This window comes from Anopheles moucheti, chromosome 2, assembly GCF_943734755.1.
Source record: "Anopheles moucheti chromosome 2, idAnoMoucSN_F20_07, whole genome shotgun sequence".
In the NCBI taxonomy this organism is placed as follows: domain Eukaryota; kingdom Metazoa; phylum Arthropoda; class Insecta; order Diptera; family Culicidae; genus Anopheles; species Anopheles moucheti.
In genome coordinates, this window is record NC_069140.1 from 50468542 (window position 1) to 50577661 (window position 109120).

General features: G+C 47.0%; 5 protein-coding genes and 2 pseudogenes across 5 annotated transcripts; all 7 read right to left on the minus strand.

Moving 5' to 3' along the window:
- Positions 1-35700: 35700 nt before the first annotated feature.
- Positions 35701-36293, minus strand: LOC128310221 (C-type lectin domain family 4 member K-like). The gene is made up of 2 exons (XM_053046812.1): positions 36178-36293; positions 35701-36092 (listed from the first exon to the last, which is right to left on the minus strand). Exons 1-2 carry the CDS (start codon positions 36239-36241, stop codon positions 35701-35703), a joined length of 456 nt encoding a protein of 151 aa, XP_052902772.1. The 5' UTR covers positions 36242-36293.
- Positions 36294-37730: 1437 nt separating this feature from the next.
- LOC128298670 (C-type lectin domain family 4 member K-like) lies at positions 37731-38323 on the minus strand. The gene is made up of 2 exons (XM_053034439.1): positions 38208-38323; positions 37731-38122 (listed from the first exon to the last, which is right to left on the minus strand). Exons 1-2 carry the CDS (start codon positions 38269-38271, stop codon positions 37731-37733), a joined length of 456 nt encoding a protein of 151 aa, XP_052890399.1. The 5' UTR covers positions 38272-38323.
- A 7375-nt stretch (positions 38324-45698) lies between these two features.
- Positions 45699-46291, minus strand: LOC128298654 (C-type lectin domain family 4 member K-like). The gene is made up of 2 exons (XM_053034424.1): positions 46176-46291; positions 45699-46090 (listed from the first exon to the last, which is right to left on the minus strand). Exons 1-2 carry the CDS (start codon positions 46237-46239, stop codon positions 45699-45701), a joined length of 456 nt encoding a protein of 151 aa, XP_052890384.1. The 5' UTR covers positions 46240-46291.
- A 1440-nt stretch (positions 46292-47731) lies between these two features.
- LOC128298656 (C-type lectin domain family 4 member K-like) lies at positions 47732-48324 on the minus strand. Its single transcript, XM_053034425.1, has 2 exons — positions 48209-48324; positions 47732-48123 (listed from the first exon to the last, which is right to left on the minus strand). Exons 1-2 carry the CDS (start codon positions 48270-48272, stop codon positions 47732-47734), a joined length of 456 nt encoding a protein of 151 aa, XP_052890385.1. The 5' UTR covers positions 48273-48324.
- A 1436-nt stretch (positions 48325-49760) lies between these two features.
- On the minus strand, positions 49761-50353 carry LOC128298455 (C-type lectin domain family 4 member K-like; annotated as a pseudogene).
- Positions 50354-51794: 1441 nt separating this feature from the next.
- On the minus strand, positions 51795-52387 carry LOC128298655 (C-type lectin domain family 4 member K-like; annotated as a pseudogene).
- Positions 52388-65056: 12669 nt separating this feature from the next.
- LOC128297906 (protein obstructor-E-like) lies at positions 65057-106986 on the minus strand. Its single transcript, XM_053033623.1, has 5 exons — positions 106941-106986; positions 67895-68119; positions 66054-66242; positions 65622-65842; positions 65057-65125 (listed from the first exon to the last, which is right to left on the minus strand). The coding sequence occupies exons 1-5, from the start codon at positions 106984-106986 to the stop codon at positions 65057-65059; spliced, it is 750 nt and encodes a 249-aa protein (XP_052889583.1).
- Positions 106987-109120: the final 2134 nt, after the last annotated feature.

Sequence of the window (109120 nt, forward strand, 5' to 3'; positions counted from 1 at the left end):
GTGGACAAGATGGCGGACAAGATGGCGGAAAAGATGGCGGACAAGATGGCGGACCAAGATGGCGGACACAGGATGGCGGACACAAGATGGCGGCCAAGATGGCGGACAAGATGGCGGACAAGATGGCGGACACAAGATGGCGGACAAAATGGTGGACAAGATGGCGGCCAAGATGGCGGACAATATGGCGGACAAGATGGCGGACAAAATGGCGGACACAAGATGGCGGACAAGATGGCGGACAAGATGGCGGAAAAGATGGCGGACACAAGATGGCGGACAAAATGGCGGACAAGATGGCGGACAAGATGGCGGAGAAGATGGCGGACACAAAATGGCGGACAAGATGTCGGACAAGATGGCGGACACAAGATGGCGGACAAGATGGCGGACAAGATGGCGGAAAAGATGGCGGACACAAGATGGCGGACAAAATGGCGGACAAAATGGCGGACAAGATGGCGGACAAGATGGTGGACAATATGGCGGAAAAAATGGCGTACAAGATGGTGGACAAGATGGCGGATAAGATGGCGGACACAAGATGGCGGACAAAATGGCGGACAAGATGGCGGACAAGATGGCGGACAAGATGGCGGACAAGATGGCGGACACAAGATGGCGGACACAAGATGGCGGACAAGATGGCGGACAAGATGGCGGACAAGATGGCGGACACAAGATGGCGGACAAGATGGCGGCCAAGATGGCGGACAAAATGGTGGACAAGATGGCGGCCAAGATGGCGGCCAAGATGGCGGCCAAGATGGCGGCCAAGATGGCGGCCAAGATGGCGGCCAAGATGGCGGACAAGATGGCGGACAAGATGGCGGACAAGATGAAGGCCAAGATGGCGGCCAAGTTGGCGGACAAGATGGCGGACAAGATGGCGGACACAAGATGGCGGACAAGATGGCGGACAAGATGGCGGACAAGATGGCGGACAAAATGGCGGACAAGATGGCGGACACAAGTTGGCGGACACAAGATGGCGGACAAGATGGCGGACAAGATGGCGGACAAGATGGCGGACAACATGGCGGCCAAGATGGCGGACAAGATGGCGCACAAGATGGCGGACACAAGATGGCGGACAAGATGGCGGACAAGATGGCGGACAAGATGGCGGACAAGATGGCGGCCAAGATGGCGGCCAAGATGGCGGACAAGATGGCGGACAAGATGGCGGACACAAGATGGCGGACAAGATGGCGGACAAGATGGCGGAAAAGATGGCGGACACAAGATGGCGGACAAAATGGCGGACAAGATGGCGGACAAGATGGCGGACAAGATGGCGGACAAAATGGCGGACAAGATGTCGGACAAGATGGCGGACACAAGATGGCGGACAAGATGGCGGACACAAGATGGCGGACAAGATGGCGGCCAAGATGGCGGCCAAGATGGCGGACAAGATGGCGGACAAGATGGCGGACAAGATGGCGGACAAGATGGCGGCCAAGATGGCGGCCAAGATGGCGGACAAGATGGCGGCCAAGATGGCGGACTAGATGGCGGACAAGATGGCGGACAAGATGGCGGACAAGATGGCGGACAAGATGGCGGACAAGATGGCGGACAAGATGGCGGACAAGATGGCGGCCAAGATGGCGGCCAAGATGGCGGACAAGATGGCGGACAAGATGGCGGACACAAGATGGCGGACAAGATGGCGGACAAGATGGCGGAAAAGATGGCGGACACAAGATGGCGGACAAAATGGTGGACAAGATGGCGGACAAGATGGCGGACAAGATGGCGGAAAAGATGGCGGACACAAGATGGCGGACAAAATGGCGGACAAGATGGCGGACAAGATGGCGGACAAGATGGCGGACACAAAATGGCGGACAAGATGGCGGACAAAATGGCGGACAAAATGGCGGACAAGATGGCGGACAAGATGGCGGAAAAGATGGCGGACACAAGATGGCGGACAAAATGGCGGACAAAATGGCGGACAAGATGGCGGACAAGATGGTGGACAATATGGCGGAAAAAATGGCGTACAAGATGGTGGACAAGATGGCGGATAAGATGGCGGACACAAGATGGCGGACAAAATGGCGGACAAGATGGCGGACAAGATGGCGGACAAGATGGCGGACAAGATGGCGGACACAAGATGGCGGACACAAGATGGCGGACAAGATGGCGGACAAGATGGCGGACACAAGATGGCGGACAAAATGGTGGACAAGATGGCGGCCAAGATGGCGGACAAAATGGTGGACAAGATGGCGGCCAAGATGGCGGCCAAGATGGCGGCCAAGATGGCGGCCAAGATGGCGGCCAAGATGGCGGACAAGATGGCGGACAAGATGGCGGACAAGATGGCGGACAAGATGGCGGACAAGATGGCGGCCAAGATGGCGGACAAGATGGCGGACAAGATGGCGGACACAAGATGGCGGACAAGATGGCGGACAAGATGGCGGAAAAGATGGCGGACACAAGATGGCGGACAAAATGGCGGACAAGATGGCGGACAAGATGGCGGACAAGATGGCGGACAAAATGGCGGACAAGATGTCGGACAAGATGGCGGACACAAGATGGCGGACAAGATGGCGGACACAAGATGGCGGACAAGATGGCGGCCAAGATGGCGGCCAAGATGGCGGACAAGATGGCGGACAAGATGGCGGACAAGATGGCGGCCAAGATGGCGGACAAGATGGCGGACAAGATGGCGGACACAAGATGGCGGACAAGATGGCGGACAAGATGGCGGAAAAGATGGCGGACAAGATGGCGGACAAGATGGCGGACAAGATGGCGGACAAGATGGCGGACAAGATGGCGGCCAAGATGGCGGACAAGATGGCGGCCAAGATGGCGGACAAGATGGCGGACACAAGATGGCGGACAAGATGGCGGACAAGATGGCGGACAAGATGGCGGGCAAGATGGCGGACAAGATGGCGGACAAGATGGCGGACAAGATGGCGGACAAGATGGCGGACAAGATGGCGGACAAGATGGCGGCCAAGATGGCGGATAAGATGGCGGACAAGATGGCGGACAAGATGGCGGACAAGATGGCGGACAAGATGGCGGACAAAATGGCGGACAAGATGGCGGACAAGATGGTGGACAATATGGCGGAAAAAATGGCGTACAAGATGGTGGACAAGATGGCGGATAAGATGGCGGACACAAGATGGCGGACAAGATGGTGGACAAGATGGCGGACAAGATGGCGGAAAAGATGGCGGACAAGATGGCGGACCAAGATGGCGGACACAGGATGGCGGACACAAGATGGCGGCCAAGATGGCGGACAAGATGGCGGACAAGATGGCGGACACAAGATGGCGGACAAAATGGTGGACAAGATGGCGGCCAAGATGGCGGACAATATGGCGGACAAGATGGCGGACAAGATGGCGGACACAAGATGGCGGACAAGATGGCGGACAAGATGGCGGAAAAGATGGCGGACACAAGATGGCGGACAAAATGGCGGACAAGATGGCGGACAAGATGGCGGAGAAGATGGCGGACACAAAATGGCGGACAAGATGGCGGACAAAATGGCGGACAAAATGGCGGACAAGATGGCGGACAAGATGGCGGAAAAGATGGCGGACACAAGATGGCGGACAAAATGGCGGACAAAATGGCGGACAAGATGGCGGACAAGATGGTGGACAATATGGCGGAAAAAATGGCGTACAAGATGGTGGACAAGATGGCGGATAAGATGGCGGACACAAGATGGCGGACAAAATGGCGGACAAGATGGCGGACAAGATGGCGGACAAGATGGCGGACAAGATGGCGGACACAAGATGGCGGACACAAGATGGCGGACAAGATGGCGGACAAGATGGCGGACAAGATGGCGGACAAAATGGTGGACAAGATGGCGGCCAAGATGGCGGCCAAGATGGCGGACACAAGATGGCGGACAAGATGGCGGACAAGATGGCGGAAAAGATGGCGGACAAGATGGCGGACCAAGATGGCGGACACAGGATGGCGGACACAAGATGGCGGCCAAGATGGCGGACAAGATGGCGGACAAGATGGCGGACAAGATGGCGGACAAAATGGCGGACAAGATGGCGGACAAGATGGCGGACACAAGATGGCGGCCGAGATGGCAGACCAGATGGCGGACAAGATGGCGGACAAGATGGAGGACAAAATGGCGGACAAGATGGCGGACAAGATGGCGGACAAGATGGCGGACAAGATGGCGGACAAGATGGCGGACAAGATGGCGGACAAGATGGCGGACAAGATGGCGGACACAAGATGGAGGACAAAATGGCGGACAAGATGGCGGACAAGATGGCGGACACAAGATGGAGGACAAAATGGCGGACAAGATGGCGGACAAGATGGCGGCCAAGATGGCGGACAAGATGGCGGACAAGATGGCGGCCAAGATGGCGGACAAGATGGCGGACAAGATGGCGGCCAAGATGGTGGACACAAGATGGCGGCCAAGATGGCGGACTAGATGGCGGCCAAGATGGCGGACACAAGATGGAGGACAAAATGGCGGACAAGATGGCGGACAAGATGGCGGCCAAGATGGCGGACACAAGATGGCGGCCGAGATGGCAGACCAGATGGCGGACAAGATGGCGGACAAGATGGAGGACAAAATGGCGGACAAGATGGCGGACAAGATGGCGGACAAGATGGCGGACAAGATGGCGGACAAGATGGCGGACAAGATGGCGGACAAGATGGCGGACAAGATGGCGGACACAAGATGGAGGACAAAATGGCGGACAAGATGGCGGACAAGATGGCGGACACAAGATGGAGGACAAAATGGCGGACAAGATGGCGGACAAGATGGCGGCCAAGATGGCGGACAAGATGGCGGACAAGATGGCGGCCAAGATGGCGGACAAGATGGCGGACAAGATGGCGGCCAAGATGGTGGACACAAGATGGCGGCCAAGATGGCGGACTAGATGGCGGCCAAGATGGCGGACACAAGATGGAGGACAAAATGGCGGACAAGATGGCGGACAAGATGGCGGCCAAGATGGCGAACAAGATGGCGGGCAAGATGGCGGACAAGATGGCGGACACAAGATGGCGGCCAAGATGGCGGACAAGATGGCGGACAAGATGGCGAACAAGATGGCGGACAAGATGGCGGACAAAATGGCGGACAAGATGGCGGACAAGATGGCGGCCAAGATGGCGGACAAGATGGCGGACAAGATGGCGGACAAGATGGCGGCCAAGATGGCGGACAAGATGGCGGACAAGATGGCGGACACAAGATGGCGGACAAGATGGCGGACAAGATGGCGGAAAAGATGGCGGACAAGATGGCGGACAAGATGGCGGACAAGATGGCGGACAAGATGGCGGACAAGATGGCGGACAAGATGGCGGACAAGATGGCGGACACAAGATGGCGGACAAGATGGCGGACAAGATGGCGGACAAGATGGCGGCCAAGATGGCGGACAAGATGGCGGGCAAGATGGCGGACACAAGATGGCGGACAAGATGGCGGACAAGATGGCGGACAAGATGGCGGACAAGATGGCGGGCAAGATGGCGGACAAGATGGCGGACAAAATGGCGGACAAGATGGCGGCCAAGATGGCGGACAAGATGGCGGACAAGATGGCGGACAAGATGGCGGACAAGATGGCGGCCAAGATGGCGGACAAGATGGCGGACAAGATGGCGGACACAAGATGGCGGACAAGATGGCGGACAAGATGGCGGAAAAGATGGCGGACAAGATGGCGGACAAGATGGCGGACAAGATGGCGGACAAGATGGCGGACAAGATGGCGGCCAAGATGGCGGACAAGATGGCGGACAAGATGGCGGACAAGATGGCGGACACAAGATGGCGGACAAGATGGCGGACAAGATGGCGGACAAGATGGCGGCCAAGATGGCGAACAAGATGGCGGGCAAGATGGCGGACAAGATGGCGGACACAAGATGGCGGACAAGATGGCGGACAAGATGGCGGACAAGATGGCGGCCAAGATGGCGGACAAGATGGCGGCCAAGATGGCGGACGCAAGATGGCGGCCAAGATGGCGGACAAGATGGCGGACAAGATGGCGGTCAAGAAGGCGGACACAGGATGGCGGAAAAAATGGCGGACAAGATGGCAGACACAAGAAGGCGGACACAAGATGGCGGCCAAGATGGCGGACGTAAGATGGCGGAGAAGATGGCGGACAAGATGGCGGCCAAGATGGCTTACAAGATGGCGGCCAAGATGGCGGACAAGATGGCGGACACAAGATGGCGGACAAGATGGCGGACACAAGATGGCGGTTAAGATGGCATCCAAGATGATGGACAAGATGGCGGCCAAGATGGCGGACACAAGATGGCGGCCAAGATGGCGGACAAGATGGCGGACACGATGGCGGACAAAATGGCGGACAAGATGGCGGACAAGATGGCGGACAAGATGGCGGACAAGATGGCGGACAAGATGGCGGACACAAGATGGCGGACAAGATGGCGGACAAGATGGCGGACAAGATGGCGGACAAGATGGCGGACAAGATGGTGGACACAAGATGGCGGACAAGATGGCGGACAAGATGGCGGACACAAGATGGCGGACACAAGATGGCGGACAAGATGGCGGCCAAGATGGCAGACAAGATGGCGGCCAAGATGGCGGACAAGATGGCGGACAAGATGGCGGCCAAGATGGCGGACAAGATGGCGGACAAGATGGCGGACAAGATGGCGGACAAGATGGCGGACAAGATGGCGGCCAAGATGGCGGACAAGATGGCGGACAAGATGGCGAACAAGATGGCGGACAAGATGGCGGACAAGATGGCGGACAAGATGGCGGACAAGATGGCGGCCAAGATGGCGGACAAGATGGCGGACAAGATGGCGGACACAAGATGGCGGACAAGATGGCGGACAAGATGGCGGAAAAGATGGCGGACAAGATGGCGGACAAGATGGCGGACAAGATGGCGGACAAGATGGCGGACAAGATGGCGGCCAAGATGGCGGACAAGATGGCGGACACAAGATGGCGGACAAGATGGCGGACAAGATGGCGGACAAGATGGCGGGCAAGATGGCGGACAAGATGGCGGGCAAGATGGCGGACAAGATGGCGGCCAAGATGGCGGACAAGATGGCGGACAAGATGGCGGACAAGATGGCGGCCAAGATGGCGGACAAGATGGCGGACAAAATGGCGGAGAAGATGGCGGACACAAAATGGCGGACAAGATGGCGGACAAAATGGCGGACAAGATGGCAGACACAAAATGGCGGCCAAGATGGCGGCCAAGATGGCGGCCAAGATGGCGGACAAGATGGCGGCCAAGATGGCGGACAAGATGGCGGACAGGATGGCGGACAAGATGGCGGACAAGATGGCGGACAAGATGGCGGACACAAGATGGCGGACAAGATGGCGGACAAGATGGCGGACAAGATGGCGGACAAGATGGCGGACACAAGATGGCGGCCAAGATGGCGGACAAGATGGCGGACAAGATGGCGGACACAAGATGGCGGACAAGATGGCGGACAAGATGGCGGCCAAGATGGCGGACAAGATGGCGGCCAAGATGGCGGCCAAGATGGCAGTCAAGATGGCGGCCAATATGGCGGACAAGATGGTGGTAAAGATGGCGGACACAAGATGGCGGACACAAGATGGCGGACAAGATGGCGGACACAAGATGGCGGCCAAGATGGCGGTCAAGTTGGCGGCCAAGTTGGCTGCCAAGATGGCGGCCAAGTTGGCTGCCAAGATGGCGGCCAAGATGGCGGCCAAGATGGCGGCCAAGTTGGCGGACAAGATGGCGGACAAGATGGCGGACAGGATGGCTGATCTAAGATGGTGGACAAGATGGCGGACAAAATGGCGGACAAGATGGTGGACAAGATGGCGGACAAGATGGAGGAAAAGATGGCGGACAAGATGGCGGACAAGATGGCGGACAAGATGGCGGCCTCTTTTCCGCCATCTTGTCCGCCATCTTGTCCGCCATCTTGTGTCCGCCATCTCGACCGCCATCTTGTCCGCCATCTTGTCCGCCATCTTGTGTCCGCCTTCTTGTGTCTGCCATCTTGTCCGCCATTTTTTCCGCCATCCTGTGTCCGCCATCTTGTCCGCCATCTTGGCCGCCATCTTGTCCGCCATCTTGTGTCCGCCATTTTGTCCACCATCTTGGACGCCATCTCGACCGCCATCTTGTGCCCGCCATCTTGGACGCCATCTTAACCGCCATCTTGTCCACCATCTTGGACACCATCTTGTCCGCCATCTTGGCCGCCATCTTGGCCGCCATCTTGACTGCCATCTTGGTCACCATCTTGGCCGCCATCTTGTCCGCCATCTTGGCCGCCATCTTGTGTCCGCCAACTTGTCCGCCATCTTGGCCGCCATCTTGGTCGCCATCTTGTCCGCCATCTTGTCCGCCATCTTGTCCGCCATCTTGGCCACCATCTTGTCCGCCATCTTGTCCGCCATCTTGTCCGCCATCTTGTCCGCCATCTTGGCCGCCATCTTGTCCGCCATCTTGGCCGCCATCTTGGCCGCCATCTTGGCCGCCATCTTGTCCGCCATCTTGGCCGCCATCTTGGCCGCCATCTAGTCCGCCATCTTGTGTCCGTCATCTTGTCCGCCATCTTGACCGCCATGTTGGCCGCCATGTTGGCCGCCATCTTGTCCGCCATCTTGTGTCCGCCATCTTGTGTCCGCCATCTTGGCCGCCATCTTGTGTCCGCCATCTTGTCCGCCATCTTGTCAACCATCTTGGCCGCCATCTTGTCCGCCATCTTGTCCGCCATCTTGTGTCCGCCATCTTGTCTGCCATCTTCTCCGCCATCTTACGTCCGCCCTCTTGGCCGCCATCTTGTGTCCGCCATCTTGTGTCCGCCATCTCGACCGCCATCTTGTCCGCAATCTTGTCCGCCATCTTGAGCCCGCCATCCTGGCCACCATCTTTTGTCCGCTATCTTGTGTCCACCATCTTGTCCGCCATTTTGTCCGCCATCTTGTGTCCGCCATCTCGACCGCCATCTTGTCCGTCATCTTGTGTCCGCCATCTTGTCCGCCATCTTGTCCGCCATCTTGTCCGCCATCTTCTCCGCCATCTTACGTCCGCCATCTTGGCCGCCATCTTGTGTCCGCCTTCTTGTGTCTGCCATCTTGTCCGCCATTTTTTCCGCCATCCTGTGTCCGCCTTCTTGACCGCCATCTTGTCCGCCATCTTGGCCGCCATCTTGGCCGCCATCTTGTGTCCGCCATCTTGGCCGCCATCTTGTCCATCATCTTGGATGCCATCTTAACCGCCATCTTGTGTCCGCCATCTTGTCCGCCATCTTGTCCGCCATCTTGTCCACCATCTTAGACACCATCTTGTTTCTGCCATCTTGTCCGCCATCTTGGACACCATCTTGTTTCTGCCATCTTGTCCGCCATCTTGAGTCCGCCATCTTGGCCGCCATCTTGTGTCCGCCATCTTGGCCGCCATCTTGTCCGCCATCTTGGCCGCCATCTTGTCCGCCATCTTGTCCGCCATCTTGTCCGCCATCTTGTCCGCCATCTTGGCCGCCATCTTGTGTCCGCCATCTTGGCCGCCATCTTGTGTCCGCCATCTTGTCCGCCATCTTTTCCGCCATCTTGGCCACCATCTTGGCCGCCATCTTGTCCGCCATCTTGGCCGCCATCTTGTGTCCGCCATCTTGTGTCCGCCATCTTGTGTCCGCCATCTTGGCCGCCATCTTGTCCGCCATCTTGTTCGCCATCTTGTGTCCGCCATCTTGTGTCCGCCATCTTGTCCGCCATCTTGGCCGCCATCTTGGCCGCCATCTTGGCCGCCATCTTGTGTCCGCCATCTTGGCCGCCATCTTGTCCGCCATCTTGGCCGCCATCTTGTGTCCGCCATCTTGTCCGCCATCTTGGCCGCCATCTTGTGTCCGCCATCTTGTCCGCCATCTTGTCCGCCATCTTGTGTCCGCCATCTTGTCCACCATCTTGGCCGCCATCTTGGCCGCCATCTTGTCCACCATCTTGTGTCCGCCATCTTGGCCGCCATCTTGTCAGCCATCTTGGCCACCATCTTGTGTCCGCCATCTTGTGTCCGCCATCTTGTCCGCCATCTTGGCCGCCATCTTGTGTCCGCCATCTTTTCCGCCATCTTGGCCGCTATCTTGTCCGCCATCTTGTGTCCGCCATCTTGTCCGCCATCTTTTCCGCCATCTTGGCCACCATCTTGGCCGCCATCTTGTCCGCCATCTTGGCCGCCATCTTGGGTCCGCCATCTTGGCCGCCATCTTGTCCGCCATCTTGGCCGCCATCTTGTGTCCGCCATCTTGTCCACCATCTTGTGTCCGCCATCTTGTCCGCCATCTTGTCCGCCATGTTGTCCGCCATCTTGTCCGCCATCTTGTCCGCCATCTTGTCCGCCATCTTGTCCGCCATCTTGTCCTCCATCTTGGCCGCCATCTTGTCCGCCATCTTGTGTCCGCCATCTTGTCCACCATCTTGTGTCCGCCATCTTGTCCGCCATGTTGTCCGCCATCTTGTCCGCCATCTTGGCCACCATCTAGTCCGCCATCTTGTCCGCAATCTTGTCCGCCATCTTGTCCGCCATCTTGGCCGCCATCTTGTCCGCCATCTTGGCCACCATTTTGTGTCCGCCATCTTGTGTCCGCCATCTTGTCCGCCATCTTGGCCGCCATCTTGTGTCCGCCATCTCGTCCACCATCTTGGCCGCCATCTTGTGTCCGCCATCTTGTCCGCCATCTTGTCCATCATCTTGGATGCCATCTTAACCGCCATCTTGTGTCCGCCATCTTGTCCGCCATCTTGTCCGCCATCTTGTCCACCATCTTAGACACCATCTTGTTTCTGCCATCTTGTCCGCCATCTTGGACACCATCTTGTTTCTGCCATCTTGTCCGCCATCTTGAGTCCGCCATCTTGGCCGCCATCTTGTGTCCGCCATCTTGGCCGCCATCTTGTCCGCCATCTTGGCCGCCATCTTGTCCGCCATCTTGTGTCCGCCATTTTGTCCACCATCTTGGACGCCATCTCGACCGCCATCTTGTGCCCGCCATCTTGGACGCCATCTTAACCGCCATCTTGTCCACCATCTTGGACACCATCTTGTCCGCCATCTTGGCCGCCATCTTGGCCGCCATCTTGACTGCCATCTTGGTCACCATCTTGGCCGCCATCTTGTCCGCCATCTTGGCCGCCATCTTGTGTCCGCCAACTTGTCCGCCATCTTGGCCGCCATCTTGGTCGCCATCTTGTCCGCCATCTTGTCCGCCATCTTGTCCGCCATCTTGGCCACCATCTTGTCCGCCATCTTGTCCGCCATCTTGTCCGCCATCTTGTCCGCCATCTTGGCCGCCATCTTGTCCGCCATCTTGGCCGCCATCTTGGCCGCCATCTTGTCCGCCATCTTGGCCGCCATCTTGGCCGCCATCTAGTCCGCCATCTTGTGTCCGCCATCTTGTCCGCCATCTTGACCGCCATGTTGGCCGCCATGTTGGCCGCCATCTTGTCCGCCATCTTGTGTCCGCCATCTTGTGTCCGCCATCTTGGCCGCCATCTTGTGTCCGCCATCTTGTCCGCCATCTTGTCAACCATCTTGGCCGCCATCTTGTCCGCCATCTTGTCCGCCATCTTGTGTCCGCCATCTTGTCTGCCATCTTCTCCGCCATCTTACGTCCGCCCTCTTGGCCGCCATCTTGTGTCCGCCATCTCGACCGCCATCTTGTCCGCAATCTTGTCCGCCATCTTGAGCCCGCCATCCTGGCCACCATCTTTTGTCCGCTATCTTGTGTCCACCATCTTGTCCGCCATTTTGTCCGCCATCTTGTGTCCGCCATCTCGACCGCCATCTTGTCCGTCATCTTGTGTCCGCCATCTTGTCCGCCATCTTGTCCGCCATCTTGTCCGCCATCTTCTCCGCCATCTTACGTCCGCCATCTTGGCCGCCATCTTGTGTCCGCCTTCTTGTGTCTGCCATCTTGTCCGCCATTTTTTCCGCCATCCTGTGTCCGCCTTCTTGACCGCCATCTTGTCCGCCATCTTGGCCGCCATCTTGGCCGCCATCTTGTGTCCGCCATCTTGGCCGCCATCTTGTCCATCATCTTGGATGCCATCTTAACCGCCATCTTGTGTCCGCCATCTTGTCCGCCATCTTGTCCGCCATCTTGTCCACCATCTTAGACACCATCTTGTTTTTGCCATCTTGTCCGCCATCTTGGACACCATCTTGTTTCTGCCATCTTGTCCGCCATCTTGAGTCCGCCATCTTGGCCGCCATCTTGTGTCCGCCATCTTGGCCGCCATCTTGGCCGCCATCTTGGCCGCCATCTTGTCCGCCATCTTGTCCGCCATCTTGTCCGCCATCTTGTCCGCCATCTTGGCCGCCATCTTGTGTCCGCCATCTTGGCCGCCATCTTGTGTCCGCCATCTTGGCCGCCATCTTGTCCGCCATCTTGTCCGCCATCTTGGCCGCCATTTTGTCCGCCATCTTGGCCGCCATCTTGTGTCCGCCATCTTGGCCGCCATCTTGTCCGCCATCTTGGCCGCCATCTTGTGTCCGCCATCTTGTCCGCCATCTTGTCCGCCATCTTGGCCGCCATCTTGGCCACCATCTTGTTGCCGCCATCTTGTTTCCGCCATCTTGTGTCCGCCATCTTGTCCGCCATCTTGTGTCCGCCATCTTGTCCGCCATCTTGTCCACCATCTTGGCCGCCATCTTGTCCACCATCTTGTGTCCGCCATCTTGGCCGCCATCTTGTCAGCCATCTTGGCCACCATCTTGTGTCCGCCATCTTGTGTCCGCCATCTTGTCCGCCATCTTGGCCGCCATCTTGTGTCCGCCATCTTTTCCGCCATCTTGGCCGCTATCTTGTCCGCCATCTTGTGTCCGCCATCTTGTCCGCCATCTTTTCCGCCATCTTGGCCGCCATCTTGTCCGCCATCTTGGCCGCCATCTTGTGTCCGCCATCTTGTGTCCGCCATCTTGTGTCCGCCATCTTGGCCGCCATCTTGTCCGCCATCTTGTTCGCCATCTTGTGTCCGCCATCTTGTGTCCGCCATCTTGTCCGCCATCTTGGCCGCCATCTTGGCCGCCATCTTGGCCGCCATCTTGTGTCCGCCATCTTGGCCGCCATCTTGTCCGCCATCTTGGCCGCCATCTTGTGTCCGCCATCTTGTCCGCCATCTTGGCCGCCATCTTGTGTCCGCCATCTTGTCCGCCATCTTGTCCGCCATCTTGTGTCCGCCATCTTGTCCACCATCTTGGCCGCCATCTTGGCCGCCATCTTGTCCACCATCTTGTGTCCGCCATCTTGGCCGCCATCTTGTCAGCCATCTTGGCCACCATCTTGTGTCCGCCATCTTGTGTCCGCCATCTTGTCCGCCATCTTGGCCGCCATCTTGTGTCCGCCATCTTTTCCGCCATCTTGGCCGCTATCTTGTCCGCCATCTTGTGTCCGCCATCTTGTCCGCCATCTTTTCCGCCATCTTGGCCACCATCTTGGCCGCCATCTTGTCCGCCATCTTGGCCGCCATCTTGTGTCCGCCATCTTGGCCGCCATCTTGTCCGCCATCTTGGCCGCCATCTTGTGTAAGCCATCTTGTCCACCATCTTGTGTCCGCCATCTTGTCCGCCATCTTGTCCGCCATCTTGTCCGCCATCTTGTCCGCCATCTTGTCCGCCATCTTGTCCGCCATCTTGTCCGCCATCTTGTCCTCCATCTTGGCCGCCATCTTGTCCGCCATCTTGTGTCCGCCATCTTGTCCACCATCTTGTGTCCGCCATCTTGTCCGCCATGTTGTCCGCCATCTTGTCCGCCATCTTGGCCACCATCTAGTCCGCCATCTTGTCCGCAATCTTGTCCGCCATCTTGTCCGCCATCTTGGCCGCCATCTTGTCCGCCATCTTGGCCACCATTTTGTGTCCGCCATCTTGTGTCCGCCATCTTGTCCGCCATCTTGGCCGCCATCTTGTGTCCGCCATCTTGTCCACCATCTTGGCCGCCATCTTGGCCGCCATCTTGTCCACCATCTTGTGTCCGCCATCTTGGCCGCCATCTTGTCAGCCATCTTGGCCACCATCTTGTGTCCGCCATCTTGTGTCCGCCATCTTGTCCGCCATCTTGGCCGCCATCTTGTGTCCGCCATCTTTTCCGCCATCTTGGCCGCTATCTTGTCCGCCATCTTGTGTCCGCCATCTTGTCCGCCATCTTTTCCGCCATCTTGGCCACCATCTTGGCCGCCATCTTGTCCGCCATCTTGGCCGCCATCTTGTGTCCGCCATCTTGGCCGCCATCTTGTCCGCCATCTTGGCCGCCATCTTGTGTCCGCCATCTTGTCCACCATCTTGTGTCCGCCATCTTGTCCGCCATCTTGTCCGCCATGTTGTCCGCCATCTTGTCCGCCATCTTGTCCGCCATCTTGTCCGCCATCTTGTCCGCCATCTTGTCCTCCATCTTGGCCGCCATCGTGTCCGCCATCTTGTGTCCGCCATCTTGTCCACCATCTTGTGTCCGCCATCTTGTCCGCCATGTTGTCCGCCATCTTGTCCGCCATCTTGGCCACCATCTAGTCCGCCATCTTGTCCGCAATCTTGTCCGCCATCTTGTCCGCCATCTTGGCCGCCATCTTGTCCGCCATCTTGGCCACCATTTTGTGTCCGCCATCTTGTGTCCGCCATCTTGTCCGCCATCTTGGCCGCCATCTTGTGTCCGCCATCTCGTCCGCCATCTTGGCCGCCATCTTGTGTCCGCCATCTTGTCCGCCATCTTGTCCGCCATCTTGTCCGCCATCTTGTCCACCATCTTGGCCGCCATCTTGGCCGCCATCTTGTCCGCCATCTTGTGTCCGCCATCTCGTCCGCCATCTTGGCCGCCATCTTGGTCGCCATCTTGTGTCCGCCATCTTGTCCGCCATCTTGTCCACAATCTTGGCCGCCATCTTGGCCGCCATCTTGGCCGCCATCTTGTCTACCATCTTGGCCGCCATCTTGGCCGCCATCTTGTCCGCCATCTTGTGTCCGCCATCTCGTCCGCCATCTTGGCCGCCATCTTGTGTCCGCCATCTTGTGTCCGCCATCTTGTCCGCCATCTTGGTCGCCATCTTGTGCCCGCCATCTTGTCCGCCATCTTGGCCGCCATCTTGGCCGCCATCTTGGCCGCCATCTTGTCCGCCATCTTGTCCGCCATCTTGTCCGCCATCTTGGCCGCCATCTCGTTCGCCATCTTGGCCGCCATCTTGTGTTCGCCATCTTGGCCGCCATCTTGGCCGCCATCTTGTGTCCGCCATCTTGTCCGCCATCTTGTCCACCATCTTGGCCGCCATCTTGGCCGCCATCTTGGCCGCCATCTTGGCCGCCATCTTGGCCGCCATCTTGGCCGCCATCTTGGCCGCCATCTTGTTTCCGCCATCTTGAGTCCGCCATCTTGGCCGCCATCTTGGCCGCCATCTTGTCCGCCATCTTGTGTCCGCCATCTTGGCCGCCATCTTGTCCGCCATCTTGGCCGCCATCTTGTGTCCGCCATCTTGTGTCCGCCATCTTGGCCGCCATCTTGTCCGCCATCTTGGCCGCCATCTTGTCCGCCATCTTGTTCGCCATCTTGTGTCCGCCATCTTGTCCGCCATCTTGTCCGCCATCTTGGCCGCCATCTTGGCCGCCATCTTGTCCGCCATCTTGGCCGCCATCTTGTGTCCGCCATCTTGGCCGCCATCTTGTCCACCATCTTGGCCGCCATCTTGGCCGCCATCTTGTCCGCCATCTTGGCCGCCATCTTGTCCGCCATCTTGTCCGCCATCTTGTCCACCATCTTGGCCGCCATCTTGGCCGCCATCTTGTCCGCCATCTTGTGTCCGCCATCTTGGCCGCCATCTTGTCCGCCATCTTGGCCACCATTTTGTGTCCGCCATCTTGTGTCCGCCATCTTGTCCGCCATCTTGTCCGCCATCTTGTGTCCGCCATCTTGGCCGCCATCTTGTCCGCCATCTTGTGTCCGCCATCTTGTCCGCCATCTTGTCCGCCATCTTAGCCGCCATCTTGTCCGCCATCTTGGCCGCCATCTTGTGTCCGCCATCTTGGCCGCCATCTTGTCCGCCATCTTGTCCGCCATCTTGGCCGCCATCTTGTGTCCGCCATCTTGGCCACCATCTTGGCCGCCATCTTGTCCGCCATCTTGTCCGCCATCTTGGCCGCCATCTTGTGTCCGCCATCTTGGCCGCCATCTTGTCCACCATCTTGGCCGCCATCTTGGCCGCCATCTTGTGTCCGCCATCTTGTCCGCCATCTTGTCGGCCATCTTGTGTTCGCCATCTTGTCCGCCATCTTGTCCGCCATCTTGTCCGCCATCTTGGCCACCATCTAGTCCGCCATCTTGTCCGCCATCTTGGCCGCAATCTTGGCCGCCATCTTGTCCGCCATCTTGTCCGCCATCTTGGCCGCCATCATGGCCGCCATCTTGTCCGCCATCTTGGCTGCCATCTTGTGTCCGCCATCTTGTCCGCCATCTTGGCCACCATCTTGTGTCCGCCATCTTGTGTCCGCCATCTTGTCCGCCATCTTGTCCGCCATCTTGTTTCCGCCATCTTGGCCGCCATCTTGGCCGCCATATTGTCCGCCATCTTGTGTCCGCCATTTTGTGTCCGCCATGTTGTCCGCCATCTTGGTCGCCATCTTGTCCTTCATCTTTTCCGCCATCTTGTGCGCCATCTTGTCCGCCATCTTGGCCGCCGTCTTGGCCGCCATCTTATCCACGATCTTGGCCTACATCTTGGCCGCCATCTTTGCCGCCATCTTGTCCTCCATCTTGTCTGCCATCTTGTCCGCCATCTTGTCCGCCATCTTGTCCGCCATCTTGTCCTCCATCTTGTCCGCCATCTTGTCCGCCATCTTGTCCGCCATCTTGTCCACCATCTTGGCCGCCATCTTGGCCGCCATCTTGTCCGCCATCTTGTGTCCGCCATCTCGTCCGCCATCTTGGCCGCCATCTTGTGTCCGCCATCTTGTGTCCGCCATCTTGTCCGCCATCTTGTCCGCCATCTTGTCCTCCATCTTGTCCGCCATCTTGTCCGCCATCTTGTCCGCCATCTTGTCCACCATCTTGTCCGCCATCTTGGCCGCCATCTTGGCCGCCATCTTGTGTCCGCCATCTCGTCCGCCATCTTGGCCGCCATCTTGTGTCCGCCATCTTGTGTCCGCCATCTTGTCCGCCATCTTGGTCGCCATCTTGTGCCCGCCATCTTGTCCGCCATCTTGGCCGCCATCTTGGCCGCAATCTTGGCCGCCATCTTGTCCGCCATCTTGTTCGCCATCTTGGCCGCCATCTTGGCCGCCATCTTGTCCGCCATCTTGTCCGCCATCTTGGCCGCCATCTCGTCCGCCATCTTGGCCGCCATCTTGTGTCCGCCATCTTGTGTCCGCCATCTTGTCCGCCATTTTGGTCGCCATCTTGTCCTCCATCTTGTCCGCCATCTTGTGCGCCATCTTGTCCGCCATCTTGGCCGCCATCTTGGCCGCCATCTTATCCACGATCTTGGCCTACATCTTGGCCGCCATCTTGGCCGCCATCTTTGCCGCCATCTTGTCCGCCATCTTGTCCGCCATCTTGGCCGCCATCTCGTCCGCCATCTTGGCCGCCATCTTGTGTCCGCCATCTTGGTCACCACCTTGGCCGCCATCTTGTGTCCGCCATCTTGTCCGCCATCTTGTCCACCATCTTGGCCGCCATCTTGGCCGCCATCTTGGCCGCCATCTTGGCCGCCATCTTGTCCACCATCTTGGCCGCCATCTTGTGTCCGCCATCTTGGCCGCCATCTTGTCCGCCATCTTGGCCGCCATCTTGGCCGCCATCTTGTGTCCGCCATCTTGTCCGCCATCTTGTCGGCCATCTTGGCCGCCATCTTGTTCGCCATCTTGTCCGCCATCTTGGCCGCCATCTTATCCACGATCTTGGCCTACATCTTGGCCGCCATCTTGTGTCCGCCATCTTGTCCGCCATCTTGTCGGCCATCTTGGCCGCCATCTTGTTCGCCATCTTGGCCGCCATCTTGGCCGCCATCTTATCCACGATCTTGGCCTACATCTTGGCCGCCATCTTGTCTGCCATCTTGTCCGCCATCTTGTCCGCCATCTTGTCCGCCATCTTGGCCGCCATCTCGTCCGCCATCTTGGCCGCCATCTTGTGTCCGCCATCTTGGTCACCACCTTGGCCGCCATCTTGTGTCCGCCATCTTGTCCACCATCTTGGCCGCCATCTTGTGTCCGCCATCTTGGCCGCCATCTTGTCCGCCATCTTGGCCGCCATCTTGGCCGCCATCTTGGCCGCCATCTTGGCCGCCATCTTGGCCGCCATCTTGTCCACCATCTTGGCCGCCATCTTGTGTCCGCCATCTTGGCCGCCATCTTGTCCGCCATCTTGGCCGCCATCTTGGCCGCCATCTTGTGTCCGCCATCTTGTCCGCCATCTTGTCGGCCATCTTGGCCGCCATCTTGTTCGCCATCTTGGCCGCCATCTTGGCCGCCATCTTATCCACGATCTTGGCCTACATCTTTGCCGCCATCTTGTCTGCCATCTTGTCCGCCATCTTGTCCGCCATCTTGTCCGCCATCTTGGCCGCCATCTCGTCCGCCATCTTGGCCGCCATCTTGTGTCCGCCATCTTGGTCACCACCTTGGCCGCCATCTTGTGTCCGCCATCTTGTCCGCCATCTTGTCCACCATCTTGGCCGCCATCTTGGCCGCCATCTTGTCCGCCATCTTGTCCGCCATCTTGTCCGCCATCTTGTCCTCCATCTTGTCCGCCATCTTGTCCGCCATCTTGTCCGCCATCTTGTCCACCATCTTGTCCGCCATCTTGGCCGCCATCTTGGCCGCCATCTTGTGTCCGCCATCTCGTCCGCCATCTTGGCCGCCATCTTGTGTCCGCCATCTTGTGTCCGCCATCTTGTCCGCCATCTTGGTCGCCATCTTGTGCCCGCCATCTTGTCCGCCATCTTGGCCGCCATCTTGGCCGCAATCTTGGCCGCCATCTTGTCCGCCATCTTGTTCGCCATCTTGGCCGCCATCTTGGCCGCCATCTTGTCCGCCATCTTGTCCGCCATCTTGGCCGCCATCTCGTCCGCCATCTTGGCCGCCATCTTGTGTCCGCCATCTTGTGTCCGCCATCTTGTCCGCCATTTTGGTCGCCATCTTGTCCTCCATCTTGTCCGCCATCTTGTGCGCCATCTTGTCCGCCATCTTGGCCGCCATCTTGGCCGCCATCTTATCCACGATCTTGGCCTACATCTTGGCCGCCATCTTGGCCGCCATCTTTGCCGCCATCTTGTCCGCCATCTTGTCCGCCATCTTGGCCGCCATCTCGTCCGCCATCTTGGCCGCCATCTTGTGTCCGCCATCTTGGTCACCACCTTGGCCGCCATCTTGTGTCCGCCATCTTGTCCGCCATCTTGTCCACCATCTTGGCCGCCATCTTGGCCGCCATCTTGGCCGCCATCTTGGCCGCCATCTTGTCCACCATCTTGGCCGCCATCTTGTGTCCGCCATCTTGGCCGCCATCTTGTCCGCCATCTTGGCCGCAATCTTGGCCGCCATCTTGTGTCCGCCATCTTGTCCGCCATCTTGTCGGCCATCTTGGCCGCCATCTTGTTCGCCATCTTGTCCGCCATCTTGGCCGCCATCTTATCCACGATCTTGGCCTACATCTTGGCCGCCATCTTGTGTCCGCCATCTTGTCCGCCATCTTGTCGGCCATCTTGGCCGCCATCTTGTTCGCCATCTTGGCCGCCATCTTGGCCGCCATCTTATCCACGATCTTGGCCTACATCTTGGCCGCCATCTTGTCTGCCATCTTGTCCGCCATCTTGTCCGCCATCTTGTCCGCCATCTTGGCCGCCATCTCGTCCGCCATCTTGGCCGCCATCTTGTGTCCGCCATCTTGGTCACCACCTTGGCCGCCATCTTGTGTCCGCCATCTTGTCCACCATCTTGGCCGCCATCTTGTGTCCGCCATCTTGGCCGCCATCTTGTCCGCCATCTTGGCCGCCATCTTGGCCGCCATCTTGGCCGCCATCTTGTCCGCCATCTTGGCCGCCATCTTGTCCACCATCTTGGCCGCCATCTTGTGTCCGCCATCTTGGCCGCCATCTTGTCCGCCATCTTGGCCGCCATCTTGTGTCCGCCATCTTGGTCACCACCTTGGCCGCCATCTTGTGTCCGCCATCTTGTCCGCCATCTTGTCCACCATCTTGGCCGCCATCTTGGCCGCCATCTTGGCCGCCATCTTGTCCGCCATCTTGTCCGCCATCTTAGCCGCCATCTTGTCCGCCATCTTGGCCGCCATCTCGTCCGCCATCTTGGCCGCCATCTTGTGTCCGCCATCTTGGTCACCACCTTGGCCGCCATCTTGTGTCCGCCATCTTGTCCGCCATCTTGTCCACCATCTTGGCCGCCATCTTGTCCGCCATCTTGGCCGCCATCTTGTCCGCCATCTTGTCCGCCATCTTAGCCGCCATCTTGTCCGCCATCTTGGCCGCCATCTTGTGTCCGCCATCTTGTGTCCGCCATCTTGTCCGCCATCTTGGTCGCCATCTTGTGCCCGCCATCTTGTCCGCCATCTTGGCCGCCATCTTGGCCGCAATCTTGGCCGCCATCTTGTCCGCCATCTTGTTCGCCATCTTGGCCGCCATCTTGGCCGCCATCTTGTCCGCCATCTTGTCCGCCATCTTGGCCGCCATCTCGTCCGCCATCTTGGCCGCCATCTTGTGTCCGCCATCTTGTGTCCGCCATCTTGTCCGCCATTTTGGTCGCCATCTTGTCCTCCATCTTGTCCGCCATCTTGTGCGCCATCTTGTCCGCCATCTTGGCCGCCATCTTGGCCGCCATCTTATCCACGATCTTGGCCTACATCTTGGCCGCCATCTTGGCCGCCATCTTTGCCGCCATCTTGTCCGCCATCTTGTCCGCCATCTTGGCCGCCATCTCGTCCGCCATCTTGGCCGCCATCTTGTGTCCGCCATCTTGGTCACCACCTTGGCCGCCATCTTGTGTCCGCCATCTTGTCCGCCATCTTGTCCACCATCTTGGCCGCCATCTTGGCCGCCATCTTGGCCGCCATCTTGGCCGCCATCTTGTCCACCATCTTGGCCGCCATCTTGTGTCCGCCATCTTGGCCGCCATCTTGTCCGCCATCTTGGCCGCCATCTTGGCCGCCATCTTGTGTCCGCCATCTTGTCCGCCATCTTGTCGGCCATCTTGGCCGCCATCTTGTTCGCCATCTTGTCCGCCATCTTGGCCGCCATCTTATCCACGATCTTGGCCTACATCTTGGCCGCCATCTTGTGTCCGCCATCTTGTCCGCCATCTTGTCGGCCATCTTGGCCGCCATCTTGTTCGCCATCTTGGCCGCCATCTTGGCCGCCATCTTATCCACGATCTTGGCCTACATCTTGGCCGCCATCTTGTCTGCCATCTTGTCCGCCATCTTGTCCGCCATCTTGTCCGCCATCTTGGCCGCCATCTCGTCCGCCATCTTGGCCGCCATCTTGTGTCCGCCATCTTGGTCACCACCTTGGCCGCCATCTTGTGTCCGCCATCTTGTCCACCATCTTGGCCGCCATCTTGTGTCCGCCATCTTGGCCGCCATCTTGTCCGCCATCTTGGCCGCCATCTTGGCCGCCATCTTGGCCGCCATCTTGTCCGCCATCTTGGCCGCCATCTTGTCCACCATCTTGGCCGCCATCTTGTGTCCGCCATCTTGGCCGCCATCTTGTCCGCCATCTTGGCCGCCATCTTGGCCGCCATCTTGTGTCCGCCATCTTGTCCGCCATCTTGTCGGCCATCTTGGCCGCCATCTTGTTCGCCATCTTGGCCGCCATCTTGGCCGCCATCTTGTGTCCGCCATCTTGGCCGCCATCTTGGCCGCCATCTTGTCCGCCATCTTGGCCGCCATCTTGTCCACCATCTTGGCCGCCATCTTGGCCGCCATCTTGTCCGCCATCTTGTGTCCGCCATCTCGTCCGCCATCTTGGCCGCCATCTTGTGTCCGCCATCTTGTGTCCGCCATCTTGTCCGCCATCTTGGTCGCCATCTTGTCCGCCATCTTGGCCGCCATCTTGTGCGCCATCTTGTCCGCCATCTTGGCCGCCATCTTGGCCGCCATCTTATCCACGATCTTGGCCAACATCTTGGTCGCCATCTTGTCCGCCATCTTGTCCGCCATTTTGTCCGCCATCTTGGCCACCATCTTGGCCGCCATCTCGTCCGCCATCTTGGCCGCCATCTTGTGTCCGCCATCTTGTGTCCGCCATCTTGTCCGCCATTTTGGTCGCCATCTTGTCCTCCATCTTGTCCGCCATCTTGTGCGCCATCTTGTCCGCCATCTTGGCCGCCATCTTGGCCGCCATCTTATCCACGATCTTGGCCTACATCTTGGCCGCCATCTTGGCCGCCATCTTTGCCGCCATCTTGTCCGCCATCTTGTCCGCCATCTTGGCCGCCATCTCGTCCGCCATCTTGGCCGCCATCTTGTGTCCGCCATCTTGGTCACCACCTTGGCCGCCATCTTGTGTCCGCCATCTTGTCCGCCATCTTGTCCATAATCTTGGCCGCCATCTTGGCCGCCATCTTGGCCGCCATCTTGGCCGCCATCTTGTCCGCCATCTTGGCCGCCATCTTGTCCACCATCTTGGCCGCCATCTTGTGTCCGCCATCTTGGCCGCCATCTTGTCCGCCATCTTGGCCGCCATCTTGGCCGCCATCTTGTGTCCGCCATCTTGTCCGCCATCTTGTCGGCCATCTTGGCCGCCATCTTGTTCGCCATCTTGGCCGCCATCTTGGCCGCCATCTTATCCACGATCTTGGCCTACATCTTGGCCGCCATCTTGTCTGCCATCTTGTCCGCCATCTTGTCCGCCATCTTGTCCGCCATCTTGGCCGCCATCTCGTCCGCCATCTTGGCCGCCATCTTGTGTCCGCCATCTTGGTCACCACCTTGGCCGCCATCTTGTGTCCGCCATCTTGTCCGCCATCTTGTCCACCATCTTGGCCGCCATCTTGTCCGCCATCTTGGCCGCCATCTTGTGTCCGCCATCTTGGCCGCCATCTTGTCCACCATCTTGGCCGCCATCTTGGCCGCCATCTTGTGTCCGCCATCTTGTCCGCCATCTTGTCGGCCATCTTGTGTTCGCCATCTTGTCCGCCATCTTGTCCGCCATCTTGTTCGCCATCTTGGCCGCCATCTTGTTCACCATCTTGACCGCCATCTTGTCCGCCATCTTGGCCGCCATCTTGTCCGCCATCTTGTCCGCCATCTTGGCCGCCATCTTGGCCGCCATCTTGTCCGCCATCTTGTCCGCCATCTTGTCCACCATCTTGTCCGCCATCTTGGCCGCCATCTTGTGTCCGCCATCTTGGCCGCCATCTTGGCCGCCATCTTGGCCGCCATCTTGTGTCCGCCATCTTGTCCACCATCTTGTGTCCGCCATCTTGTCCGCCATCTTGTCCGCTATGTTGTCCGCCATCTTGTCCGCCATCTTGGCCACCATCTAGTCCGCCATGTTGTCCGCAATCTTGTCCGCCATCTTGTCCGCCATCTTTGCCGCCATATTGGCCGCCATCTTGTGTCCGCCATCTTGGCCGCCATCTTGTTCGCCATCTTGTCCTCCATCTTGTCCGCCATCTTGTCCGCCATCTTGTCCGCCATCTTGTCCACCATCTTGGCCGCCATCTTGGCCGCCATCTTGGCCGCCATCTTGTCCGCCATCTTGGCCGCCATCTCGTCCGCCATCTTGTGTCCGCCATCTTGTGTCCGCCATCTTGTCCGCCATCTTGGTCGCCATCTTGTGCCCGCCATCTTGTCCGCCATCTTGGCCACCATCTAGTCCGCCATCTAGTCCGCCATCTTGGCCACCATCTAGTCCGCCATCTTGTCCGCCATCTTGTCCGCCATCTTGGCCGCCATCTTGTCCGCCATCTTGGCTGCCATCTTGTGTCCGCCATCTTGTCCGCCATCTTGGCCGCCATCTTGGCCGCCATCTTGGCCGCCATCTTGTGTCCGCCATCTCGTCCGCCATCTTGGCTGCCATCTTGTGTCCGCCATCTTGTGTCCGCCATCTTGTCCGGCATCTTGGTCGCCATCTTGTGCCCGCCATCTTGTCCGCCATCTTGGCCACCATCTTGGCCGCAATCTTGGCCGCCATCTTGTGTCCGCCATGTTGTCCGCCATCTTGTCCGCCATCTTGGCCGCCATCTTGGCCGCCATCTTGTGTCCGCCATCTTGTCCGCCATCTTGTCGGCCATCTTGGCCGCCATCTTGTTCGCCATCTTGTCCGCCATCTTGGCCGCCATCTTGGCCGCCATCTTGGCCGCCATCATGGCCGCCATCTTGGCCGCCATCTTGTCCGCCATCTTGGCCACCATCTTGTCTGCCATCTTGTCCGCCATCTTGTCCGCCATCTTGTCCGCCATCTTGGCCGCCATCTCGTCCGCCATCTTGGCCGCCATCTTGTGTCCGCCATCTTGGTCACCACCTTGGCCGCCATCTTGTGTCCGCCATCTTGTCCGCCATCTTGTCCACCATCTTGGCCGCCATCTTGGCCGCCATCTTGGCCGCCATCTTGGCCGCCATCTTGTGTCCGCCATCTCGTCCGCCATCTTGGCTGCCATCTTGTGTCCGCCATCTTGTGTCCGCCATCTTGTCCGGCATCTTGGTCGCCATCTTGTGCCCGCCATCTTGTCCGCCATCTTGGCCACCATCTTGGCCGCAATCTTGGCCGCCATCTTGTGTCCGCCATGTTGTCCGCCATCTTGTCCGCCATCTTGGCCGCCATCTTGGCCGCCATCTTGTGTCCGCCATCTTGTCCGCCATCTTGTCGGCCATCTTGGCCGCCATCTTGTGCGCCATCTTGTCCGCCATCTTGGCCGCCATCTTGGCCGCCATCTTATCCACGATCTTGGCCTACATCTTGGCCGCCATCTTGGCCGCCATCTTTGCCGCCATCTTGTCCGCCATCTTGTCCGCCATCTTGGCCGCCATCTTGTCCGCCATGTTGTCCGCCATCTTGTCCGCCATCTTGGCCACCATCTAGTCCGCCATCTTGTCCGCAATCTTGTCCGCCATCTTGTCCGCCATCTTGGCCGCCATCTTGTCCGCCATCTTGGCCACCATTTTGTGTCCGCCATCTTGTGTCCGCCATCTTGTCCGCCATCTTGGCCGCCATCTTGTGTCCGCCATCTCGTCCGCCATCTCGTCCGCCATCTTGGCCGCCATCTTGTGTCCGCCATCTTGTCCGCCATCTTGTCTGCCATCTTGTCCGCCATCTTGTCCGCCATCTTGTCCGCCATCTTGGCCGCCATCTCGTCCGCCATCTTGGCCGCCATCTTGTGTCCGCCATCTTGGTCACCACCTTGGCCGCCATCTTGTGTCCGCCATCTTGTCCGCCATCTTGTCCACCATCTTGGCCGCCATCTTGGCCGCCATCTTGGCCGCCATCTTGGCCGCCATCTTGTCCACCATCTTGGCCGCCATCTTGTGTCCGCCATCTTGGCCGCCATCTTGTCCGCCATCTTGGCCGCCAACTTGGCCGCCATCTTGTGTCCGCCATCTTGGCCGCCATCTTGTCCGCCATCTTGGCCGCCATCTTGTTCGCCATCTTGTCCGCCATCTCGTGTTCGCCATCTTGTCCGCCATCTTGTCCGCCATCTTGTCCGCCATCTTGTCCGCCATCTTTGCCGCCATATTGGCCGCCATCTTGTCCGCCATCTTGTCCGCCATCTTGTCCGCCATCTTGTCCGCCATCTTGTCCACCATCTTGGCCGCCATTTTGGCCGCCATCTTGTCCGCCATCTTGTGTCCGCCATCTTGGCCGCCATCTTGTCCGCCATCTTGGCCACCATCTTGTGTCCGCCATCTTGTGTCCGCCATCTTGTCCGCCATCTTGGCTGCTATCTTGTGTCCGCCATCTTGTCCGCCATCTTGGCCGCCATCTTGTCCGCCATCTTGTGTCCGCCATCTTGTCCGCCATCTTGTCCGCCATCTTGGCCACCATCTTGGCCGCCATCTTGTCCGCCATCTTGGCCGCCATCTTGTGTCCGCCATCTTGGCCGTCATCTTGTCCGCCATCTTGGCCGCCATCTTGTGTCCGCCATCTTGTCCACCATCTTGTGTCCGCCATCTTTTCCGCCATCTTGTCCGCCATCTTGGCCACCATCTAGTCCGCCATGTTGTCCGCAATCTTGTCCGCCATCTTGTCCGCCATTTTGTCCGCCATCTTGTCCACCATCTTGTCCGCCATCGTGGCCGCCATCTTGGCCGCCATCTTGTGTCCGCCATCTTGTCCGCCATCTTGTCGGCCATCTTGTGTTCGCCATCTTGTCCGCCATCTTGTCCGCCATCTAGTCCGCCATCTTGTCCGCCATCTTGGCCGCAATCTTGGCCGCCATCTTGTCCGCCATCTTGTCCGCCATCTTGGCCGCCATCTTGGCCGCCATCTTGTCCGCCATCTTGGCTGCCATCTTGTGTCCGCCATCTTGGCCGCCATCTTGTCCGCCATCTTGTGTCCACCATCTTGTCCTCCATCTTGTCCGCCATCTTGTGCGCCATCTTGTCCGCCATCTTGGCCGCCATCTTGGCCGCCATCTTATCCACGATCTTGGCCAACATCTTGGCCGCCATCTCTGCCGCCATCTTGTCCTCCATCTTGTCTGCCATCTTGTCCGCCATCTTGTCCGCCATCTTGTCCGCCATCTTGTCCGCCATCTTGTCCTCCATCTTGTCCGCCATCTTGTCCGCCATCTTGTCCGCCATCTTGTCCACCATCTTGGCCGCCATCTTGGCCGCCATCTTGGCCGCCATCTTGTGTCCGCCATCTCGTCCGCCATCTTGGCTGCCATCTTGTGTCCGCCATCTTGTCCGGCATCTTGGTCGCCATCTTGTGCCCGCCATCTTGTCCGCCATCTTGGCCACCATCTTGGCCGCAATCTTGGCCACCATCTTGTGTCCGCCATGTTGTCCGCCATCTTGGCCGCCATCTTGGCCGCCATCTCGTCCGCCATCTTGGTCGCCATCTTGTGTCCGCCATCTTGGTCACCACCTTGGCCGCCATCTTGTGTCCGCCATCTTGTCCGCCATCTTGTCCACCATCTTGGCCGCCATCTTGGCCGCCATCATGGCCGCCATCTTGGCCGCCATCTTGTCCACCATCTTGGCCGCCATCTTGTGTCCGCCATCTTGGCCGCCATCTTGTCCGCCATCTTGGCCGCCATCTTGTGTCCGCCATCTTGGCCGCCATCTTGGACGCCATGTTGTCCGCCATGTTGTCCGCCATCTTGTCCGCCATCTTGGCCACCATCTAGTCCGCCATCTTGTCCGCAATCTTGTCCGCCATCTTGTCCGCCATTTTGTCCGCCATCTTGTCCACCATCTTGTCCGCCATCGTGGCCGCCATCTTGGCCGCCATCTTGTCCGCCATCTTGTCGGCCATCTTGTGTTCGCCATCTTGTCCGCCATCATGGCCGCCATCTTGTCCGCCATCTTGGCCGCCATCTTGGCCGCCATCTTGTGTCCGCCATCTTGTCCGCCATCTTGTCCGCCATCTTGTGTCCGCCATCTTGTCCGCCATCTTGTCCACCATCTTGGCCGCCATCTTGGCCGCCTTCTTGTCCGCCATCTTGGCCGCCATCTTGTGTCCGCCATCTTGGCCGCCATCTTTGCCGCCATCTTGGCCGCCATCTTGTCCGCCATCTTGTCCGCCATCTTGTCCACCATCTTGGCCGCCATCTTGGCCGCCATCTTGTCCGCCATCTTGTGTCCGCCATCTTGGCCGCCATCTTGTCCGCCATCTTGGCCACCATTTTGTGTCCGCCATCTTGTGTCCGCCATCTTGTCCGCCATCTTGGCCGCCATCTTGTGTCCACCATCTTGGCCGCCATCTTGTCCGCCATCTTGTGTCCGCCATCTTGTCCGCCATCTTGTCCGCCATCTTGTCCGCCATCTTGTCCGCCATCTTGGCCGCCATCTTGTGTCCGCCATCTTGGCCGCCATCTTGGCCGCCATCTTGTCCGCCATCTTGGCCGCCATCTTGTCCACCATCTTGGCCGCCATCTTGGCCGCCATCTTGTCCGCCATCTTGTGTCCGCCATCTCGTCCGCCATCTTGGCCGCCATCTTGTGTCCGCCATCTTGTGTCCGCCATCTTGTCCGCCATCTTGGTCGCCATCTTGTCCGCCATCTTGGCCGCCATCTTGTGCGCCATCTTGTCCGCCATCTTGGCCGCCATCTTGGCCGCCATCTTATCCACGATCTTGGCCAACATCTTGGTCGCCATCTTGTCCGCCATCTTGTCCGCCATTTTGTCCGCCATCTTGGCCACCATCTTGGCCGCCATCTTGTCCGCCATCTTGGCCGCCATCTTGTGTCCGCCATCTTGGCCGCCATCTTGTCCACCATCTTGGCCGCCATCTTGGCCGCCATCTTGTGTCCGCCATCTTGTCCGCCATCTTGTCGGCCATCTTGTGTTCGCCATCTTGTCCGCCATCTTGTCCGCCATCTTGTCCGCCATCTTGGCCACCATCTAGTCCGCCATCTTGTCCGCCATCTTGGCCGCAATCTTGGCCGCCATCTTGTCCGCCATCTTGTCCGCCATCTTGGCCGCCATCTTGGCCGCCATCTTGTCCGCCATCTTGGCTGCCATCTTGTGTCCGCCATCTTGTCCGCCATCTTGGCCACCATCTTGTGTCCGCCATCTTGTGTCCGCCATCTTGTCCGCCATCTTGTCCGCCATCTTGTTTCCGCCATCTTGGCCGCCATCTTGGCCGCCATCTTGTCCGCCATCTTGTGTCCGCCATTTTGTGTCCGCCATGTTGTCCGCCATCTTGGTCGCCATCTTGTCCTCCATCTTGTCCGCCATCTTGTGCGCCATCTTTACCGCCATCTTGGCCGCCATCTTGGCCGCCATCTTATCCACGATCTTGGCCAACATCTTGGCCGCCATCTTTGCCGCCATCTTGTCCTCCATCTTGTCTGCCATCTTGTCCGCCATCTTGTCCGCCATCTTGTCCTCCATCTTGTCCGCCATCTTGTCCGCCATCTTGTCCGCCATCTTGTCCACCATCTTGGCCGCCATCTTGGCCGCCATCTTGTCCGCCATCTTGTGTCCGCCATCTCGTCCGCCATCTTGGCCGCCATCTTGTGTCCGCCATCTTGTGTCCGCCATCTTGTCCGCCATCTTGTCCGCCATCTTGTCCTCCATCTTGTCCGCCATCTTGTCCGCCATCTTGTCCGCCATCTTGTCCACCATCTTGTCCGCCATCTTGGCCGCCATCTTGGCCGCCATCTTGTGTCCGCCATCTCGTCCGCCATCTTGGCCGCCATCTTGTGTCCGCCATCTTGTGTCCGCCATCTTGTCCGCCATCTTGGTCGCCATCTTGTGCCCGCCATCTTGTCCGCCATCTTGGCCGCCATCTTGGCCGCAATCTTGGCCGCCATCTTGTCCGCCATCTTGTTCGCCATCTTGGCCGCCATCTTGGCCGCCATCTTGTCCGCCATCTTGTCCGCCATCTTGGCCGCCATCTCGTCCGCCATCTTGGCCGCCATCTTGTGTCCGCCATCTTGTGTCCGCCATCTTGTCCGCCATCTTGGTCGCCATCTTGTCCTCCATCTTGTCCGCCATCTTGTGCGCCATCTTGTCCGCCATCTTGGCCGCCATCTTGGCCGCCATCTTATCCACGATCTTGGCCTACATCTTGGCCGCCATCTTTGCCGCCATCTTGGCCGCCATCTTGTCCGCCATCTTGTCCACCATCTTGTCTGCCATCTTGTCCGCCATCTTGTCCGCCATCTTGTCCGCCATCTTGGCCGCCATCTCGTCCGCCATCTTGGCCGCCATCTTGTGTCCGCCATCTTGGTCACCACCTTGGCCGCCATCTTGTGTCCGCCATCTTGTCCGCCATCTTGTCCACCATCTTGGCCGCCATCTTGGCCGCCATCTTGGCCGCCATCTTGGCCGCCATCTTGTCCACCATCTTGGCCGCCATCTTGTGTCCGCCATCTTGGCCGCCATCTTGTCCGCCATCTTGGCCGCCATCTTGGCCGCCATCTTGTGTCCGCCATCTTGGCCGCCATCTTGTCCGCCATCTTGGCCGCCATCTTGTTCGCCATCTTGTCCGCCATCTCGTGTTCGCCATCTTGTCCGCCATCTTGTCCGCCATCTTGTCCGCCATCTTGGCCGCCATCTTTGCCGCCATATTGGCCGCCATCTTGTCCGCCATCTTGTCCGCCATCTTGTCCGCCATCTTGTCCGCCATCTTGTCCGCCATCTTGTCCACCATCTTGGCCGCCATTTTGGCCGCCATGTTGTCCGCCATCTTGTGTCCGCCATCTTGGCCGCCATCTTGTCCGCCATCTTGGCCACCATCTTGTGTCCGCCATCTTGTGTCCGCCATCTTGTCCGCCATCTTGGCTGCCATCTTGTGTCCGCCATCTTGTCCGCCATCTTGGCCGCCATCTTGTCCGCCATCTTGTGTCCGCCATCTTGTCCGCCATCTTGTCCGCCATCTTGGCCACCATCTTGGCCGCCATCTTGTCCGCCATCTTGGCCGCCATCTTGTGTCCGCCATCTTGGCCGTCATCTTGTCCGCCATCTTGGCCGCCATCTTGTGTCCGCCATCTTGTCCACCATCTTGTGTCCGCCATCTTGTCCGCCATCTTGTCCGCTATGTTGTCCGCCATCTTGTCCGCCATCTTGGCCACCATCTAGTCCGCCATGTTGTCCGCAATCTTGTCCGCCATCTTGTCCGCCATTTTGTCCGCCATCTTGTCCTTCATCTTGTCCGCCATCTTGGCCGCCATCTTGTGTCCGCCATCTTGTCCGCCATCTTGTCGGCCATCTTGTGTTCGCCATCTTGTCCGCCATCTTGTCCGCCATCTAGTCCGCCATCTTGTCCGCCATCTTGGCCGCAATCTTGGCCGCCATCTTGTCCGCCATCTTGTCCGCCATCTTGGCCGCCATCTTGGCCGCCATCTTGTGTCCGCCATCTTGTCCTCCATCTTGTCCGCCATCTTGTGCGCCATCTTGTCCGCCATCTTGGCTGCCATCTTGTGTCCGCCATCTTGGCCGCCATCTTGTCCGCCATCTTGTGTCCGCCATCTTGTCCTCCATCTTGTCCGCCATCTTGTGCGCCATCTTGTCCGCCATCTTGGCCGCCATCTTGGCCGCCATCTTATCCACGATCTTGGCCAACATCTTGGCCGCCATCTTTGCCGCCATCTTTTCCTCCATCTTGTCTGCCATCTTGTCCGCCATCTTGTCCGCCATCTTGTCCGCCATCTTGTCCGCCATCTTGTCCTCCATCTTGTCCGCCATCTTGTCCGCCATCTTGTCCGCCATCTTGTCCACCATCTTGGCCGCCATCTTGGCCGCCATCTTGGCCGCCATCTTGTGTCCGCCATCTCGTCCGCCATCTTGGCTGCCATCTTGTGTCCGCCATCTTGTGTCCGCCATCTTGTCCGGCATCTTGGTCGCCATCTTGTGCCCGCCATCTTGTCCGCCATCTTGGCCACCATCTTGGCCGCAATCTTGGCCGCCATCTTGTGTCCGCCATGTTGTCCGCCATCTTGGCCGCCATCTTGGCCGCCATCTCGTCCGCCATCTTGGTCGCCATCTTGTGTCCGCCATCTTGGTCACCACCTTGGCCGCCATCTTGTGTCCGCCATCTTGTCCGCCATCTTGTCCACCATCTTGGCCGCCATCTTGGCCGCCATCATGGCCGCCATCTTGGCCGCCATCTTGTCCACCATCTTGGCCGCCATCTTGTGTCCGCCATCTTGGCCGCCATCTTGTCCGCCATCTTGGCCGCCATCTTGTGTCCGCCATCTTGGCCGCCATCTTGGCCGCCATGTTGTCCGCCATGTTGTCCGCCATCTTGTCCGCCATCTTGGCCACCATCTAGTCCGCCATCTTGTCCGCAATCTTGTCCGCCATCTTGTCCGCCATTTTGTCCACCATCTTGTCCACCATCTTGTCCGCCATCGTGGCCGCCATCTTGGCCGCCATCTTGTCCGCCATCTTGTCGGCCATCTTGTGTTCGCCATCTTGTCCGCCATCATGGCCGCCATCTTGTCCGCCATCTTGGCCGCCATCTTGGCCGCCATCTTGTGTCCGCCATCTTGTCCGCCATCTTGTCCGCCATCTTGTGTCCGCCATCTTGTCCGCCATCTTGTCCACCATCTTGGCCGCCATCTTGGCCGCCATCTTGTCCGCCATCTTGGCCGCCATCTTGTGTCCGCCATCTTGGCCGCCATCTTGTCCGCCATCTTGGCCGCCATCGTGTGTCCGCCATCTTGTCCGCCATCTTGTGTCCGCCATCTTGTCCGCCATCTTGGCCGCCATCTTGTCCGCCATCTTGTCCGCCATCTTGTGTCCGCCATCTTGTCCGCCATCTTGCCGCCATCTTGGCCACCATCTTGGCCGCCATCTTGTCCGCCATCTTGGCCGCCATCTTGTGTCCGCCATCTTGGCCGCCATCTTGGCCGCCATCTTGTGTCCGCCATCTTGTCCACCATCTTGTCCGCCATCTTGGCCGCCATCTTGTCCGCCATCTTGGCTGCCATCTTGTGTCCGCCATCTTGTCCGCCATCTTGGCCACCATCTAGTCCGCCATCTAGTCCGCCATCGTGGCCACCATCTAGTCCGCCATCTTGTCCGCCATCTTGTCCGCCATCTTGGCCGCCATCTTGTCCGCCATCTTGGCTGCCATCTTGTGTCCGCCATCTTGTCCGCCATCTTGGCCACCATCTTGTGTCCGCCATCTTGTCCGCCATCTTGGCCGCCATCTTGTGTCCGCCATCTTGTCCGCCATCTTGGCCGCCATCTTGTCCGCCATCTTGTGTCCGCCATCTTGTGTCCGCCATCTTGTCCGCCATCTTGGTCGCCATCTTGTCCTCCATCTTGTCCGCCATCTTGTGCGCCATCTTGTCCGCCATCTTGTCCGCCATCTTGTCCGCCATCTTGTCCACCATCTTGTCCGCCATCTTGTCCGCCATCTTGGCCGCCATCTTGGCCGCCATCTTGGCCGCCATCTTGTTCGCCATCTTGGCCGCCATCTTGTTCACCATCTTGACCGCCATCTTGTCCGCCATCTTGGCCGCCATCTTGTCCGCCATCTTGTCCGCCATCTTGGCCGCCATCTTGGCCGCCATCTTGTCCGCCATCTTGTCCGCCATCTTGTCCACCATCTTGTCCGCCATCTTGGCCGCCATCTTGTGTCCGCCATCTTGGCCGCCATCTTGGCCGCCATCTTGGTCGCCATCTTGGCCGCCATCTTGTCCGCCATCTTGGTCGCCATCTTGGTGGGGAAGGGGGGGAGGGGGATGGAAGATGTTACCTCTTGAACAACATGCTCTCCTGGTATCGGAAATTTGAAAACAGCTGGTTTGTATGAAAAGTTAGTGTATAAACATTGCATACCTTACGGCGGAATATCGGTTGCATAGTTAGTGTATAAACATTGCATACCTTACGGCGGAGAATTGGTTGCAAAGCTAGTGTATACACATTGCATACCTTTCGGCGCAGTACCAGGTGCTACCTCTTCCGTGGATGCTCTCCTGGTACTATACATTCAGAAACTGGTAGTTTTCAAAAAAAATTTACTCGACTCGACGAATTTGTCAACTCTCGTGGCCCTGCACATATTAATGTGAATTTTGATCGTTCGCTTGATTTTCGCGTATGAAGTTTGATGCTCCAACATTTAGGTCGGTTGTCCGTGCGTCAAGAAACCCAAGAATTTCTGGGCCGATCTCGTCGGTCATTGTGAAGACACTTGCGATCATTTCGTCACATTTATACTTGCACATTTACATCAGTATGAAACACACTATGTGCTCTTCAGGCACAATTTGATATTCAGTAGCAAATTATCGGGATACAACACCACAAAGCACTCACTAATTTTTCTCAAATAAACTGAGTTTTCAATGCAAAAAAACGGGACCGCGATATATCGTTTTTAGATCAATGCATACTTGATTTCTTCAAGTATCTTTTTTCATGTTCTTGTTTTAGTTAGATCAACGATTTCACGGTGACGATCTCATTAAATCGTATGGATTTTAGAACAGTTTCAGTCTAACAACGTTGCAAATGAGACCGAGATTACAACAATGTAGTTTGAACAGTATTCTACAAGGGGATATGATGTAGTATTTGGACAGTTTGGGATGGGTGGACATAAGCTGGACCTACAATCCAGCTTCGATTAAGTAATAATCAAGAAAGACAGAAATGATATTCCAAAACCATGAGGTATGAAATATCAAACGGAAAAGAGAGTTTTAATGATTGAAATATGATTTTATTCATATTCTATGACAATGCTAGCTATGTCGTAGTATACTGACAGATTGTGTAATTTATAACATCATTACCGGCTTGCAAACTTGCAGAAATTGTGACAATCGAAATACTAAACACAATACTGTTCCGAAACACGTAAGCAGGACATTTTCACGGTTCAATCGGTGAGAGAAAACAATACCACACCACGAGTATCGCAATGGCAATAGCTTGCAAATATTGTGGAAGTGAAAACAAGCATGGTTTCTATTCTAGCATCTAACGGTAGGATCATTTACGAGCAGATGAAAAAATCCCGTTCAAGACATAGAATACATGAGTAGGTTGAAGTAAAAGGGCATATAAGGGTTCACGGGGCGGCCAGATGGTGTATTGGTAGCGCAGTCGGTCTGCACAAGACAGGACCACGGAAAAATTTCATTAGGACCACCAAACCTCCGTACGCAGCACTAACTATCCTACGGGTAAATAAATTTTTAAAAAAAGCTAGAAATGGTAGGCTTACGCATCCTAAAGATGTCGTGCCGATAAAGAAGAAGTAGTTTGAATACACTGCATACTTCTCTTGCGAAGCCGTGTAACCGGGCCGTTATAGATAATCAAATAAAAAAAAATAAACTAACCAAGGATATATAAAATCTAAGGATATTTTGGATCAATTTTCTACCTTTTTAATTAGATGTTATGCTATAAATTAACTCTGCTGCTAAATTTCCAAAAATCGCACAATCGGCACAAGTTGTTTGGGGCCCCAAACACGGCGAGGCTCTAGGCGACCGCCTACTCCGCCTACCGTTTGATCCGCCGCTGATGCGATTGTGTACTCTTCCTGTCTTGTGGAAAAGGCGCCGCTACCAAATACATCACCGAGTCTTTCCGAGACTGCCCTAACAGTGAATAGTTACTCGAGACGATGTTCGTTGGACTCTCTTCTGTCTGACCATCACAGTCAAGCATGGTAGAGCCCAAGCAACAGCGACGAAGTCCATTGTGGGTCGGACCCAGCGACAAAACAAAGATATCACACAAATGGGGTCTCTTCACATACACAGAGAGACTCTTGAAGCTATTCATGTATTGAGTCCCAAGGATTTGTTGGACTTTTATTATTACGTTCCGAAGTATAAATCTGGTTCGTGAAGAATATCGCAGCCAGCTGATAGTGTCATTATTTCTTTCCACGGTTTCACGAAATGCTCTTTTGCTTTCGAAAAGATCCTTAAACTAAGTTGTAGCATATTTAAGAGATTGTGTTTCTTCATTCTTTTCTTATCTCGCTGTTGAGTAGGGTTTACCAGCATCGACGAATGTGGTAACTACAAGTCACAGTTTTAACTTTTTACCCTTGTTGTTTTATTAAACTTCGAATGCGCACACATATCCATCTACTATCTTTGAGCACACCTGATCATCCCATTTACCACGGTTCTCTGCTCCCCAGTTTCCGACCGTCAGACAGTGCTGGTTGCCTCCGAGATTGTTAGGCTCTCCTGGATAGAAGTTCCGGTAGTCGTTGCTCTTCAACAGACTGTTCGTGCCAATCCACATCCATCGACCATCACGGCCGAGGTCAGTTCCTCCAATGAAATATATGCCATTGGGATTGCCAGTTTTGGCCATAGCTTGTTCCACTAGACTTTGCTCGGTTGATGACCGAATGGATGCCAAATATCCATTGTAGGAATTGCAGTCTTGCCACGCCTCGAAAAACGAGGTCCTTTTGGTGAAAACGGTGAAGGTCTTTTCGGCTGCGCAGGACAACATAGAATTGGAATGGTGGCAATGGAAGATGTCATACTTTCCCCATAACTCACTGTCCTCGCCATCACTCACCTTCAATGCAATTGAATGCGGCCACAACCACGCACAGCGATAGGAAGAAAGTCTTGAACGACATGTTGTTGTCTCTGATGAAGCGATGCTGCAGCGAACTGTGATTGAGGATCGCTTCTCAGACGCTATTTATACTCGTTTATCGCACTCTGTATCCAGGACTCGAAGATCTTCCGTTGACTCAGATGGTTCAAACCGTAGCATACGTGTCAACTTGATGTTTGTGTGGTACGTCGGATGCTTGTAATAATATTTTCGTATTATACGATAATGACGCAGATCTAAAACCAGCTGTTAGACTTTACTTCAGAAATGTTTTCACAATGAAAGCACCTGTTCAAGTATTTGCTCCAACCGCTGCCTAACAGAAATATCTAGAAACTGCATTTGGTTGACGTCATTCGCGTATAAATGACACTTGTTTAAAGTAGAACTGCTCTAATTCTTTCCTTACCGCACTCCACTTCGATATGCATTATGCCGAGATCACTAATTACGATAAGCGTTTCTCTTATGATGATGTGGAAAACGATTCACCCTTCTTTACTGTTGGTACGTGTTCGGCATAATTTACAATTTACCTCCGAAGAAATGTTCCATATGCTTGTTCATCGTTCACATCTCTTTGACAGATGATGATCTACTAATACAATCTAATAAATTCAGGCGGTCTGATCGATCGCAAAAATAGACGCTACAGAATTGGAACAACAGCTTTTCAGGACACTGGATGGTTTTCCATCTGATCCAGGCGTGAATAAAAATGTATGTTCTTTCCTGCTAGGAGGACCCCATTTTCGTCTATTTCGACGGTGTTGAAACAAGAAATTGAATGGTGTTGCATGGTGTGTGAGTCAAGCCTTCGGTGGAAAGTAGGAGATCTTCCCACTCAACGGAGTTTGACACCATTTCGGCGGATCATCGAACGACTTGGTTAACTTTTAAGGAGCTATCAACAGATTGCGGAATTTTGTGATATGTTTCAAAATCATAAGATTTAAGTTCGAATGGGATTGTGTACTCATCCTGTCGTGTGGAAAAGGCGCCGCTACCAAATACATCGCCGAGACTTTCCGAGACTGCCCTAACAGTGAATAGTTACTCGAGACGATGTTCGTTGGACTCTCTTTTCTCTGACCTTCGCAGTCAAGCATGGGAGAGCCCAAGCAACAGCGACGAAGTCCATGGTGGGTCGGACCCAGCGACAAAACAAAGATATCACACAAATGGGGTCTCTTCACAGACACAGAGAGACTCTTGAAGCTATTATTACAATCAGTCCCAATGATTTGTTGAACTTTTGTTATTACGATCCGAAGTATAAATCTGGTTCGTGAAGATTATCGCAGCCAGCTGATAGTGTCATTATTTCTTTCCACGGTTTCACGAAATGCTCTTTTGCTTTCGAAAAGATCCCTTAAGTAAGTTGTAGCATATTTCAGAGATTGTCTTTTTTCTTTCTTTTCTTATCACACAGTTGAGTAGGGTTTACCATCATCGACGAATGTGGTAACTACAAGTCACAGTTTTAACTTTTTACCCTTCTTGTTTTATTAAACTTCGAATGCGCACACATATCCATCTACTATCTTTGAGCACACCTGATCATCCCATTTACCACGGTTCTCTGCTCCCCAGTTTCCGACCGTCAGACAGTGCTGGTTGCCTCCGAGATTGTTAGGCTCTCCTGGATAGAAGTTCCGGTAGTCGTTGCTCTTCAACAGACTGTTCGTGCCAATCCACATCCATCGACCATCACGGCCGAGGTCAGTTCCTCCAATGAAATATATGCCATTGGGATTGTCAGTTGTGGCCATTGCTTGTTCAACTAGCCTTTGCTCGGATGATGACCGAATGGATGCCAAATATCCATTGTAGTAATTGCAGTCTTGCCACGCCTCGAAAAACGAGGCGCTTTTGGTGAAAACGATGTACTTCGTTTTGGCTGCACAGGACAACATAGAATTGGAATGGTGGCATTAGAAGATGTCATACTTTCCCCATAACTCACTGTCCTCGCCCTCACTCACCTTCAATGCAATTGAATGCGGCCACCACCACGCACAGCGATAGGAAGAAAGTCTTGAACGACATGTTGTTGTCTCTGATGAAGCGATGCTGCAGCGAACTGTGATTGAGGATCGCTTCTCAGACGCTATTTATACTCGTTTATCGCACTCTGTTTCCAGGACTCGAAGATCTTCCGTTGACTCAGATGGTTCAAACCGTAGCATACGTGTCAACTTGATGTTCGTGTGGTACGTCGGATGCTTGTAATAATATTTTCGTATTATCCGATAATGACGCAGATCTAAAACCAGCTGTTAGACTTTACTTCAAAAATGTTTTCACAATTAAAGCACCTGCTCAAATGTTTGCTCCAACCGCTGCCTAACAGAAATATCTAGAAACTGCATTTGGTTGACGTCATTCGCGTATAAATGACACTTGTTTAAAGTAGAACTGCTCTAATTCTTTCCTTACCGCACTCCACTTCGATATGCATTTTGCCGAGATTACGAATTACAGTCAACGTTTCTCTTATGATGATGTGGAATACGATTCACCCTTCTTTACACAGTCGCGACCGAGAGCTCGAAGCAAGTAGACGTGTTTTTTAGACCAGTGCAAGTGCCAGTGTTAGTCTTTTTTTTCTTTCTAAGCCAGTGTTGGTGTAAATTTCCAAAAAAATCCTCCCACCCCACCCACGTTTTTTATTAAAGCAGCACTCCAAAAAAAAAAAAAAAACACAAACCACTGAGTAATACAAAAGGGGTGAGCATGACGGGTCCTCCGGCCCTCATCGCCGGGTTCCCCCCCCCCCCCCTCCCACCCTTCTAGGGAACAAAGAGGGAGAACGCTGCCGACGTACATCGATACAAACAATGAATTCGGCGAAAAACGGTTTTTGGTTCTTCGCACAACAGAAAGAAGACAACTACCGAACAATCCGTGGGTATTGAGCGACACGATTAAACGGGCGATCGGTAAGATAGAAATAGGGAAACAATTAGACTCAACGAGTTTCCTTATCGAAACTCGATCCGAAAAATCCTTCACCGAATTGCAGAAAATTAACACGCTAACAAATGAGGACACCGTAACAATAACTCCACACCCAACGTTGAACTCCGTCAAATTTGTTTTCACTTGTGGTACAATAGCAGCGATGAGCCTAGAAGTTATCAAAACACAGCTATCACCAGAAAAAATTACCGACATATACCGCTTCACAAAAAAAGTAGATGGTCAAACAATCCAGACAACGTCGTCACAATGTTAGCCACAAAAATCCCGGAATATATATACATTGGACTAGAGAGAATAAAAACCCGAGTTTATTACCCACGTCCAATGCGCTGTAATAAATGTTTGCAGTTCGGTCATACCACGAAAAATTGCAAGGGGAATGAGATATGTGCAACATGTGGGAACAATTCACATGGACCGTGCACAGTCTCACCAAAATGCGCTAACTGTAATGATAAACATAATACGTTTTACAAAAATTGCCCAAAATATATAAAAGAAACCGAAATATTCAAAATTAAAATAGACTGTAACTACTCCTTCCGTGACGCCAGACTAGCATATGAACAAAACTTTCACAAACAAACATCAAACAGCTTCGCACAACAGAGAATTGCCGCTGCACAAGTAACGGATCAAAAAGATAAAATAATCGAAAACCTTACGCAAACAGTCAATATGTTGAAAGATCAAATTGCTTCGCTCACCAAGACAATAGAAAAATTATCCAACTCAGTGAAACAGAACAAAACATCACGACGAACAGAAGTATCAGATTCACACACAGAAGGATCACTCGTGTATAATAATGCACCAAACACCACAGACAAACCAGCCCACTTCAAACACCCGTTAACCTCCTCGAATGAAGAAATCTCCACAAACAAAAAAGCAAAGAAAGGCCATCGAAAATGATTTTACTAGATTTTCTCTTTCAAATGATTATGTTAAACGAGCCAAAGAAATAATTAATTAATCCCAGTGAGTCCACAAACTAACAGCAACAACACAAAACTACCAAATGAACCAAAACTAATTTTGAATTGGAATATCCGCAGTTTCTCGAAAAACCTAGACGAACTAAAAATGCTAATATTTAAACACGAACCAAAAATAATCACTTTACAAGAAGCTTACACCAATTCGACTCTACTCAATAGAACGCCACTAAATAAATATTCATGGATTACCAAAAACTCCCATACTTCTGCCCACAGCATCTGCATAGGAATTTCAATAGATTTACCTTATAAAAGCATTCCCATGAATTCAGCCATCCCATCCTTGTGCATCAAAATAAAAAGCCCGTTAAATATAAACATTATCTGCATGTACTTATCACCAAACAACAGCTACAATATTGAAAACGAATTAAATAACATAATCAATAAAATACCACATCCTTTGCTTATCATAGGTGATTTCAATGCGCAACACGAAGACTGGGGCTGCCCGATAACTAACAATCGTGGCAGGATTATCCAGGACATATTCGTGAATAGCCAAATTATATCACACATTATATCACAACTTTCCCACACGCATTGCCCCTTCTACCGGCCATACAAGCTCATTAGATCATTGTGCAATTTCCCATCCCTTAGTTTCAAATCTCAGCTTCTCATCTGAACAAGATCTTTTCGGCAGTGATCACCTTCCATTAACAGTCAAACATACACCCACAATCCCAAACCAATCAAGCCCAGCATTCCGATCGCGTTGGAAGTACGAGGAAGCGGATTGGTCAACATTTCAAACAATAATGGGTAGTTTCCCATGGGGTTCGATGTCAGTGAGTGAACAAAGACTCATAGAGTTGACCTTAGAAGCCGCTTCGAAAAGCATCCCAAAAACCAACGGGACTTTATCAAAAAGATTTGTTCCTTGGTGGAATAAAGAGGTAGCTGAAGCAATAAAAATTAGAAGAAGATACCTGCGTCAACTCAACTGGCACCTTCATATAGCAATGACCACACTCGCAAAGCCATACAAGAAAAGTATAAAGAGGCACACAAACAATCAAAAATTGCAATATCGAAGGCAAAAACCGAATCCTGGGAAAAATTCGTTCATGAAATTAGCCCATCCACATCTTCAAAAGAAATGTGGCGTAAAGTGAAAATGTTGACGGGACAAAAATCCAGTTCATACTTCCCTAGCCTCATTAACCCTCAAAATCCCATAACCAATCCCTCCGAAATAGCAGAAAAATTTGCAAACCATTTCCAAACCATATCCTCTAAAAACAGTTATTCCGAAAAATTTTTAAAACTGAAATCCTCTGCCGAAAAAAAAAGCATATCCTTCACTACATCAGAGAATTTACAGTACAATGAACCATTTACAATGAAAGAGCTTCACCACGCACTAAAAAAGTGTTCTGGAAAATCCGCAGGACCCGACGGTGTGGGTTACCCTCTGCTCCAACATCTTCCCCATTGCGCTTTGGAATATTTATTACAAATTTATAATGTAATCTGGGAATCAGGAAAAATTCCAAACCACTGGAAATACAGCTACGTCATACCAATTCCCAAACCACAAAAATCTCTTTTTGAAATCAATAGTTACCGTCCAATATCATTGCTAAATTGTATAAGGAAAGTATTGGAAAGAATGGTAAATAGAAGACTCAATCATGAATTAGAGCGCAGAAATTTATTACATCCAAACCAACATGCATTCAGATGTGGACACGGTACAGAAACATATTTTGCAAAACTAGACAACATAATTTCAATAGCAAAGGAAAATAATAAACACATTGATCTTGCCATAGTAGATCTTGCCAAAGCATATGACCTGACCTGGCGACATAGCACAGCAGCTGTAGCTGCGATCGATAAGTGGCTTTGTTTAGCTGGGTTTAGTTTGCTTTATTTTAACTAAACTTCGATATATATATATATATATATATATATATATATATATATATACCTATATACATATACACAACGCCAAACTTTTAACAAATTAGGCACTTCTCGCTTTGGCTTTTAAATCGCAACTGATTGTCACTTTCTCCCACGCATCGTTGGGCACGCATCGTCCCTTAACCTTATGCTCCTGCACCTTAAACAGCACCTTATTTGGGCATATACTTTTCGCGCGCTCGGATTCGCCAAATCCTCTTCGACCGATCGCAGAATGTTGACCCTTCGATCGAGCCGAACCCTGCTTTCCTTGCGGTGTTTTTAGGACACGCGAATCGATCAACGATTGATCGATTAGCGCACCTGTTATTCCATTGACCTTGCGCTGTCATGTCAAGTCGTGTCAACAGCAGCTTAAAAGATGGAAATTTAAAGGAAAGTTACCAATTTTCCTACAAAACTTCCTACAAAACCGAACTTTCTCAGTTATATTAGGCAATATTTTTTCACAAATTAAAACAGTTGATAATGGAGTTCCACAAGGTGCAATCCTTTCCCCTACACTTTTCCTGATCAGTGTTGAATCCCTTTTTCTTTTTATACCTCAAAACATTACTCCTCTAATATATGCCGAAGACATTATTTTAATATCCAGCGATTCCTCAGCCACAGCAGCAAGACATAAAATACAAACTGGCATGAACAAATTACAGAAATGGTGTAATGTCACCGGATTTAATGTGGCACCGGATAAATGTAAAATCCTGCATATCTGTAACCGAATCCATTTCCATTCACATTGCAAAATAACCATAGACGACAAGCTGATTCCTAACGTTACTAAAGCAAAAATTTTAGGCGTTATTTTCGACACCAAGATGTCTTTCAAATCACACTTTAATCACATCAAAACCTCCACAAAACCTTGCACAAGTCTCTTCAAAATGTTAGGTTCCCGTAGAATCAAAGCTTCTCTCGAAATCTTGATCCGATTAAAAAACAGCTGGCTTCTTCCGAAAATCCTGTATGGAACAGAAATTATTAGTTCTCAGTTTGACAATTTTTACAAAAATATAGCACCCATTTATCATGAAGCTATCCGACAGGCTACTGGAGCATTCAAAACAAGCCCAATTAATTCTCTATTATGCGAAAGCGGAACACTTCCTTTTTCACATATAATAACTATTCAATTAATAGGAGCTGCATACCGGTGCGTTGAAAAGGAGTTTGAGTGCGAGTCACTCCTACAAAAAGCGAACGAAGAATTAAAAAAAATCACAAAAGAAAATCTGCCAGAGATACTAAAAATCCAACGAATATCAGGTCGTCCATGGTCACAAAGTACCCCTAAAATAGATTGGACCATACACCAACTTTCTAGAATTAACCCAAAACAATCGTACCAAATTTCCATAGACCATATAAACAGTAAATACTTAGATTATCACAAAATTTATACAGATGCCTCAGTACATTCAAAACAGGCAGGATGTGGAATATATTCCAATAACACAAATTCAGACATTAACAGCGCAATAAAATTACCGGATTACACTACCATATTCTCTGCCGAAGCCATTGCAATCGCTATAGCAGTCCAAGAAGCTATTGACTCAGAAAAACAAAATGTAATCTTTTCAGACAGTGCTAGCGTACTAGCTGCGTTAGAACACGGACAAATTAGAGACCCTCACATCCAATCCATAGAACAAACAACCAACAGAACCAACACCTCATTATGTTGGATACCAAGTCATACCGGCATTACTGGTAATGAGGTTGCTGATATACTTGCCAACAAAGGCCGAATTTTAACAGACATAAACTCATACCCCTTATCCAGAAGAGACACAATAAATAAATGCAAATAAGCCATTAGACAAGCTTGGCAAAAAACATGGCAAAAAGACATCGACAATAAACTTAGATCCATCAAAATTTCCACATTACCCTGGATAGATTTACCAAACAGCAAAGACCAACAGGTTTTATCAAGGCTACGAATCGGACATACCAAGTTAACCCATAGTCATTTATTTTCAAGAGATCCTCCACCAACCTGTAAATTCTGTGGTACACAAAACACAATCCGACACATTTTGACGGAATGCTATGGATACAATAATATAAAGATATTATGTGAGTTAGACGATAACTTAGATATCATTTTGTCCCCTAACGAAAATTGCCAAAGGAAAATTCTGAAGTTTCTCAGAAAGACGCAATTATACAAAGAAATATAAAAAATTTATAACACTTCTAGAACCAAACAAAAAAGAGAGGAATAATTTAAAAATACCCATGTAGCGAAACTGACAATATTATATATAGTCTACTAATTTTCATGGTTAAAAAGTTTGAGTTACCTTACAACTCACCGAAGGACATAATCGACCGCAAGAGAGGTATATTTCTCCTCTCCTATTCGGTCTGATGACCCTGAGGTGTATAGGTTTGAGTTACCTTCAACAACTCAAATACCCTAAATTATCCTTATCCTCAATATCCCCCTCCCTACTATCCCCTATTCTTTTTTATCCTAAGAGATGAAAGTGGCCAATCGGCCCAAAATCTCTTTAAAAATATAAACAACAACAACCCTTCTTTACTGTTGGTAATTGTTCGGCATAATTTACAATTTACCTCCGAAAAAATGTTCCATATTCTTGTTTATCGTCCACATCTCTTTGACAGATGATCATCTACTAATGCAATCTAATAAATGCATGCCGTCTAATCGATGACAAAAATGGATGAAACAAAATGGAAACTACAGATTTCCAGGACCCTGGCTGGTTTTCCATCTGATCCAGGCGTGAATAAAAATGTATGTTCTTTCCTGCTAGGAGGACCCCATTTTCGTCTATTTCGACGGTGTTGAAACAAGAAATTGAATGGTGTTGCATGGTGTGTGAGTCAAGCCTTCGGTGGAAAGTAGGAGATCTTCCCACTCAACGGAGTTTGACACCATTTCGGCGGATCATCGAACGACGTGGCTTACTTTTAAGGGGCTATCAACAGATTGCGGAATTTTGTGATATGTTTCAAAATCATAAGATTTAAGTTCGAATGGGATTGTGTACTCATCCTGTCGTGTGGAAAAGGCGCCGCTACCAAATACATCACCGAGACTTTCCGAGACTGCCCAAACAGTGAATAGTTACTCGAGACGATGTTCGTTGCACCCTCTTCTGTCTGACCATCACAGTCAAGCATGGTAGAGCCCAAGCAACAGCGACGAAGTCCATTGTGGGTCGGATTCAGCGACAAAACAAAGATATCACACAAATGGGGTCTCTTCACAGACACAGAGAGACTCTTGAAGCTATTATTACAATCAGTCCCAATGATTTGTTGAACTTTTGTTATTACGATCCGAAGTATAAATCTGGTTCGTGAAGATTATCGCAGCCAGCTGATAGTGTCTTTATTTCTTTCCACGGTTTCACGAAATGCTCTTTTGCTTTCGAAAAGATCCCTTAAGTGAGTTGTAGCATATTTCAGAGATTGTCTTTTTTCTTTCTTTTCTTATCACACAGTTGAGTAGGGTTTACCAGCATCGACGAATGTGGTAACTACAAGTCACAGTTTTAACTTTTTACCCTTGTTGTTTTATTAAACTTCGAATGCGCATACATATCCATCTACTATCTTTGAGCACACCTGATCATCCCATTTACCACGGTTCTCTGCTCCCCAGTTTCCGACCGTCAGACAGTGCTGGTTGCCTCCGAGATTGTTAGGCTCTCCTGGATAGAAGTTCCGGTAGTCGTTGCTCTTCAACAGACTGTTCATGCCAATCCACATCCATCGACCATCACGGCCGAGGTCAGTTCCTCCAATGAAATATATGCCATTGGGATTGCCAGTTTTGGCCATAGCTTGTTCCACTAGCCTTTGCTCGGTTGATGACCGAATGGATGCCAAATATCCATTGTAGGAATTGCAGTCTTGCCACGCCTCGAAAAACGAGGTCCTTTTGGTGAAAACGGTGAAGGTCTTTTCGGCTGCGCAGGACAACATAGAATTGGAATGGTGGCAATGGAAGATGTCATACTTTCCCCATAACTCACTGTCCTCGCCATCACTCACCTTCAATGCAATTGAATGCGGCCACAACCACGCACAGCGATAGGAAGAAAGTCTTGAACGACATGTTGTTGTCTCTGATGAAGCGATGCTGCAGCGAACTGTGATTGAGGATCGCTTCTCAGACGCTATTTATACTCGTTTATCGCACTCTGTTTCCAGGACTCGAAGATCTTCCGTTGACTCAGATGGTTCAAACCGTAGCATACGTGTCAACTTGATGTTCGTGTGATACGTCGGATGCTTGTAATAATATTTCGATTCGTATTATCCGATAATGACGCAGATCTAAAACCAGCTGTTAGACTTTACTTCAGAAATGTTTTCACAATGAAAGCACCTGTTCAAGTATTTGCTCCAACCGCTGCCTAACAGAAATATCTAGAAACTGCATTTGGTTGACGTCATTCGCGTATAAATGACACTTGTTTAAAGTAGAACTGCTCTAATTCTTTCCTTACCGCACTCCACTTCGATATGCATTTTGCCGAGATTACGAATTACAGTCAACGTTTCTCTTATGATGATGTGGAATACGATTCACCCTTCTTTACTGTTGGTACGTGTTCGGCATAATTTACAATTTACCTCCGAAGAAATGTTCCATATGCTTGTTCATCGTTCACATCTCTTTGACAGATGATGATCTACTAATACAATCTAATAAATTCAGGCGGTCTGATCGATCGCAAAAATAGACGCTACAGAATTGGAACAACAGCTTTTCAGGACACTGGATGGTTTTCCATCTGGTCCAAGCGTGTATAAAAATGTTATTCTTTCCTGCTAGGAGGACCCCGTTTCCGTCTATTTTGAAGGTGTTGAAACAAGAAATGGAATGGCGTTGCATGGTGTGTGAGTCAAGCCTTCGGTGGAAAGTAGGAGATCTTCCCACTCAACGGAGTTTGACACCATTTCGGCGGATCATCGAACGACGTGGTTAACTTTTAAGGAGCTAACAACAGATTGCGGAATTTTGTGATATGTTTCAAAATCATAAGATTTAAGTTCGAATGGGATTGTGTACTCATCCTGTCGTGTGGAAAAGGCGCCGCTACCAAATACATCGCCGAGTCTTTCCGAGACTGCCCTAACAGTGAATAGTTACTCGAGACGATGTTCGTTGGACTCTCTTTTCTCTGACCTTTACATGCAAGCATGGGAGAGCCCAAGCAACAGCGACGAAGTTCATGGTGGGTCGGACCCAGCGACAAAACAAAGATATCACACAAATGGGGTCTATTCACATACACAGAGAGACTCTTGAAGCTATTCATGTATTGAGTCCCAAGGATTTGTTGGACTTTTATTATTACGATCCGAAGTATAAATCTGATTCGTGAAGATTATCGCAGCCAGCTGATAGTGTCATTATTTCTTTCCACGGTTTCACGAAATGCTCTTTTGCTTTCGAAAAGATCCCTTAAGTGAGTTGTAGCATATTTCAGAGATTGTCTTTTTTCTTTCTTTTCTTATCACACAGTTGAGTAGGGTTTACCAGCATCGACGAATGGGGTAACTACAAGTCACAGTTTTAACTTTTTACCCTTGTTGTTTTATTAAACTTCGAATGCGCACACATATCCATCTACTATCTTTGAGCACACCTGATCATCCCATTTACCACGGTTCTCTGCTCCCCAGTTTCCGACCGTCAGACAGTGCTGGTTGCCTCCGAGATTGTTAGGCTCTCCTGGATAGAAGTTCCGGTAGTCGTTGCTCTTCAACAGACTGTTCATGCCAATCCACATCCATCGACCATCACGGCCGAGGTCAGTTCCTCCAATGAAATATATGCCATTGGGATTGCCAGTTTTGGCCATAGCTTGTTCCACTAGCCTTTGCTCGGTTGATGACCGAATGGATGCCAAATATCCATTGTAGGAATTGCAGTCTTGCCACGCCTCGAAAAACGAGGTCCTTTTGGTGAAAACGGTGAAGGTCTTTTCGGCTGCGCAGGACAACATAGAATTGGAATGGTGGCAATGGAAGATGTCATACTTTCCCCATAACTCACTGTCCTCGCCATCACTCACCTTCAATGCAATTGAATGCGGCCACAACCACGCACAGCGATAGGAAGAAAGTCTTGAACGACATGTTGTTGTCTCTGATGAAGCGATGCTGCAGCGAACTGTGATTGAGGATCGCTTCTCAGACGCTATTTATACCCGTTTATCGCACTCTGTATCCAGGACTCGAAGATCTTCCGTTGACTCAGATGGTTCAAACCGTAGCATACGTGTCAACTTGATGTTCGTGTGGTACGTCGGATGCTTGTAATAATATTTTCGTATTATCCGATAATGACGCAGATCTAAAACCAGCTGTTAGACTTTACTTCAGAAATGTTTTCACAATGAATGCACCTGTTCAAGTATTTGCTCCAACCGCTGCCTAACAGAAATATCTAGAAACTGCATTTGGTTGACGTCATTCGCGTATAAATGACACTTGTTTAAAGTAGAACTGCTCTAATTCTTTCCTAACCGCACTCCACTTCGATATGCATTATGCCGAGATTACGAATTACAGTCAACGTTTCTCTTATGATGATGTGGAAAACGATTCACCCTTCTTTACTGTTGGTACGTGTTCGGCATAATTTACAATTTACCTCCGAAGAAATGTTCCATATGCTTGTTCATCGTTCACATCTCTTTGACAGATGATGATCTACTAATACAATCTAATAAATTCAGGCGGTCTGATCGATCGCAAAAATAGACGCTACAGAATTGGAACAACAGCTTTTCAGGACACTGGATGGTTTTCCATCTGGTCCAAGCGTGTATAAAAATGTTATTCTTTCCTGCTAGGAGGACCCCGTTTCCGTCTATTTTGAAGGTGTTGAAACAAGAAATGGAATGGCGTTGCATGGTGTGTGAGTCAAGCCTTCGGTGGAAAGTAGGAGATCTTCCCACTCAACGGAGTTTGACACCATTTTGGCGGATCATCGAACGACGTGGTTAACTTTTAAGGAGCTATCAACAGATTGCGGAATTTTGTGATATGTTTCAAAATCATAAGATTTGAGTTCGAATGGGATTGTGTACTCATCCTGTCGTGTGGAAAAGGCGCCGCTACCAAATACATCACCGAGTCTTTCCGACACTGCCCTAACAGTGAATAGTTACTCGAGACGATGTTCGTTGGACTCTCTTTTCTCTGACCTTCGCAGTCAAGCATGGGAGAGCCCAAGCAACAGCGACGAAGTCCATGGTGGGTCGGACCCAGCGACAAAACAAAGATATCACACAAATGGGGTCTATTCACATACACAGAGAGACTCTTGAAGCTATTCATGTATTGAGTCCCAAGGATTTGTTGGACTTTTATTATTACGATCCGAAGTATAAATCTGATTCGTGAAGATTATCGCAGCCAGCTGATAGTGTCATTATTTCTTTCCACGGTTTCACGAAATGCTCTTTTGCTTTCGAAAAGATCCCTTAAGTGAGTTGTAGCATATTTCAGAGATTGTCTTTTTTCTTTCTTTTCTTATCACACAGTTGAGTAGGGTTTACCAGCATCGACGAATGGGGTAACTACAAGTCACAGTTTTAACTTTTTACCCTTGTTGTTTTATTAAACTTCGAATGCGCACACATATCCATCTACTATCTTTGAGCACACCTGATCATCCCATTTACCACGGTTCTCTGCTCCCCAGTTTCCGACCGTCAGACAGTGCTGGTTGCCTCCGAGATTGTTAGGCTCTCCTGGATAGAAGTTCCGGTAGTCGTTGCTCTTCAACAGACTGTTCATGCCAATCCACATCCATCGACCATCACGGCCGAGGTCAGTTCCTCCAATGAAGTATATGCCATTGGGATTGCCAGTTTTGGCCATTGCTTCTTCCACTAGCCTTTGCTCGGTTGATGACCGAATGGATGCCAAATATCCATTGTAGGAATTGCAGTCTTGCCACGCCTAGAAAAACGAGGTCCTTTTGGTGAAAACGGTGAAGGTCTTTTCGGCTGCGCAGGACGACATAGAATTGGAATGGTGGCATTAGAAGATGTCATACTTTCCCCATAACTCACTGTCCTCGCCATCACTCACCTTCAATGCAATGGAATGCGGCCACCACCACGCACAGCGATAGGAAGACAGTCTTGAACGACATGTTGTTGTCTCTGATGAAGCGATGCTGCAGCGAACTGTGATTGAGGATCGCTTCTCAGACGCTATTTATACTCGTTTATCGCACTCTGTTTCCAGGATTTGAAGATCTTCCGTTGACTCAGATGGTTCAAACCGTAGCATACGTGTCAACTTGATGTTCGTGTGATACGTCGGATGCTTGTAATAATATTTCGATTCGTATTATCCGATAATGACGCAGATCTAAAACCAGCTGTTAGACTTTACTTCAGAAATGTTTTCACAATGAAAGCACCTGTTCAAGTATTTGCTCCAACCGCTGCCTAACAGAAATATCTAGAAACTGCATTTGGTTGACGTCATTCGCGTATAAATGACACTTGTTTAAAGTAGAACTGCTCTAATTCTTTCCTAACCGCACTCCACTTCGATATGCATTATGCCGAGATCACTAATTACGATAAGCGTTTCTCTTATGATGATGTGGAAAACGATTCACCCTTCTTTACTGTTGGTACGTGTTCGGCATAATTTACAATTTACCTCCGAAGAAATGTTCCATATGCTTGTTCATCGTTCACATCTCTTTGACAGATGATCATCTACTAATGCAATCTCATAAATGCATGCGGTCTGATCGATCGCAAAAATAGACGCTACAGAATTGGAACAACAGCTTTTCAGGACACTGGATGGTTTTCCATCTGGTCCAGGCGTGAATAAAAATGTATGTTCTTTCCTGCTAGGAGGACCCCATTTTCGGCTATTTCGACGGTGTTGCAACAAGAAATTGAATGATGTTACTAGGTGTGTGAGTCAAGCCTTCGGTGGGAAGTAGGAGATCTTCCCACTCAACGGAGTTTGACACCATTTCGGCGGATCATCGCACGACGTGGCTTACTTTTAAGGAGCTATCAACAGATTGCGGAATTTTGTGATATGTTTCAAAATCATAAGATTTGAGTTCGAATGGGATTGTGTACTCATCCTGTCGTGTGGAAAAGGCGCCGCTACCAAATACATCGCCGAGACTTTCCGAGACTGCCCTAACAGTGAATAGTTACTCGAAACGATGTTCGTTGGACTCTCTTTTCTCTGACCTTTACATGCAAGCATGGGAGAGCCCAAGCAACAGCGACGAAGTCCATGGTGGGTCGGACCCAGCGACAAAACAAAGATATCACACAAATGGGGTCTCTTCACATACACAGAGAGACTCTTGAAGCTATTCATGTATTGAGTCCCAAGGATTTGTTGGACTTTTATTATTACGTTCCGAAGTTTAAATCTGATTCGTGAAGATTATCGCAGCCAGCTGATAGTGTCATTATTTCTTTCCACGGTTTCACGAAATGCTCTTTTGCTTTCGAAAAGATCCCTTAAGTAAGTTGTAGCATATTTCAGAGATTGTCTTTTTTCTTTCTTTTCTTATCACACAGTTGAGTAGGGTTTACCAGCATCGACGAATGTGGTAACTACAAGTCACAGTTTTAACTTTTTACCCTTGTTGTTTTATTAAACTTCGAATGCGCACACATATCCATCTACTATCTTTGAGCACACCTGATCATCCCATTTACCACGGTTCTCTGCTCCCCAGTTTCCGACCGTCAGACAGTGCTGGTTGCCTCCGAGATTGTTAGGCTCTCCTGGATAGAAGTTCCGGTAGTCGTTGCTCTTCAACAGACTGTTCATGCCAATCCACATCCATCGACCATCACGGCCGAGGTCAGTTCCTCCAATGAAATATATGCCATTGGGATTGCCAGTTTTGGCCATTGCTTCTTCCACTAGCCTTTGCTCGGTTGATGACCGAATGGATGCCAAATATCCATTGTAGGAATTGCAGTCTTGCCACGCCTAGAAAAACGAGGTCCTTTTGGTGAAAACGGTGAAGGTCTTTTCGGCTGCGCAGGACGACATAGAATTGGAATGGTGGCATTAGAAGATGTCATACTTTCCCCCTAACCCATTGTCCTCACCATCACTCACCTTCAATGCAATTGAATGCGGCCACAACCACGCACAGCGATAGGAAGAAAGTCTTGAACGACATGTTGTTGTCTCTGATGAAGCGATGCTGCAGCGAACTGTGATTGAGGATCGCTTCTCAGACGCTATTTATACTCGTTTATCGCACTCTGTTTCCACGACTAAAAGAGCTTGTGTTGACTCAGGTGACGCGTGATTTGGAACTCGCTGTATCGTGTTAGAACAAGCTACCGACGTTTTGTCTTCATTGCGATTTTAACACTGGTTCTAATTAAACCTATTTTGTGGTTTCTCCGACAGCTGTTTGTACATTCAAACTCTTTATACTTGATAGAAATCGAATTGTAAACGTTTAGTATCTCGAAACCAAACTTTCAATACGTTTAGTCTGCGTGAATGGTTATATCTACTTGAATGGGACATCTGCTGCATATTTGGGTTGCTGCTGCCTTGTTGCTTTATATAATTATGAATTGTTGATTTTCTCAATCGCAAAAATAATTAGTAAAATGTTTTTTACTATCTTTAGTTTAGAAGTGTGTAGCGATCCACTGTGGCAGCTCGACGAGACATGACTGCTAGCTTGACATCTAAAAGTTGGTTCCTTTGGCTACCTTTCCCACGAGACCATGTTGCGTGGTGATATTGCTAGAGCATCCGGTGCCATGCTAATGCGCTGAAGACACGTTTATTTATTTATTTATTCACTTTTAATTAACCTTACCATCTTTTGGGGAACCTTTCGGTCACTTCTTATAGTTTGACCGCAGTCCGCTCACAAACTTATAGTTTGACAGCTGCGAAATTTGTATATATCTCTATTCACAGACATATTTATTTATATTTCCATGATGACGGCTTTCACCGTATTATTTTCCAAAGATGTAACTAACAGTAAAAGTTCGGATTTCATTGCATTGGCGCCTTTTATTTGTCATCACTAAGTCGTATCCTCGCACCTTTTCATATTGATGCACCCACGTTCCTTGGATCGCTCCCTCTGTATGATTCTAATCGTGCTCTGCGCTTACATCTTCCTCAGGTAATCTCCAGAAGTTACACTTAGTAATCCAAGTAGCTAGTAGTTTGAAGTTACGGAGTAGCGATCTATACACTGTTGTCTTTGGAAGCGTTGGAGCGTTAGAACCGCTTGGCGTTTTGGCCTGTAGTGTTATGCAACTGGCTCGATCCGACCATCGGAAGCAATTGTACCCTATTCTATAAAGGAGCCTGCAATCATTTCAACTACTCACGGTGGAGCGTTTGTTACCCTCACTGGCAGAAGCATGAACAACATCAGTTTCGAGGACCTAAATAAAGTCTAACATCAGTCCCGAACTCTGTCACGCCCTGTGGGTAAAAAAAAACCTTGCGAATTTTGTCATCCCAGTATCAAGCAAGTAAACCTATTTCGTTAAAAGAGGTGCTAGTATTGAGAGATGTACACCATATTACCATTTGGCCTATTTCAACTATGTTTTCTTGAAACTAGGTAACCAGGTAACTAGGTTCAGCTAATTCCATATGGTTATGTATCGAGATTCAGCTCTTCAAATGTTTGCTTTAATTGCAAAAGCATCTGTAACGGTCGCTGACGTCAATCGTTCTTTATTGTACACTTGTTTAAAGCAAATTCAAAACCTAGTTCACGTATTGCAACGGCACATCGATGGAATTTCCGCAACACGATCAACAAATGTCAACCCAAAGTAGAACATTCGTCTGTGAAAACGTGAAACAAACAAATTAAATCAAATCATAAAAGCAAAAAAAATTGGTATTTGTTTTGATCACTTTTTGTTTTGGTTTGAAGACTTTTTTGAGTGTCTGGTAATAAATTCAAATGTTCCCTTTCGCCTCTGTTTGAAACATGAAACTCGTCATGCAATATTTCGCCGGTGGGGTGGGTGTTGTTTGTGAACCTTGTTGTTCCAGCTGCTTAAGACGCAAGAAAAAGTACGACAATAAATGATTAAAGTAAAGATACCCGGCCATCAACCCACCTTGGCAAGATTGTGGTATTATGTGTGAGTTGCAGTAAAATAATTAACGTTGCAGTTCCTTTCGAAACCTGACACTAACCAAACCACGGAAGCACCAAGTCTCGTGGCGTGATGGCGTAAGGCTAGCTTCACCAACTGCTGCAGTAACGGAACCCGCTGCCCTAATGAGCTACGTGGTCGCCTGTATCGAGAGTAATTTATTTTGAGCAGAAAATTCCAGGTGACCATTAAACTAATTAAACGATACCCAAGCGCAGCTCAACGAGGCCATACTTGCTCATCCTTTGTGCTGGCTCTTTCGAGCACTACGGACTGTGCTGTCGAGGATGGGCTTCAACAGGATGCATTTACGCTCTATCCCATTCATCCTCGCATACTATTCTACGCTTGTATCTTACCTCCTCTCTAGATTATGTAGTGTTTGGTTTCGTTCTCTTCTTTTTTTTTTTGACGCATCCTGTTTGTCCATCCGTAGTGAAGAAGTACTTTTCTTCACGATCGTAAATGGTCGACCATCTCGCCAAGAACGCTGGCACATTGAAAAGCAGAGAAAGGTGGCAATTTTCGCGTGTGGCTCTTGTGACTGGTCAAAGTGTCATACTTTCGGTTTTTCCTTCTTCTATGTCTGCACTATCCAGCAGCAATGGAGCCATATTTCACCATTATTGTGTTTGCTGACTCGGACTTTGACCGTATTTCCGGTGGTCAAACACAGAAATAAGAAACCACCAAACGACAGACGAATGCATCTGGCTAGCCAGCGTCGCATGTTTCTAGCCATTTTTTGTACCATTGTGCTGCTGCAACTGCACGTAGCGAATGGTAACTGTGCTCAATTTCAGGTAAGTCACCGTAACACACATCTTTGTTTGGAAAGCTCGCGTAAGCTATACCGAATAAAATATGATACTATAGAAAGTTTTTATTGGGACCTCTTCTAAAAAAATGAATAAAATCCACTCTTCGACTTCAGTAAAAGCAAAACACAGACACCGCTTTAAAAACAATCCTTCTTTGATAAGGACCGTGCTTCGCTTCTAATTAATAATTTATCAAAACTCTTCAAAACATATAAATAAACTTGACCCCTTGACTAACTTTCTGCTTCAAAGTCAAAGTCCATGCGAAGGGACTGTACTGTACTGTAATCAGTACATAACAGGACACAATATATTCGTATTCGTTGTATTCATACAGCAATGAAAGAATGCAATTTTAGTCTATCTTGGGCATTCGCCAAAACACGAATAGGTAATATAATCACCCTATAGCGCAAAACTCTCTTCACATAACATAGGAGTTTGTTGCTAAACTGTTCCTGCCGAGAAATATATTGCATCTATCTATATTTATTATCAATTGGAAAATTACGTAAACTATTGCTTAACAGAAAATAATTGAGAAATGTAATTTTGGACGAATGTGTCGATAAAATTGATCCAAAACCCCATCCAGAGCTATCCCAACGTAGCAGCTTGGTTGTTAAAATTAATTTTAGTAAGCCATAGGCATGGACAGGCATGAACTAGTAGGTCGTTACGCCAATAAGAAGGAGGAATAAATGCAAATATTAAAAGAAAGTTCCTTTAAATGGTTTTTTTTCTTAGTTTTCACAATTTTAAGTTCATTCATGCTAAATATAACACCTTTGATTTACATCGCTAATAGGGTAGTTTTTTTATGTGTTTCGAACCGTTTTTACTATCTGCAATTTTTTTCATCTTTTCGATGCTATTGTGATATATTAAAGCATGTTCAGAAGAAGTATTAGATGATTCAGTATCTAATTAATAAATACTGTAACGTGCGCACAGTAATATGCGCATCCGCAAATCGTGTTTTTCAGCAAACAATATTCACCGGACCGCACTTTAAGTAAAAATTTAAGTAACTCCTGTCAATGCCGGAAAAAATATCGCCAGTTGGTATCAAATAAATGTCTATTTATTTGCCTAACCCACATTATTGTGCCTCGAGCCCCCGCAAAGCACTCCCGCGCATCCATCAGTGAACTTGTTTCTCTTTTAATCAACATTTACCACACAACGACGAACCTGTTGAGAATGCTCCCCAACACCTCAAACGCAAATTCATCAAAAAGGTTAAACCCACCCAGCACTGATAGTCCCGCCACAGTCGGGCGTGAGCACGTTTTGCGCTCAATCTACTGCGTTGCCTACTTGCACGTCGGCTTAATGCTTCAATTTACGCCTTCCATCACGGACACACCGGGCTGGGTCTGTTATGGTGTTATTTCTCACCATCAACCTAACGACGTCACAACTTCAACGTACTACAATACAAACACGGCGGTGGGGCACAATGGGAACGAAAACAAGTGGAAGGCAAACAGACCGCCAGCATCCGTTATGAAATGGAGACGCATGGTACTTTTCACCAGAAAACTTCGTTTGACTTTTTTCCGCGCAACTCCCATCGGGGTACTTGCGAACGATGAAGCTGTGGTAGCCCGTCTGACGGAAGAGAACGAAGCACAGCAACAAAAAATGACAACCACACCCACGGTGGTACACTCTCAAGGCTGCACCGATGTCCCACAGCACACATACACTGGCCAAGCAGGGCCGCAACGGTACACTTGGCAACTAATAAAATTTACGCCACAAAATCCTTACGAATCACCCGTGCTGTGTACGTTCGTTTTGCGGTGAAGAAGGCTCAGAATGTTGGGTATTTTTAAGGGCATTCGTTTGCTTTTTTTCACAGCCCACAATCATCGCTTCATCGTTTTTGACGCACACGGCAGACGACGCTCGTCTGGACAACTCGCCTAGTTCCGGGTGCTGACGCTTCGACGGGTTTGGTTGGGAAAATTTATGACATCAACAACATAATATCACTTTGTCCCTACACACACACACACTCACATATACAAACATGTCAAACATGGCAAGCGCTATGTGTGTGCAGACGCGGATGGGAATTTATGTGCTTCCGGTTCTATCACTCACATGCAGCCAATTTGCCACCTTCCCTTGCAGCTACGGGATAGTATTACATTTTTATTCGCTTAAACCAATCAACTCGTGGCAATGTGTTGGAAAGTATTTGGAAGCAATGGATGCGCCTCCATCGCACTCGTACCGGAAGCGGGAATCGCAAGATCGTGCTTTGCAATCAAAAACAATAACCACACACGAGTTCAACGAAACATGCAAAACGAGCAGAATATGAAGGGATAGGTAGAATCATGGCGGGGAACGGTATGATACAGATTACTGCAGGAGGTGCACACAAAAAAACACAAAGGTGAGCACGGCTCAGAAAACACAACCTACAACACCTAAAATAAAGCTATAAGATCCCACTGGCAAACGACAATTGCACGGGACTCGGGAACGGCAGTTTGAAGGAATGGCGCAACAAACAAACCCAATTTCGTTGGCCACCAATGGTGCACGATTACGGCGAACAACCGGTAATAACCGGGCGAGCCTTGGCTTAGCAAACACAGCACAGCATCTTTGCAGCAGCCTGCCCGCAACACACAACCAGCGGTGGTAGTAGCAGGTCAGCTAGGAACACATTGGATAAATATTGGCACTAAAATGCACGTTGCGTCCCGGTTTCCACACACACACACATACAGTTGCATCCACACACACGAAGGAAAAGAATTTTAAGTAAAAAACAACGCTACCCACTCTAGAGTTTACCGATGGATGGACAAAAGGAAGGGAAAGACCGAACCCAGCTCGGGATCTAAAATTCCCACCCCAAAAACCACATAACTGCCTGGCTCAATTATTACCACTCCCGAACTGCACCGCGGTGTAACTGTACGATGTGTAGCTAGCCCGTGGCTATGCATTTGTGTTGGTGCGTTGGGTCCGTAAAACCCCCATTCCGGTACAGTAATAGCGGCTCCATTGTAATGATCATAAAATTTCAGTAAATATTTCAATTTTTTTTTTGTTAGTTTTTTCTCCTGCGACTCTAATAGAAGAAGCAGAGACTAGCAGCCGCCTGCATGGCATGTGTAAAGAAGCGTTAGCATGTTAATGGTTCATTCGCTGTTTTTTCTGTTGTTGTTTCCTTTAGCTTTAGTAAGGATTCGTTCGCTTGCCAAAAACAATTTGGAAAGATTAGGTGTGTTGTTTAACAGCAGAAGGTAGATGTTGTTTTAAGATTAGTGTGGCATTATCAACGAACCATTGTGCATCGTGTATGTTTGTTTTGTTATTGTGTTTTGTCAAATGTTTGTGTTTGTTATTTTGTGTTTTGTGCGTTAAAAAGTTCGCGATAACACTTGCTTCATGGAATTGAAACGCTTTATAAATCTTTTTTAAATTAAGGATATATTTTTAAATATCATTTACTTTAAACCTTATTGTAAATTTTAGTTTATTTTATATTATATAGGAATTATTTTATTTTATTTTTTTTTATTTTCTTATTTTTATTGTTTTCTATTCACGGAATCGAAACGCTTTTTATATCTTTTTTAAATTAAGGTTAATTTTTTTTAAACATAATTTATTTTAAACTTTTGTGTAAATTTATGTTTATTTTATATTATATTGGAATTGTTTTAATTTTTTTTATTTTCTTATTTTTATTGTTTTCTATTCACGGAATCGAAACGCTTTTTATATCTTTTTTAAATTAAGGTTATTTTTTTTAAATATCATTTATTTTAAACCTAGTTGTAAATTTATGTTTAGTTTTTATTATATCGGACTGCTACAGCATTAAATTATTTTATCTACTTGTTATACCTATGCAGACAGTAAATGTATGTTTGTTAACTATAATTACTGTTTATTTCTTCTGGATTTATTTAACCTTTCGTACCTTTTTATCAGCTACATAACGCTGGTACGAAAACGCAAACTAACGCTTCTCGCTTTCAATCCTTCTTTATAGTCAGATTAACTCGCGCTCGTTGCGAACTGTAGTTACCAGCTCGTCCTTGGTCAGTTTGGAATGGAACCAAACAAAAATATCTTACCACCGCCAGGAAAATAGCTCCAGCAGCTACAAACAACCCTAATGAAACACAGTCAACAACCAACATCAGCAAAAAAAAATATCAACCGAACTCGCAACGGTTTGCAGCTTGCAACTTACTGTCCCCGGTACGAAAAGATGAAGCTAGAGATGGGAATAAAAACACACACAGCACATTCATAAGAGAGAGAGAAAGAGAGAAAAACGACAGTGAATAACAGCAGCTAAATACGAAAACAAAAACACAACGGCCACAAACCGTCGAATGAAATACGGCATAATAAGACACGGGCAAACAAGCGATGGCACAATCCTCCGAGGGGTTTTCGTTCGTCCTTACGCCGCCGCCGGCCAGCACCAGAACGGAACAAATCTCCAACGACACTTTCGGAAGGATAGTTTTATTTACATTCCAAACTTTTCCATTTGTCTGCTCCACTCCACTATCGGTGCCCCAAACACAATCAACTACCCGTGTGTAGCCGGGCACAGCTTGTCCGGTGGACATCCCTGCCGTGGATGCTACACGTTTTCGTGTTTTCTGATTATTTTTATTCCACCATTTTTCTCGCACCCTTTTTTTTTGTTGTTGTTCATGGCACATTGTTCCCTTTGGTCAAATCCGTTTTACACCCGAAGGCACAACTTTACAATCGAGTTCTGTTCATCGCCCCTCGGTACACTCGGTACCACGGCCACAGTCGTTTCACCCGCACCCACTGGTGGACCACCTCAATTTACCACCCGTTTGATAATGAGATATGATACGATGGGAAGCGCAAAACGAAACAAAAAACAGGCAAAACAGCATAGAATTAAATGACAATTCTTCCTTTTGTTTTGCTCTGTGCTCCCACCACAGCCACTCGGAGGGTGGTTAGCTGTCGCAACGATGGGTGGACTAATAAGCGGTCTTATGCCACCCGGCTCTGGCTTTGCTCGCGATGTGCTCAGGCAAGCAAATTGGGGTAACTCCGAGCACCGAAAACTTGCTGCACCGACCGCGAAGCTTACCTTAAGCGAGGAGTAATGGTTGAAAAAGCAAGAAAACGAGCACTACAAGACACCAGAAAAACAAAAAAAAACTTGAAAAGACATAAGCAAAAACCGCTCCTACCGACACGGATATGGAGGACGGTGGCCCAGACTGTAGGGTCGGGTGTATGTCTCCGTGGGGGTAAGTGTTCCGTAAAGATCTTACAAGAAATTGTGCTTTCCCAGCACAGCCCAACCGATTGGCCTACGTGGCCCCGCACTGGCATGAGGCGTGTCGCCTTTGCATACCCCCTGCAGGGCAGCACGCTCTTCCCAGCCGCCGCATCCATTGCCATTGCCAAAAACGCGTTCGCGAAAGTTTTCCAATAAATTTTATTTTTAATTAATTTTAAATTCAGTGGTAATTTTTGTGGCATTAATTTCACAGATTTTCCACAGATGTTCGCACCACGGCCATGGAGGGGAAACGCTGGGAACGCTGAGAAGCAGGGCTGTTTCTTTGCTGTGAGCCGCGGCACGGATAGTGTCCTGCTGCGTGTTTCTCAGCATGAGACGATATGGTTATGCTTCGAAAATTGGTAAAACCTTGCGGGATGGAAAAACCACAAACTGGCGGTCGGTCTCGGGGAAACAAATGGTGCGAAAGCGGACGGATGACGGAGGGAGCGGGAACTTATGATGAAGATTTCTTTCCGGGGTGTTTGGTGGTGAAGTTGAGGGTGGCGGACAACACGGCAACCGCTCCGACTCCGCTATCGGAAGCCGAAATTACGGCGGATCATGTTCAAAATGATGTATTTTAGCTTTTTTCTTTCTGTCTACCTCTCTCTCTTTCTCTTCCTCTCTCACCGAGAATACGCACGCACGAAGAAGACCGGCTTACGGTAAGCGAGAAAGTAGCATCATATAATAATGCCGCTTGTGGACATTTAAAACCCCCGAAAGGAAAAGGGACGACCGGGAAACAGGAGCTCCGGCCCGACATGAAGTAACATTTTCACCCGGCTGAAGCTGTCCCGTAGCGTTAGCTTCAATTTGCGAAGCTGCCATTAAACTCATGTTGATGTGTCCAAAATTAACGATAAAGCCACACCGAAACCCGCATGGTCGCACGGGGAAGCGCCAGGGCATAAATGCGCGGAACAGTGAAAAACACTTCTGCGACAGGCGTGGTGGTGTGCTACGCTGTGACCGCTGGACCGATCGCGATGGATACGGCCTTTTCATTCCCATCAACATCAAAAGTTTGACTTTAATTTCAACGCGTGTCCAGAACATTTCCTGTGCGTGTGTGAGTTCGTAGGAGCGCGTTTTTGTTGCTGTTTTGTTTTGCGGATGTTTCAAAAGTTTCGGTAGAAAATAGACGAGCACAATTTTACGCCTTGATCGATGTGACTGACGTTGCGTTACATTTGTCACAATTTATTTTCCTCGCTTAAAATATGACGGAAGTAGGTCATTTTTTACCCTCGTTTTTCTTGCTTCTACTGCTTTTACGGACTTCAAACACGTTAATATAATCGCGGAAAGCGTGAATTTGCGGAATGAAAAATGAGAATGACAGTGTTGGAATGGGCCTTAGGAGTAGTTGAAGCAACTACAAAACTGTATCATAAACTACTACATTGCCAATAACATAACTGATGTGAAAAGGATTTAACGATAATGAAGACAGCAGCCATGAGCCTTAAATTAGACTAATTATTGGATTAATTCGATTAGTTAAACTAAGTTGGACCAGTCCGGAGCCCATTTTGTGCAACAAGCAACGGTGTTAACGTGACAGAACCAATAACTATTTAATCATACTAAGAATTTTGTAACTAATTAACAAATATGTAATTGGGGCGGCCCGGTGGTATGATGATAGCGGAACCGGTCTTCACACGAACAGACCGGACCCAAGGTCTGTGTAGGATAGAGGTCGAGTAATATAGAGAAATTTGACAAGTAGCCAAAAGTTCGTTACACGTGATTTGACGTTTGGACGCCCTTTTCCATTCAAATGTTTTGAGTGTAGTTGTGTTGATTAATCGGGATATAGTAAACAAGTAGGCTAGACGCAAGGAAAAAGTATCATTAATACCACGATAAGAAAGTGTTAGTGAGCATGTTATGCATCTTACGAACCTCTATCTTGGCTATTATTTGACCTCTATCCTACACAGACCTTGGACCGAACTAAAATCCCATCCGGACCAATAATCCTCCAAAGCAAGGACTGACTATAGGGCTACGTGGGAAAACAAGTCTAGTAACTCAGAAATGACAGGCATAACCTAGTAGGTCGTTACACCACGAAAAGAGAAAGAGAGATAATCGGAATCCGATAGATTGTGCCGATTATTAATACGATAAAACTGAGCATTTCTCCGGAGTGACACTATTCTGTAATGGCAAAATATAGTCAAAAATAATCAAAAAATGACAAGACAAAACTTGTGAAGATTGAAGTACCGTAAAAAATGAATTTATGTATTAGTGTTTATGTGATGCGAATTATGTGTTTAGATAATCCGTACATGCATAGACCTACATTAAAAAGGTAAGTACAGACTAGAAATAAACAAATCAATGACTTCATTTACACGAAACACAAGACCTGCGTATCCTTGGATGTTTCTTTTTATAGAACGTTGTCAAACGCTTCTTCGCATAGCCTTAGAAAAAGTATGCATACTAACAAGGCAGACTGTGACACCTTTAGCAAACATTTTTCTATGTTTTTATACGTATTCTCGAACAGAGCTAGCCTGCAATTAAAGTTAGCAGGCAATTGTATACCAATGTTATGTGAATCCCTCAAGACCAGTAAACGTCAATATAAAGCATTTTTCAAGGATCTTTGACACAGTCTGATCATGGTTCTGATGTTCTAGAAATAGTACCATCATTTCAATCTAAGCTCTTACACAGTAAACAAACGTTAGACAATTTCTTCATGAAATTATAGAAATACGATGGATTGAGACTCATTATTTGATAGATGCCTTCGCAGAATTTGAATAACTCCTAGCTCGAGCCCCAAGATTTAAAAGATAGAATGGCCGAAAGTATGATTTTGCAAGGGAAGAAGCCAAGAAGTATTTGGGGTTTTATGAGCAATAGCCTTCTTGTGGTCTATATCTCCAATTATGAGAGTGAACTAAACACAGCTACAAAAGACCAACATGTTTATACTTACTATAACTCACTTAATTGTCTATAACTCACAATGTTTGAGCTGCGCTGTTAAACTCCTCGATGCCGTACTATCAACACTGCAGTTAGCAGCTAAATAATTTCTTCACTATTCGCAGCGGAAATTCTCTTCCACCTCGGAAGTGCAATTCATCGCAGTCCCTGATGTATTTCTTGGAGCTGACAATGATTCAAGAATAGGCCGTAAGCTCTTCCCGTTCCGTTCCGGTTCCTGAATACCCTTGAACAAAAAAAAAAACAACGAACCTGCCGGCATGTCTCCCAACGGCAACTGCTGCTACACACAGCCAATTTTCATTTATTGTTTCACCATACCCGCAGCAGGGCAATTCGCTTCCGCCATCAGCTCGACACCGGGCACAAATGGGCCGAAGTGCTGAAGAGCGCAAAAGAAAATCAACGCAAGAAAATAACTTTTCTCATGCACCACAAACGAAGACGAACTGCCCGCCGACACGTCCACGCGTAGCAGAACACAAGAAACAGAATAGAACACACCAACGCAAACACACACCAACGGTAAGTCACCGCCATAAAACTGTCATATTAGGGAAGATATTAAATCGTTCGTGCTTGTCACGGAACGCGCCTTCCGGTGCAATTAGATGCGGATGCATCAGCAGCACCCAGATGCTACGGTTGGTGATATTTATGGCTTTAAAACTTTTTACTTACTCCTTTCGCGGGAAGTTTCTTCCGACAGCTTCCGCTAAGTATGATTAAAATAAACCTCACACTGACAGCCTTTATTACCGATCCAGAAACAAAAACAAACGAACCAAAACAAGAAAAATCCTGCAGAATTCGTGTTTACAGCTATACTTTTATTTACGCTTTATTTTACGCCTCTCTTCCTTCGGCTTAACGTACGTTACACATTCTTAAATAGTGAGACAAGGGGACCCCCAAAATAAAAGGCAAGGATACGATGCGGTGTGGAATGGTACATGGATGGATTCTCCGGTGAAACAATGTCAGCAAAATTGGGAAATGGACGAAATTCCGCGTACAAAGTATGAGTTCGTCGAATGGATTAAAATTCGCTTCGTAAACCGCTTCGGCACCGAAAACGCAGGCGGCAAGATGACGTATTTGATTAAGTAAGTTGTTAGCTCATTTACTTCGTCGCCACACTGGTTCACCGCTTTCCTGGTTGTTTCGAATTCCGCACACAGAAGGTTCGTCCGACGGTAACGAAACACAATGTCTGCACTGGTGCCGGTGGTGCTTGTTCCGGAGCACAACAAGACACCACCCATTGGATGTTCAATTTTCACCTTATTCCGGTTCATTTCTGTGCCGGGCAGCTAAACGTGTCTCTATTCTATTCCACGTCCAATAGTTTGGTGGCGCGGCTTGGGAAAGTGTGACGGGGTCAATGGGTAAAATCCAACAGCGCAGGGTGGACGAAAGCTGATAGAATGCCGGTGGCGAAGTTTTGGGGGTAGAGAATATCAGCCACTACACACACGTCCTAACACGACTGTGACTGCTATCGTGTGGGGGTTTGGGGGGGGGGGGGATGGAGCTCCCCAGGGGTGGTCAGTGAAGTTCATCGTTCGACCGTTTCGACTGCACTTTTCGTGCTGTGTGTGTGTGGCTGACAGTGATTGTTTAGTTCTTGTTTCGTCCTCCCGATTGCAATTTGCCACCCTGCAGTCCACCGATGGCGTTTGGATTTCCCTGAAAAAGAATTAGGCGAGGTGTGAAACAACCAAAGAGAGAGAGAGAGAGAGAGAGAGAGAGAGAGAGAGAGAGAGAGAAGATGAAAAAGAGAAAGCAAGAAAAAGGAAACGAAACAGCGGGCATTGGCATTAGATACGGATTTGAAATTGGTGGTACATTGGTGTTAGCGCGTGTTATAACGCAGATTAATATGTGGAAATGTTGAAAATTTGTCGATAATGATGTTACCTAGTTTTGTAGAGAAATAAATTTTAAAATTTCTAAATGACGTAAAAGTACATGAAATAAATGAAAGCGTAAATTTTAAACTGACACAAGTTGTGTTTGGCCTTTAATGAGATGAGGTTTTACGCATTGACTAAAAGTTCCACTTCAAGCGTTGAGTTGAATTTTGAAGCATAAAATTGTTTAGGAAACATTATCCACCATTTAGATTTTCAATTTTCACCAATTACAGCGCTATAATTTGCTTTTCATATTTTTCCAGACCTACCTTGCCCTGCTGCTGTGGCTCTGGTTCGTACTCCAACGGTAGCGGAGTGGTCGGTACATCACAGTCCTCGGTAGGTGGCACAACACAGCGCAGACTACGTCGATCGAACACGAGCATGGCGGGACAGCGCTGAAGTCGTGGGTAGCCACCCTGGCACTGCCAGTACCGATTGCAAGACTTTCCCAGCGGGACATTACCGTTCGCATCATCGTTGCAAAGTGCTGAAAGAGTGCAACAAAATGAGTTCTCTTTCCGAATAAATTCGAATATGGAATACGACTTTTAACATGGAAAATAAAATATTTATACAAACTCCCAATAGCAAATGGGTTGTTCATTTCAATTATCAATCAAACACAGCCAAGATGAGGCTCTTTACGGCTACTTCCCCACTGTAAGGACACGGAAATGAATGGTACAATTTTTACTTACGGTGCTTCTGACATCCATCAACGTTTTCGGGCCAATCGCAGCTGTGAGCATTTTCGTTGTACAGCAAACCACCGATGCAGAGCTGCTCGGTAGCGGTACCATTCCAGCAGGTCCAGTATCGCGTACACGACGTCTCGTGACCGAAGATGCCGTACAACCAATCGCAGTGCTCCGTCGAGATCGGACCGTCTGAAAATAGGAGTACCGGGAAGAGGATACCGATTTACCAGTGGGTAGATGCTGCACGAAGGTATGGGTGGGATTAAAATTATCGCCCGACCAGAAGCAACCACGTCGGTCGAACCATACGACCGAAACGGGAAACAACACAGCACCACCGCAAAGACAAACTTTCGCACCGGTCATTACCTGCCCCCCCTGCTTAAAACTAAACGACACTCGTGCATTGTACTCGCCACTCGGCCCATAAGCCCTCGCCACCCTGGAAGCACTGTGATGTTTTACTCGTCGATTTGGCCCATTGAAATTGTTTCCGTTCCCTTCTGTGCTGGGCACCGTCGGTAGCGAACACTACGGCACGTTCGAGTGCACTCAATTTTGCAGCAATTTTGTTGCACATCGCAACAGTGCTCCCTCCCCCCCGAAACCCTTGTGCGGAGGTTGCCACCTGCACCTGCCCTACGCAAAGAAGGACGCGCGCAATCGAACAAAGACTATCGCAAACAAAAAAAAAGCGAGCTCGATTAAGTTTGGATCCCACATCGTCTCACCTTAGGAGACCGTGGTCTCGATGCACTTTCCGGCATCGGCACCACTTTTGCTGCGCGAAGGGGGTTATGGACCAAAACAGGGGGCACTTGTATAACCCCTTTGATGGAGTTGCTAATTCGGCTGGCAAACGGGTTTCGTGTTACCGTTTGCGAGCTGCATAATGTCGGTGAATTGGGTTAATTTCCGGAAAATGTGCCGGAAAACTTCGGAAAACAAAGTTCTCTGTCGTTGTGTGTGTAAGAGAGAGTCTGGCTGTGTGTGTGTGTGTGTGTGTTTGTTTTTTTCTTCACCTTTCTTTACTTGTCTTTCTTTTTTTCCCCACTTAGTTTGGGTTTGATGTTTTTGGGGGGCAGAGTGAAATCCATAATATCCTAACCCGTGCAGCGTTTTCCACTTCAAAGAAACATTTGTTTTGCCGTTGCTGGTAAGCACTTCCTCTTATATGTGCTTACGTTAGTTAGCAAACGAGTGTGGCAAGGGTTTGATGTTGTACAATGGTTAGGAAATACATTATGCATATATAACAATGGTATGTTCAGCTAGTTTATGGATTGTTAAAGGGCTGTTTCGTGGATTGAATGACATTATTGCAATCAAAGCGTATTACACAGGTTTTTCGCTGCTAAACTAGTGCAGTGGATAAGCGGTGCGAGTTCGAAAGTTTTCACGTTCGTTACTTTTGATTGAATGTAACCTTCTACTGCAAAACTCTTTGTTTCTGTCAACCATGCGTTGTATCAAAAGCATTTAAAGTACTTATTTCAAGCCGTTTAAACACGGCTAGGTACAGAAGTGTTTCACGAGAATTGTTTTCAGTCGCTTCATATCATTGCAACCCTACGAAGGCAGGTTCCAAATTCTGAATCTCGAATCGTTGGAGAGAAGGCAGCGTCGAACCTGGAAAATGTGGTTCATGGAGGCAACATTCACACACATCGCTTTAATTATTCCGTCTCGTGACCTTCGTTGAAATGATTAATCGCGAATATTCCCCAAATATGGTATCTTTTAGTATTTCCTTTTTTAGTTCCTACTTTCTTCAGGCATCAATTTGCGGTAGCCACTTAAACATCAATTCGAGCACTTTTCCATGAACGGAGCATACTTACTTGCCAACTGCTTCCCATCGCAGTAGTTTGATCGCCACGGATAGTCACAACCCTCAGTGACGCCACGGTGCTTGCCGGCGAACACGAGCCCATTCGGACAGTCGTACAGCTCCGGCTGACTGTTGATACACTCCCAGTACCGATCGCAGTACGTCACATCGCCGACAACCTTCGATTTGGTTTTACACGGATCCTCTTGGTCTTGTCGTTGAGCGCTGGCAAGCCCTGCAATTAAAGGAAGAAATTACCGATTTAGATCTCGCTCATTCAGCACACAACGCGTCACCCTTCCCTCCACACGAACCCCCCGCTGCAAGTGAAACAGATGATGCACTTTACTGGGTTTTACATTACATCTTTTCCTGTGCTCAACAAAGTTGCGTTCCACTCGCGTCTGGAACCTGTTGCCTGCCGTATGCCAATAAAGTCACCGAAAACCCGTAGAACAAGTTCAAACCCCTCTAGACGACTCCCTTAAGATACTTAGTTCAAGTTTCCAATGTGACTTTGGTAAGTTTGAACCCAAACTTACCGGTGGCGTCCCGACCGAAGGATGAAATGTAAATGCAAATGAAAACACTGTTGCAACATAAGGAACACTCCCACGGCTCATGCCGGTACGTTCCGATCAACGAAAGTGTCGCTGACAGACGCCTACTGACGATTCGCACAACTCGCGAATCTTTCACACGCACACACATACACACACACCTTCAAAGGAATATACACCGTGAACGAGCACAACTTTTAATTACATTCCGATGTAATTGAATACCGTTAGCGTTAGGATCTTTTGCCCGTGCTCAGCCCATCCTTGCGTGCGCCCTTTTCCGAACGATAGATTAGCAAACTTTCCTCTCGGTCGGTTGGGGGAACTTATCCTGACGGATGGAGAATAAATTTACTACCCGATAGTAGTTTGGAATGCCAAAGTGCAGTGATTTCGACGGCGGGCGTCATACCATAAAGAAGAACAAAAAAAAACTCGGAACTGAATGCCATTAAAGCTTTCAGACATTTTCAATTGACCAAGCGTCTAGCCTAACGGAAGGAGTTATAAGCAATAAATTAACCAAGGTGAGTAGTAAAACAAGCAAATTGAATTTAGGATATACAGGCAGTCCCCGAGATACGCTATTATAGCGGACCGCTATAATCCGGGAAAAATCCGCGTAACTCGAATTTCCGCGAAAGTCAAATCCTGGTGCAATTTCGTTTATACTTCAAAGTCATAGAGTCGACTTTCTTCTTTGAACTTAATTTATGCAGCGAATCAGGCAATTTTAAGAAAGAATACATTAAAATAAGTTAGAAAGAAATGTTTAATGTTAACAAAAAAAGGTATTTTCAATCAATTTTCATCTTTTTGCTTAAATTTTATGCTATAAACTAGCTCAGCTGTCAAATTTCCAAAAACCGCGTATCTCGGGGACTGCCTGTACATTTAAGTAGCATAACATTCTGCTTTACCTTCTCAAAAATAATGATTTCCCTAATGACACGCAAATGTCACTACTTCAAACAACAATCATGTCTATCTATCCAGCTGCTCTGCATCCTGCTTCAATTCGGGTGTCACGCTGTAAACGAATAGCAATAAATTCATAGCATTCGTTCAATCGCCTACAGGTGCTCCTGCTTGGCACTGCGAATTCAATACAATCTTTCCGAATAAACAGTTTGATTGGAAATTTTCACCATAAACTTCAACCAAACAGTACACATCGCGTGCTCACCGTCATCGTGATTGAATACCATTTGCGTACCCGTCAAGCCGATATGTCAAAAAAGGGAACTCATCGGATATCCACACCGAATTCTGCTGATTATCCTGTCCCACTGCAACACGTGTCATTTCGCTACCGAAATCGATCGTAGCAACCCCGTCGCGGGTGGTGAGTATTTGTTAAAATTGATTCCCATGGCCTGCTGCACGGTTCATGCTGCTGTCCGGTCCTCGACCGGTACGGTGCGGTCCTCGGTCGGTGTAGCTCGAACAGGATTCTTTCGCAATCATGCAATCACACTCGTAACGTGATAGCTGAACGAAAAGCTCGGGCGAGAGAGATAATTAATTCCTTAATACCTTAAGCGTTTTAACGGACGGTTCGCACGCCATTTTCCAGCTCGTGCACGCGCTCGAAACCTGACGAGTTTCCACCGACAGGTGGTCGGATTTCACAGGACGGGCGGCAGGCTGTGCTCTCCGACAAACCGGGTGTATTTAGCGGTAGCTGGTAAGCTGAACATTGTGTTCACGTAGTTCGCTTTCATGAAAGCACTTTCGTCACACACATATGCCACACACGCCACATAAGGTGAACGGAGAGCTTTGCGCGGGATAACATAATGTAAAATCACACTCTTCTCGAGATGCGGAACGTTGACCATCGTGTGCGGCTCGGCTGCAGTCCCCATATCGACGGCTTGTAATCGAATTAAGCGAAGCACTTCTTTGCTCTCAAGCAAACACGGGTGGACAGCGAGGATAACACGGGGTGCAAAAAAAAAACAACACCTCCGATGCCCTTTACACATTAAATTAATGGCACAAAAATTTCGATTCGCATTCACTGTTTCGAATCTCTCGCACATTTCGCACCGTTTTTCTACGCTTTCCCAAAGGAATTGCACCGAAAGCGGAAATCTCGCATTTCCCATTTGGCACAACGGTAATTAATTCGATTATGATGGAAATATGATTTGAGCATTCCACCTGCCAAACACGGAAGCGGATAATAAAGGACACGCTCGCCGTAGATGTTAAAGTGATTCAAAAACAGAGACAAAAAAGAAACATTTTTACAATTTGGCCCTCAAAAATAGGGCAGACGATAATAGGACAGAGACCTTCTAGACACATCCCCAAGAGGGCACATGTTTTATGTTTGTATTATTTTGCTGTTCGTTTCGTGCCATAAATCTCCAAGGAAAAGGCACTTGTCGAAGGACACAGCCACACTGCTTGAGCAATCTATTTATAATCTTATTCCTCGCTCGTCTTATTGTCGTATTGCGATCTCTACCTTACTTATCTCGATCATAATTCAGCTTTCGCCCGATAAACACATTAAATACTCTATTCGACACAATTTAATTCAATCATAGCAACACAGCACGCTTCAAACTACCTGGGAGCTTTATGTGAATAGCAAATTTGTATTTAAAAAAAAAACGTTTGAATGAACAAAAACCGACACAAATTAAATCCCGAACCGTCCCTGGCTGGGTTCGATAAAATGGACTGTAAATTTAACACTCATTAGTCAACGCTCACTCACGCCCTCGTCTGCTCCCCTGAGCACAAGAAAAGTCACAGAGCAGCAAAATACGAAGCTGCCATTAGGGTACCCTTCGAAAGCGTTGGGTCGGTGCGTAAGATGCTGCTAACATCGTTGCTAGTCCATCGGGGCCGATAATTAAATTCATAAATACACCTTGGCCCCGCTTCGGGCAAAGCTTCGGGCTTAAATCATCCTGCTTGAAGGACGAATCTTTTGTTTCCTAATGCTGTTTCCACTGCCCTACCATGTCTCCTCCAGCAAATTTCGATAAGACTGTACTGCTGTGAGCCAATTTTAAATGACTATTGCAGGGCAAAATGTTTTCTAGCATTCTTTTTATCCGCTCGTGCTCGGCTTCCGCAAGCAGGTGAAACAATTCGAATTATCGTTCTTCCTACCATTTACTGGACGCTTATCTGTAAAGTTGTCATGTCGTAAATCGCTCGCTTCGTATTATCCCACAGGCCCCCTCGAGCTAAACCTGACAGCTGAACGATTTCCCTTTTATGCTCCCCGATTGCGTCACCTTTGCTGATGCGAACATCGATGGAGGCGCCCGGTCATTCAAGCGAGCGACTAATGGAGACGCCCGGTACCGCACCGCACACACACACACTTATCGAATTTACAAGATAGCTGCTCAAGCGGCAACCGGCGCTTGCTGTTTGCCCATAAAAATTCACTGCCACCGGTGGCCAGTTTATCTAATTTACCATTCCCTCTCGATTGCTCGCCTGAATGTTAATTACTGCGATTTGTTCGACCCGCTCAGGTTCTTTTTCTTCAGCTTCTACTTCCATTTCCTCTGCTCGCTGGGAAGTCTTCCCCCATTCGGACGGATTCGATTTTTTGTTTCTTCTCTCTTCTCTGTTTGCGCATTGTTCGTCTCATACTTCGAGTTGATTTTTATCTCCACTGTCGGTTGCTCATCCTAATTAGACTTCGGGGTCAAATTGCAAACTGTCAGAACTTTATGCAAAACCCCCGTGCAAAGAAGCAACACAGCATTTCATGCTGACCGGGGTATCGAAAATTCCGCTCTGACCATCACATTTTTCAACACAAAAAAAAACAAAAACAAATCCCACAACATGAACACTCAAGATAAGCAAACGACTTGGGGAAAAAAAATCTTTAAAGAATTAAAACCATCAGTTTGAGCTTTTTCTTATTCCCCTCAGACACAATGCGTGTGCGAGATAAAACAGTGACGGTGGAAGGTTGCGCTGTGCTTGATTCCACCGTTTGCTTTCCACATCCGGCCGTTCAATCACCCTCAGGGGTGACGTTTGGCTACCGGAAAAGATGTGCTTAATTAGCGCAGTGACTTTTATCGGCGATCTTTTCCAGACTTTCCATAAATACCCGAAAACATCTGCTCACCACACTGCTGCTTCAGATCGACTTCCCTGCTGCCGTATCATACACCATCCGATTTGATAAAGCATTGAATCGAGCAGACAGTACTGCAGTAGCTATCCTTTCGTTCTACCATACCGTACCTCTCACAGCGATAATTATAAATTATGATGAGCTAAAACGTCGGTCTGGGACTTTGCTGCTACCGGCTGGCAGTAGCAGCCAGTGGCAGCAATACAAAACAGAGCGCCAGTTTTATTGCACTTCAGGTAAGCAATCATCGGTTCCCGGCCTGCCACCAACCGGCAAACGGTCGGTTCAGTGAGTGAAATTGAAATTAAAATAATTATACGAATTAAAAGCACCGCCGGTAGCATTCAGTGCAGCTTCAGTAGCTTTCCACGCGTAATACTACACATCCACACGACGTTACTCCTCTGTTGTTCCAAATGGTCCCGTTGCGGTGATTTCGGTAAAAGCGGCAAGTCTCCCGGCCGTTACGCTTCCCAACGCGTTTGCTACAGCTTTTCCCGGGCCAGCCTAAAGATTTTGGAAGTCATAATTGGAATTGGAGCCATCCTTCCTTTTCCTGCTGGCTCAATGTCGATAGAACGGCCAAAAACCGTTCCCGCGTGCACACTGGAACCCGCCACTCGGCACGTACTTCATTAATGTCCGCAGCTCGGTAACCCGGTGTGTGACATTATGCAAAGTGCTCATTACATTAATTGATAGTTGCAGCTGTTATGTTTATCATAAGAGACTACACAACCAGCATGAAGCTGCAGCCACCTTAAGACGATTAAGACGCTTTTAGAATAATTGTCAGGTGCGCTTAAACGAAACCAGTCACTTTTTATCTAATTTATATAAAATCCTCTACCGACCTAAGCCGCAACGAGTGTTTGTTTATTCCTGCACTGCTGTTTCTAGAACAGCAACTGAAATATTTTAATTATCCCGATCGCAGCGCGATGATGATGAGCGGAAACCAGCATCCGTTGCATTGCGCTCGAAACAAAAAAAACTACACCCGACAGCTTCACACACCACACCCTGCTTTCCTGCACCAAACACAACCGTAAGAAGATAACGACAGAAAACACAACCCATCACATCTTCTCCACCTACCGCAGGGTCCTGATTAATTAACCCAGCAGGCAACTGAGCTCCGAAACACTAACTCGAGCAACTTTTTCATTACCGCTGCAGTCAGCTGCAACCGAGGGATCGTATCGTTTGCATCCGGCGCTGTTACTGAGGATGATACTTAGCCTGTATCCAGGCTATTCCGAACAAGAATCGTTGCATTACAAAATCATTTACGGTGGAATTAACAAAACCTACCATCCAGAGCGCTAATGAATGCCACCGATGGCAAACAAACCCGGCAGCAGAGAGAAACAGATGCAAACAAATAGTTTTAATGTACAAGGAAACAATAGAACCAGTGTACCTATGGCTGTTCATTCAACATTCAACAACAGCATTAAGTAATTGTCTCTTATTTCTGCTGCTATGTTTTGTTTTCTACGTTAAAGTTTTTCTACTAACTTGTTAATTGTTTTGAGTTTAATTAAATTACTAATTATTAAAGCAATATTTTACAAGCAGACCTGTTCATCATCTCACTTGTGAGTTGCTTATTATTATTCTTCCGATTTTATTTATGTAACTCTTATCATTCATCTTGACCGTCTTTTTCTGTATGCCTTTCGTCCTTATTATCTCTCCTCGAGATCCCTTTTATTTCCTTCATTTTTCATCCACATCTTACATCTCTACATCTTAACCGGAAGCCTCACAGCTGTAACCTTACACCAATCAAGCGAGATCATTTCTATAATTCGATCACCTTCCATCATCCTTGCTTGAAGCAATAGGGAGAGCCTTCTTCACCGACGTCGATTTTATGGGCCCGAGACTCAACCAAAAGTTTGTTTTTAATTAATTCCGCAATAAATAAGTTTCCCTTCGGGGGACCGAGGGCATTCGCTTCGCTAGCTAATGGAAAAAATCTGTAATTAATTACACAAAAGCGAAACTGACCATTGACCAAGTGACGGGATGTGGAAAGAGGCAACGTTGCAGAAAAGCGCCAACGTGCCTTTCCACATCCTCCTTTCTTCCCTTCAACTTCACACCAAACCCGAAACTGTAACTGAAAACCCTGCAAGGATGGGACAATTCAGAAGAATTCGCACGGATAAGCGCTGGAGGTGAAACGGTGTCTTGCGGTCCCGTAAACTATTCACCATGTCAACGAGTGCCACAAGTGCCAATTTTCTCCGTTAACTTTCGTTTGTTCCTCATAGACCCCCTCCCTCATCCTGCGCCCTTTCGGCGTGCTGCGTGTGTGTGCGAACATCCGTTGGATTAACTTATTACAGCCGGTTTTGTTAACTTTCTTATCCATACACTCCACACAGCAGAGATTTGGATGGTTGTTTGATGTGGTTTTTGCTGGACCGCTGAGCAGGAATAAAGGATAAGATATTAAAATGTTGCTCATGTACGGACCGACCACGCAAACCCTTCAAACCGCAGCTACAACGGTTGAGTGAACATTCGATTCTTTGTTGAACGATGCCCATAACAATCTTTGATGGATCCTGTTCTTGGTTTGCTAACACTCTCGAAAGAAACTGTCGTGTTGTTTAATAAATGCAGAAAAGCCACGGTTGGCACAGGCATGAGGGAATAATAAACACCGTAAGAAGGGTCGATAACTCTACAGCACATTGTCTAATGAGAAATTTAAAGTTCGTTTATCATCACGAAAATTTCTTTTTATATCAGCAAACAATAATAATGAAAAAATGAGTACATTACATTCTTGACTTGATTGACAAAGATTATAATTTATGCAATGAACGACGACGTGTTGAAAATGAGTTGAAATGAGGAATTAAGTTTTTATAAAAAAAGGCCTACAATTTCATTAAATATTCATATCCATGACATCGGCGTGTACTGACGAAATCATTTAAATCGCCAAAAACATCCTTTTCGTGAGTTTCTACTCTTTTGCTACAGCCCTTTAACCGATCAACTCCCTCCAAGTTACGCCAGGCTGAAATCGCCACAAAACCTAAAAAAAGAAGGAACATTTCAACCAACCATCCATGTTTACCGTTGTGGGGAGATTAAAAGAAAACATTCCCGTGGCATCGTACAAAAACCGCTTTAAAATTTCAATCCCGCCAGCGATCGCAAGCCCATTGGATGAGACCGCGGCCACTACGCACCTTGCAGTCATTTCAAACATTTACACCCCGAAGGTAGGCCAACGGTCGGAAGACGAACAATTGCGACTCGTGCAGCTGTTGCCTTCAATTCCCCACGACCACATTTTCTTAAACGTTTGCCGTGGCGTGAAAACAAAAAGCCCACGCGGACTCATAAGTTCCAACGGTGGGCAACCAAAATGTGTGTCGTTGGAGGACCTACCTCTACTCCAAACATCTGCGTAAATCATCCCGCACGTCCATTTTAGACGCACGCGCCCAACCTACTCACGACGAACGGTGAACTGTGCCACCGGCTGCACGAATGACCACCGCAAGAATAGCTCAAATATTTTCTCGAGACAGCCAAAGTTTCCCGGCAAATATTTGTACATTATCAAAGATTTTCTACGCCGAACACACGCACGACACACTAGCGGGCCGTCCTGGAAGTGTTTCTCGTGGTAACGTTGGCATTCTTCTGCTGTGTGTAGCAACCTCCAACATTGCTGGTACTGTCGGCCGAATCACTGGCCAGAGTGACGAAGCGGTACCAAAACCCAACTCACTTACCTTGTCGAAACCGGACCGGTCATGTTTGAGAGGAAACCTCATCAAACGCTATCCCCGGGACTCTGACAACCGGGCCCGGCGACACATCGCACGATGAGGGCCCCGGCAAACGATCACGAAGCGAACCATTTTATTAGACCAACCCCTTGGGCACCGGTCTCAGAATCGCATCACACTCTCCAAACATTTAATACCTGGCCCGGGACAGGGGTACTACCGGGAAAACATGCACGCACGAGTATAATAATAATTTCGGTAAAACTTAATCAAACTCGTGCCGAAAGCTGCACTGAAGCAATGCTCCGATGGTATTTGGTGGGCCGTTCCATCCGTTCCCTTACGTCAACGCTCTGCTCACGTCACCGCTTTGTTATCTCTCATAACAATTTATGGAAAAACATATTTGCCTTAAAACCGAACCATGATAGCGAAACGTCATAAAATCGACCACCCACCGGGCAACGAGGAAGGGCCCATCGGCACCGAAAACCGTACGGCACGTGTCGGCATTTGTGCTGGACGCACGGCGAACGTCGTACATCGGCGTCGCAAGTGAAGGAAACTTTTCACCAGCATTGGCTACGACACCTTGGTTACTTAAATTTGGACACACGCTGCAGGACTGTTTATCAACACGATCATCACATAAAGGCGTAACATTTCTCCATCCTCAAACACGTGTGCGCCTGTCTGTCAGACAAACAAATTTTCGATTATCAACCCACATCGTTGTACCGCATCAACCCTTTCCATTTTCGGGGGCAATGGTAAGGATGCTCCGGATGGAATCCTTTTCATGCGTCCATCCACAAGGTGGATGGTGAACACTGCAAAACGAGCAGGACGCTGTGGAGGTGAATAAAGGTTAAGCATGCACCTGAAAGGCTTACAGATCACAGATGTGCCAACGTGGATAAACATCGTCATATCTGATGTATTTCTTAGAAAATAAAATCTAGTTTGTAACAAACAAATTGATTATCTTCTGCTATTTTCTACAGTTATCGAACTTCTTTAAAATCCGATTTTCGTTATGACTTAACGGATATTAAAATCAGTCGAGGATGTAATATTGAAAGTGATGATTTATTTAAAAAAAAGTGTCTAAGCTAAGTTTAAGCAATGAATCGTAATGAATACCTATTTAAAAATAAAACGATATGTAGTAGTGTTTAATAACTGTAGTATAATCTATACCACAAATGTCATAAAAATAAGAATGTTTTCAATAATTTTAGTTCGTTAATGGTCGCACAAAACGAGACAGGTTTGGTTCAAATCGATCACAAACATAACGAGCAACGCATTAGAGGAACCAAAACAGGTACGACATACCCCCGCGCCAAGCAATGTTCTAGCCCGGAAGAGGCTGACCGGGTCGTATTGGTTAAGTCCAGAAGACTGCTCGGAAATTATAGTTTCTGGAGAGACTCGACATATTCATTACAACATCATTTTTCCATCAAGTTTTTGTACCAATGTTTCATCAAATCCCTTCTTTAGTAACTATTAACCAGGACATTATCAATATGGACACGTGTGTTTTACAATTTGCACTGAGATAAATAGATACAAAGATGAGATGTATTAAAAATGTGCTAGAATCTAGAGCAGTAAAAAAGAATAGCGAATGTGGGATATGTGGCGATAGGAGTATTGTTAGAAGGTGAAGATCACCTTCCTTTACTAACCTGCTCATCGTTCTTCTTTGATTATTCTAAAACATTATTCTAGCGCCATTAGTGTCGTTTTTGTCGACACACATTCCGTTTATTCCGTAGTTTAACCAAGTTTGATTTATCTTATATACATTCCATAATATTTGAGCTCGAGGAACAACACGGGTAATTGTAATTTATTTTTTTGTTTTAAGTAAAAAAAATCGAAAAGGAATAATTTCTCTTATAAAATATATAAAAAAGTTTAATGAAACATTGTGTAAGATGATGATGGGATAAGTGTTTATTAGTCTACAATTAAGTGCTCCATTCTGAATACTGCTCTGTTTGCTACTGCCTGTATGTCCTTTCTGCGCTGGCTTATATAAGGCTATTTTCAGGGCTGTCAAACCTAGGGCTTTCTCACATATATTACAATATTTAAACAATATAACATATAAACAATATTTAAAATCGTATATGTCGTCTTTTGGGCATCCACAGAGTGTTTGCAGTCTAATTGAATGCAATACTTGATATATTTGAAGGTGATGGTGCAGGGATAGGGTTACAGTTATCATGTCGTTGTTTATAGCTGTTTGTTTGTTTATAGCCGCTGTAAGCCAAGTACAATAACGGTTTACAAATACTGCATAAGACTTTTGTCCATCTCAAAAAATTATAATGATTACTATTAATTAAAAAATGAAACTTTCATAGTTATGGATTTTAATTTTCATAAAAAATGTTAAACATCTGCCCAGCGCTCCTAAAACTCATTGTGCCATTGCCTACTTTCAAATTCAGTGCAATCCAACGTTTCATTTCAATTGTTGAAAACACAATTATGAATTCACAATGAGAAAGATTTACAAAATGTATGACGGATTTATGCATTTTATAAATTCAATTAAATCCATTCCATTGTCCTAAACTTTTATAATAATCACGAAAAAAAAATGATGAAAATACACGCCTTTGCAAAGGTAACCCAAGATGTACTCGTCAACTTCAGACCAAAGTCACTGCAACGGCTGCAACACTTAGCTGTTGAACCGGACCCGTTCAACCCTGTTACTTCACCGCAAACCTTTTACCGGCCAGCGCAATGGTGCCACAGTTTGTCATTGCTTTCAATGAAGGAAGTGATTATCAAAACTTTTACCAAGTGCCAGTGCCACATCCGCCGGAAACACTGGAACCCGGGTTGTGCAAAACAACCCCCAAACATCTCGAACGGAGTATCTTGGGCGGAAAGTGCACAAAACTCCAGGGCGCGTCTATTTACGGGCGAACAACTGAAAGCCAACTCAGAAACGAAAGTATTACCGTTACTATTATTATTACCTCCAAGTTATGGCCAAGACAGCACTCCAAAGAATGATAGAGTGTGCTCGGTTCTGAAGATTTCAAAACGAAAAAAAGCCACTCCTTCGATCACCCCAACGCAACTCACCGCTGCAGACAATACGCTTTGGCATTGGCCAGAATATGCTTCTTAATGATCCCAACGATCAATAAAGCCGAAAATAATAACAATAACTACCGAGACTGGCTACCGAAGATACCCGGCACTCTCAACCAACACGCGCGGAGAAATTTAATGTACCCTGCGTTCCTGGGAGGCTCCGTTTGGCATACTTCCACAAGGGAGGACGCTTCAAAGCATAAAAATGCTTCACGTAACGTTTGCTAGCAAAAGGTGTACGGCATTAAGTACGGCATTCTCCGACAGGCAGCCGATTGTTTTTGGATGCTTTTAACTTTTTAAGCCGATTTCAGGCCGAACGGTTTGCGAGCCGAAAGTTCCATCGAGCTTCAACGCGCTCCAAAGCGTGGCAGGAAATATCCATTAAAATTGATTCCGCTGAAATGCTATCAAAACTCTAGCAGGTGTGTTGCCTGTCCGTGGGGAAACCGGGTCGCCGGGTCATGATTTTAATAAAGGATAAAAGAAACACTCAATCAATTCCACCATAAAACATTCCGTGTACCGTGTGATAATTCTATCGGAAAATTTTATCTCCTCGGAACCGTACTGTTTTTGCCGTCTGTATTTTCCTTTTTTTTTGTTGTTGATGCAAAAACTCAGCTCAGCCGTCCTGAATATCCATTTACAATTCGTGCTTGATGGCTGGCGGAGGGGGGGGGGGGGGAGAGATGGCAAACGGGCCGCTTGTCTCGGTTCAACACCATCCAACAATGACTAATTACCATATTCCGCAAACTCCCCGAAACGGCCATCTGTAAGGCGAGTCCATTTCGGCTTCCCACACTTCACACGGCTTCCACCCAAAGTCCCACAGGGATCAGCCGTATCTGGTCAGGCTTTTGCCGGGCGCCACCTACCGGGTAGCATATTTGAACGATCATATTCTACCCCGTTGCGCTAGAGTTTAAATTAGATTTACCCACCTAGAAGCTCCCGAACCGGACCGGCACCGAGGAACGGCATTACTTGCCCAACGCATGAGGTGGGGGGAGGGGGGAGGGGGGGGGGCTTTCCGAAATTCCTAACCGAACCGAAGGCACAGCCATATTTATGTTAATAAGACAAACTTCAATAAATTTCAATAACTTTCACAATTATGAAATGTATCCTGTGGCGAAAGTTATATCCGAGTGCTCAGGACGGAACTCATCTAAATCCCCATTTCTAGCGGGAGCACACATTAAGTCAACACAGTGTGCAGTGGGACCGGTCGGCTGGCGGTGCGAGACGGTCGGACAACACTGCCAAAGGATAACAAGTACACGTGGAACCGGGAAATACCCGCACATGTAAGCACGGGCCGAAGCCGAATTTAAACCTGGGTGGTACAGCCACGCGCACGGCACAAAAGGGAAAAACGAAGGAAGATAAACCGTTTTCACCGAGTTTACTTAGTGACCGTGGTCACCCTCGTTGTCGGTGTTCAATCTTCGAGTGTGTGCGAGTGTGTGTATGCGGCCACCTTAAAGAGTACCGGGCGTCTCCTTCACCAAACCCCCCCTTACGAAACCACACCGCCAGGGCCGCCACGAAACGAAATTAGATTGGCTTTATCCCCCGTGCCGTTCCGAGACGCTGGTAGTTAAGCCGATTTGGGCGGTGGTTGCGGTTTCTGCGTGCGGTATCAATTTAAATTAAGACACGACATTTAAATTATCCGCCGGTCGTCTTTCGCGCACGGACGGCATCATTCGTGTCCGCAACCGCAAAACCGGAAGCAAACGCTGCTGGCATCACCTTTACGCCGCCGTGCGGTGCGGTGACTTAAAATCTTCCCCGGCGGTAGGTTTGTGGAATGGATTAGAGCATTTCGGGCATTTCGGGAAATTTAAACCAAACCGAGGCACGGTTGTCAACGCAACGAATGCAAGCAAACCTTCCCTATACGGGCCTGATACATCCATATGAGGGTATCAGTCTTATCATACAAACGCACCCTAAACAACAAACAAACACCACCCGAAAACAAACGGTTTCAAGACATTCTTTTCGACCCGGGGAAACTTTCCTTCATTTTTTTTTGTTGTCCAACAAAACGAGACATTTTTCTCATGCAGCACTTTGCTCGATTTCGCCCAATAAACCGTTTGAAGATGAGACCAACAAAACTGGAAGCACAAAATATAATAATACACATCATCACTTCATGGCATATAACAAAGCGAAAACATTCCACATCAGAAAAAAGCGCGTGCCGTATTGTTGCTGTGACGCAGCGCACTTCTTAGCATCCCATCGACGCCATGCCCGCCACACGGAACAATACCGGCGTGAAGAATGTTCGGAAATGGATCCGTTTCGGTTGCGTTCGTTTTCGCAGGAAAACTTCCCGCCAGAGCCCGGCGCGACCAACGAATCGCGCCCGGGTGGGCGGATGTGAATCTAAAAGCTTCGCAGAAAACTTCGGTGTTCGGGGTGCGTGCGTTGCCATGGTAACGACGATACCGGTGAAAGCACTATTAGCTACTCAGCATCTTGGGTTTTTGTTTTCCCAGAGCTGTTTCGATGGTGTTTTGTTGTTGCTGACTGGTTTTCCATACATCGAACGAATTCGTAAACGAATCTTACGCTTAAGCGTGGTAAATTTTCCTTCACAACAATATAAAACTCCTTCCTCGGAATCATTAAGCATTGCAATGTAGAGAGAGAAAGGGAGAAAAAGACAGTGAGAGAGAAGGAGATAAATAATGAAAGGGAAAATTTGCAATCAAATAGCAAGACGATGGTAACATTTGCCCTGCACAGTCAATTCGATTCAAGCGAGACCAGCTGCTTTTGCGGCCGTTTCAAGTGAATGTGAATTCAACTTTTGTTAGCAGTAATTTGCCACAAAATGGTTTCCCCCGTGATGAACACGGATTTGCAATTTTATTTAAAATCCCTTGCTAATCAGCACACAATCCACCGTTATCCGGAGTGGCTTTCCGGACACAGAACAGACAGAGTCCCAATGCAGAGGGATTGCAGCAAAACCAAAGAGATAGCAACATTCTTCCACTCGAGCTGGTGTGCCGATTGTTCAGCGGGTGGGAAAACGCCATACCGGCAAACATTGGCCGAAGGGTGCTTCAAATGTGGAAAATGTATTTAGCGTTACATACCGCAAACCGCTGGGCCACCGCGGTCGAGTGCCGTTGAAGCTTCACATCAAGTATCATGCTGCAACTTTACTTTCACTCGCTCGCAAATAAGCCTGATAAATATATCGCATCCACTGTCACTAGTGCTATTGCTATGTTGCTATGTGTTCGAAGGGGAGTTTTAGAGTGCAAGTCACCACCCAGCAGCTTTGTGGAACTGCTCGAAGCGAACCGTTCGTTTAATGAACGCTAACCATCTTGCCGCGGCGATGGTCTTCGCGCACTATTTCGCGTAATCACAAGCATCCTCGACCGCGACCCTTGAGTGTTGAAGCTTTCTGTCCCGGTTGCTTGCTTTTTATTTTGCTACGGGAAAAAAGTAAATCGCTCTGAATAGGTAATGAAAATGTGTACCACTAAATATAAAACCACAAAGCAGCGCGTTTCGTTTATTTGCATTTGATACGGTTTCGCTGCCTGGAACCGAAACAAAAGTCTCGCAACAGACAGACTCGCCAAAAGAATGCCGCCCACCTCCGAGACAGATCGCGTTTGCTTCCCAAGTGCAAAGGACGAAATATATTCACACAAAGCGATGTACTACACTACACCGACCGAGTCACGGAAACCTACAACAACGAAGAAGAAAAAAAAACCTCCAAAATTGCCAGTTCTCGTGATTTCAAGTGCTTTCATACAATAAAAATAATAACACCCGCCTAATGCAGCTTCTTGCTGGCAAAGTAACCGGAAGAAGAAGTGAAGAAAAAAAAACCACACCCCAAATGGAAGTCTCAACGGGCGGACGGGAACACTAATCCTGTCAGCCCACGCGCTGTGCCTACTGGTGCTGGTTTGGCCTCTCAGACTCGCGAATCCAACGGTTCGCATAAAACAACGTAAAACGGGAAATCGACATCAAGTGGCATTTCGTGGAGGGTCGGCTTTTATACTGCCGCCAGGTTCAAGCCAAGGATCAAAGCACACCGCACGGAGCTAAGGTATAAAAAAGCATTGGTTCAAAGAAGAAGCCAAAACGTAAGATGCGCCCGAGCAGGAAGTTTAATAAGCAAAAGAAAAGATTAAGACGGGCCCGAGATAATCGCATTGGCAGAGAATTATTGCCTCCTGGGCAACGCCAATGATGTGGTTGTTTATGTAGCAGCAAAGACACCAACCATGGCAACGAACGTGCCGAACCAGCTCGTGCGAACGTTGCTCGGACGGGAATGAACTCTTTAAGTGACTCGTCAACCGGCTAACGTACTCACTAACTGACTTACAGAAACGCTTGTTTGCGTGCTGTACTGTAACAGCGATGTGGTTATATGTTTTGATAGTTATATTTAGTAATCGTTTAAAATATCCAGCGTAATAAGTGGCACCCGTCGTATGGCGAAAGACATGAACAAATCAATGTATTGCATAACCTTCAAGTACAAACATACAGCTTGTTGCTAACGCAACAAACGACTGGCCTACGTTGTAGTTTAATGCTTTTTATTTTTACAAAGAAACAAATACTCAAAATAATGACCGAACGCGTCTTCTCTTCCTCGCTTCTCATGCGCTACTCCTTCTGTTGTCTTCGCGTTCAGCCGTGATCCTAGCTTTCACTTCCGTTTATACGGACTTCTTCGATACTTAGGACCTGTCAATGTTCGTTCTTGCTAGCAGCGTCAACACAACTAGATCTATAAATGAGTAATAGCAAAAAACTACTAAATTACTTTCCTACATAAATCACATCTTTGTTATTTACCTCGAAAGCTAAATGCACTACTATGCAGCCAAATAATTAACTCTTCATCCCACCTTTAGCGATGGCAATCCAAGAGCCGGAAGTAAAATTCCTTGGGAGTCGAAGCCAGACCATGATGTTCGCTGATAAATTAGGCACCATTTTGCACCCAATGCAGCATTTGCTTAGCAGTCGATTGAGGATTCAAGATCATCGAGCCATAATCTAAAAAAATAGTGGACTTGCTAACAAATATAAACAGCAATGATACACAGGAAAGTGATCGTACCTTTGAAGTAGTTCCAAATCTTACCTTGCTTAGGTAAAAGTCATCAGCCAACAGCAAACAAAAAGTCAAAGTGTACAAGCGAATTAAATTCGCTAAGCTCCGCTGGATCGTCATTAAAAAGACATCGAACAATTCAGACCGCGAAGAAACCCCAGAAGGTCTTTTAGGCCGTCCACTAACACAGAGAATAGCTTTGTATACACGTATTGGGGTGAAGGTTTTTAATGATATCCACAATTTTTTAATGAGATCCTTGCATTCACATTGAGGGTTGTTGGGTTAAATGACATGACATCAAAAAGACACCAGATGACTCAAACTCCAGAATGTCTTTTTCGGTCGTCCTCATGGAGGGAGCAGACATGACACAAATTCAGGTGGAGGTGCAGAATAAGCTGATGCACCTGATAAGTACGCCGCTAAATAAAATGATTCGATTAATGCTTTGCAGCCTTTTCTTTTGTTGCTTAATTGTCACTATTTATAATTCAAAAAAATATTTTAGAGTTGCCAGAAAAATACCGAAAACAACAAAATCAGTTACATAACATTACTATTAACAGTTTACGATAGCAACTCTTTACCTGAATACGTTAATTACAATTTCTTCAGGAATTTAAGCGATCTGTCCAAACTTTCACCCTCTTTATTGACGTATGCTTTATGCACCACCACAACCCTCGCATCTACCCTCGAAGTCATCCCTCAGCCCTTTTGTTATTAAATCTTTAAATTATATCTGATTTAAGGCCCCAATTCCTACCTTCAACACGCACCATCAAACCACCGCTCGGTGTTGCGTAATTGAGAACACTTTAAACGTTCACTTCACCACGAGCCGGCAAAATCTACCTCGCGTTTGTGCTTTTCGCTGTTATGGTGGTAACAGTTTCGCGCCCGATGCGTTTTGTGCGAATGACACGCTCCAAGCATCGTGCCACTTCGCGTCGAAAAAGGGATCAAAGGAAATGGCGCACAACCGGCAGTACATGACCCCGGGACATAGCGGTTGCCTGTCGCTTTTGGAGTTATCGGTGCTTTGAAGATGTCAGCGTGCCAAGCAAGGCGCACCTTCGTGACAGATGCTTGTTGTGGTTACCACCCGTTACCCCATCAAGAGGTCTTCACTGGAAGAGCTTTCACGTAGGGAGACTTTATGAAGTTTTGGCCAAGTTGTGGCTGGTTAACGGGTGCTTTTGTACCCGTGTGCTTCGTACGTTTTTATACCTGTGTGTGTATATTTCATTTTTGCAATTTCCACACTCGAAGATCTGCTCATCCGATCTCATTTTTGGTATCAACTGAGCATACTAGAACGTGAAATTACTCACATACCTTTCGCTGCTAACTCGAAACGTTCGCGAGTTGCTGCACGCTTTCTCAAAATTGAATCTACGTAAAACAAGTACATATTCGCCTATCTTCACGCTTGATTGAGCGAGATGTAATAAGGACGAAACCGATCAAAATGGCACAGCTCCAGAAGAAGGCACGCTTTTGCCACAACCTGTACATATCTGCTAGAGACGATCGACGCTGGCGAAAAACCTGAAACCAATTTCAAAGCGTACACCGCTCCATAATATTGACGCGCGCTCATGGCACAACACCACATTGCATCTAATGAAGTAATTTAGGGTGAAATCAATTTTGACACACTCACACGATGTAGATTAACAGCGAATGAGAAAATTAGATTTTGTGGTTACAGTAAATGCTGTAACTTACAAAAAAACAAACAATTACATTACAATTTCGGTTCAGTGATCGTGACTTGGTGTTAAAATGCTTTACATAGCATTAGCATTAAAACATATCCAAATATTATTCTAAAAATAGCTCATAAAAGGATACAGTGGTTAAGCAAAAATATTGATAAAATGAAAAAGAAAGAATGAATGAAACAGTTTACTGTATTAATTTCTACAAAACACGACATACTAGCTGATCCCAAATTGCCTCAGCACCATCATTGCCACTCACCTCATTTTCCATCATGTGGAAACTGAAGCCACCTTATAGCGATCGGATCTGCACTTGCTGTAACCAACAACCTCCACCCTTGCTCCAAATGCAATCAGCCTCCGGGCGCAACGGCACGCGGACGGAAGAAACCGGCAAACTTCCGCCAAACAAGTCACCCAAAGGTTCGACTCCGAGAGCAGTAACCTTTGGCAGTAACATAATTAACGATAATAACACTTAAACGATAGCCACTCCAAGTATGCAGCGAGGGAACTGGACTGCACTGTCACACCTGCACAAACTTTCCCCCCTGGTGGCCGGTTTTATCGAGATAGCGTGCACTTTTCCACGAAAAGTTACAACCGGCTGCTTGGAAAGCACAGGAAATGTGTACCGTCCCCTCGCCCGAATGACCTTATTGCTGGCTACTGTTCCTAATGCACTGCCAATTGTGGGATGGAAAACATTTTCCAGGTAAGCATCTCGCATTGGAAAGTGCTTCGTACGTACGATGGCCCACTTTCCGATCGTATTGCAATGCTAGCGTTAACTAAGCGCTCTTTCTCTTCACCCGTTACAAATGGGAAGGAGTTCACTTTTGTATCTTCAAAAGTTATACTACTCAGTTCAAAGTTCAGCCTTAGTTGTCATTTGCATGCTCGTTGCTGGTGGTTGGCATCACTGGTGCCAGTTCATATAAGCATCACATTGCAATAGTAATTCCTTTTGAATAAATCCCAATGATTCTCATATCTGTTGGCATAATTATCAACCATCGTACATAGATGTTTATAATTTCCACCACAACTGTACTGCCTGGCTAATAAATTTAACATTTATTATTCAATTAACCTGCCCCGTCAAACCTCTTTAGTACTGGAACGCAAAATTAAATAATATGACAAATAAACAGTTTTCATTGACCAATTAAGTTTTAAATGCTAAACAGACCAAACCGTGTGCCGACTTATGCCAACGAAATAGCTGTATTCCAGTAATGCAATAAAAGTCCTGTACTAAATAGACACATGGAGAGCATTCACCTCGCACTGCCGAAAACAAAAACCATACACACAAACAGTACCATACCGAGCCCGAGCACGTTTCATGCACCTTTCAAACTAAACGATTGCACCACTCTATAGCCCACTGCAAATATGTGCATTCTGTGCATTCCGCCAACGTACCTACTACGCGAAGAAGTACCGGCCGAAAACGTGAGAACGAAAATATGTCAAACCAAACGTTGAAAATATGTATTTTCCGTTGCCACTCCGATCCCTCCCTTTCTCTCGCTCTCTCTCTGGGCCGCGATGCTGCGTCCAGTATGAATTGGATGCATTCATTCAGCCACAAAGTGCATTTTCGCGACGGTACACTCAAAGTCACGTACAGTGCAGACGAGCTGGTGATGATGGCGTTCAAGCAGGAAAAAAACCCTCTCCCCCACATACACACACATGCGCGCGCGCGCACACACACACATTCTCGCACGCAAAGCTCCAAACATGGTAGCGTCTGTCGCCATCGTGGGGTTTGGTTTTGTGCGCTAGTCTTTTTTTTTTATTGTTTGTTATATTTACCATCGCAAAAGATAGACAACAATACGAAGAGAAAATAATAATGGTCGTGCTCCATCTACCAAGCACCATCATCATCATCATCATCATCATCACCATCATGATGGTTGGAAGGGTGCAGCGGTAGCAGGGAAAGAATAAACCACGGGTCCTTCTCGTCGTGAAAAGAAGGTTTTACGAATGCTTCATTCTCACTTGAAAGCTTACAATAATATTTGCCCCTTTTTTTATTTATCCTAACGCAGCCCTTTGCCTCAGACTTACGTTTGTGTTCGTGTTCAGTATCATTCGTGAAAAATAAAATGGATCACTTTTGTAGAATCTGCCCCGGGGACCGCTGTTGCCATTTTTTTGTGCATCACCGTACACAGAGCACAGTTTGCGTCATTCAACCGTTCGCCCGATTCGAGAATAATGGCGGGGATTGTGGTGAATCACAACAACAAAACTGCTGAATGCAAAGGATAGGAACGCGAAAGGATTAACCTCGAAAACTCGACAGTTGCATTTGCTTGGTATTTGCACGAAACTATGCTTTGACCTCGCCAAGCCGCTGCCTTAAAAATAGACAATTTTTATCCTCACAAATGGGGAAATGTAGCTGTAAAAAGTATTAAAAAAACAAAACAGCATTGGCAATGAATAAACTTTAATAAACACCAGCTAAGGATCTACAAATATAAATGCTGATTCATAACAAATCCAACCACATTCGCAAAGTTCGCTTATCGTTCAATAGTTTTAAAACTGAACTAAAGAAAAAGAACGTTAAGCAAATGATCAAAACTCAAACAAGATTAAAAAAGACAATGAGACAATTAATTAGACAAACTAACAATACAATTTATCAAAAAAAATCGAGTCACAACAGATAAACGGCCAAAATTCCTAATCAAAAATTGCATTACATTTTTCATAAATCAAGTTGCATCTCAAAAAATTTCAAGAATTAAATCATATATAATGAAATATCCAAGAAGTGCGAGGATCTTAGTAAATCTTATTAAATAGCTTTAAGCTTAGGTCAGGAGCAAATTAACCAAAATGATAATATTCAACAGTATGAGACAGCCAGATATTCTGAAGAACCGAAATAAACCATCTCCTTTTTTTGTAAAACCCTTGCGGCATACAAATTAACTAAATTAAATAAATAAATAAATAAATAAATAAATAAATACTCACCTCTGCTGCTAAGGTGGAAAAAGAGTCAACAACAAGCATTCTTTATTTCCAGAGCATTGAGAGTTCCTCTATCCAAAGTAAAGTCACCATTACTGAAACTCAGCTTTCTAGAGCAATCCCTTGTGAATGATGGCCGAGACAATCGCAATCCGCAATCATCTACCATGATGACAATTAGAGTTGGAATTTTGCGCAATGGCACTCTAGCCCTTTCTCCTAGCTCCTAGTTGTAAAAAGTTTTTCAAATACTAATGCAGCATAAATTGAAATTATCGCATCCATTTCAAAATAATTGTTGAATAGAGCTTTATTGAATTCTTACAATTTATAAATAAATTGATAGAGAAAGTGTTTTAAGAACATTTTTGTACATTTATTTATGCTCCTTTTTCTGTCAATTGTAATGCTACGGTTTAATTATCCTTGAAAAATAAAACAAATCTAATAAAACCGTCCTGTATTCATGTAGAGGCAATTAATTATTAATAAGTAACGAAAATTTGTGACTTGACGATTTAGCACAATAATTAATGCAATAGAGATAACACTTAGCGGCCACGGTTGTACTTTTCCTTCTATATGATTGGCCTAAAACGACTTCACGGCGAGATATCTGTTAGTCCTAATCCATGACCCGGAGGACACAGTCTATTCTAGCTTCCAACCAGATCAACTAGATCGCACTTTTGATTGAGCTGTCACCTTCAATATTTGACGAATTCTAAAATGAGCTTTCAAATTAAATCAACCATTGAATCATACCAAGAGAAAAATTCCTTCAACTTAAACAGTGATTGACTCGTTGTGTGTCTTGCTCTATCGGAGCGGATGGATTAGTTGACTAATGCAAATTGACTTTCCTATCGACACCGAACCTGAAGGCATTTCCCGTAAACGTACACAAAACTTTACTGCCCTGCTTAATAGTCGTACAATTTCCAGTTCCAGCAGTTTGTTACTGGTTACTGGGGCCCAACGAGACGAATGACTGAATGTACCTGAGCTGTATATAACACCGCACCAAGCCGGCATCCTCGACGGCTCGAAGTCAAACCGAAAACTTTTATCGCGTGATAAAATTACTACATTCAAAACTGCAAATACAAAAATGGAAGAAGAAAAAACAAACGAATTGCCACACATACAGCAACGTGCCAAAAACTTTGGCGTCACTCCGAATTCATCCACGGTGAAGTTATTCATTATGATTTCTCTTGCACCCTTTGCCGGGTTTCGTCGCATCCCATCCCATCGAATGGAAGAAATGCTGACATTATTTTGCACCGAAGCTTTGCCCTTCAGCTGCAGTGGCAAGTGCAGGCGAACCACTGGCAGCCCCGAACAAATGACCCAGCCGGCTGCAAATAAATCGCCCATCGTCCGGAAACGGTTACAAAAGATAACATGCGCGCTGCGTCCGACCCACTGCAATGGTCGGAAGGAAAAGTTTTGCGTTTCGACGACAGCTCCCACAGCAGCCGGCCTTCTAAGTCCAGTCCAGTATTCCTATCCTGCGAGGTGATGGGCCGGAGAAATTTGTTCATTTTTCAAACCCGATACGCTGATCGTATCCTTGCGCCCAAGCGACGCGAGCTAGATGAATGGAATGCCGGGCTCGGCGAGCGTGGTTGAGTTGCATTTGGCCCGCAAAGTTAAACCAGTTTCGGCCCTAGTTACCGGGGGGAGGTGTTTGGTTTGGTCTTTATCGCCTCGTTTCTGCGAATGCGGAGTGGTGGTGAGTTTTGGCTGTGGACTTTTTTTTTCGATGCTGGAGAAGGAGTAAGGGTTTACTCCCTGCGTTCCATTTCTCTTTCAGCTCGTACCGAGCGATAGCTTCCACTTTTCGGTTGCAAAATGGCAACATAACTCCAAATCGCTTTTTACCACCATCACCACCACCACCACCACCACGCCATTGACCGAAGCGGCGGATTTAGTTCAACGTCAAACCGGCGGAAATGGACTATTTATTACACCGACACGGTATGCACGGATTGGGCACTGTAGACGAAAGCAAAATTTCCATATTTGTAAAATAAATATCTAATTTGTTGTTTTGTGTCCATGCACCAAAAACCGCTCTCCATCGCTTCGTGTTTGCGGCACCGGTTCCGCACGCCACCACGGTGTGTGTATGTGGAAGAAAAGAAATAACTACATCAACGTGCTGAATTCACATTTTACGTCCTGTGCATATTTTAAAGCATGTTTTGTATGGTATTAATTTATTTCATTTCTCCGCTACAAATGCCACTGTACGTCGTGTTTGGTTTATTTGCGATCCAGCATGCCTTTCTCCGGGTGCTAGTTACCGGTTGGTGGCAGGGTTGGTTGGTGCTGGTTGAAATTTCGTGCAATTCATATGGTAAATTTAAAATCGAGAGAAAAAACCTGCACCACCTTTGACTCATGTCTCATTATACACATAAATATGCTTCATGTGTAAATATAAGTAAATGTGGTTTCATGGGTAAATGCATACTCAGCAATTCCCATACAGTTTCCATTTTCACATATTAAAATTTCTGAGTTCGTTTGTTGTTTTTCTGCAAATAAAGTTTCTTAAAGAATTCAAAGAAATCCTTGAATATCTATTTATCATTTGACTTCAAATTTTCATAAACTGGTCTTTACACTGTATCGAAACTAATGGAATAGTTTAATCCATTATTAGTAGTTTAATGGATTGTATGTTCCTCGACCTGCGAACTTAAATAGAACCCTTATTGGATCATAGATCCAGAGTCTAAACAGAAGATTACAAGATTAAGAAATACAATTTTAAGTTTCAAAATTCCTCAAACTCAAAAGATCTTAACAAGCGCCAGCAGAAATATCAAAATTTATATTTTTTGTTCTGAATAACCGATTTAACAGGTTGTTTTCGTGTTCTTTAATATTAGTTAACGTGGAAACTTTTCCTACCCATTACACGAGATAGTTATTTTGCAATAAATAATGCAAAAAATACTTAAACATTATTAGTGAGCATGTATGTGTACTTAATAATCATATGCGTGTGAAGTCAATTTAACTGATTTTATCACTTTCACTGTTTTGTGAATGTTTTCGATATCATTTGTTTATCCTCACATCATCGATAGTGCTAATTCATTCACAATTCCTCAAAATAATATCAAATCCATGGTTTAACTAATGATGTAATAATGATCATTCATTGCAATGCAGAGCAAAACTGTTTAAAGCTCATACGAAATTTCATCCACAAACCAACCCCTTTTTTACATAACTGAAAATGCGTCCCCTCCTGCATTTCCTTGCGGAGCGAACATTTTATTTCCAGTAAAAGCAATTGCTATGGCTAGCTGGAATGGTTTTGGGAAATGCATTCACCACTCTACCCACCACAAGCATTGGTTCATTTTAATGAAACTTTCTGCTTCTTTCTGCGGAACCCCATCTGGTGCAGTTCCCGAACCTCCACCGTAACTCCTTCCAAAAACGCTCCAAACCGCCGAACCGATCTCTATTCCGCACCAGCGACAAAACACTTTCATCAACATTGGCAACCAGCGCCCAGGGTTGCCAAGCAACCGGTCAGAAGATTGTATCCGGCTATGACACGGAAAATTGTGCACACAATAATAATACCAGCAACAACTACAAAAAAAAACTCTGCTGGTTGACAAAAGGCGTGTGAGCATGGGCTGTTATGCGAAACGTTCTACGTGTGTTAGTGCTGCATGTTTAAACTAACCGAATCCCAAATAAATGAGTCATGTGCACCGAAAAGCTGTGCAACCTCGGGGCTAAATTTTCCCTTCTTAACAACGCCATAGCAGCAGGGTGTGAAACGGACGGAAAATCCTCCCATCCGCTCTGGTCCACCTTACAGCACAGACAGTCACACCTGGATGCGTTCCTGGAAGTGGTGGCCAAGGCGAGATGGTGCAACGATGCCGGACGTGAACAAAACTCTAAACAAGGGACAGTCGACCACACGGGGCAACTACGTGTATGAGAATATTTGCAATTTTATAAATGGGAATGCATTTCGTATGCTAAGCGACCGGTTGCCCATTTTCCCAAGGGTTATCCTCTCATCCCACCGCTCATCCAGAAGGGGGGGTCGCCACTGCCGAGGAACGCTGTATGAGCGCTCTCCAGCGTCTAAGCACACAACCCTTTAAACAATAGTCCTTTGCAATCTGTCCCTTGGCACACAAAACCGACACCGACACCAAAACCTTTGCTGAAATTAACAACATTGAACAGAAACAGAAAATACCTGGCAGTGTAGCGTTCATTTCACTCCGAGATGGGCGCACCAATTTTGCAACGGAAACGTACGATGCAAAGCTTGCTTCGTCCAAAACAAAAAAAATGGCGTGATATGAGAAAAACGTTTTTCCTAATTTAAATTTTTGGAGCAAATTGTTTCCTTTCGTCGTAAATGAAATGAAGCTGTACATGAGTGCCAATAACCGGAAGGGGTTTAATGAACTTTTTTTGTTCAAACACTTAAATTCGAGTTTTAAAAGCAATATGTAAGCAGATTCATATTTGCTGCACTTGCCGGAATGATACAGGAACGAATAAGAAACAGTGGAAAAATATAATTGTCAGTGGTGGAAGCTCGTAACCACGCGTAATACACTTTACCTGTAACTCGTTATAATTTCTAAAAGTAACGAATAACGAGTAAATTACCCAGTCTGCAAGATCATTTCCGTTTATTTCCGGTTTATTTATCAGTTTCCGGCCAGAAAGTGATTTCCGACCAGATCATACTTTCTACTTGATTTTTTTTACATGCGTTTTGATGTTTGGAGGCTTCTCCTCTGTACGCTTTTCATACAAATTGACAAGCCAAGTTTATCTTGCTAAAGAGCATATAATATAAAGAGGGTTTGTATTTAATTGTTGCATCTGATGTATCATTTTCTCAACATCGGATTAGATTGTTGGCAAAACAAATCATTTTTATATCAAAATGCCATATTCTTTAGGAATTTCTTCAGAATGCTATATCCTAGTAATTGGAACATTTAACAGATGATATCTTAATATTCTAGTTTAAGATTCTTTGATCTTTGGTTTCTTTGGACTTTTGGTCTATATATAGTATAGAAGTCGATACATAGCCCAGATCTAGTTCGCCATTTTGAGCTTGATTTTGACATTTAGATGATACATTGTTTACCAATACGCACTGAACTAAATACGCACTATATGTAGAAACTGTGGCGAATTCTACAACTTGAAGGCCATGAGCGGCATAATAGTTGGCTCCCATCATTAGAGGGAAGCTCACCTACCGTCAAGAAACCCCTTTTCTCTCTTACCTCCTACAAACAGAAGCGAATACAAACACTTTTTTACATTCTAGCTTTCTTCAGATTCCCTCTGGACGACGGGTCCTTAAGCGACCCTACATCGATCGAAAGCCGTAGGATCCGCCAATGGTAGTTTGTAACCTCGTTTGGACTCATAAATTATTAGTATCATTATTATATTATATTATAATACATTAATTTATTTTGTTTACCTCAAAACCTGTCAAATTCGTGTTTCAAAAATTAGGACATATTTTTGATAACGCCATATCCTTATACATGTACGTTGATCATACTATCATAGTCCAGTCATGTCATTAACACGATATCAGATGACCCAGTCAGTAGTCGTCATTACTGGCAAAGTTAATCAATTTACATGAACAGAAGAATCGTTGTAGAACTAAATTGAATAAGAATACTTAATTGGGTTATTTGATAAAAAAAGGACAAAATTATTGTTTGGCTCGATTGTGACCATTACAAATGATTCTTGCAACGAAACGCCTGACAAGTAAGCGATACTGTATCGAATCGACAATTCAACCGATTAAAAAACCTTTCCATTAAACCGATGTTATTACCAAACAATTCCATAATCGCACGCTTGCTTTTAAAATTCTATTCACACTCCCTTTATGCTGTATTTTCCCTTTAATGCGTTGCAATCATGCTACCATCATGCTTATCGTCATTTCAATGCCATCCCCAAATCCATAATCGCATCCCCAAAACTCATCCCCAGTTTAAATGTCGCACAGCACGCAAAGCCAACGACAGGTGTGAACACCGATTAGCACGGGTTTATATACACCTTCCATTGCACAAAGCACGCCCTAAACTTCGTTTGCATGTCCGACGGAAAAAAAGAAACAAGAGAAGAAAAAAAGGAAAAATCTCCGTGCCTTAAATATGTCCCACCCTAGTTTGTTCCAAGCGAACCCGCGTTTATTCGTACCTTCCACACCGTACCGGCGCGCGGCGTGTTCTGGAAATTGTAAATTGAATCCACAAGACCGCACTACCGTTTTTAAAGGCGAACGAACTTAATGAAAATTTAATTGACCTCAGGAGAAGCTGCACGTAGCTTTTAAGAATTAAGATAGCAGGAATTACAAAAAAACGAAGTAGATAGTACAATTTTCGACGCCCTGCTGGCTACTGCTTCCGACCGTTTCCTTTCAGCTCCGTTTAACTCCCACAGCGACCGCAGCGTTGACCGAATCCCAACTCGCCAAATCAGAAACTAAAGTTCAAGCTCCGAGCACAAACGTTTCATCCCGGTGTGGCATTTGTGCTTGAAAGTGATTTCTTGTGACCATTTCTTCGTAATTCCAAACCTCCACGAAACCGGGAAATGGAAAACGTTGCCAAAGTGTCATTACTTTCACCACAAGTCAAGAGGTTAGTTTTCCCTCATTGTTCTTTCGTCATATTTTAAGTCCAGCTACTTACATGTTTAAAATTTTTAAATTGATTGTTGGTAGTTTTATTGTGAATTGTAGCTGCTTTTCATTACATCAACTTTTCGGTGAAACTTCATACCTTATCATCAACGTTTGGGCTTTTCCCAAGGTGCAATCATTTCACTTCCCTGTGCTCCATTATTTTGCCTGTGGGGAGTGGTTCAGTGGCGTGGCATTTGTGCATTATAAAAACAAAAGTAACTGCGCATAAGAAAATCACGAAGTAAAGGAAAACCACCAAGGGGAGATTCGTTTGCCCACCCGGCATTTCAACGTACGATAGCAAGACATTTGAATAATTCAACATTTCCGCTTGCTAAATTAAGTCTTGGTGATAAGTGAACCGTACTACAGTCACAGCCACTGCTTCTCGTGCAGTCCGTAATTTTTCTAATTGGGTTTTACAAGGGTCCTATTTATTGTTGATTGTCCCCTCATTTCAAACTTCCTTCGCTAGCAAACAAGGGATCGTATGATGCCCTACATGCATCCGATGAAAAGAATCTTATTCAAAATTATCGGTAATACAATTTAAATAATAGACTTCATGTCAATTACTCAATCTGGCAATGGATCAAATGAAAAGCTTTTTAATTTTAATTATTCTCTATATGTTGACAAACAAAACACAACATCCAAGAGCTTATGCAGCTCATTATTTTTTATAGTTAATCAGCTCAATGTGTCCCTATATCAACATCGGAAGAACTATTTAGATTTTGAAAGAACAAATTTTGTACAATTAGTTTGTGGTTTGTTTTATTCGAATATTCCAGTGATTTTAATTTAAGGTTCATTAAATTAAACTCCTCTCACTCTTATGATTCATAAAGAGCAAACCCACAATTGGATACAGGCAAAGTTTAGACAAATGCAGGTATTCCTTAGTTCTAGTAAATATTATATTAAATATTAATAGTAAATTGAAACCGTTAAGCGCCTGTCTGTAAAGAGAATAGTAAGGATAGTGGGAAAGAAGCATTCTCTTCATGGCAAAGGTGGCTATCGATTAAGTATGATGAGAAATGAAGTATGATGAGAATGGAGGATTTTAGAAATATATCGAACGATAATCAGGGACCAGTTGATAACCTGCAAGGAAGCGACAATCTGCTACTCGAATGAATTTTCGAGTGAGTCTGACTCTCCAATTGAGCAGAAGGGTAACTGGCCCAGGTGAATCGGACCTAACAACAAAGCAAAACCTTCAGGCATTGTGAGTCTGAGTTTTCGTGAGAGCCTTACAAACAGACCCGAAGTGAAATTAATTGAACTTATTTACATCATCATGACAACACATGTCAGGACAAAGTAAAATGCCATTGTTACGAAACCGGAAACGGAGAAGCAATTCTAGAACATTTGTATTTGTACAATCATGAATAAACTTTTAAAAAAGATAAAACTACAAACGTCAACTAAGTTTCACATAATGTGTAAAGTAAGCAACATTGCGATTTGTCCTGTTCCGGTAAATGAAAATAGTAAAAAGTTGAATTAAATTGAAAATAACAGTAAGAATAAAAACATTCCACTCCACCCATCGTATCCGTTGAACCAGTCATCCAAGTTGGCGTTAAAAACAGGACGCGTCGTTTCCCCCGTGACCATTGCATCTATCATGCGCGCCACACTGCCCAACTCCAATCCGTTTTAAATGCCAGTTAACATAATAAAACCAATTATCCCCCTGTCTGGACACATCGCTCCACACAATGCAAAAAGCCGGCGTACCGGCGGTCACCGGCGTGATTAAGTTGACCCGATGAAAATGAAGTGATGGAAAATTAACGCTTTGATCACACGGCCCACTATCATGCATGTGAGCCACTTCTGCGTGTGGGCGGTATGGAAAATGCGTCAAATACCAACACTAGCGCGCGCACCGCACACTCATCAAAAAATAAATCGAATAATCATCTGCTGCGTAAATTGCAATTGCTATGATTTTCTGATTTTTATTCACCCATTTATACTCTTTTTATAGCATCTGTTATCGTTGTTTTTTTTCACCCTCTTTTACTGTCACACACACACTCGGGTGGATTGTTTTGCAGTGGACAGACACCTCGTACTAGTGTGGCAGCTTTTGCACATCAAACGGCAATTACATTGGCCCCATCCGTTCGATCGATGATGCGTGAATGAAGCACTGCTAGAACACATATGCATGCGATATCCGCTACCCTCCGCCGATTCATATTTTTAATCCAGAGCGTAAAATTAGTCGACAGACTCTTCCAACGCTCGGTAAGCCCACCCAAAGCGTGTCCAACAAGCCATCAATGGTACTCGATATGCGGCGGAAGCATTCAAACAATTTGTTACCATAAAATTCACACAAATTAATTAAGTCACGATCGGGCGCAATTAATAATTGATTAAATCCAAATTAATGCATCGTCCACGGTTAGCATCATTACGCACCGGGTCGGTGGTCAATTATGCATTTTTAGTTGTTCAACGATCTGTCCGAACGATACTTTTTCACATCGGTTGGTAATGCAAAAATAACACAATGAGACTTTGGTTCGTGGGTTGGGTTGAGCAAAATTATACGTCTAACAAGCTGACGAACGATCGCAACTCAGTTTAAAATTGTTTAAAATTACATTCACTAGTTGAGTATTCCCCCACTATGGAATTTAAATCATTTTTAATATATTTTTTTAAGGCCGTAATTGAACGAACTCAAATTTCAACGGAAAACATTTTGACAACTTATTTTAAATCAAAATTTGTTATTAGTTAAATGAAAGTTCACGTTTTTTACATGAACTGTTCAATCGATTACACAAAACGGATCATAAATCGGTGTATCAAAGTGTGTGACATCCAAAAATAGCTTTCTCACAGTAATTACCGGTTGCGTGTTCGTCACATTTGTTGGTGCAACGTCGAAATTTCAGACAGACTGATGAAACACACGATTTCAATACACCTCAACACGACGGCACATGCAGGAACGGCACCGCAGTACAAGGCTTTAAAAAATCATCATTATTCATCGATCCTTGATGACTCAATTCGGTCCCATCCTACCTGAGCTGATAAAAAAAAACCTACATACACACACACAAACCTTGAGAACCTCCAAACGATTGCACGCAAGCACGAAGAGGAAAATCTGCACCCACCAAAAAGGCCGTAATTGAAGCTTGCAGACATCACCATCGAGCAACAATCCAAACCAGCATGCAACTGTGCCGAACCCGGCCAGCCAGCAAACAACATCATTACAACATCGTAATTTCCATCGTTACCAGGTCAGCGTTGCATGCGTTTAATTAACCATCGCGAATGGATGAGCAATGCTGCGCGCTACCGCTTCGCGACGGAAAAGCGGGCCAGTAGTGTTGAAGCTTTGTGTTGAAGTTCGAGACGGTTCCTCTCAACGCCATACCGTCACCCATTTGAACCGGCTTACGATGAGAAGCGATTGCGCATCGGTCGATCTCATCCCTTTCACGCAACATGGGATGCTTTGGTGTTTGCTGTATTTTATCAAAATTGTCAACGATTCATCTTCATCTTTTTTTCGATCTAAGTAGGTTGTTCTTGCAGCTGTGTACTTAATGAGCTATTTTCTCAACCCTCGGTCTCACAACTGAGTTGTGACACGTCTCACAAAGCAATCGTGTATTAGTTTAACTCATCAAATCAATTAGAATAAGATGTTCAGACTATCATTCAAACCTCACAATCACACATAGAGAAGCACATTTTGCTTGAACTTTGTGGGGCCCCAACCGGTGGTATCTAATGGGTCCCTTAACTGTTTCGTATAATATCATCAATCTAATATGAGGAATACTTGAAAATTAATAAATAAATCTTTTCAGTTTTATTAAGCACCATTTAGTTTTCTATGCAAATGAGAATCTTCATAATATACAATAGTTAGCCTAATGTAGTTGAATGTCTCCAATATTTCTAAAATATTTTAATTGCAAACAATGACCGTGCTTCTGCCCTTTCAAAAATAAATCAAAAATAAAAATACCATCGGATCACCAGAATTTAAACCACACTATTTTTAATTAACATTATAGTCATTATAGTTTATAAAATAAGAAAGATTCATAATATTACCCATGCTATTTTATATACATCTATGATAGTTTCAACGCCTATAGTAAATTTTTCTTAAGCTTTGGAGTATCAAAGGAATTATCCAATTATTATTATTATAAAATCCTTCCTTCAGAATTCCTCACTAATTAAAATATGTCCCATCAAACATAACATGTCACAACTATACTGCTCGGTATGGTCTTTAAGGCTTAGATGTACATTACTTCACAAGTTTATTGTATAGACCAGCACCAACACTAATAGGCCAAATATAATCGTCAATATTTCTTGTTTGGTATGTGCAAAATGCTTTTCAAGAATTAAAATTGAAATATAATGTTTTCTGGAAGCACTCTTGCAGCTACAATTCGGGGCCCCCTGAAGGTCGGGGCTCGGTCCGCTTATAGGAAGATCCGCCTCTGTCTGCGATATTGATTTTTATTTTGCAATGGCTTCACAACCCCCTTAAAGTAATACCAAGTTGCGCATCTTTGACACCCTAAAAAAAAATAATCCATCACAGCCTCAGCCCAGTTCAAGGTGAATCGGACCAAACCGGAGCTCACCTCATTTTTCACCTTCACATGGATAGACCGCTGCCAGCATCCATTCCATACGACGCTCGTACGACGTTTTTCGAGTTGTTTGGTCGTTTATTTTTGCTTCGATTTAGTGTTAAGTAACTTGACATTTGAAGGAAATGTCACGCTAGGTAACAACATTCGTGCCGGTAAAAAAAATGGACTATCAAAAGTTGATCATTAATTATACATACTCAACATTTATTCCTCGACCTCTTTTTCTTTGCGAGATGATCCTCGTACTAGCGAATATAGCTCCCTGGGGTTTTTCTTAGTAACGTCTCAGGTTTAAGTACCAAGTGCTCAACTGACTCTATTTGTCATAGGACGGGTAATATGGTGGTCATATGTCCCATATTTGATAACCACTACTTAATTAAAACATTACTGTCATTTTTTGGTTGTATTCCAATAATATACAATCTCTGATTGAATTAAGTCGACTTTTAACCATTTAAACCATTTAAATTTGTTACCTGTCCGTTGGTCTTCTCTTGTAATTGTAATTACGAGTTGAATGTCACCAAAACTGCTGACCAGTTCTGTAAAACAATCTCCTTCACAATGCCGCAGCAGTTTCTGGTGCAATAAACAATTATCTTTGCGCTTCTTTTGCTTCATATTTCCCACCATATTTAAGTCTGTTTGTTTGCCGATGCCGCTTTAGAAACATCATTTTTCCACGATGATTACTTGACGTTGCTTTCGGTGAGCTTTGTTTTCTTTTTTTGTATGGTGTGCATCTCACATTGATCCACATACCTTCGCTTGCCTCCCCGGCTCATACGATGCCGTATCGTACCATGGTGTCATCAGTGGTACCACTCATTTCTCACGCTTGTTGTTGCGTTTTCGATGCAGTGTTTGAAATTTGGGACAGCGCAAAGTACCAAACTTGTGTAAAAAAAAAAGTGAAACGAACGTACACAAAAATCACTCACCGCAGTCTACAGAGAGGCTCAGAGATAAATCAGATAGCTTCCAGTTGCTCCACACGTGCGTCATCCGTACGCCCGGATGGTTCAACGAATTGTTCGGGGTGCTCCATTTCAGGCTGACATTTAACACGCACGCACGCAGTTCAAGTGAACCCACCAAACTCCACAAACAAAAGCCCCCTTCAGTGACGCCACCTGGGCAATCCTCTATTGGTCACCAACAAAAAAAAACAAGCGCTTCACCGGAGAAGCTGTGAAAATCTTAACAACAGCTGTTTGTTGTTGCTCTTACGTCGGTGGTAGCGCGCGAAGCATCGTTGACTAGCGACCGACAAACAGACCTTATTGGGCGGCCCCGATTATGGAACCCTCCTGTCTGGCATGGGCATGGGTTAGGCGCGATGAGTGTTTTTGGAGCTTTTATTGTAATTTTTACCGCCCGTTGCATAACTTGGGAATCGGGAATCGGGAAGGGAAAGAGAAACTCATCACGCAGACAACGATCGTCAAACAAAACCAAACAGCCACCCTTAGACAACGGCGTACAAATCACGACTGTGAAGCATTACCATTTAACTAATAATTCGTTTATCCCGCTCACGTTCAGTCAAAATGGCAAACGGAGAATGGAGAACGTAAAAAATAAAGCCAAACAAGGGAAGCCGGCGGAAGAACTCTTCACTGGTGGCAAATGCAAATTTGCCAGAGTAAGCCACTTATATACGCTTTCAACTTTCTTTTTCATTTGCCAGCCAACACCCAACATAAAGCGTTATCAGGATCGTTTCGAAGAAAACACCTTGAATGGGGGGAAATTTACTTATTTTCTGCACGTACAGCAAAAGTACATTCCGGTGCTGGCATTCGACTTAATTAGCTGCATCGCGCTGCTCGGTAACTGGGTGTGCCATTTGCAGTACGAATGGAATAGAATGGAATTTTTAATATGACGCTTCTGTTTACCGGTACAACATTTTGCGGTGATACTTGCAATGAGCAATGAAAATTCTTTTTCCACTGTAAATGCCTTTTGATTGTTCATGAATATCAATGGTCGCTTGCATTGTTTGGCTGCGCAATAACTTTTCAAGCAGTATTATAAACAAGTTACCCAAAACACTTATCGCTATACAAATTTTAGTCGGAGGCGACGCATAACGTTTCCATGGTAACATTATTTCCCACATCCATGGATTATTTTTCTGGTGTGAAGCATTTTTGATTTCACATCTCTTCTTTAAACTCCTTTCTTTCGCTATGCCTTCTATGATCCCCTCGCCAACAATTTATTTTTCCATGTATACTATGGTTTTAGCAAATGGTTTTTACACGTATCCACAGACGCGCAATTTGTGAATGTTTTTATGTGTTGTCCTTGGGTATTCGCGCGTTTTCTTGCATTTTCATTCGGATCCTTTATAAGATTTTCAAAAAGATTTTAATTTTGATCGGTGATACAGTGTGAATGGTTTCTTAAACGACCTATTCGAGCCGTACCCCCGTACGCAGCACTCACTTCTTCTAAGAGGTCTGAACCTGCCATTTCTGGCTTTCTGTATCTTTATTTACCCGAAGCTGGATAGTCAGTCCTGAGTACGGATGATTGATCCGGATGGGATTTTGGTCAGGTCCGATCGTGTGAAGACCGGCGTCGCTACCATCCAACCACCGGTGCGCTCCAACGCTTCCAAGTGCCAAGTGAGTGACTCACTATCCTGATTAATACAAATCAAGAAAGACCAGAAATGGTCATTGAATCCACGAAGATAGCAGCATTATTTTCTAAATAACCGAGAAGATTTTTAGTACGGTCAATATTTTTTTCAGATCGTCTGTATTTCAATAACCCATGACACAAGCACAACATCAAGAGATATTGGTCAGCAAATTCTAGGCTTTTTTTTAACTTTATTTACCCGCAACCTGGATAGTTGTTCCTGGGAACGAGGGATTGGTTCGGTTGTAATTTTGTACCGGTCCTGTCTAAAGAAGGCTGGCGCCGCTACATCTGATTAAATGGCACCATATGAAATTTAAACATGTATGTGTCTGTTACTGGAAAGACATGACTCAAATATACTGCCTGTGAGGACAAAGTTAGAAAATAAAAACTTGGGAAATCTTTGGTACCTGAATGTGGATGGCTACTTAACCTGAGATATATCCAATCAGTTGCTTTTATCTAATTGTGAAAGACGTAGACTTTCGACGTTATGTGCAATGCCTACGAAAAGCATAAATGCATAGCAAGCAACTGGGGATCTGACGCAAAAATATTAAGAAGTGCTTTAGTGTAATTTGGAATACTCATGTTAAAATGATATGTTGCATATGATCTAGATGGGAGCTGAACGCAAACACGACGTGACGTATATTTTTACGATACATTTCATTCGTGATAAATGACCAAGGTTCGGGACTAATCAACTACAATGACCAAATATCTAAAACACGACGCTAGATGTCCAGATCAGAGGAATGGCTATATCAGACTAAGAGAAGAACGAAGTCATCAAGGCTCAAGGTCTGTTAAAACCAATAACAACAACAAAAGCTCAATGTGACTTGGAATATGCTTTGCCAAATAGTTTTTTATGAGAGCCAAAGGGGCCCGAGGTGAGAAATTTGAAAATTTATTAAACTAAATAAAATAAAATTAGCAACTTCCTCCAATTGGGAAGAAAGCTCTTTTTAAAACATCTTTGAGTTTGCGTACACTACGGAATTCTGTTGCATAGCCCTGTAACCGGGCCGATTAGCTAGTGTAATACCAAAATATCTGTTCTGGCGTAACTTTGTTTAACCGGTGATGAATTACTGTTTATGTTATCTGGTTCAACGGCTATTCTTTCTGTTATACAATGATCCAAATTTTGCCATTTTTCCATTTGGTTCTTACAATTATGGTCTAGACATATTTCTGCAGAGCAATTCCGAATACGAAATACAGTCAGCCGACGATGTTCATCAAGTCGTTAGCTATAATCCTGCTACAATATTGCCCACGGAAGCCATATTTGTCTGGTTTCCATCGGATAACACGTGTCTGTCGGAATGCTTCAGTAATCAGCCGAAATCCGTCCTCATTCAGGCGACTATCTGCTAACGAAACGCATTCTCGTTCTAGCGATTCATTATGTTCTACTTTGTCGTAGGCTATTCGTAGGAGCTCTGTCATTCGGAATAGTCATAACCAAAACAATACTAAAAAAATATCGAAAAAAAAGATATTACGATGAAATTTGCCAGAACGTAACGTAACGCCGACAATTTACTGGTACACTGGCACTACGTTCAGTGACCAAGGAATTAATCATATTGAAGTAAATGTACTCAGGGATTCTCCGGATGCATTTTACCGTGTTCCATCCAAACCGAACTCTGTTTTACGAAATGATTAATTGGTCATGGAAAACCAGGACAATCCCATTAACTGTAAAAATCTCCAACGACTGAACCGAACCCATACAATATCCGAATGACAATATTCAATGAATTCGATGAAATGAATGTATTTTTGCTCTTCAACATCTTTTTTATTAATTTATTTTTATCTCTACAATATGCCACAACAGGAGGGTTTCGGTGAATTGTGTAATATAGATTTCGTACAAAAATTCCCGAAATATCGCAGTGCTATCGAGTGCCCCGTTGTTGCTGCTCGTTAGATTGGTATGGATTGATTGCCGGTTTCACAAATGCGTCCATATCGTCTCCCTTTTCATTTTTTTTTTGGGGGCTCCATGTCCAAAGCACCAACCAACGGGGAAACACATTTTTATCACAGCACTTTCTACGTGAATGAATTTCAATCCCAACAATCGTTTGTTTGCTCGAGCACAGGAAGTTCATCTGATGATTTCGAAATGATTTGAAAAATAGCAGATTGTTCGACGCGGTTTAAAAATTGTTTCATCGAACAACTGAATGCTCCCAAAGGCATCTTGGCTGCTGCAAAATTTCGGTTCTCCAAACCGCGTCGTTCGTGATTGTAATGGAACTTTTTTTTGTGCGAAAGGCATAACGCAGCACCAACGTACTGCTCGGAATACAGAAACCACATACCAATGTGCGAACGAACGAACATGGTACAATGTTATCACCAAATGCACCAGCAGGGGCCATACAAATAAACACAAGATACTAACCACATCTGAACAATAGCACAGCTTTAGATAGCTCCCAGTGACAAGCCAAGCAAACCGAGTGGTCCGATAAGGGTCTCTCACCCATAGAACTCGCCCATAAAATGAACAACTGGCAATAAACCACGAACCGCCGAAGCAGTACGAATAAGCTGGTCCATTTTCTTTCTTCCAATCGAACGATGGAGAAATGGCGCCGTATGAATAATTTTACTATCGTTTAAGTTTTAGCCTAATTTTAATTCACTTAGCAATGGATGAAAATACAATGTACTTTCTCGCCATAAATTCCAGTGAAATCTTATTAATTCTTCGACTTTGACACATATCTTCCCAATTATACTAACCAAATCAGAAACAGTTCCAAAGTGTACCCTGCAATCGTGGAAACGTTTCAATGTGACATGACAGTAAAAATGCCCTCACCCCCCCCCCCCCTCCCCCCCCCCCACACACACACACACACACACTGTGGTGAGTTAGCAACGTTGGTCCCATTCTGTTTGGCAAGTGCCCCGATGGGATTTTTGCAACACCGAATGCGATTCAGCTGTTATAACCCATAAACCGGGGGAAACTGTTTTATTCCATCAGTCCCCAACCCGCAGTGAGCGCTGTCGAGATGGATACTTTATTCCACAGCTAGCCACAGCCACCACACGAAACAAAACGTTTGGAAATGTGGCCCACTGTACGCTTCCTTGGCGGAATGCTGGAAATATCAACATAAACTTTATGCTTCCCATTAAACACCATGACCCTTTCCCGGTCCGGCCGGCTGAAGCAGGACAAGGAGGAATGAAAAAAAAACACACAAACGCCGCCTAGAGTAAACTAATTCACAGGATCGTGGGCACATCCGGAAAACACTCTGCGCGTTATGTGTAGCGAGGCTATCGTTTTTAACCTTCCATTTTTGTTTACGACAAGCTGGCCTTCAATTGGCGGGAGCCGAAATCAAAACGTGAAATCAAATGGGCCCTTTGCGGTTGTAAACCCATTTCTGCTTTATTGTAGAACTTTCTATTTACAATGATATGGCTGTTCTTTTGGAATCCATGTAAGATTGCTTATTTATTCACAAAACATTTTAAAAAATATGCAAAACTCACCCATCAACAACGAGATCAGAATGATCGTATGTGATTTCCACGCCATTTCTCTCACACACAGTTCAGTTCCGAAGCTCGCAGAAAAACTGGATCGATCGCACTTCTGGCGCACGAGGAACGGATCAAGTTAGTGCTGTTTTTCACCAACACGTTTTTTGTTTAGACCGCTTACAGATTTCACCGGATTTCACTTTCTTTCCTTACCGCAGATAGTCGGTCTTCACGCGATATCTCTACCACTTGCCGCTGCACATGCACTTCCCACCAACGGAGCACGCACACGTCCACACATGCACACACACAGTCTCAGCGGGGAAAAAGAACTCGTTTATTGCTCCCTGCTATTGCTGTTCAATGTTAGGCGCACCGGGGAAAAGTGGAGCGAAACTGCAACTGCTGATGGTAATGGCTTGTTTTTTTTTTAAATGCAAATCAATTCACTTTTGTTATTTTTGGCTGAAATGACAACATTAATATATGTTTGTGAACTTGAATTTGACCTTAGAATTTAGAACGATCACTCTGGTGGAAAACATTTTTGGTGAAAATCTATTTTATAATATTAACTGCCCGAACCAACACTTTTTACAGAAACTAAAACGAAGCACTAAATAGTGATAGAAATGATCTGCGCATGCAACTGTTCAACCATTATGAGTCTTTGGCCAGTGATGATGCAAATTTCTGCAAACACAGATTGACTTCAATGCGAACTCTTAATTGCAATGTTTCAAAAGTGAATTAATGGATTGAATTCTAACGATAAGTTCTTAGGAGAGCTAGAGTTAGTTTTTGGGATGAGATCGAGCGACGTATTTAGGCTAAATTAAGTTATCACTTTAATATCTAAAATATTATGAAACATTAACTAAAGATTGGAGAATATTTTGCTAATAAAAAGTAAATCGTGTTTGAAATGTACAATTCAACTTTAAAATACAATAACAACAATTAGTAAACGGTGCACGAAACACCGTAAAAACATTCAAACTTCAGGATTTTGAAATTATGCGAATTCACAAGGAAATGAATTTAATATTTTAACTGTCTAAACTTCTTTAATTTATTTATTTGTATATTATTTTGACACACTTACACCTCACACCTTAAGGGTGTTCACTTTGTTTTTCGTTAGCACAGACTGTTAGCAGGATAGTCGAGTCCTTGCTGCGGAGGGTTGGTCCGCATGGGATTTTGGTCCGGTCCGTTCGTGTGAAGACCAGCGCCGCTACCGTCATGCCACAGGACCGCCCCAGTTCAAACTTGACATGCAAAACAAAAGTACCAACATCTTCCCTTAGAGTCGTTGAGAATATACTCCTTGTAGCCAGCAATGCTAACTAGATTGTCAAATGCACCACGGAAAGATCAGAACGCACTAAACCTTGTTGCACCAAACTTCAATAAACCCGATCTAGTTTCACTGATATAACAACAAGCTCATTTTGGGCTTTAAATCGACTCCTCCTTATGAAGATTCAGTTTTTCCGAACCTGAATTTTTGAGCTCTGAATCTGGTGAAGTCAGTTAATCCAAAAATGTTCCGCTTACTGTTTCATGGCAGTAAGTAAAGGTATTTCGCACACCAACTTCTCTCAATGTTTCAACCAATCATAAATAAAACGTTACAGTTTAAATGTTGCCCCCAGTTATTTGCCACAACAATTCTCCTAACCCGTTCGTCCATTGTTCCTCTAATGCGCTCGACATCCACCTCATCAGTGGTAAACAAGGTGTTGCTTAACTAAGCACCTTTTACTTTTTTTTTTAAACTGTCCAAACCCCAACCGTCTCCCCCGAACACTCGTACACAAAGCCTGGCGATCACATGACTCACAAAACCCATGTTATGCTCACATTCTATTTCACCAACAACCGGAAGAAAGCAAACAAGCCGCTTACCGGGTTGGACCAACAACAGCCAGACGTCCACACTTTCGGTTTCCCACACACAAACACACATATTGTGCGAAGTGCCCATCTGTACTGACCACAGGCGGGTTGGAGGGGATAAGGGGAGAGGGGACGAGAAGTTGAGGCTGATTTTTCATCGCTCAATTGAACGGCAACGACAGGGGACGGACATTCTACAGCGGAATAGCCTTCCCGCAATCCGATTACCACCGAGACAAAGAAGGGCTTAGACGATGTTCGTGATGCGTCCCGAGATGGTCCACGGA

Excerpts from the sequence above, each read along its gene's own strand:
- LOC128310221 (XM_053046812.1), bottom strand. The coding sequence starts at position 36,241 with ATGTCGTTCAAGACTTTCTTCCTATCGCTGTGCGTGGTTGTGGCCGCA. Across the intron at positions 36,093-36,177 it reads CGCATTCAATTGCATTGAAG|CCGAAAAGACCTTCACCGTT; the intron begins GTGAGTGATGGC and ends TGTCCTGCGCAG.
- LOC128298670 (XM_053034439.1), bottom strand. The coding sequence starts at position 38,271 with ATGTCGTTCAAGACTTTCTTCCTATCGCTGTGCGTGGTGGTGGCCGCA. Across the intron at positions 38,123-38,207 it reads CGCATTCAATTGCATTGAAG|CCAAAACGAAGTACATCGTT; the intron begins GTGAGTGAGGGC and ends TGTCCTGTGCAG.
- LOC128298654 (XM_053034424.1), bottom strand. The coding sequence starts at position 46,239 with ATGTCGTTCAAGACTTTCTTCCTATCGCTGTGCGTGGTTGTGGCCGCA. Across the intron at positions 46,091-46,175 it reads CGCATTCAATTGCATTGAAG|CCGAAAAGACCTTCACCGTT; the intron begins GTGAGTGATGGC and ends TGTCCTGCGCAG.
- LOC128298656 (XM_053034425.1), bottom strand. The coding sequence starts at position 48,272 with ATGTCGTTCAAGACTTTCTTCCTATCGCTGTGCGTGGTTGTGGCCGCA. Across the intron at positions 48,124-48,208 it reads CGCATTCAATTGCATTGAAG|CCGAAAAGACCTTCACCGTT; the intron begins GTGAGTGATGGC and ends TGTCCTGCGCAG.
- LOC128297906 (XM_053033623.1), bottom strand. The coding sequence starts at position 106,986 with ATGGCGTGGAAATCACATACGATCATTCTGATCTCGTTGTTGATGG. Across the intron at positions 65,843-66,053 it reads TGATGGATGTCAGAAGCACC|CACTTTGCAACGATGATGCG; the intron begins GTAAGTAAAAAT and ends GCACTCTTTCAG. Across the intron at positions 65,126-65,621 it reads AGCCACAGCAGCAGGGCAAG|GGAAATCCAAACGCCATCGG; the intron begins GTAGGTCTGGAA and ends ATTCTTTTTCAG.